Consider the following 116450-nt stretch of genomic DNA (forward strand, 5'->3'; position numbering starts at 1 on the left):
ATGGCAGCAGCAACAGCCGCTTCTCCGTGCAACTGTTCCAGCATCAGTCGGACCGGTCGGTAAATCTTTGCTAACGACCGCGCCTCCTTAGATCCCACTTGCACGCTCTCCCACAGTTCCTTTCCGACTCGTTCCCATACTTCCAGCTTGTATACTTGCGGAGCTTCTGCTATAAGCCCCTTTCTTCGGCACCACAGTAACAAATCAGTTAAGTCTGATTTCGTTATCTGGGTGTCCGTTTTCTGAGCCAATTTCAACAGGCTCTCTAGTGTTGCTTGTTCTATCGCTGATGCAGCGAATCCCATCCTGCTTCCCTGACTCACCGGTCAGTCGTGGCCACAATCCGCCTTTCTTCGGGCGCCCAGCTACTGTCGCTGGCTATGCAGGATCCTTGCCCGCTTACGGCTCCACTACTACCCCAGTTGGTCTCTGAGGATCACGTCGGGGTCACCAGATGCCGCAGCCCATCCTTGGCAAGCACGGGAAGGAACACACACACATCAATGTGATGCAAGTTCAATCCAACTTTATTCCTTCGCCTACCTAATTTATATATCTTTTCTAACAAGCTCATGTATCAACGCGTCTCGCAAAGCATTTCTATTGGTTGTCTAATATTGTCCAAGCGCATCTATTCAGTTTCTAATTGGCTGTTGTGTTGACTCCCCTTCTGGGTGCACATTCTGAGAGTGATTACAGGCATCTGCTTATCTGCTGCATATCCTGTCAGTGATTTACAGGCATCTGCTTATCGGCTGGGTTGACTCCTTTTCTGGATGCATATCCTGTCAGTGAATACAGGTGCCTGCTTATCTTTTCTTTAGCCTTTTGTCTTCAAAAGAATTCCTTCTTTGAGCAGTTTGTTGCTTACTTCAGCTCTTTATAATCCTGCAAGATAGCCAAGGCCCAGACACAGGGCCCCAACAGGGACCGAACCGGCGCCGGAGGGGGTAGAAGGACAGCGGCTCTGATGCCTTCGGTGACGCTCCCCCGGCACAGCTGCCACAGGCTGAGGTATCCTCTTGTCCTCCCAAAGCAAGTAGATGAGGGGAGCTAGAGGAGTACTTGACTGATGACTGTGGCATCTCTCTCGATTTTATGCGATAGACTGTTATTGCAGACTAGAGCCGCTCGAGGTTTGGCATTATTTCCTTCCTTGCAGCGGTGGGTTGGCTCCCATCTGAACTGGCCTGCGACAGTAATTCTCCTCGTGGACTTAACGTAGTCTTTGGCTCTCCTTGCTCCTCTAGTCACACGAAGCTTGAAGCGTAGTCAATCAAGTATTCAGGAGGATATTTTATAGCCATTATTTTAGCACTTCTAAAACACACTGAAAGCTTTTAAAACAGTCTTTTCCAATGTGTTTGTTTGCCCTTCTGCTCTGTAGAGGGATCTCATGTTTTTTTGCTTCTCTTTCTGCCACTGTTTACATTAGTGGTTCTGCTATTGCAGCTCAGGGGAAGAAGCCCCAACTCCTTCTTTAATGGTTTCTGTCAACTTGTATTTTCCTTCCTAGCAGAAACACTGAAAACTGTCTTGTTGAATTAATTAGTAGATGGTTTCCTAAAGTTTGGTTAACAGTCTTCTGGAGGAGGTTAGGTCATGAAAGATTGACCAAGAATGACTTGACAGACCTGGGTCATCACTGAAGATACATGTTACACTGTTCTTAGAGCATTTATGGTAGTGAAGACTTGTGATCATAGATATTTCATTTACAGAATCTTTCTGGTTGCTTGTTGCAGAAATTTTCAGTGTCTTTGACTTTTGCGTTTTATTTTTGTGAGGCACTCTTAAAGAAAACCAGAACATGGTTTTAAAGTTCATAACATCAAAACATATGGAATAGTACAAGGCAATGAGAGTTTTTGAAACATGAACTATTCTGCAGACCACGTGAAGCTCAAGGGAAGTTGGGTCAATGAAGTGGGCAAATACAGAGAAAAAACTTGCCTCAAAAACCTCTAATAAAATCTCTGGGCAAGCTGTTAGAAAGTAAAGTCATACGCTACAGTAAAACATGGCATGAACAGCCTGCATAGTGCTAGATGAAGTACAGCTTGAAATGGGAAAAGAACACTGTTATGTTCACAAAATGACACAAAACAAGTAATGATTTAGAATTTCTAATTTTAGAGAGAACACATAATTTTTTTTGTAGTTCCACTTCACTCCTGTCCAAGGGTTGGACTGTGTGCTTAGTTTAGCCATGGAAGAAGGCCATACATTCTTCTTCAGTTCTTGATTCTTCCTCAGATAAATACTCTGCTTTTATTTAGAATATATTACAGGTCCTCTTTTAGGAACAGAACTTTATTTTCAGATTCATTTGCGTTTCATTTTCACTCACTTGATAATTATATTTATAGACCATTGAGAGATGATTAAGTGCTCTATGCCATATTATCTAAACTGACTTTGGAATAAAAGACTATAGAAAAGCCATTTATTTCAGCTTCCTTTGTAAATACATCATTTGGAAGTATTTACATGAATCCATTATCTATGTGTGTGTTTACATTTCACTGTGTGTGTGTGTGTGTGTGTGTGTGTGTGTGTGTGTGTGTGTAAAATATACATATATACATATGTATTTAATTGCCTTCTAGGCCCTAAATTCATTGCCTTTTCTTTATGCTTGGCATTACTTTTAATAATTAAAGGGATGAAAACGTCAAGCTTGTACTTCTGTAGATAAGAAAGCTAAAAAATAAGGGAATGTGACTGGACCTCTTGGTGACTGGAGAGAAATTGAGGATGAAGTAAAACAGTTGTTTTTGGATGCAAAGGAACTATGATAAGTCATGAATCATTAGGAAACTTCTTTAGCTAGAATTCATTTTTAGAGAGCTGTCATATATTCTAAATATATTCTAAGTAAGTGCATGTACTACGAGTGTTAGGCCCTAAGCATCAGCTGTTCCACTCTACAGAATTGCTGTGATTGCATTATGCTACTTGCCAATGCAGACATTTCCAAGGTTTTTGCTCAACTACTTCAATTTATACCTGACAGAAGAATACTTAATTTTTTGATCCAATTAGTTTTTTGTTGGATTAATTAGCTAATTGAACAGTCCAAAGATGCCATAAGAACTGAAAATAATTTTGTCTTTTAGAGTGAATGATTAACAAATATTCATAGACTTGCTAAGAGGTTTCCCTTTGAAGGAGTAATTGCGGATTGAGACTATAAAACAGGAAGGTTTTGATCCAGGAAGCATACAGAACAGCATTGCTCTAAATACAGTGGGATCAAATACCTGGAGCTTGTTTAATTGCTTTCAGATCTAAGCCTCCTTTCCACTTTCACCTTACCCAGAAATGCTCCTGCTATGGTTTCTCCCATGGCCAAACATCCCTCATATATGGCTTACCTTTTCCTATAGTTCTGGACCAGTCTGTTTCTGGCACACAGACGCATGAAAATGCCGCCAAACCATGCTCTTCAGTAAGAGTGGTGGTAGCAGAGTTTTCATATAGAATAGCTGTAAAAAAACACAAGTAGAAAATTACATTTTTTAACTTAGGTCTCAACTTAAGTTTGGATTGCAAGGTGGCAAACCACTCAGTGGGCTATTTAGAAGGCTGCTCACACTTATATTGAGTCATTTGCTACATGAAATAGGAAGCATTTTATAGTTCTGCTGAGAATTAATGTGAAATGAAGAAGTACTTTAATGAGATAAAACATGAAAATTTTCTCTGGTCTTGAAGATTTTGTGTCCTACCTTTAATATGAATTACTTGCATTCTGACTCATAGGTTGCATGAATATCAGTAACTCAATGAAATTTCATCAAATATTACTTAAGAAAATCCAGTGACTTTTTCCCTGTACATTATCAAATAATGTATTGAAACATAAGCTTCCCTCACTTAATCAAGCTCACTCATGGGAGATCAAATAATAAGTTGTGCAATAGGAGTTACAGCTATCTTTTTTATTTTGAAGGCAAGAAGAAAGTGCTTTTCTAGATCACAATTGGTAATACCTTACTTTCCAGGTAATTTTTGCTACTCGTTTTCAACTTTGTCATTTTGTTTTCCAAGTGCAATTAGAAGAACATATTAGGCACAGACCAGTCTCTCTCTCTTCTCTCCATTACTTCAGTGCCAGAGTTAACTCTGGGGCAATTCATCTGTGGAAGAGGTATCAATCATGGGGTTTGTGCTTGTCTAGTTTTAGTTGGTGCATCGTCCGTGGGTAGTTTGCTCACAGATTAATTTATATTGGGATCAGTACAACTCAGCCACAGAGTCAGTCATCATCTATTATTTGATGTTCACTTCTCTCAAATCTAGCACAAGAATGAATCTCAACATAAATAAGCAATTTCAGCAAACCATGAAGGACAACTAGGAGAGCTGAAGGTAGGGAACTTAAAAATACAACGTGCTTCTTCGTGCAGAAAGAGGAAAGGAGTTTCCTAGAGTTATTCAACTAGAGCCTGCTTCAGAAAAATGACCTTTAGTTCATCCTTAATTTCCTTAACTATCAAAAGTACAGGAATTATTGTCTCTTTAATCAACTTTGTAGTGTTTTAATGAACCATATAGTGTTATACTGTAGTTATACTGTATAGCTGTATACTGTTGTTATACAGTATCTGAGGGCAGTCAGTAAAATCACTTCAAATAATAATGAATATATCCTTTATGCATTCAGTTGCATAATAAAAAATAGTAAAGAGAAACCATTTCATGATGCCCTGAAATTGCACCCTGAAGCCTAAATACTGAGTAATTTTTGAGTAAACTAATGAGTAAATTAATAGCTTATAAAATGTGTCTTCAGTATTCAGGACACATTTTATAAGCTATTAATGTGGCTGTATAAATAGTATTTTTCAGATTTCTGAAGTTAGTGACTAATTCACCATTTATTCTACTAGTTCCTAATAGTCGTCTACAAAATCCCCTGTAGTTATGATTTGTACACTTATTTTGAAATAACCCACATGGCTAAATCAGTGCAGTAACTTCCTAAGACGGGGATGTTTTTAAATTCAGAAGTGTATCTCCCTACACTAAGATTTTACACAAGAAAAATAAGATTTCATTTTCCTATTATGCCAACAGAGACATCACAGTTTAGGAGCCAAATTCAGCTCTTGACTTTAAACCTGGAGAACATGGAAACGAATAATGAGAGGAATCTTGACAGAGTACAAGCCACGTATTGGCCCCTGCCTAGTAATCCTATGAAAGAAGTAGGTTTAACTTTAGTGGTGCACAGAAATTGCTTGTATTCTTCAGAAGAGAGCAGCGTGCCTTCTGCATTGCCCTCCATTAGTGCTGATGGTTTCGCAGACTTGTGACAGTGCAAATTTGAAGGATGGTCGTGATGTTCACATGTCTTACAGAGTGTGTATCAGTCACTAACTCCATGGCAATAAAATAAACACACTGCTAGAAAAAGTTTGTGTCCAGGGTGTTTTTTTGTGTTGCTTCAGTTTTCTAAGAGCATCTTCCCCAGTTTTCATTTAAAAATGGAGTTTATGTGGAACAAAATCCTACGCACTGTTTTTATTGCCATGGTAGGGATTTAGGCAGGGGAAGAGGGACGTGAATGGAGACAGGATTTTCCTCGCATTGTCTCTGATGATTATTGTTGCGGAGAAGGGAAGAGCCAGAAGCTGTCCTAAATAGGACAGTTGTTCAAGTACAGTTGATCTGTGTGAAAAATTAACCTTGAAATGCTGTGGAGGTCAGCTATGGCTGATCTGCAGTAGAAAGGCTGATAACAAAATTAAGATGCTAAAGAGGTCATTCAAATGTTGCAGGATCCTGTCATTTTTAGAAAATACATGAAAGTATGCTTAAGGTATTTCCTTTTCTGTTGTCCTGTATGGATAGATAATGCTTTTACTATAAAAAATTGGCTATCCCATTAAAGGTAGCTCACTCAGTTTGTTCAAAGCTCTCAGCAGGACTAGACCATCTATTTCCTTTCCCTTCATAGGTAGGCTTTAAAATGTAAGTTGTGGTGTAACCCACATAATTACTCACACCTCTAGGGCATGATCCTTGGATTAGATGTCATGGTAACTAGGCTACTACTTCTGTGCTTAAGGGCATAATGTAATTAATTAAGTCCTGAAGAATCCTTTGTGGGATGTAATAGACTTTACCATTAGTACTTCATGCCAAATCCCTCATCCCTGAGCAAATTGCAATAGTAAAGAACCTTTTCCCACACCATCTGTCTCTAACCAATGTTTTAGATCTGTTCTAGATCCATCAAACTTACAAAACAGAAATGACAATATACTATCTGCTTTTTCCCCCTCATATTTGTACTTTTTTTTCCCTTTCTTGCTTTGTAATGGTCAGTCCAAGGCTGGTTAGCCTGCCCCCCCCCCCAAAAAAAAAGGGGGGGTAGGAGAAATGCCTTGCCTTTGACAACTTGGCTCCCCATCTTTCTCAAGAGTTAAGCCCTGCACTATCAAAAATTCCTTTTCCCTATTTTTTGACAGAGTTGCTCACACTGTGGAATTAAATCCCGCTGGATCTGACAGTTTTCAAAAGCTCAGCAGTTTCGAATTCAAAATCAGCTTTAACTTTCCACAGAGCATCTCAAAGTTTTTAGAAGTTTAGTTTTTAGAAGCAGGAAAGTAACACACCTTACTTACTGGTCCAGTGTATGTGCAAAGAAAACATTATTTATATTTCCAATGCTACTTCAATATGCATCCTGAGAGAATGGAAAACAAAGCAAAAAAATTCGAGGCATTTTCCATCTTTCATTAGAAAGTTTATTACATTAACCTACAAGTATGTGAAGTGAAATAAATGGTAGTGAAGGGCAAATGATGAACATCTGTCATCTTTGGAAAATAAAAATATTTTAACCAACAAAACACTTCTGTTACATCTAAGAAAAAAAAGCCAGACATACTTGGTAGGTTTTCTTTAAAAAATATATTACAATTCAATCATATCAAAGTGAAGTCTGGTGGGCTAAAAAACTGAAAATAGAAGAGTTAGGTCCAGTCCTCTAGCACTAGTATAAGGGTACCAAACATGGCAAGATTTTCTGTACAGTAATTAATAAACACGCACCCATTCATTTTCAGTCATTTAAACTACTATATATACAATCTTTAATATAAAGCATTTTTGTCAAAATTAGCTCTGTATTCAGTCTGAATTTTACAGCTGCAGTGTAGGGATTGTTATTTGGAAACATATCTAAGCAAAAATCCAATTCTAGTCACAGTACTTTGAAAATCCAATACATTTTAAATAACACATTAACCACTTGATTTTTTTATTCTAAATTCACTTCAATATTAACTTGACTTTGCAGATTGTCTCAGCAGAAAGTAAGAGTACAATGAAATCTGCTTTCCCCTGTAATCTGCATGCGCATCTACAATTAAGATTAATGAGAGTCCCTTCAAGATGAGGACAAAGTTTATGCGTTACAGTGTGTTGTAATTAAAAAAAAAATCTTTGATAAAGAGCCTTGAGGTTCATTATGCTTCTAAGTGACCAGAATTACTATGCCTATATTATCTGAAAGTTCAAAGTTTATTCTCTCTACATACTTTAAAATCAGCTATTGACTTCGTGCAGGATTTTGCACTTTACTAAACTGCTAAGCCGCTAGGGGATAGCTATCTCAGTTTTAAATGTTGTATTTCTCACTATTGTAAAGTGAACATATAGACACATAAGGAGTCTCTTTCCATCCATTGCTGTGGTGAAGCCAGTTCTCTATGTAGATGATGATTACTAAATTATTACATCAGCTGATTTATTAAGTTCGCACCAGAACATAGTATGCATGTTGAGAAGTGTTTAAGTTCTTCTAAGAGCATACCAGGATCTACTAAAAGGGCTATGTAGCAGTCACGAGGTTTGAGTTGTGAGTCTCTGCTGAGTTCAGAGCAAAGTTTACTCCAAAAGAAGCTTCCTTATCCGGATGACGGCTAACTTCAGTCCCATGTGTTTTTTTTCTCTCAAATGATACATAGGTATCATTTAACAAGGCTTTGTTACTCCTGCAGGCAATCTGTTTTCTGAGCATCTCTCAATGATCGTCAATGAAATAACTTCACAACTCTTTCACTTGCCCTAGATGCATCGCAAGTACAGCGCTGATATACGCGGACATTACTTACACTGACTACACACAGCAGGAGTTGTACCCACATACAGAAGGCTGACTTTGGTTATGTGTGGTTTAGAACATATGCAATAGGCAAAATTATCAGAAACTTAACTGTTTTCGTGAATATTTGGCTGAATATATCACTTGAGGATGTGACCTACTGGAAATTTTCAAACAAGTTAAAAATCATTTTTCAGCTCTTCAATGATGTATATCAAAAAGAACTGCTTATATTATAAAGAATACTCGACCTAGTGGTCTCCAAATTATACACAGAGCAAGAAAATAATTTTTTGTGAGCCCACAATTGCTAAGTACAGCATTTTCTATTCATGGCGTCAGAGAAGAAAGGTTTTATTTTAAAGTCCATCTCACACAGTACAAACACATGTATATATCAGTAACACTACATGTACCTATGTGCACACAAACCCCATCAATACTTTGTCTTAAGGAGGGATTAAATGCTGGTTGGCTTTTGAAAACTTGTTGGTAATTTCTATAATTGCAAAGTCCAAAGCTGATCAAACTTCTGTCCAAGAATGTGCAAGGATTGCCCAAGGAATTGCAAAGCTTATGTCCACTGGGAACAAAGAACATCAAGGGGCGCTTCATATAGGCACGTATGTTCTCAGCCTTGAGCAAACCACCAGCAATGTCTTCAGATGCAGCATTCTCAATTCTCACCACATTAATGATTACAAATAAATACAAAGTACATTGTATTTCCATTTCAGTCCTGTGATTCTTTTTCAAAATAAAGGATTTTTTTTTTTTAGTTTTTCTTACAATTGATTCTCTGTGATGCAATTAGTATTCCAAAGGCAACTGCTTCTGATTTTCCTAGGAATATATCAAAGTCATTACAAGAATAATAATTCTTTGTCTCAGACTGTACTGCAAACCAGACTTTCAGGTAAAAACTGTTGTGGTACTCCTTGTGCTGAACTGGAGAGCACATAAACCAAAATGTTGACATACCATCTGCCCTTTACACGTATAATATATCACAGTTCTGATGTGCCAAAACGCGACCCCAGTGCAGAAAGAAGGGAGGACTAATAGGACTTTATGCTTCTCATTATATGCCATTCAATGCAATTTCCCATATCCTTTCCCCATCAGTCAGGGAGGGATGCACCAAACCTCGAGAGAACCTGCCCATGACAAGCGGCAGAGTTACCACCTGGGCGAGGCGGAAAAGGCTGCTGCGATTGTGCCACAAGCGCACTAGCGGGCAGCATCACTGTCCTTATCAGCAGCTGGAACCAACACTGCTTAGACTATCATTTTAGATAGTTTAGACTATCACTTTTAGGTTTTAAAGGTAATTTCCCACTGAAAGAAAATGGCCAGTTTAAATAAACCATTATATTTTGGGGCTGCTATTTTTGGTGCACAATTTTGCATCAAGGGATGAATTCCTTGACAAATTTCATTTCCACTGAATTGCACAGGTCACAACTGACTATACAGAAGACAGAGAAAGGAGCCTCTTGGAAAGATGGGCTCCATCCACATAGTCAATGGAATGAGCTAAACTTTAAAGAGAAAGTCTGCTCTTTCCTTTTCTTTTGCTTTCTTGTTATTATCCTCAACAAAAACACCTTGCAGTTTTTTTGTTTTCTAATTAATTCATTAATTTAAGCCATTACGTATTTGCTAACCATCTCTGAGAGACATTAGTATTACATTAATCCTTACTTTAATCCTCTTGCTCCCCCCTCAAAGGGCTCCTTAGCCAGACAAAATAAAGGCCAGTTGGCAAAAATGCAAAAAAAAAAAAAAAAAAAAAAAAGAAAGAAAAAAAAGAAAAAAAAGAAAAAAGGACACATAGTAGAATATGCAATTATCAGCTAGATCACTAGAAACATAGATGCACAGTTTAAAAATGGAGATACAAGTTAATGAAGACTGGGGTACATGTGTCACGTTATTAGCAATGCAAAAGACCAGCTTAAGCATATTTTTCCCTATATCAACTATAAAAAAGAAAAGGTGCCTTTTTATCAAATATGCACAGAAATTGCTTAGTTGTTTCTAAGAAAAAAATCAAAACATTTCACTATTTTTATTCTATGTTACAATCCATATTACTACCTGTTTATAAAATTTAAACCTTTCCTTGTACTTCAGATTTACAGCATTCAACATCTTTGTCCTTTCACACTCAGTCCATGCTGACAAAAATAAACTAACTTATTTTACATATTTTATGAAGTAATTACTGATATGTTATGGATTATTAGTTGCGTATGGCAGAAGTAGTGGTCAGAACTGCAACATGTGGAGTTGAAATGTAGCAAATGATTTGCTGAGGACTGATGCTGGGCCTGGAGTACCCAGTGATCTTGAGGCATCATACAATATTGATGTATGTAATGTTTTTATCATCTTCAAAACTATTCAAGCAAGGTATTCCCTCAATCTGTAAGAGACAAATCTGATGATGCCTTTGCCAAACAACGGCAGTACTGGGCTTTGCTATACCCCATCAGATTTTGTTGCTTAATGTCTTGACTAAAGATCAAAATTGAAGGTAAAGTTTGGCAACACAGTTTTTCTTCTGCACAACTGTGGATCAGCTCACCTGTACGAAGTGGCGTTTGGTAAACTGCACTGTCCTGGGTGTTCTACTCTGAAAATGTGACAAAGTAAATTACAAACGTGAAGTCCATATTTAAGGTAGCTGAAATGGGAGCTGTTACCAGAATTGATCTGCAGACTAATTCTTTTAAGCTGACATATTACAATGTAAATGTATTGCATACCTGTCTCTAAAAAATTAACTGCCACAAAAAAAACACCTGATTGGGATCTCCCCAATGTGGCATCTGTCCATCTGTCGCTTGTATATACAATACAAACCTCATCTTGAGATTCCCAGCTAATGTACAGCAATTGTCTGCTGGACAGATTAGGAGCCAAATTTGATGGTAAGTTAGAGGAAAGGGCATAAACCTTGCCACTGTTCTCCTCGAGAGTCCCACTGGGCTACGTATTAGCTTGCGGGGTCATTCGCTGCCGACCTCCTTCGTAGAGGATGTGGGGCTATCTCGAACCGGTAGCAGGTCATAGTGGCAAGGAATGTGGCTGTTTTTTGGAAGATCATAAGGATCCTGGCTGAAGTGTCCACTGCTACTGAACGCTCCCTGGACAACACTCACCGTAGGTTCTGTGACAAAAGAGAAAGCAAACACTGAGCGCAAGAAAAGGCAAACAGAAGGCAAGCAGAGCATTTCAGGTCCGTTTGCCTTACAAAATATTCTCTCCCTGCTGCTTAAATATAAAGATTCTTTATCAGGCTGAGTCCTGAAATGAAACAAAAAGTTGATGTTCAAGTGTCTTGGCTTTATTCCAAATAACACCTGTGAGCTTGCATCAAGGCCCTGCCATGAGTGTATTTAATGACAGAACCAAGCAGAGTAGCATCTGTTCTTGGTGTGCAAACTAAAATACCCATAATTTTGGCTACACTGGCCCAGATTTGGAGCTTTTAATTAAGATCTTATGAAAAATCCTTAACAACACAATGGGGATCCTGATAGATTCCAAAGGAATCTCTAATTGGGAACAGAAATAGAAAATGATATCTTATAATACATGTGACATGCACTTTATTTCAGTCCAGAAATTATTAGGATAATTACCATTCCACAAGAACCCCAAAGGTCTCTCAATAATGCAGTTAACTACACAGGTCCCACATCAGTATGATATCACTCGTGTGGGTGAAGATGCTGCTTTTTTTCTGATCAAGAAGAGGAAACAGAGCTCTTCTATCCTTCACATACGCCTAGTATGGATTCAGCATTCAGCTGTACTCAGTATTTCAATCCTAATCCAGAGCTGAATATACTGCAGTTAAATGATGAGCATATCTTCTGCTGTTGTTTAAAGAAAGGCTTTCAAACTAGGGAAATTTAGAGGTGCCTTTGGTTATAGAACATAACTGAAAGTATTTCAAACTATCTTCTTGTGAATTATACCATTATCTCAACAGAATAAGTTTGTTACAGCTTTTGAGTAGCAGAATATGAAAGCATCAACATTTTTTTCAGTGATTTTCCATGTATTTTGACTAACCTGATTCAGAAGAAAAGTCTTGCACTCTTTGTCCTAAAACTTCACAATCTACAAGTGCAATTTGTACTTACCAACTTCATAAACATTCTTATTGGCTGAAGCAGAGTTGGCAATTTCAGCGTATGGGGAATCCCTGCGTGCTGGTGACTTCATTTCAACATATCCACATTCTGAATTTTTTGGTACAAGAGCTGGTGGGTCTTTTATAGTAGCGTATGGGTTTTCGGAACTACTTAATGAGCAATTACTTAAATTGTATTCTGAGTTCTTCACTAGATCTGAAAGAAGAAAAACACACTATTCTTTCAAATGTGCTATGTAAATATGGACATTGCTACTAAACAAAGCAAAATGCATTTTCATTTCTGAAAAGCTCTTGTTATGCAGACCTGTGATTCTGAGTTCTACAAAGTCACACATAAATGAATATTTAAATGGAAACTAGTCACAACACTCTAAAAATAGCCGTACACAACAAACAACAAAGCCATCTCTACCACTCTGTTCCTTTATAGGCCTGATCTTGCCACAGGCAAATTCTTGTCGCAAAGCTTGAGCACCTTCAACCAACTCCCATTAAATACAGGTAATCTGCAGAATCAGGTTTTAATAGGCACTTTTTCAGAATACTTTTTGCCTTTACAAATGCTGGACTCAGGACACTATTGAAATAGCTGATCTAACAGACTGCTTGCAGTAGTAACGGCGGGGCTGCTAAGGTGACTTCTAGGAACAGCCCCAAGTTTGAGTGTGCAGCCATGAAAACACATTAACCAGTAACCAGTTTCTCCTGAGTTTCCATAAGGTTATGCATAGGAGAGTTGAGAAGGAAATGTCAGACGACTTGTCATTTGGGGATTTGACTGAAAGGTAACTGTGGTTTGAGAAGTATTTTCTCATGCTGGAAAGAGATTTTACAGTATCCGTGTCACTGTCTGTGGTACTTCGTATTCTGTGTTATTTTGCAGTATTCTGTGTTATTTCAGTTTTAAAGCTGGGACTTTCTCAGCTGGTACCTGCTTTTGAATATCCAGCTTGAGACTGACTTCGAGGAACTGATCAGTAAACATTTGCTTATATCTTGGTGACACCTTTAAGGTATTTGAAATTAGGCTTCCCCTAATCCTCTCAAACCTGGGAATGTCAGGTAGCAGTTGCTACATATTTAACTTATTATTCTTTAGATTTAGCTACACTTTTTTTCTTTCACTGTTTGGATATCTAGATGTTCTAGTCACCTTGGCATACCTGAATCATGTAACAAAAATGGCAACACACACATGTACAGTCCAGTATAAAGTCTCATGAGAAAATCATATAAGTGGAAAGATCAAAATATCATCACTTCCCTGAATTTCCCAGGCTTTTTGCTTGTCTCTATGCATTCATACTTTGATACACTTTCCAAAAGCCTGCACTGATCTTCATGAAGCACTGCAGGCTTGTGGTGGCACAGCCCTACATGAACCATGCCAGTTGCAAGAGGAATTGGCTGTCCCTTAAAGCCTTTCATCGGAGGCAGCATGAATCCCTACCTGGCTGACTGGGCTGAAGTCAAGGGCTGTCCCCCTTCTGCTGGTCAGAATAAAGCTAATTTGTGAATCAGTAGCACATAGGTTCATATACGGAGAATGAAGGACTTAGGATTTTTTTTTTTTAAGGGAAGAAAAAAAACAACAAAATGACCCTCTCCTCTCAAAAACAAAACATCCCACAGTAACTCTTAATGCATTGATTCAGGTGACTAGGTACAATTTAGTCCCAAATTATTTTATATTCTCTTCACATGAAAATGAAAGATGATTGAGAAGATGAAATTAATTATCTATATCATTTCAGTCAAATGCATCAGAAAATATACTCACCTTTCAGGGATTTTCCCAAATATCCCCTATCAAGTCCAAAAGCACCTGAGAAAAATGATAATAAAACCAGCAGTTTTAAAATCAGAGTAAAATGAATAGGTAACAGCTCCAAACTCTTCAAAAATTTGCTTCGTGATCTATTTCTACCCTGACAGAGGAATGCTCTTGTAAGTGCTGTGCTACCCAGTATAGGGTTACAAAAGCATTGGTACTATGTGCTTGCACACTTTCAAATAGTAGCTCCCTGAGCAAGGAAAGTGTTTAAGGTCATGAGGGACTATTAAATTATCTAGTTTGACCTCACATATGTCACAGGCCATTACATTTCACCCAGTTACTCTTGGATGAGCCCAATAACTGCTTTTTGATTAAAGCATATTTTTTGTCTGAATAAACCATATCTACTAGAAAGGCTTCCATCTTGATCTGAAAATCTCAGGGTACGGCAAGGTCACTACAATTCTTGGTACTTTGCTCCCAAGGTTAATTACTCCTGCTGTACTTTCCAGGGTCACTCCTTTCCAGTCCTTTGGCCTAAAGAAATGGCCTAAAACTCTTTAAGCGTCAGCTTAAAGTCTTCAGCTTTGCAATTGTCTATATTTAACAAATTCATCTCAGTATAAACCCCAATATAAATATCAGCAATCAGCAGTGACTGACAACTGGCTTTGGAGATCTGGCACTTACCTGGTTGCTAATCCATTCAAATAGCTTTAATTGGTATTGCAAAGCCATAATTTTTTAATTTGAATATATTGTGGTACTATGTCAGAAGCCTTACAAAAGCCTAAAACTGTTATACCTAATACAATATCTTTATCAACAAAACTCACAATGTCCAAGAACAAAATTATGTTATTTGAGAATATCTATTTTCAATAAAACAATTGGCATAAATTGTATTCCTGTCCCATAAATCTTTATTAATTAGATGCCATGTCAACTATTCTCTTGTTTTTGCCTGGATTAATGCCAAGGTCACCAGCTCAGAGTTACCCAAGTCATTTGCTCTTTTGGAAAACTAGCATGTCATCATCTTTCATCTAGTCCTCTGGAATCGCCCTGTTACTCCATGATTTATTACAACAGGTTAACCACAGCCAGTATCTCTTGGGAGTTTTGAGTACTAGGACAAATACTCTACGGAAATGTAGAGTTGACTCTCATTATCACGACTTTGGGCAATTTCTCAATATAAGAACAGTGGTCTGTCTGTTGGCAAACAGGAGTCTTAACATGGAAGATGCTTTTAGAGCTTATACCTAAAGCAGCTCAGATGACTAGATGCTATTTTTTTAAACATCGGTTCTGTAAACATGTAAACATCAGAGACTAAAACAAGAAAAAAAGAAAAAAACCACAAAACTATGGAATCTCTCATTGATTTAATAAGAATCTGTGTAAGTTTGGAAGAGTAGATCCTTATTGCAGGACAACCATTGTCTTACAAAACTAATTAATAAGCAAATGTGTTTATCAAAATAACATGTTATTTTGCATATCACGTCTACACTGGACATAGGACTGGTTCACTGGTCCTCTCAGCAGTCATATTTTGTCTCTGAGGGTACTACCTTACAGGAAGGTCAAACCCCATAACCCTAATCCTCACAAACTGCCTGACAAATCTGGCATTGCAGGTTTTGCTATATTCTTTGACACAGTGTCACAGAAGAGCCACTTTGATACCACCTGTCTGGAGAACCTGACTGGAAAACAAATCTCTGCTTTCCAATCCATCAAAACCACAATAATAACATCCACTGTGTCCTCCTTGTCCTCCTCTTTCTTTTCTTCTCTTTTTTTTCTTTTTCTTTTTTTTTTTCCTTACCAAGCTCATTGAGGTAACCTCCGTGTTTCCAGTCTGCAGGCAGTGTTCCCGTGTAGTCCATCACTGTGCCTCGCTTTCCAGGTTCCACATTTTTAAGATTCACAAACAGCTGGTTGTTTTTTGACTATTTCAGAGAAAGATAGATAATAGAAACTGAAAATAATAAAGGGTTGCTGAATTTCTATTAATCAGTGAAAGTAAAAATAAATTCAATATGAGACATTAGAGAAGAAAGTAAAAGAAATCAGAGGCTCACTTATACAGAAGCATTTAGATTTTTATGTTTTACCTTTGCCAGGGTCAGTCTGTCCATGTTGTTGACATGAGGTGGGGTGGTGCACTGTGTTAGAGTATGGTAACTAGGGTTGGAGAAGTAGTGACTGTTAGCATTTCCACCATTACCATGAGGGATGGTTTCTGAAAGGAAAGAGAAAGAAAAATGAACAACTTAAAATAATGTGCCCTGTCTTTTTTAAGATATGTTCTTGATAGTGCTGCATTAATTTCAGCATTTGCTCCAGAGCTTCTTGAACAACAAAATACTAAAAATTTTGCCTACATTTAAGTAAATTAAACATCCAAAGCAATAACTGACTATCCATGACTTCACTTTCAGCAAAGAGCATTCTCAAGCATTACCGGGGAGTGTCCCTTTCTGCTGTGGTCCGTTGTTCTCTTTTGCCTCCAGTGTTGGTAGCTGTATCCTAATTATAGACACTTTTCTCACCAAGGCCACAATATTTTCTGGTGCTTCTACTGCACCACCACCTCTGCTGGTATTTTCAAGAGATACCTTTCAGCTGCTTCTGCTGGCTTCTTTACCTGCCCACTTCCTTGATGGCTGGGTGCAAAGGACAGCACTGTCTGAAGGTTCATTTAACCCTCTCATCCCAATTCACATGCACCTTCATAGGCTGACAGCTCCTGTCCTGTTTCGGGAATGTAGCTCCTTCCCTTCATTGGTTTCAAACTCTGTTGTCCACTCTCCTATAGAATTTTACCACAGCTAATGTGAAATTCTAATTTTCTATAGTTATAGCAGTCAGTCGTCTTGTATTCAAGCTACTGGCACAGAATTTAAAATATCAGGAGATGACATGTTTTGCAACACTTTCCAGTTCTGTTTAAAAACAAGCATGGAGAAATAGAAAAATCCATATTCCCACTGTTTGGTGGAGAGAAACATTTGAGGGTACAAAATGTTATACAGTAAAGCAAGGTGTACTTGTGGTCAGCTTATTCCTTTACTCAGCAGGGAACATATTTTATCAGTGTAAGCCAGCTTTATAGCATTAAATGCAGAGGTTAAAAGACTATGATACAGAACAAACTAAATGGTTATAGATGCTGGGCCAGCATCCTTTTGCACTCGGATGAGCCACCTCTGCCAGCTGAGAGGCGAGCACACGAGCCTGCCCCTGCACCCGACGGCCTGCTGCGCCGGTGGCACTGCCAGGAGGGTTCCGGTGGCTGCTCTCCCGGAAAGGGGCACGGATAGCCATGGGTCTCAGCCTTCCTCCTCTTCAAGAGGGAAAGCCTCCTCTGCCTCTCTTTCCAGTGATGCTTTCAGGGCAGAATTTCAGACGCTCTATCTGGAATCAAATGCGCTCCTGCTCACAGTAGTTCTTGCTAATGCAAGGAGGTTCAGCGTGCACACTTAAACACTGTTAGAGCCAGACATGAACCTCAGTTAAAAGCTCAAAGTCAAGAGGAGGAGAAAACAAAAACCCCTCTGTTCCAAAATCCCTGCACAGATTTGCACTTACCTGCAATGGTGTAATCTGCATTGATGACCCTCATAGCAGGGGTATAGGTCACTGCGGGCATATGTGTTTCTTTCCCTTTCTGCTTGTGTCTGTAAATGATGAACAGCACTAGCAGGAAAAGCACAACCAGGACAAGAACGATGATGCCTGCTATAGCCCCTATCTGGTAAGAATCAGTGGGGATGGCAGTGCTGGTACGGCTTAAACTGTTCAAGTTTCCCACTATAATTACACCAGCTGAAATACAAGAAGAAATGGAATACACAGAATAAATGCAGGCAAAGGCTCGTGTCAGGAGCACAGGACAGTATTTCACTTCTAAATCTTTCTGCTAATTCTAATTGTATTTAATAATGCAAAAATAATGCAAAAATATGTCAGAAACCATTGTAAAGATTACCCTAGCCTTAAGGAAAAGCATTCGTCTTCTTTATAGAAAGAGGTATTTTATGGATTTGAAAAAGTAAGACCATTCTCTATGCAAAAAATACAGAGCAAATAAAACACATGCTTTATCAGCAGCTTTGGACAGCACTGCACTCTGAAAGATTTCATGCAAACTGCACTTCAGTGTGTTGCTCCAATAAACTATCATAGAGGCATCTAATATTTAAAAATCTACAGAGTACATCTAACTTAATAAAACAGACTATTTAAAAACACATAACTTATCAGGTTAAATTAATAGTCATTAATACTGATACAGACATGATGTCTAATAGACTGATCCTGTTTTTAGAGAACCCAATCACAATAATTTTAATGCATCTAGGCTTTTACCTTGATCACACCTGGCCCCCTTCCAGCCTGGGCTGCAGTAACATGTTCCTGTGATGTGGTCACACGTTGAGTTGTTCAGACAGTCACACAACTGCCGGCATCCATACCCATAGGTACCTTGAGGGCATTCTGCACAAAATAAGATGCACGTGTAAGACAGTGCTTCTGAAACGTTTTGGCGTTACAGACCTACAGCATCTTATATGCCAACACTTGACCTTGTCAAACCACATGTGTTTTTGTAAGTGACCACCAGATGGCAATATGTTATTACTGGTACATCCCTACTGAAAATATTTTTGTAAGATAAGGGTGTGTGTATGTGTGCACACGTGCAAAGGGAGAGGAGCAATTATATTCAGAAGTGATTTTCCATTATCCATAATCTTGGTGCCTCTAAGGAAGTGAATATGAAATAAAAAAAGCACAGATTAACAGGGTAGCAGACAGTGAAAAAATGGACGAAACATAAATAAAGTGCCATTTTTACAGCAGAATGTCAGGTTTCCCATGTAACTCAAATCCTAGCACTTGAAACATCATGCAGTCATGTAAATGGTGTCAGATATATAGTTGTTGTCATGTCATATGACAGATGTGCTAATGTGGTAACAAAGCGGAAGATAACCATAAGAATTAGTCTAATATGCACCATATACTTGTAAAAAATGAAACTAGTCGTGCACTGCTTATAGCATATTTTGATATCATAATGAGAAACTATCAGTGAGAAAAATGTGGAAAACTTATGCCAAGTAAGCTAACTGGGAGAGTTTTACAGAAATTTCTCTCTCCCACCATGATTTGCGTTACAATAATTAATTACTGATCAAAGTGTCTGCTTCCTCATGTAATTAATATGATGAAGAATTATGCTACACTGATAACAATGATTCTTTTGTATTGCCACCTCTGTTAACATGTGGCTTGTTACGTTATTGTACTAACAACGATTTGAAGAAGTGTGGTGTTTCTTCTCCTGAGACGCAGTATTCTAAATCTCTCAGGGGTTTTGTAACTGGATCGATTTACTTTCCTTTCTTTTTCTTTTTTTTTAATCAAACTCATCTTTTATTTATTCCTACATTAGAATAATTTACAAGATAATGCAACACAATAGATGCCAGAGAAACTTTTTTGCAGTCTTGATAAAAGCAGATACAAGTGCAATTTCATGCTTACCCTTCTCTTGGTTTCATTCAGGAAAACAAGATTAGCACTACTGAAGACTAAGGCTAGCCAAAAAACATTGTTCCACGGCATAGTTTGGCATTCTGAAATCTGAGTTGGAACGAAAAGTCTATTTTTTGAATGAAAATTCCAATTCAGAGATATCAGAACATTTTAACATTGTTGAATCACTATCAAATCATAGGATAAAATACCAAATCTGTGATATATATTAAAAAATGTATAATTGCCAAAATAGTCAGGTAACTGTTTTGATTTGACAACATCAAAAGAGGATCTTGCAAAAAAAGTTTATCTAAACATTATTGCTCTTTTGAATGGAAACATTTTGAAAACAGAGTGGAATAAGAAAATTTAAATAACTAACTAGAACATGTTGCCCAGCTATTATTACATTGAAATGGGCAAATTCCTCTAAAACATTCCACGTTTGTTGTAATTGTATTTTTCTAGGGGAAAAAAAACACTTTGATATTTTTACTGGTTCTAACATAAATGCTTATTTATCTTAGAAATCCAACATGTGCTGCCGCTGGGGCTAGGCTCAGTGCTGGGGGAATACAGTGTGCCTACCGGAGAAGTTTAGTATATGGTAATGTCCCCCAGCACCTTCTATTCCAGGGGTGACGCCTGCAGTCCCGGCCTCTGCGCAGCCCTTTAGATCAGATGCAGCTAAATCAGCCCTGGTTGTAGGTAACAGGGACTGTGCTCCGCTCTGCCCCATGCAGACTGCTGATACCAAAGACCCACTTAAGCCTTCAAAATAGTAATTTAAAGTAAAACATCAGAGGCATGTAGGCCTTGTGTTGAACGGATTGCTCTGCAGTGCAGTATAATGCATGAAGTATGGGAGCACCATCTTGTAATCTTAACAAAAGCTAGACTACCCAGATTCTTTGCCTAGGACCCTTATTAATCTTTTAGTGTTTTGCAACATCACATCATCATTGATTTCAGTGGCATTACTCTTGATTTACTGTTATACAATTGGTAAAAGAATCACCCATGTACAAAAACAAAACACCATTCGCTGCCCTGTTATAATCCAATTGTATTGTAAAGCCACATTGCAAAGAATTTTATCCACTAGGATTGATGTGGTACATCTAATCTTTAGTTTTCTAACTATTAATTTTCATTGTGGCTTATGCTAATGATAATTACTTGGATTCATCTGTTACATTTACATGTCAGGGTTGCTGGAGGTTTTTTTAGCATTATGCCCGAAGAAACTAGAATGTATTGCAAATGTCTTTCAATTTATAGCTACATTTAAAAAGAACAGCCATCACAATCATAATCAATCTCAATAATTAATTCTGTGGGTTTTTATGTTTGGAAAAAGCCTTGGACTAATTCCTGAAGCTCTTGCTCAGCCAAAATTCCCACTGAAGCCAAGAGGCTGTATGAGAACAGAGGCCAAAACAACAGAAGCTCGGCTCAAGTTCTTAGTTCCTGTTGTTATCAAGCGTGAAGAATTCCAGTTCCTACTTACTCTGCTCACAGTGTTTCCCCATGAATCCCGTGCGGCAGGTACACTGCCCCGTTATGTGGTCGCAGTCTGCTCCATTCTGACATTGGCAAATCAAGGCACAGTCCTTCCCATAAAACCCTAGGGGACATCCTGCAACACAAGGAGGGGGAGGGAAAAAAAAAAGCTGTAGAAATAACACTCGAATACTATTACTATGTATGTTATTGAAAAGTCATTTCTGTAGCCCTGCTACACAACGTGGCATTCTATAAGCAAAACAGACTAAGATCTACCCTATTCTAAGGGGTTTAAAATATACGTTAGACAAACTACAAAAATGAGAATAGGAACTTGTGGGGACAGCAGATGAAGGTAGCAAAAAGGACTGCTTGAAGAAATGGGTTTTATGGAGATATCTGAAGGAGAGAAAGAGAGGACTTTGTGAATCAGTATAGGGAATCTGTTTCATGATGAATGGGTCTTTGGACATATTTTCAGCACAGTCGATGTTGAAGCATAAAGAGTAGAAATAATAACATTGTGCCTCCATTCCTCACAAAGATGCCATTTCAGTATGAAGAAGACGTATCACTGCAAAGAGATCATTATTCACCAGCAGGAAGCAAAATAACCACGATAGCTGACAGCTAACCAGTATATGAATGTCTTCCACAGCTACATCCATATGGCCCTATAATATATGTGTTATTTCCTGCCACTATGACAATGTTCAGTTGAAAAAGGAGAGTTGTGACTTTATGAAAACTATTTTTAAATACTGAATGCAAAACAGCGATTTTTCTTGAGTTCAAAGATAATGCTTGTGCCTGGACTGCAAACAGTGGTGATGCCTGGACTGAAGATAAGCCATACAGGAGCAAAAAATACAATGATTTTTGATAAAGAAGAAATCAATTTTTTCTCTATCCATCTCTATCTCTAAAATTTTTCTCTCTCAAACTTCATAAGAACTGTTACCCAGCATGTAATGAGTGCCATATACCTATTCCCAGTCACTGCACTGCTGATACTTTTATTCATATTAATGAAAAAGTCTTAAAAAACATCAGTAATTTAATGCATTAATTACGCAAAGAAAATGCCAAAATAAACGATGAAATAACAACCTCACGAAGTTCAGCTTCTACGTTTCAGATAAGATCGCTTCTATATTGGTATTTGAGTTATATGTGCCGAGTAAGAGCTGTCATTGCAGTACCACTGGGATGTAATAATTACAGAGAAGGGACAGGCAATACGAGCACTTTGCAAGGCTGACAGGGACCGTGCCTCAGTAGTTCACACCCACGGCTAAGGCAGAAATTGTTCTTGCGGCTTCAGTCAGCTCTGTATCATGACGTTATAGTCTTGGTGTCTGCATCCCCAATGCTGGAATATTTCCTGGGGAGGTTTCGGAGAGGGAAGGGATTGCACAGTGCCAGCACACTGCCTGCCCAGCTCAGGGGGTCCACAACCGTGCACACGCACTGCTGACACCTGGGAACGCCTGCTCGTGGCCCAAGGTTGCCCTGCTCTGCTGGAAGGCCGGAGAGGAGCTGAATGCAAACGCTCAGCCAAAGCTCTGCCGGGGCTTACGGGGGCACATCCCCACCGACCCCAGAGGCAGCGCAGTACACCTCCGGGGTGTGAAAGGGTCAGCAGTGCGGGGAGAAATCAGTGAATAACGGTGTCAGAATACCAAAGGAAAATTCTGTCACTGACCTGCAGGCCTGTGGGAGCACGAACAGAGTAAAGCTCACTTACTTTGGGTACAGTAAAGGCCAGTCCATCCCGGCGTACATTTGCACTCCCCGTCGTAGGCACTGCAGAAAGCTCCGTTGTGGCAGTTGCACGTGTGGATGCAGTTGGGACCCCAGTGAGAAGGTGGGCAAGCTAAAACAACAAATCAATCACTTAAATCTCAAATGACAAGGATCCTCACTGCTCATTAACACAGAGCACTCATTCAAATAGGAGTACAGCTTGTGTGTGTGTTTTTTTTTTTTCTTTTTTTTTTTAATATCTGTTAGACTGTTCCATTCTGAGCAGACAGACAAGCACAGATTTGGGGTTCTTTTTAAAACACCAAGTCATTTTACTGTATATATAAAGTGCTGAAAAAGATTAAATGTGAAAGAAACCAGCGGTACGTATTTGATACTAGGTAAACTAGGACACTGTTATTTTACAGCAGCTTTCTCGTAGATCCAATGACAGAGCAACATTAAGTTTCTTCTCTTGATTGAGTTTTTCATTTGAAGACAGTTCAACTGCACTCTGTCGGGGGGATAAGCATTTTAAGCCTTAAACGTGAAAGAGAGCAGACAGAGCAGGTTGAAGCATCTCTTGCAGCCTGACACAATAGTAGGGTTTACTCCCTGCGTTCCTGCTCTTAGATTCTGTATTATTGCCTAAGTGTGGCACATATAACTTGATTAAGGTAGTTCTTTGACCTAATAAGGCTTCTGATTTACTCATTTGTTTCCATAGGTCCACCAATCTATTTCCAATAGACAAGCAATTATAAATAAAGTAGGAGATTTTTTTCTTCCACTCATAATCATGCCTAAAAATGTTATGAGGTGCAATTTTAGTGATTACTTTGAAAATGTCATGGTGAACAAATCTGATACTGAATGCTAACATTAGACTAGCGAAGTAATCCCAAAATGCTAATTATTCAGAGACAGCAACAGAATTTTTTCTCTATGTCAGAATATCGCTAAGTGCAGGTGCTCTAAGAATACGTCCTTTCTGTGAAAACTTGGAATTTACATCTTAAGGTTTTTTTGTTGTTGTTAGTACAGAGTTGTGTCATTCAAAAACAGTTTTTTGGAATGACGATTTTATAGGAGAGAAGAAACAGGCTAAAGGCTAAAGTCTGATTCTTACTTTTGTATTAGTTTAAAAAGACTGATATCTCCTCATGATTGTAGATTGGATTTGTTCATCCAGAAATGTGTCTTGGGAGCAAGAGAAACTTTTTGATCCTTTAAATGTTTGCATAAGCAAAATGATTCATACATGTGTGTGGTTTGTATTTTTGCAAAGTGTTGCCCAAAATTTACTCCATTAAGAAACGTATTGCATTTTATTGAAAAAACTCACATTTTGTAATAAGTTTTTTGTTGTTGTTTCAATTTGTGATTTACAGTGATTTTTATTACTGCTGTTTGTTGTATGATATTAGTGGTCAACGAAGAAAGAATGTAAATCACGCACAGAAAAAAGGTTACATGTTTCAAGAATGTCAGTAGTTCCAAAAGAAATTAATGGAATCATTATTTTCCATGGGAACGAAAGACTGTGATATGAAGCAAATAAAATTCCTCTCCTGTGGTCCATGAACACAGCCTCAGTAGAAGCCTCCATTCATACTGCTAGCACCATTTTCTTATATTGATTCATTGATTAAGTCTCCCCTCTTCCCAAATACTGCTACTCTTCCAACAACCTACTTATTTTACCATAAAAATGTGGACCCAGCACCTACGTTGCTACAGGCTTCCACAGGATAAGACACACAATTTATTTTGATCTCATACAGAGTGATGCTAATCACTTCTCAGAACATCAGCCAAAAAAGAAGCTTTTTTTCCAAACTGACCAGATGTCAGATTGCAATGGTACAGAACCAGTTAACCTGGACCAATCAAACCGTGAATGATAGAAAGCAATGAGGCATGTTATTAGGAAATGCACCTCCTTGGAAACCCTAATGCCATGTCTTTTGAATTTTGATGTATCAGGGTCTGATATAACTACATTTATTCAAAAAAATGAGTTAACTGAAGTTTTTGCGTGCATTACAGGACTATGTGCATTTTAATGCATTATGGAATTGGTTATGCTTCCTTTGAGAATTTTATTTCAGGTATTTGTTTCTTGTTATTATTAATTCAGGTTGACACAACAATGTATCAGGAGAACATCTAATTATTTAATAAAATAACTCTGTGAAGCAGAAGAAAATTAGGGCCAAGTTCTTCTTTTCAAGTCAGGAACAGTCTTCACTTATTTTAGCACAGCAAGACCATATGTAAATCAAGTGGAGTATAATCACACTAAAAACGTGCATCTCTGAAAATTATTTTTGAAAGGAGGAAGGAGAAAACTCTGCTAAAAAGTGATAATTAATAATAAAAAGTCATAATGCAAGAAACTCTTGACAAGAATGCTCAAGTGTTTGACAAGAAAAAGCATGGTCTTGAGCCTGAGCTCTAGCTTGGCTCTTCAAAAATCCTGGCTTTTTTGTGAACTTTGCCGATAACTCTCTATATGACTGCAATCAAAACAACCCAATATTTCAGTGTCTCGGTTTAAAAAGAAATCAATGGTAAAACAATATCACTGTCATTCATAAGAATATCCTACCGATACCAGCTGTGCCATGTTTGTAACACTGTTGCAATGAGGCTACAAAATTACCCAGACAAGTAAACAACTAGCCATGAAGTCACTATGCAAAAAAGATTGACAGCATCACAGAATACTGTAGGTTGGAAGAGATCTCTGGTGTCCAGCATCCAGTCCAATGTCCTGCTCAAAGGATCTTCACAGATGGAGATTCCCCAATCTCTTCAAGGACAGAGGTTTCAACCTCTCTGCGCAGCCTGTCCCAGTGCTTGACCACTCTCAGAATAAAGAATTTTTTCCTTATATCTGATTACAGTTGCCTTGTTGCAATCTCCGAGCATTATCTCTTGGTTTCACTCTGCTTCTCACTGTGCACTTCCGAGAAATGGCTGGATCCATCTTCTCTGTAATTCTTCTTTGAATAGTGGAAGACCTCAGCTAGATCCCCTCCTTAGCCTCTTCTTGCATGCCCTATGCTCCAGCCCCCTAACCTTCTTAGAAAATTCATAGGCAAATGAATGTGCAATAATGCAAATGAAATACAAAAAAAAGTAAATCTCTCTTCATTATAGGCAACGAAGTCCTCATTTCTCACTTAGAAAATATTTTTTCACCAACAAGTAGAGAATTTAAAACAATTAGTCAGGCTGTAGCTATTGAAAAATAATGGAAAAAAAGAAGTTGACTCTTACGCTGTGAGCAGTCACTACCAATCCAGCCAGGGTAGCACTGACAAGACCGGTCGATAGGATTACACGTGCCGTTATTGGTGCATGTGCAAATTCCGATGCAGTTCTTGCCAAATCTACCACTGGGACACACTGAGAACAAGATATCAGTATTAGAATTCTTTAGGAATTAGCACATAGATTATATCTTCTTTATTTTAAGACAAAAACAACAGATGTTTTTGTATCAAGAAAAGTATATTATTTAGTATAATACTGAAGCAAGGCATTATAGATTCTGGTAAGCTCATTTCATTCCGTCATTTTACAAGTGATACATAGAAGAACAAAGTGTTGGTTTAAAGACAGGCATTTTTCACACTTTCCATAAATTTTCAAACAGCTTAAATCTGCTTAAGAGTCTACATTTATAAGCTTCACATCCTACAACAGAAACCATTTTTGGTCTTATAGGTATCCAACAGATATGAAAATTATTAGAATTCTTGGCGTCTACCAACCATTGTAGTAATTAGAGGAGTATTAATTAGAGCTTGTACCTTCATTACAAAGGGCTCCTGTAAATCCAGGTAAGCAGTCACATAATCCAGTAATGTGGTGGCAGGGACCACTGCTATGTACACACTGGGGGCATGTCTGGCTGCAACGGTGCCCATAAAACCCAGGGGAACAAACTAGAATCAGAAAGAACAAACAGTCATTGTCTCCTGCACTATCTATACAGTCATAAACCGCTCTTCAGTGGGTTCATTGCTAACTTCGATTAGCTCTACTTCCTAAATATGTATGGATTTCAATGGTGGTTGTTTTATTCATACAGTTCCAATAAACAGACTGCTTTACATTGCGTATAACATACGTATACAATGTGTATAAAGGAGATTTGTTTCTCTTCCTTGAGGGCTTACCATAGTCCAGTTAGTAACTAGTTAGTTTACATTCTATTACTTATCCAGTCAAATACACTGTTACTTAAAATAAGGAAGAGAAACATTGTACTTTATATATATATACATATATATATATATATATATATATACACACACATATATACATATGCATGTATATTTCAAAAATAAAATGTATTTTACATATTATACATATTTACCTATATATTACACGTCTTTTATGGCATGAACATCTTTTAAAAATGTATTTGAAGAAAAATACTTTAGAAACAGGGATCACTTAATCTGTACATGAGTAGGGACACCTTAGACTTCAACTTCTTATGTGTCTTCTAACTCAGTATACAAATCTAGACCACTTTAGCCATTACTTCACTGAAAAAAATGTATTAATGTTTTCAAGCCATCCTTTCAGTTAAGCATTCACGATACTCATTACATGAGCCAGTCAGCTACACATCACCTCCCTAGCTTTTACAGAACTTCAGATCAGAAAAAATACAGTCCTCCACTTAATTCCTGTGTCAAAGGCACTAGTCCCTTCTTATGCAGAACTCCACCATCAGCCAAACAAACAGAGGAAGGGGGAAGGGGTGAAAAAGAAAAAGGTTGTTGTATAAAATCATGAAATCTCTCTGTTTCTCTAATCCCTTTCAGCATTCTTTTTTTTCCTGATTAGAGTATTGTAATGCTTCAAGGGAAGTACCTGTTGCACAGCAGCAATTAGCACTTACAAAAACTAACTTGGTATCTCTTCAATATTTTAATTTCATTCAAGATTCACTCTTTCAATTATATGCTTGATATAAGTTATGTTGTCAGATCTCCCTTGAGATCTTAACTTTTCCAAGTGGATCAGTGCCTTTAGATCTTCCTGTTTACTAAAAAGGCACTTTCTGATTGGGATCCAAATTATTCATATGACCTCCTGGCCTTGGGACTGCACATGAGAGACTAGATTTGAGAGCCATCGGAGGGGAAGCCGCTTCTCTTTGTTACATATATTAATTCCAAGGCACAATAAAGTTTTACATTTAGTCTACCTTTGGATTAACTGTAAAGCCTGCAGAGATTAGCTAGTGAGAATAATTACTGCACTTATTTAGAAATGCCTAAGGGAAACTAATGCTACAGTAATGCATTTAGTAGTACCAGAGGCAACCACACTCTCATCCTGAAATGCCGCCCTGCCTGGATCCTCTGGTTCTCTCCTTCCACCTTTTGGCAATCATTTGCTCGCTCCTTCTTCCTTTCCGCCTCTTTTGGAGGACCCAGGAGCCTCTCCGCTTGGCCTTACTCCACCTGCTTCTTGACTCTGCTCCTGGGAGACCTCCTCTGGAAAGAGGGCTAGATCCCAGCTTTGCTCTGCTCTGGCCACGTTTCCTTCTTTTCTGCCGCAGTGCAAACTGAGGCCAACAGGGCAACTGGCAGGCTGCGACAAATCCTCTTGGATGAGTGGATACTTTGCATATCATCTTATTTTTGCCTTCCTGTTTCTGGTATGATTTGCCTCAGTTCACCTCTCTTCTCCTGCTAACGTATAACTTTTACAGAGACGAATTTTTAAAAACCAAGTGTGTGTACCTTTTACTTGCAGTGAGGCCTGACCCTATTAGCCATTCTTTGCTGCTTCAGAACAAGTGTTACATAAAAACAAAAATTAAGCTAACAATGCCTACCAAACTCAATGGAAAGCTAAGGTTTGTAACTTTTGAAACTCAGGCACACTTTAATTAGCTACCAAAATATGTATTTAAAAATGCTGGTCAACCACATTTGGAAACGTTAGCCTTTGAATGGACTCTCCTACCATATTCGTTTCTTATACAGTCATATGCACAGCAATGGCAGTGCACAAATAGTAAATGAAGTAAAATTATACAATGGCTATAAGAGGACTGTTAGTTGAAAATATTGTTAACTTCAGGTAACACCTATTTCTGCATGCTCATACATTCCAATGATTAAAATGTCCAATTGGAGACTGTTTCACAGTACAGCTAACAAAGTACTACAGTGTTATAACATACGCATTCCAAACGCAGGAGAAATAAACTGAGATTTTAAGACATTTATTTTGCACGTACTTCTCTGACAGGTGGTGCCTCTGTATCCCGGCGCGCACTCGCAGATGCCGTCGTCGGGAGAGCACGAGGCTCCGTTTTTGCAGTAACAGGACAAGGAGCAGTTTGGGCCCCACTGTCCCTCCGCGCACACGCTGTCACAGTGTATGCCTGCAACCGCAAACAAGGAGGACGGTCAACGCTTGCACATCAAGAGCTCTTACTAAGTCATGGCATGCACAGTTAATTGAAACCTTTGGTTCTCTGCAGGACTGATACTTAAAACACTGCTAACAAAAACTGTTTATTAATACATCACTAGCATCAGGAGAATAAAATAAAAACAAGGTAAACTTGCATCTCTGCTCTGGCCTTCCCTGGATCCCAAAAGAGTGAACTTTTTATATGCCAGTTTTGAGGAGAGGTACATAAGGACTGATCCTAAGCTCTGTAACAGGAAAGCATTTCTGTTGGCAATTCACGTGGAAAATAAGAGCTCCATGGGATTCTACTGCCAGGCTTATTGCCTGCTGATATTTTAAGATCAACAAAGATGAATGCAAACCTCTCAATATTATAGACACCGCAATCATTTCCCAAGAATTATATATATAACTTTATATAGGATAAAGGATATATATATATATACACATATATATTTGTATCATTTTATTCATCTCACTTTCACCATTGGTACATGCTATTTAACAGCTAAAAACAGAAATGAGAAGCAGAAAATAATTCAAACACAGCAAAAGAGCGGCTGTAGCAGCTGTTTCAAAACAGCAAAAGCCTATTCTCAACTTGGTCATGCGGGAAATACATGACAAAAGGTCCTGCAGAAACTTTTCCTTCTGAATGTAAAAATTCTTAAGGTCTGAGACAATTTAACGAAATAATAGGGAGGCAGGATGCAGAATGACTTCTAATTAGGAGTGAGCTGATTACTGCTAAGCCTCATACCAAATGGAAAAATGTAGAGGGCACAAAAGGCTGCCAGAGCCCCACGTGAGCATTCCAAAACGCTGAGCCGCCGCAGCGTTAAGGATGCTGGTCAGTCGCTGTTTTGTCTGACCGCTTTTGGCACCAAATTGATTATCAGATCACCATGACCTCAACCCCTATACATCAATCATAATGCAAACTGCGGATTGGAATCGTCCAGTTGTGGGGGGTTGCTTTTTGCTTGTTTGTTTTTTGCTTTTTTCTTTCCTCTTTGCAAGGCAGCAGCATTAAATATAACTTTCTTGTTTGTTTTTTTTTTTCCATTAGCTACTTTTTTAAAAGTACGCTGCCTGTTAAATGCCAGCAGGCACCACTGAGGCACTCAGACCGTATTGTGTCTACAGTACTTTGCATTAACAATTAAGTGTTACTGTAGTGCCTCTACTGAATGAAGCACTTCGCTAAGGGAAAAGTGGACTGAATCCAACCCCAAGTATGACTTGCTTTGTAGGTATTTCCAGCAAAATATGCCACAGGCTCACTGGCTGCCAAAGCCTTAAAAAAGCAAAACAGTTTCACATGTGACAAGCCTCAGCTTTGAAGAGCAAAACCCAGTGTTCATAACAACACTGAAAAATAAATTACTCTGTTTATTCACAGACCTGACTCAGAGGTAATTCCCCTACCCTCACTGCCTATAGCTGAGGACCAAGTCTTTAGTTAGAGAAAAGGTGAGACTCCAGCCTCTTAAACTGTGTTTCTTCATAAGAAAATCAACAGCTTGAATCATTGAACCAAACAGACTGCACCAAATAATGCCAGCGATGGAGGAAACATTTGGTTTTTAGAATCCACACACGGAGCGGTAGCCAACAGCACCTAGGTCACCTAACAGCCCTGCGGGGACACTCATCGTTTGATTAATACTGGCCTGAAACGAATGCATTGCCAAAAAACGAGTCTCCTTACGGCATTACTAACCTTTTTCATTTTTGCCTATAGAGGGAACGTCATTCTCTCTTCATCCACATTTAAGGGACAACATAAACCTGCTTCTCAATAGCTTATCTTGACTTTTCAATTACTTAACTAAGTCCCTATTTGTGCACAAATTGAAAAAAAAAAAAGAGTGGTCTGAGAGTTGCTGATGTCCCCCTGGTGAAGCACATGAGCAGGATGAGATCACTGCATTTTTTAAAACTTACTTCAGATGCTTAAAATTGCTCTGCCTAAGATTCCCAAATTCAAAAAAAAATGCATTTTTAAAAGTCTGTGAAAACACAAGCTCACACACATTCCAGGGGTTTCAGAGCTGAGCCTGACACTCTCTGTTCCTGCGAGCATTATTTGTCATATCATACGGAGCTTCGCTCAGCGAACCCTGCCAGAGAAAAGGCATTTTTCACCGAGTTTTAATGGGTTTCTGTGGTGTTCGACATACAATGGTCACTGTTAACAAAGTCAGCAGTTGCCAGGAGTTACCGTAGTGCATTATCAGAGATTATGTAGAGCAGCGACGTACAATAACACCAGGCTCAATTATATCGCCCTGATCTGTGCACAGAGGACGCTTTATGACAGTGCGGTGTCAAAGGGTGACACTGGGCGCGCTGGCGGAGAAAAGACAACGAGCCCCACGCTACCCAGGACCGCGACGCTTGAAAGAGCCAACCACACCATTAAAAATGAAAAGGCAGCAAAGCTCCTGTGGTACCCATCAGGGAAAATCCTCCGTACAGGAAACTGAGAGGAAAAGATCATCTTTCCTTCGTTTCCACGCCTCACGAGGAGGTAGTCAGGTGAAGAACGCTACTCCCCTGCTTAGAAAAAGCAAAGCGCATCCTAAATACCGCTGCATAACTATTACGACAATCTAATATTGCTGAATATTACATCCTATTCACTGTAAAAAGGATTTTTCTTTTTATGGCTGTTGTTGATCACACGCACTTTCACCCTGTGTGCAAGAGTATGCCAGGAACAACTGCAGCAAAGCAGGAATACAGATTGATTCAGTGACATGGGGTATCTCTACGTAAATGGTTTTAAATCTCGTTCACTCGCTATTATTTAGATAAGCCCGAAAGGCACTTAGAAATGGAAAACCATTCCACATTTTACAGCTGAAAAAAATCAAATATATATGCTTTTTTTGAGAAAGAATAGGTCAGAAATATTAAAAGGATTGGAAAAAAAAACAGAAAAAGAATTTTCTAGAGCCAGATGCTCTCTATTAAATTTCAGCAGGGAAAGCTATGCTTTTCCAGAAAAGCTAGAAATTAGCAAGGGGGGAGTGGGAAGATTTTTACCAAAACTTGGAAAGGAAGATTCAACTCGGCCTTTCCAACAACGTCACCAAGAGCGCACTAGCGCATCATCACCGCTATTTTAAGTAGTAATTTCTTAGGCGGTAAAACTTATTTTCGAAAACGTTTGCGGGTTGCTTTTGATGCCGATAAGGAGACGGGTGAGGAAGTGTTTTTGCCAGGGCCGGGGACAAAGAGCTCTTTGACGGCCTCGCCGAGTTGCTAGGCGATGGCTGAGCGGGCACGATGAACTTCGGCTAAGCCGCTCCGGAGAAACGCTCGCGCATTTAATGCCCGGTGCTTTATGCCAGGGGCCTCGCGTCTAAATCAGCATTCCCCCGGCATCCGTAATTGCGTGAATGAAGCAAAATAATTCTTGAGGGATACCAGTGTTTCTGCCCGCTAGCTAGGAGAGTGTTTACGTACTTCCTATGCCGTATGTTTAATATGCTGAGATTCAAAGATCCATCCAAGTCAGTTCAGCAGAGCACTAATTTGTTTTAGCACTTAAAAGGCTAAAAAAATCTACAAATTATTTCTTATGATCTCGCAAGGCAAATTTATTATTGGACTAAGCACTATTTTCCAGCTTATTATGTTTCCATTAGTCTGATAGGAAGTTATCTAAACTTTAAAATGTCACAAATAAATTTATCTCATAAAGAACGCGTATTTGCTATAGAATTTGTCTTCATGGCACATGGAGCTTTCCAGTATCATCTCAGAATTGCAGTCTGTTTTTGTATTGCTGTACTTCCCATATAACAGCATAAACAAGAGGCGGCTCAGGCCCTCAAAACTTGGGGTCTCGTTAAAGTCAAGGATAAAATTTCATTATGGTGTCAGAGCTCTCCCTTTATATTTAATTATTGGAGACAAGCTCTGTTAAACACTAGATTGTTTCTGTTCAAGGAAGCTGAGGCTCCTGACGGGGGAAAGCTAGGTGAGAATTGCTTCCCTGCTTCTCTGGCAGCCCGAAGAAAGGGGAGCAGCAGTGCAGGAAAGCGGGGCAAAACTTCAGAGGTGCTATTTAGAAACACCCTTCGGTGTCTTAAGGCAAGAAGAGGCCTCGCTCTCAAGTTGGAGAGAGCCAGAAGAACAGTCTCAATTTAAGGAGCTAATGAAAGCATCCAAGACTTCTCCAGAAGTTCAGACTGCTGCTTCTTCACTGCAGCAGAGGAAGAGCACGTACCTGGGAGTTTTGGTAGGAAGCCACCTCTGAAAAACCTCTATACCAGAATTGTTTTGCGTCAGAGCTTGAAGGCAAACAGCAGTATCTATAATTTTTAGCAGAAGAATCACTTGTGAGATATCCCTGGTTTCTTCTCAAAGACTGTATTGTCGCTGCCCGCTGTCATCCAGCCCAGCAATGCAGCCACCAGGATGACACAGTGGCCACACGTGAGCTCGTTTTGTGGCACACTGAACATTCATGCGCCACACGCGCAGGCAGAAATCAGCGGCAGTGAAGGGAAATCTCTGTTCCCAGCGGCGAATCTAGGACAGCAAGGGTGTGCCGGGGCATTAGCACCATATGCGCTGCTCCAACAGCAGCTCCTTTTTCAGCGTTGAGTTTAGGAAGACCTATGACAGGAGTCTTTTATGTCTTTTTCTTGTACATAGTAGGAGAAAATCCCCCAGGTCCACATTAAAAGCTAGACTTCTGGTCCGTGCTCCCTAAGGGGGCTGAGTTGGTTACACAGGCGAGGCGAGGGCAAGTCTCTCGGGGGCAATCCAGCAACAAATACGCCTCTTGGAAATCACGTCGGGAGCACGTGGGAAGATGCAGCATTTCCTTGCAGAAACAACTCGTCCGGGGCTGGACAGTCTGACTAGCATCAGCAGGTGGCCAGCACAGCAAAAGCCACCAACACCCAATCTGCTGTGGCACACGGATGAACCCTGTGCGGGCTGGTATGATGTAGGCTGATACTGATGCATCTGTCTTTCCCTTAAAACAAAGCTGTTGTTTTGGTACAGACAGCAGACTAGTGGTATTTCGTAATCCCCGGCATCACATAACTTTTCAATCGATTTTTAAAATTAGAAATGTGGTATGAGTGTGACATGACACTTTCTTCAGGATCTGAAAGGTCCAACAAAACTGTGTCCAAAACACCAGAGTAATGTTTTATTACTAACAAGCACAGTGTCTGGAGGAAAACCTTGGCCTTTCTTACAACGGCTTAATGGGAAATGTTGGTTTGCAAGAATATGAATTCTCTAATCTTTTAGACATCTTTTACTTACAGTATGAACTACTAGTGGACTTAACCATAATTATCTGTTGGGAGAACAAGTTTACTGTGTCTTTCTTCTGCTTTATAGCTCTCTCTTTTAAGGCTTCTTACTCTTTTCCACTGTCTGCTATTGCGATCCCACCAAATGAAGAGAAGTTATTTATAAGTTACAGTTAAAATGTCAAGGGACGAAGAGTGTTTTGGGGCAGACATCATCTTCAGTGTGGGCGGATTTTTCACATTTGTACCATCATGTCATGTGGCTCCTGGAACATGTTGGAATAGTGAGATTGCCAGGAAAAACTGCCACTATTAACTCTTGCTTTTTTATGGAAAAATTAAAAGCTGCTCTACAGTGAGCACTATTGGTTTAAATCACAGAGAGATCTTTAATGACAGTCTTACAAAGTAACTTTTTTTTTTTTTTTTTTTTTTTTTTTTTTTTTTTTAAGGATGAAAAAAAAATCTAAGTATCCCCTTAGGCAACAGTAGAAGACAGAAGAACAATGTATTTTTCTTTTTTTAAGAAACAGTTCTAACTATTTTTTTTTTTTTGAGTTTTAAGATCAATCGTGACAGAGTCAATAATTGAATTTACGGTGTCATTCATAAACTAAGAGGATTTCCAGAAGCAAAAAATAACCTGCTTATTCAAAAATAAGGAAAAAATTATTTAAAAAACTAAACCATACAGCATCTTATTCGTGACCTAATGCTCAAATGCAGCTCTATCTTGACACTAAAATAAAAGGCAGCACATTAGCTAGGCTGCCTTAAAGTACCCAACTATAACCCTTGTACCTTTTTCAGAAGCACGGAGCTCCCTCACTACCAGGGCGAGCATGCACTGTACCAGGTCAGGATCCCATGCAGTGTGTTCCAAGTTCCCCCAAATTACACTGCAGCTATCCAGCACAAGAAAAATCTCCACCCTCCATTCATTTCTGCAAAGTTACACAAATCATTGCCTCTCACAAAATTCCCTGGGGAAAGTGCAGACAACTAGGTCTGAGCAAAGTATTGCATTCAAAATATCGTTTCGGAAAAAATATATAATTTTACTGGCATCAAAACATTTGAGGAAATCCATAATGGATTCATCTACTTAATTCTTGTCAAAAAAGAGCAGACTCACATTTCACATTCTTAAGCTTCCTCAAATGTATTTTTTTAAAATCTCTCCGAATATTCATTAGATAGCCTTCATTTGGGTTAGATTAGCAATGGACTAACAAAAAGTCAGATTTTTTTTCTTACTTTTATTTTGGTAAGTACTCTTCACCACCAAAAATGAGCAAGTCAGATAGTTACTTTAGCAAATCTAATAAAAGAAATGTAAGCTAAGTTAACATCATTTATTGCACTGTAGTACCTTAATTTTCACAAGTTCTCCAGCTGCTTCTCCTATTGTGCGTACAAATATGTATACATTCAGCCTTCTTAATCCCACAGTCTAATGCTATCTCTGCAATGTAACATTACAGTACGGCTACTTGAGAACTTGTTTCTAAAGTGTTTTTTCCCATTTTAATCCTTCTAAATATAAATAGCTACATAAATAAGGGCAGATTCCTTGTGGGTATTGCTCTGACATGTGAAGTGTGGGAGGAGGATTTTTCCAGACATTGAGTATAAAGTTAACTATCCTGTTTATGTCATATTGTGTGTCTAGACATCACCAACGTGTTGAAACTAGTCTCTGATACACATGCTGTTGCAATGATGCTGACCAGGGATGAACACTCAATTTTATCTATAATGATGCATGAAGTCTCTTTCTACTCAAATCTTTTCCCTTTTTAAATATGAAGAAAAAACAAGTTTTCATTAAAGGCAAAAGTATTTCTTCCTTTTCATTACCTGAATCGAAGTATAGTCAAAACTAACACTATTTTTAAAGTCCTTAGGTTAGATATACTACACCAGCTAGGTCATGGTTTTTATTCCGTCATTCTGTTATAAAAAGTTGTCAGATTTTTACTGTTGTCTTTTAAAAACTTCCCATTTTAATTTGACTTTATTTACTTACACACTTTGGGTCTTTATGATGATTTGTCTTAGTATTAGAAGACTAAGAAGACATACTTTGAATAGTACTTGTAGAACTTGTGAACATCTCTGACTCTATGCATCAAAGGTGCTCAAGATCAGCAACTCCTCACATATTTTTATGTGGGTCTTTTTGTTCAATAGGTTTACTAGCTTAGGAAACCCTATTTTGAGCAGATTCAAACAGAAATTGGAGAAAGTATGTTCATACGCAAACCCATACACAGAATCACAGAATGGTTGAGATTGGAAGGGACCTCTGGAGATCATCTATAGTCTAACCTCCCTGCTCAGGCAGGGTCACCTACAGCACATTGCCCAGAATTGTCTTCAGATGGCTTTTGAATATCCAAGGAAGGAGACTCCACAACCTCTCTGGGTAATCTGTTCCACTGCTCACTCTCACAGTGAAGAAGTTTTTTCTCGTGTTCAGACAGAACTTCCTAAATTTCAGTTTGTGCCTGCTGCTACCAGTCCTACTGCTGGGCACCACTGAAAAGAGCCTGGCCCCATTGTCTCTACACCCCACCTTCAGATACTTATGCACATTGATAAGACACCCCCCCACACACTAAATCTTCTCTTCTCCAGGCTGAAGAGTCCCAGCTCTCAGCTTTTTCTCACATGAGAAATGTTCCAGTCCCTTAGTCATCTTGGTAGCTCTTCTGAGACTACTTGAAAAAAGTTAAAAGGTAGTAAACTTTATAACAAGATAATCCAAAAAGAAAAAGTAGTATCTCTGAAACAATACTAGATTTGGTAATACAAATAATATTTTTTTCAGAATTCAATCAAATTGTTTTTATTCATATTTGCACTCTTGTGGTAGTCATTTCCCAGGGACATTTGAATTCCTGAGTTTCAGTCACACTGCACCTTGTGGGAAGAAAATAAAACCAACAGATTCCTAGCTCAGTTAGGTAACTGCTTTCACGAGAGGCCCCTCTTTCACACTGAATAGGATCACAACAGGGAGAGAGGCTGCTTCAAAAAACCTAACAAAAGCCTAATATACAACAAATTACACAGGCAAGAAATGGTTGTTGTCTTCCAAGGCAAAGCAGGAAGCCTTCCTGCCTATGTTCATACCCTCCTCAGATTCTTCCCACACTCATAATCATAAAAGTCACGTTCATGCAAATAAAGAGTAGAAATTACATCATGTGAGCTGTGACCAACTACAATCAATCAGCCTGAAATTCAGACATTTGGAGCAAAATGCCTCTAATCTAGCTACAAAACTTTAAAATATATATTAAAAAAACCCACAAGGCTTGGAAAAAAGAATAGAAATTATATCTGCGGACATCATAATCTCTTGGCAAACTTTCTGTGAACACAATAGTTTGCTAAACTCGTCAAATAACTTGCTGCACATTATGCTCATCTCCATCTAATATGCCTGAAAACAGTAGAGAAAAAAAGAAAATGCTTATTTCATGGACGGTAAGTCAATGAAAATGGTAGCTTATAAATGAATGAGATGATAAAATACTGCTGGCTTATAACTGAAATCACAAAACAAACTCCTTTTCTGTCACAGCAGACACATATTTGAATCAATCTAAAGTGCGTTTCTTCAAGTTGACTTCTCATTATCAAACAGAATCATTCCATAAATGTAGGGAATATGAAACCATAACCTAGACATAGTATGGTAGTGAGATATAAAGTCCAGAACACAACAAAAGACAAAATTAGAGTAGTTAGAGATCCACATGGAAAGAAAAACTACCTTCTAAAGATAAAGGGAGTATTTTCCTAATAGCCTGCTGCCCTTTTGCATAGCTTAATAATTTTTTTTTAATTTTGCTTTCCACAAACAAGACCATATAAAACCAGCATCAAACACAATTTTGATGAATAATTTCACATATATTTCTTAAACCCACAGTGAAAATGTCGGAGAAGCTTTGTGAAAAAAGCACAACATTTTTCATACCAAACAAAATATGTGCAGAGAAAATTTTTTGCAAAAGTTTGAGAAACTAAAATAGCAACTCAGCTTCTACAGGAGTTACCGTCTTTTTGACTGCCTGACCAAAGCTTCTCAAGTTCCTGGATATGATGCTTTCTCTACGAAGACTGCCAGCACAGTCTTGAATATCTGCAGTTATTCACCGCTTTCAAAAGAACCATCTTGTGGAGAGGCCTGAGTTTTAAGGCTTCCCCTACCACTCTCAGTTTCTGTGGCTCCTACTCCATCAAGAGTTGTAGTGCCCATGATTAGCAGGAAGGGACGCAAGGACCACAGAACCGCTGCTTTTCTGCTTCTAATCCCACATACTCCTCTTAGACCCCAACAAATGAAGGTTAAGAGCATTTCCATCATACTGGAAAACTCTCATCATCCTTCACAACTGTCTCTCTTGTACCTGACCATCCTGGTAGGCAGCGGCAGTAACCTGTGGTAGGATGACATCCATCTGCGTGGCTGCAGTCACAGCGCTCAGCACAATCCATGCCGTATGTGCCATCCTGTGGGAATAAAAAAACTCAAATGAGAAATTGAGAGTTAAAGGAGAACAAGTTCTGGTTAATCTTGCCTCACAAATCACCTGCAGATCTCTCCTGAAACCATAACCAGTTTGCTAACAATAAAATACTTCTGGCTTCTGGTAAATTACAACATTCTACATTTTTTTTCATTCATTCAAATACATCTAAATATTTGAATTTGCCTTTTGTGCTTCTTGGTAGAAGTTGACACATACATTTCAGGGATAACTCCATATGAAATGAATCTGAAAACTGTATACCGCAAAACTGTTAAAATTGTTTTCTCAAAAGAAGACAAAGTACAATAATAAAGTGAAATTATAGAACACAGATCAGAACCAAAAGAAAATCCAGGGAAAACCAGGCAATACAATACATCATAACATTTCAGGAGCTACCTACACAAAGAAAACAAAGAAAAAAGCACATAAAGTTTAAAACCCAACATAGCACAGTCATTTAAATTTAAGGCTACAAATGGCCACAGTCACATTAGAAACTGGAACAAAACCTGTATCAAAATTCATTTGCTGTTCTTCGAGGTTCATGTCTACATTCCTACAGAGTTCCACAGGATTTAGTCATTCAAAACCTACTTTTTCAAGTCTAAAGTGGAACAAAAATCATACATTGCTCAAGAACAAGGAGTGTTTTGCTTATCTCAATGCAAAGAAAAAGAAGAGCAAGTAAAGCAGTTCCTTTCATTTCATCAGATTTGGAAAGAAAGGAAATCCTCAAATATATTTTTAAAAGAGGGAACTTTAGTCTGCTATATATTTTGTCTAGACTTTGCTCGACTCTTGAGCAGCAATTGTACACTAATATTAATTTTCTAAATGTACTGAAACAAATTGAAATACATTGATTTAAATAAACTGCCTGCAAGTGTGGCTCAAAGAAGAAAAAAATGCAGATGGCATAGAACACATTTCAATTAATTTTTTATTTGCTGTTCTGAAATTTTTGAGAAAATACGTAAATGCTTATGGTTATTGTTTGACAGAGAGATAAAGAGAGAGCAAGTGAGAGAATGCATACACACACGTGCAAGAAAGAGCACAAGCACACTGAAGCATTTGATGTTGAAATGTTTTATAAGCATTGTTTTTCTGGAACTGAAAAAGTGAAGCAAATGCCATGAAATCCTACTCCTTTAATATGCCAGTTTTGGAAGAGCTAATGGATCTGAAAATCTCATCATCCTTCAGAATCAGACACTAAGCGATAAACAAAGCTGCCTAAAAAACACAATTTCTTTTGGAGGTGCATTCATGCTTTTGTTGGAAACACCGTGGAAGTGTGCATTGCCAGTATTCTTACCAGCTTTCCAAAATGTTTGAGAAATTCACTAAATCAGTGTATGCTACACCACATCTAAAAGCTGAAAGCAGAAAACCCAGAGGAGCCTGCTTCCGAACTTTCTGAGAGCAGTGCAGTAGATCAGGTTTCCATCCAAAACAAAGGTGTGGCCTTCAGTCATATGCTGTAATTCGGCTGCTCCTACCATGTCACTGCTCACCAGTGTTCATCCAAGAGCTTGGATATGACATGGGTGGGGAACCTACAAATTTCATGTTCAGTTCACGTGATCCCTTTGCAATTAATTATATTAACTCAGCAAGCTGCTATATGGACAGCTTTGCAAATGAGAAAGGAAGAGAATAGAGAGGAAAAGGAACAGGGAGAAGGGAGAAGTTTTTGAAAAGGTGAAGTTTGTTAAAATATTTCCAGAAAATTCAAGTTTGCTATGGAAAAAGATGGACTCTGGAAGGCCACAGTTCTACATAGAACATTTCATGTTTTGTTTATAAAATATATTCAAAACAATTGTGTAATGATGCAAATTATTTTTGAATCATCAAATTTTTCATTTTGAAATTACACGTTTTTAATGGCTTCCCCAAGCTACAGACTACAATATGGAGCTGAACTGATTAAAGCATGCTTTTGTCTGCACAGTGATTTTTAATTTTTGTGTTTCCAATAGTCTGGGAAATAATAGAAATCAAAACCATGATACAAAGGCAAAGATCTGCCACAGAATCAGGTAATGAGGAGGCCTTGCTCTGATTGACAAGGAAAGTTCTTCACTATTGCTTTGTCACAGATATAAGCTCATTTCATTAGAATCATGTTGCTAGATATGGAGTATTTTTTGTTACATTTTTTTCACGTTTTCCACTTAAAGCAGTTTCATGGAAGCAGTTTGGATAGCATTTCATTTTTGATTAACAGCTGAAAGAGAGGAATAATTTCAACTAATTCTAAAGCAGTTGGTGAAATGTCCAAGGTCAACCTTTCGAGGGTGAAAGCATAAAAATACTGAACTGTGCAACTTCATTTTGTGTAGCATTTCTTGGACGGTCATCTTCTCCATGTCCTTCAGTGTATTGCACAGTAGAGTTCTTCCAGAAGATTTCTTGGGGCATGTCCCTGATCTTGAACCCCACCCAACAGGTACTGCAAATCAAGTGAAGAGCTCCTTAGGGGACCTATCCCCAAGAACTCAGAAGAATCGAAGGAGTGTTCTCTTGTCACATATCCTATAGCATGATGCTCAGCAAAATGCATGAAATTACCTGGCAAGGGAGTTCACATTTTTCTCCTCTCCAGCCGGGGGCACAGGTACAGGTTCCATCCAGAGCATTACAAGCCCCTCCATTGAGGCACTGGCAAGTCAAGTTACAGCCAAGTCCCCAGGTACCACTAGGGCAATTTATTGAACAATCTACACCATGCCAACCTGCCAAAAACAAGAATTAAAGTGACAAATTAATCAACATCTCCTTATTCTTCACTATGGACATGTTTTCCTCCACCTCCCATTTAAAATCTCTTAGAGATTCACAATAATACCAGGCTAGTATTAACTATAGGACAGTATTATCCTTTGCAGCTGAAGACTTGTCTGAATTCATACAAAGGTGCCCTTGAGCATCTTGTAACAGCTGTGCACAGCGCACACATTGCAAATGGCTGCCAACATTTGAAAGCAATTGATGGGAAACCTGAAATGAAATACAGACACCCTGAAACTTCACTGAGAAGCACTGAACTACATTGAAAGTTTTGAGGGATAGCTGGAAAAATTAGGGGTATTTTCCCTAGACTTATGCTGCTGCTTTCACAATTCTTCCACCAGCATTCAATGCAGACAATTCTGCAGTATAGTCATAACTGAAATCTTAGCCAAAAACAAAACAAAACACTACAGAGAAAGCAAAACAGTGAAGTAGCACATGAGCTGGATTTCTCTGAGGATCAGAGATCTTTTAGATGATTTCAGTATTCCTTTGCAAATGCAAAAAAAGAATGTAATGCAAAATGTTTCCAAGATGCTGCATTCACTGCTATGATTGATAGAAATGATTCACAGCCTGAGCACTGGACAGACAAAAATGTAGATAGGTTTTCAAACATTTAATCATCTATTGGGCATGAGAGAAACCGAGTGAATGAGTCATATGTTATCAGCAACAATGATAAAAGCCAAGTTTCTAATTTTGTACTTCGCTTACAGTAAGTGAAGGGAAAAATAAATTCTGCACTGAGCCTAATCAATAGGCTATCCAAAACATCTGTATTGAAATAAATCTGCCTCGTGCCCTGGACTGATAACTTCAGAATTTAGGGGTCATTTCAGGAAAAAAAATAATAATTAAATTAAAAAAAAATATGCTGTTGTAGATAGAAAACCAAGACACCTTCCAGGATTTATGTTTCCTTTTACGTCTCCTTAAATAGTTTCCCATAATATAAGCATCATTGAAATAGGCAATTACACAAAAGATAATTGAATTTGGAACATGTCTATGACAGACAGCTTATATTCTCCAATCATGCACCGACCCACCCACACAAACCTGTTTCGTTCAGAGCTACAGAGCTGCCTTGTTCCTAAACTATCAAGAAGACTGAACAGCAATATGACTTAATTCAAAATGCAGAAAGCAGGGCTTTCTGAAGGATGGGATGATGCAGAGAAGACTTGTAGTTATATGCAACAGATGAAAAACAGAAGGTATCCTCATTTAATTTAAATTAATGAGATTTTTATCACTGGCTCAGTAGTGTCAACTCAGTCGTCAAAATGCTAGACACCTGAGATATTTTCTATGTGTGGGTAATATCTCTAGCTATTAAAAGAAACACCTTATGTCGTTGCTTTCGATTTAGTGGCTAGAGCCAACAGCATTTTATATGACAAGTGTTTGATTTTAGCTTAATAAATCCATTTTGCTATTTGCTGTACTTTTTCATCTTAGTATGATTAAAATCTGCATGATGCACAAGCAGATAGGATTATGCATGTCTCAGGAAATACAGTTTTTCTCCTCACAGTCTAGCTACAGAGCAAAGACACTCAACAGAGTTGCATCTGCTCCACTGCAGCTGATGAGAGAAGCTGGAAACGCTACACATTTGCTACCCGACGGATTTAACAGTGTCAATCCCTGGCTTATTCAGTGGCCATTTGTCTAGGTAACTTGACCACTTCTCTCCCAACTCAACCTTCCCGTATTTTCAAAAAATATATTTGGGGATGGGGGGGAGGAGAGGGTGATAACATAGGGTGCAGGATTTGCCTAGGAGTGTTCAACCTGCCAGCTCTCTTCTTGGCAATCCAGCATCACAGCTGAGAGATGCTTTTGACATCAACAGAAACGAACAAGAGAACAACAGGCCCTCAGTATATATTTCAAGAGCGTATCTTTCCGTGGAGCTTAGTGTTATAGTACAGGTTCAACAGGACTACACATGGACCCATAGGCCTTTCCATGGGACAGCATCTCTGCAAAATCTATGCTGGAGGATGGCTAAACTGGCCTGGTTCCTGCCAAAGGCACATTAACTGGCATGTGCTACCAGAAGGAGAAGAGGTGAGCAGGGACATACAGGTTCAGATGGAGGATACACTGACCATTAAAGTTACTGCTGGGGTGGGGGGGGGGGGGAGCGTGGCAAGCAGAGGAGTTCATGAGGATGAGTTAATTCGCGCTAAGACCAGGAGATACAGAAAGTTTCTTGAGGAAACATCGGACAGCACTGTGGATGGTGATGGCACAGAGAGCCTCAAGGTTGGGTAGGAGGTCACTCAAGTTTGTCAGGATTGTTGAGGACAGGTGTATTCAAATCGAAACCATGGGGGGAGGTATCAACGCAAGTGTTAAACTGGCAGGGAGAAGACTGTGCCCCTGCAATGCCGAGGAGGGTGAGGGTGGCAGAGGGAGCAGGTGCTCCACAGACTGAGGGGCAATGAGATAAAGTATTTTCACTAGGAAGGCTGCCATCAAATCAATTGCATAGCAGTAGTCATCTTAGCAGCTCCTGGCACTTCCACGAGAGCCAAGTGGCATCCCGTCTGAAGGCAAATACTAGTAATTCACTCAGCCACAGCATCCATCTCTCTGAGAACTGCACAGAGCAAACACAAGGTGCGTGTGCTCTCCTCTAGGCAGATATTTTCCCATTTGTCACCTCCCAGAAGAGCATTAGTATAAAGTAGCTAATGGTATGGCCTTCAAGGTTGTCTGGGTTTTTATTATTTCCTTTTCTCTACTTCAAAAACTCTCTTTGATTTTATGTTATAAAAATGTGGAATTAGTCTGAAGATATTCTTACCTGCTTTGCAGGTACAAGAACCATCCACTGGTGAACAGATGGCTTCATTTTTGCAGTTGCACACAGAAGAACAGTTTACTCCATATGTTCCCGGAAGACAAGGAGTACCACAATCAGCACCCTGAATTACACAAAAATAACAGTCTAAAAGCTATTTGAGGAGGGTTAGACAATACAAAAATAACTAACAAGTGACCTACACCTATGATTGACTGACTGTGAAGATTGACTCAGGTGCTACAAATACTAGAAAACCTACAGCCCATGACTGTCCTAAGATGCCGTCTAATTATCCTGAATTTAAGGGAAAGCTTTTTGCAGAGCTCTTCATGCTTTTTAAGACTACTGTAAGCATTAGTTTTAGATTGGTTGCTAGGAAAGCGCACATCGCCTATCTAACAGCACTTGGTTAGCCTAATGGTATTTAAACCATCAACAAAGCAATTAAAGAAACCAAAATCTAATAACAAAATAGCAATTTAATGGAAAATAACAATCCCATAAAATACTTTTTAAAATATAACATACTTGAAGTTTGTACAACACTATTGCTTAAAGAATAGTAGTACTATAAAATGGTTTCTGTGTTATGTTATTAGCATCCAATGCATAGGTAACAGCAAAGGTTTGTAAAAGCTAATGAACAGCATGAACTAAATTGTAAAAAACAATTTTCTTTGTCTAGGGCATCTCTGGATAGAGCATGAGGAAGTGCTGCAATAAGATAATAACTGAAACCCATAGACAAGTATCCTAGTCCCTTACCTTATTTACATCTTTATAGAACATCCTAGGTCTTATTAAAAAAAAAAAAAAAAACAAAAAAAAAAACAAAAAAAAAAACAGTTTCATTCCAGTACTGAAAACTAACCACAGATTTTGCCTTTTCTGGGCCTTACGCTACAGTACACCAAATGGAACTTGCACATCTTTAGCTGTCACTTGAGTAGAGAAAGGACACACAGCATCTTCAGGAACTTTGAACTTGCAGTGGAATCAAAAAAAAAAAAAAAAAAAAAAAAAAAAAAAAAAAAAAAGAGAGAGAGTGTGAAAGTGAGACTCATTTACCTTAAATCCAGGGGCACAGATGCATTTTCCAGTCACACTGTCGCAGTCGGCACCATTTTGGCAGCTGCAAATCTGCTGACAAGACTCGCCATAAAATCCTGGCGAACATGTCTCGTTGCAGTAGAGCCCAGACCAGCCTGGCTTGCAGGAGCATTCCCCAGACATAGGGTGACAGCTGCCAGGAGGGGATGAAAGGATAAATAATTCAGGACTAAATATGACACTGATATATTTTTTTTTCCAGAGAACAAAATGCTTTCATAGACAGGTTACATAAAGAAACCTGCATACTATGTACATAAATGTTTTTCTTCCCCAAACCACAAAACGTAAGGCTATAAATATATATATATAGTGTATATATAAACTCATACAAATTAATATAAGAAAGAGTAGCATCATATAAAATAAAGACTTTTTGGGTGGGCAGGCAAAGAAAAAAAGATGAAGATATAATACTTTTCTACGGCTATATTAAAAAAAAAATCAAAACCCTATCTGCAACATAGTTCTAATGACTGTAAAATACATAACTATAATTATGAATTTCAAGTTTTCATCACTGTAGTATTTCCAAAGCATCTCTCTTTTTGTACGCTGGCAAAGTTCAGCAGCGTATTGTCTGAGAAACACACTTTGCTAAAATGACAGCACAACATTCAGTAAGCAAAACGCGTGCTCTTTCCGTGAAACCTTTGGCTGAAAAAGAGCACAACTGGCATCTCTCCAGGACCGCCACAAAATCATTTGCGTGGGGAGGAAGTCAGATACACCGTGAGGCCCGGCGACCTTTTGGAGCGCATCTCCCCCGCGTTGGCCGTACCTGGTGGCAGCCCAGCTGTCTCTACCTGGAACAGCAGCTGCATTGAGTGGCCGGGCAGCCAGCTGTTGCCTCCTAACAAATGGACATCATCAGCTGCGCAAAGATATACGCGCTGGAAAAGTGGACACAATGGGGTACTCTGTAGCCCTCTGGCAGACAAAGCATTTGCTTAATTCTCAGTAAAGGAAAGCTTTAATATCCAAATGCAATATATCTACAATGGGAAGACTGTTTAAAGATTGTCTTCTGCCATTGACTGAAGTGAAGGTCCTTTAAGCATGCTGGAAAAAACATGCCTTCATCCAGACGCATTAAATGACCCGTGACAACGGGTCTAGTTTTGCAAGATTTGCTGGCTCTATCTGTGCGGGTGTGTATGAAATCGAGCACTTTTCTAACTGTTTCAAGGTTTGAAAAAACTCCTACTGCACTTTTAGGTCGGTAAGCAGTAACAGTATTCTTGGAAACAGTTCCAGCACAACAAGGGAATGCAACATTAATCACGACTGCTGCTGGACTCCAGGACTGCTCTGGTCAAATTAAGAGTTTCTTATCGCTAAATACAACCAACTGTAAATGTACTACTGATCGGGGAAAACATGATTTATAAAAGTACAGGACGTTGTTCAATTTGTATTTTGCGCTCTCTATATATCATTCCATACACTGTAATATGACAAAGATTTGAGTTTTTTTAATGTATTAAAAACTTTTTAATGGGACTATGCTGGTTTATATAAAAGTGATAGGAAATGTCTTAATCTTTATAGCTAAATGGAAACAATGGAACCAATCTGGAATGACATACGTAGAAATTACTCAAAATTCATAGTGTTCATAACTACATTGTTTATTCAGATATTAGTACACCTGCAGTGAAAGGTGTTGAAATAGAACTATTCTCACATAAACTAACATGCTAAATTAGGAAAGCATGTTTATGAGAATCAGATTTGTCCCCTGCTCCTAATTTCTTCCTGTATACATCCAGTGGCATTTCACATTCAGTTCCCACGTTTACTACCAACGGAGCAATGCCGAGCAGGGAATGTGAAAAGCTTTTTCAATCCACAACTGAGTAGTCATTAAATATGAATGGGAAGATATTTAAAACACAAAATTAGTAATATTGTCATTTTAAGAAATAAATCCAAGGGGAAGGTGTTTTTTTTTGTTTTGTTTTGTTTTTGTTTTAGGAGAAGGGAACCCACATGCGTGAGCAAGCCCTGGTTATGAGGCAGACAGAGGCATTGACATTCTGTGCCCCCCAGTGAGCGTTACTAAGGCATATTCGCACACATATTGATTGACACCAAAATTAGCAGTCAGTAATTTGTAATTAGAGGTAGGAAGCTGGAGCACTTTTGAAGCTTTTTGATGGGTTCTCATGCAGTTAGCTTAATTGCCAATAAGATTTATATATTAAGATAGGGAAATAAAGAGCAGTTGAGAGACGCTGCTGGTACATCCGCTAATAATCCTGGCCTTTTGTTCACATTTTCTTGTAATATAGACTTACTTTGTACAGAGACAAAAAAAAAAAAAAAAAAAGCATTTGTGAGAGGCTGACAATATATATTAGTAAGATTTAGATGGACTTTATGATTTCAGAAGATTTATCCAGGTATTACAGTATCCACATAAATTCTATAGCACTTCATGCAATATAAAGTTCCCATGAAAAACGGGAAATTTTGGAAAAATCCAAAACTACATGGTGCCCTAATTTTAACTTTAAAACACAGTCAAACTATATGAATCATACACATCATATCATAATTCCCCTCAATCCTATATATCTATCTCAGAAAAAGCATGAGATAAGAGAAACCCCATTAGAGTTAATGTCATGAAAAAAAAAGTTAATTCCCACCTGAACTACTGGAAATTAGTTAGAAGTACAGAATGACCCCAGCTGATCTTACCTACCAGCATGAACCAGTGAAAAAAGATCATAAGAAGCAGCTTAGGAGAATGAAGAGAGTGATATCCATAATTCAGCTCAAAAATCAACTTGAAATTACTGCACTTGCAGGATCACAGGTGTAATGTACATCCTTTTAAAAGATTCTAGCTAAATATGCAGCTACAGCCTGCTGTTTTTATATTTTTCAAGTGATCATTAGGTGTCGCTTGACTAAAGGAATGACAAAACCCAGCCCAGGAATCGCCGAGGCTGAAGCAGATTCTTGTACAAAACGAAGAGAACGACACTGACACAAGCAGATGGAGAAGTCTTTTTGGCTCGCTTCTGCGAACTGGATCTTTAAAATGCCCAGTGACTACAAGCCCCCCAAACCACAGATCTGAGTGACAGAGGTACACGGACCTGCTCAGTAAACAGTCCTTGAATCAGCTCACTGCACCGCTCCCTGTACCTCATCAAGGAAAACACTGCTTTTATTTTATGGGCTCTAAGTTTCAGCCAGCAAACTTCCATTCCAGTTTTATTCTTGGCTAGCAAGTGAAAAAGGGAAATACCGAGAGTGTCACCTAGTCACAGAGAACAGAGATCTGTGCTTGATTTGCACTCTAACTCAAATCCTTTTACGTATGTTAGAAGATGCAGTACAGAAGAAATGTTTGTGAAAAAAATATTTGGCACTAGAGGGTTGTTACGTGCTACTGCCCACTGGGCCCCTCAACAGAACAAAACCTCTCAAGCAGATCTGGATCTAACCCTCGACAGAGTTTTTACTAAAGGCTGCTGATATAACTTGAAGAACCACGATGAGCATGCCATTCCCAGTAGCTGCCACCGACCAACAGCAGCAGTGAAATATCTGTATTTTTTAGTGGCAAATGTTTAACCTTTAATTTTATATCTACAAATGTCAAGAATATATGTTAAAGCCTAGGTCTCTGGTCTTCCCAACAGTTCCTCTCTGAGGAGTATCTAAACCAGTGGACAAACTCCGATGATACAAGCCTTTACAATACCGATTTGCTAGAAGTCACAGAATCATAGAACCAGTAAGGTTGGAAGGGACCTCTGGAGATCATCTAGTCCAACCTCCCTGCTCAGCAGGGTCACCTAGAGCACGTCAGACAGGGTTGCATCCAGGCAGGTCTTGAAGATCTCCAGAGAAGGAGACTCCACAACCTCTCTGGGCAACCTGTGCCAGTCCCTACAGAATCCTAGACCTGTGGGCACCAACAACTGATCCCGAGGAGCAAATGCATCCTCTTTTTAGAGTCTTGAGATTACTGGTTATGCTGCTGCTAAAGGGGTTAATGTCATGATGAAGATCCTTTGGCCCAATTATTACTTATGGCAAACGAGTAAGGGACGAGGATATTTCCTGATATGTTTAAGCTGTCTCCTGGCTGACTGATATTTAGTCACAGGTGAAGATACCCAGACACAAGTGGCTTCTCAAAAGCACAGAGGGAAGTGTCCACAGGGGAGCTCTCTCTTCTACACTATTATTCTGATAACGTTTGATTTCTATCATTCTATGGTCTTATACATTTTCTGACACAATATATGAAAAATATACTTGTAAAGTCCTGAAAAATTCTGTTTTCCTCTCAGATTATCAGGTTTTTACAGAAAAACATGCTCCCATAGCACCTACAATGTTGTTAAGTCCCTTGTGATTTGACATGAAGAGGAAAAAACGTTCAAAAAAAAAGGACAACCATATGCTGCCGTTTACACGTGAACATTTGTGATCCAATTTGACCACAAGCTGTCCTCCAGCAGTATAAATGAAGGAGCAACTGTGTTGAATATGAATCAGAAGTAATCCCTGAAATATCAGAAATACTATACAACGTAATACATTCCTGTCAAACAAAGCTTTGACAACAGTCTGCAGATAAATTTGCAGGAAAGCAGCTAACGTATAATTCATAATACAACAGTATTTGGTCTACAGGAATAATTTGAGAGTTAGGTTTGGATTATGGTTCCACTTGTTCTTGAAAGCTCTGCCCAAAGAATAAATTGCTTGATTTTATGTAAAAAACTCAGTATTTTTTCAGAATACATTTCAATTAAATGGAATAAACAGAAGTGCAAGCACATGACTGCAAAAGCATATGAATGGAAAGTGAAAAGAATCCAGTTCACCGCCACATGGTTTGTCAATGAAAGATCTGTTGAGCAATCCCGACAATCCACAAAGTAATTTTTCACAGCGGCCTAAAATATGAGATATTTCCATACACGTGCCTGAGCACTTTAACATCACTTTTAAATTCCGACTCAAGGCTTCTGTTTCATCTGCGAGGAAAAGTTCACCTTAAATACAAAGTACAGCAATATTCTGTGTAACAGTATACAGTTTCTGCAAATTTCTTTCAGGACAATTTGTGACAGCAAAACATTTGGACTATGCTCACAAAACTTATCTAAGGTACTGATTAATGAAATCATGTGTAAGCAAATGCACAATGACTGAAATACTTCATAAAAAGGAAGCATGCTCTGTAGTAAGAAAAAGCTGGCAATGAGAACTGTTTTATAAATACATGTTGGCTTGTCTTAACTGACATTCTTGCTCCGCAGCCAAAAGATCATCTCAGAATAGCTAGTTTATAGATTTTTATCACAATAGGTTAAAATGCTATGGAATCTCTAAAGACACAGAAAACTCAAAAATTATGTCTTGTGATTGCCTGAACAAAGAGAGACAGTAAAAGGCATGCCAGTTAGAAAACTGCTTTTATTCTATTTCCAGCCATCAGATTCTACCTGCTTTTTGGAAAATTAGTTTAAATGACCATGAAATCTAGAGTTATAATTTGTAAGGCTTCAGAAATTTTGTATTAAAACAATCACCTACTCCAGTTCTTATAGACATACGAAGAGAGAGAGAGAGCGCGAGAGCGAGCGCGCGCGAGAGAAAGAGAAATTAATTCTCCTCTGCTGCCAGGCTCATAAGAGTGATTTCAAATTCAGTTACTTCTCATTTACAGTACCCCAGAATACATGAGGAAGGTATAAGGTCTACTAACTTAATATGGTGAATAATATAGAGATTTATTCATGTGGTAAACAAAGGTCAAATTTTGTCTTAACCTTTATTTCATGGGTCAGTAAACAAATACAGAAGCTAATATTAAGATCGCATACAGTTTCAAGCACCAATAATTGCAAGCTCGTTTGGGTTGCTATTTTCTTTTTTGCTGTGGTCATAAAATACTAAATACTCTTTGTAAATCTTTAGCTGCTTTAGTTGGCATAAAAGTACTTGGCAGCATCAGGAATTATTTCTTTTCAAGATTATATTCTGGCTTCAATTTCCCACGTAGGAAGATTGTGCTGAACAGTGTAAAACTTACCTCCAGGTATTTGGCAAGTGACAGGGACACTTTTTGTCACACTTGAGACCATAAACTCCTTCAGGGCAAAGCCTCGTTTCACAGTGCTCTCCTGTATACCCCGGTTCACAGAGACACGCGCCACTAATATGGTAGCACTTCCCACCGTTCATACACTGGCAGGTCTCGGCACACTGTGCTCCGAATGTCCCCACTGGACACTCGTCTTGGCATCTATGAGAAAAGAAAAAAAAAATAAGTAAACAAATCACTGTCTGATACAGTTCTAAAACTCCTCATAAGTAGAGCAGAAATTTGCATTTATGTAACTGTATATTTAAAAGTGGCCGTTTCTTTTGTGGCTTATCACAGCAAAACAAGCTAAAAATGCTGACTCTGCAAGTTCCTTTTGAAAAGGGTCTCCCTTCTCTCCTATAGGGAAACAACAACCACACAGACCCCTGCATTTCTTACCCAAGAACAAAATCAAACCCTCCTAAAACAGATCTTACATATGATAAGAAATGAAGTTTCAAAAGCCTGTACCCTTTTTGTTGTTGCTAAAGTGGTCTACATTCTCCATTTGGCCATACTGAAAAAAGCCACCAGGTACTTGCACTCCTGCAGACACCCAGGCCTGGCGATTCCCTGGCAATGATTCTCAGCAGAATCTATACACCATATTTTCTAAGTGTGTTTCCAAACACATGATGTTCCCAAAACACCTTTTCTTCCAAAATTTCATTTTAAGCTTCTTTTATATTGCTTTTGTCCTCTTTCTTAGAATGAAATAGAAAATATTTAAGAATCCATAACTTTACTAATTTTCACTTTCATACGTTAGAAAAGAGAATATGGAGAATATGGGAGAATAACAATGATTTTTTTTCTGCTCCTTAGGCAAAGTATTTCCTAATAAAAAGACTTATTCTCCAAACTTTTCCTCTTTCTTTCATGCAGCTTTTATAAGATAATTTCTTTAGCTAACAATCATATTTCCTAAGTGTTACATACGAAAGACATTATTTATCTTGAAGATCAGACTGCATGTTTAGTTGGCAGCCTAAACACTAAAAACCAGCATCCAGTGAACACTTCTAAAACTTGCAACTCATTTCCTAATGACTTTCTTCATAGCAATTTGATTTGGTGGTTTTAGGAGAGAAATCCATACTATCAGTTTGAGATTTTCCACCTTAACTTCTCTGTGTTTTATGATTCAACCATTAAAATTTGGAATGCCAGTAGTACTATAGCATTACTGAAGGCTATAGCTTTAAGTACATCCTAAAAGATTTGATTATATGTTTTGGAGAAGACCTCTCAGGTGAACAGGTTCATCTAGCAGAGCCCAGAGACGAAAATATTTCATAGCTTATGAGTCAGGGAAAACTCCCATATTTATTAATATAAGCATTCTGTAAACTCTGAAATATGTTGACCAGTTCACATAGACAGCAAGACAAAACAGCTAAATCCCAAACCCTCTACCCAGGACACACTGAAATTGAAGTCCTGAGGTGTGCTGTGAACCCCTTCAGAAATACTATGCATGTAACATCTTCTGTAACTCGGGTACCTCACAGTTTTATCAGATTAGAGACTGCACAGAAATAGTACTTGACAATACGGCACAGAGTTTTTAGTTTTCTTATACACTTTGTATTTTTTGTAATTTCTTGTATGATTAATGGTTTATTGCAGGAGAATTTCAAAGACCGGTATGGCTCAAGGCACGACCAAATGTAACAGAATTTAGCAGAAAATGTGGAAAACATATTTATTTTATGCTTCTGTAGCATCTACTTCAGCCTGACACTGTTATCCAGAAGTTTCAAGGTATCTTTAATTCTGTTCTCGCTGATGCCATCAGTGAAATCTCTTTTTAGTTCAGAGGGGCAGCATTATAATGCAGTCGATAGAGCTAAATATTTCCTAATGAGGTTATACAAAGAAGGCTGAGAATTAAATTTCTCCAAATGACAATCAGGAGTACCAGCCAAATTAGGCAAAATTTAACCTTGCAGAATTGTGTCCTCATCATCTTGTGAAAGAATCTCTTCTGTTTTGCAGTGCGGATGAGTATCAATCAAAAAGTATTTGGTAGAACAATCAGCAGAGTAATTTAAACTGGATTACCTTGCATTAACTTAAATCACCTAGAAAATCAGTTACATGCCTTAGGAGTGCTTTTTTCTTGCTGTTATACTGACTACCAGAAGTCACTACCACACTGATATCCCAGATATCAGCTGTTGAAGTTATGAATGCAAGTGGAGAGTAGTTTAATGTCTTCATATACTGTCTTTTTTGCTGCTGACATATACATACTAGCTCACCAAATGCCCATGCTTTTATTGTAACATTTCCCTTTCTTATCAGTCAGCTGATATTAAATAAGAAATGGGCATCTCTAACCTTGCTTATGACCCATTCCTGCCCTTAGTAATATCTTGGAAAACACGAGAGTTGCAAATATGGCCTGTTTTTCAGCAAAGGAAAAGCTCAGAATTGCAAAAGGGATCAAAACACTGCAGCCAGCAAGGCATTTCAGATTATAGTAAGATTTAAATTCCAAGACAAAAATTTTAACAGCTTTTACAAAAACCAGAGTGTAGTGTGCAGATTTGCATATGGATATTCCTTTGATTTTCCTGCTGATTTATCTGTGACTTTTTAAATGCCTCTACCATCTCCTGCAGTATTTCTTCACAAGAGGCATATATTTGACTTTTGCAATCAAGTGCCTCTGAACTGATTGTTTTTCTTCTTCTTCATGATTTTTTTCCCCTTATGTCTGGCATAGCTCTCCCCAAGTCCTGTGAACACTCGCGTGGGAAGTGCATATGGTTATAATACCTACTACTGTTGGCAGAGATCCCCTGGACTGACCCCAGTGATTAAGCTACTGCTGACTTCAGCAAACGAGTTGCTGTGCTGCTTAAAATATATGCAGCAAAGCACTTCTATCATCACTTTCCACTACCTTCAAAAGGTAAATCTTGCTGTTCCCTTTTCCTTCTGAAATCTACCAAAGATTTTTAATGGTAAAGTCAGAAAATAAGAAAACTTAGTTTCTTCATTTGAATGAAATACTTCAGGAAAGAACTCACTTTGAAGAGGAACTGAATGAGCCTCCCTTGCTACTCCATCTGCCAAACATCTGTGCAAAACCAAGAGCTTCCTATCTTACTGCCTTGCCATACCTCAAACTGCGTCATTCTGCACACCACTAAGACGGAGACCCACAAGGCACTGGCAGCGCATGGGCCACAGCACCAAAATCCCGAAACTGAACAATTCTTCACAGAACATCTTCCATTTTTGCACTTTTAATTTATGATCTAGTGTTAGCTAAGCAACACAGCAAACATCTCACAAAGCTCCTTTAATCGTACCACTGACATCCCCATTTGGCTTTCTACCCCCTTCTTTTTTTTCTCTGTTGCAGTAGACCCTTTGCAGGTTCAACACTCTGGTGGAAACAAGTTTTCCTTACCGTTCGCCCGTGTAACCTGGGCTGCAATGGCATTGACCTGTTGCCGAGTCACAGGTCCCTCCATTGTGGCACTGACACTCCTGGGAACAATTTTTCCCATAACGACCCTCAGGACAAGGCTGACCACAGACTGTGCCCTGCGTGAGCAAAAAAAAAAAAAAAAAAATCTTTATAATGAAGGAAGATCAAGCAGATCTCAGGTCACGTGTCTAGTGCTCATCTTGGGAAACGCTAGACTCTTCTCCAGCTTTAAACTGGGGTATGTTTCCACGCTGGAGGGATAATCTTCTAGGATTTCCATCCTAGAAGCCAAAGCTAATGAAAAATATTATCTCTAAGCAACAGTAAACACTTAAGCATTTAAGATTAGTTGATGTGAAGTTCTTCCCAATTTCTTTATCAGGAGTAGAATGTATCAAGACATCCGGAAATGCCCTCTGGTGAATAGTGGTGTAGAAAGCAATAATTGCTGTAATGTGTCAATTATACTACTTCATGATCAGATGGGTTAAAAAAAAAAAAGGAAAAAAGCTATTTATAATTTCATTGAAAAGTAGCACATCTTAAAAGATTAGACATGATTTCTGCTTCCCTTAGACAGGTCTCAAAATTCCACAATGCTGTTTACCTCCTTGGAATTAATTACACCTGTGCAATAAGAGGAGAATAAGATCTTAAGATTTTCAAGAAGCCAATTCAAGAGGAATACACTTATAGACATTTCATCAGAATAATGGAAGATATTGCAGATTTTATGCCTGGCTACTTCACACCGGCCTTACATGTAAAGCAAAAAAGGTTACACTGACAAAGCAGCAGATTATGGAATAGAAAAATCTAAAACTATCTAAGAGTTATGCTTAAATAACCACTTGGAAAGGAAAATTAGTCAAAGAGCTAATTAGAAATATATTAGTTAACACACATTATTATAAAATTTTCATCACATGTTTACATGCGACATCATTTTTCATTAGCTGTATTTAGGCCAATAAAGAGAATCAAGAATTCATGCAAACACTTGTGTCTTATCATCGTTAATTTATGTTTTTCTACCATTAAGAAAGAACTGCCATAACCTGAGTTAGGTACCTAAGTGAGCGATGCTACGTAAACACAAAAGGAGATTTGATCTGTTTGTAACTATGCTTTCTGGTTGGTTTCTGATCTCTACTGCAGAAGTCCTCCTGTATCATGAGCTAATTAAAAATTAAAGCATACTTTCACCCAAAATGGACAATTTCATAGAAAATATTTTGCTATTAATGTATTTTTAAAATGTTACTTAGGTTCTGATCACCTTCCAACCCCATTATTTGCCAGTTTGGAACAGGCAGCTGGCAGTAGGGGACACTACAGGCAGGCGAGGAGTTTTCATTTGCAGCTCAGAGGTCAATTCTTTCCCTACGTACTGACAAAAGGATAAAAAGTCTGAAGAAAACGTCAAAGTTATGATGTCCTATTTCTGCCACCACCACAGTATCTAGAAGTTTGGTGTTTTTGCAATACATACTATCAACTTGGAAAGAGGCACAGAATATATACCCCCAAAATATAATGGTGCTACCTCCCTATAATATCATGTCTACTGGCAAACGACTTCTATACAAGTTTTAAAGGATGTGGTCTCCTCATAGCATGGATCATTTTCTTTGTCTCCCAGAATCTGACATGGTTAAAAGAAGGCAGTGCAGAACTGGGGGATATTCAACAACAGATGGTTTTGCAAGTGTTTTATTCCAGTCTGTTGTAGGAGCAGTGTATGCTAAAATAACATTTCCTATTATTCCTGGCTACATGCAGATTGTCTTTGCTATTCTAAGTCACTATCCATTTCTAACACTGCCCGAAGTCTACAAATGCGGATCCCTTCAGGGGCTGTGTTGATTTCGGAAAGTGCTTTTACCATCCATCCGGGTGGGCAGGCACACTCGCCGGTGACGTGGTGGCACACTCCTCCGTTCTGGCAGGGGCACCTCTCCTCGCACTGTCGCCCGTGCTTCCCTGGAGGACAGAGGTCCTCACAGCTAAAAGGTTGGGAAGATACAGTGGTTACTTCGGCATACCCTCTTGCCTCCAGCCATCTCTATTTTTAACACTCTAGTTAGTTTTCCAGACAAGAAATATGAAACAGAAGGCAATCCAAACTAAAAGGGAAGCAAACTGAACACTGTGTAGTATCTGTGCAACAAATCTAAGGGAACAGACCCAGAAGTCCAGGAGTTATAAAACAGATTTTTTTTTCTTTTTCCTTAAAATATATCTCTTCTTACACTAATTCGGTTTGGTACTGGTTCATTGTTACTGACAAATTTCAAAAATATATTCTAGAATAAGAAATCCAAAATAAGTGTACATTTCAATGCTATTTTCCAAACTTGCAGCCAAACAGTTGTCACGTTGGCCGTAAAGAAGTTCTCATTGCTACTTTTTGTAGTTTTTATTCAGCAATCCAGATGAAGGGGGCTTTCCCTCAACTACACTTCTGCAAATGCACAGAAGAAAGGTTTGCCCAGTTTCTTCTTAGCCAGTCCTGCTCCTCCACTGCATACAGTAACCAGACTGACAATACAGTGTTAATTTTTTTCTCAATTTAATTTCTTTTGACAGCACTAGCCAAATCTCATACCTCCCCCCAGTATATAATATACACTCTGCTTACAAGGCACCAGTGTATCCAGGAGGACATCTGCACTCTCCAGTCACGTGGTCACAGGTGGCTCCATTTTGACACTGACATTTTTGATGGCAATCGTTTCCATACGTCCCTTGGTCACAGCGTTCCTCGCAGCGCCAGCCTTTGAAACCCGATGCGCAGTGGCAGGCTCCAGTGATGGGGTTGCATAAGGCTCCATTTTTGCACTGGCAACGGCTGCTGCAGTGAGGTCCCCAGTGGTCACTGTCACATGCTGAAAGGGTAGAAGGAAAAGTTTACAGCAGTTTTATAATAGCTCATATTACAACACTGAAGATATTATGAGTCAGTTGTAAAGAAAAAAAAAAAAGGTTATAAAGGAGAAAAACTTATGCAGTGCACAGAAGAAGAGACAGCCTCATCTCTCCTGGGTCTTCAAGGATCCTGAAAGGCAGACAGAACTTAATTTATGCTTATAAATTATTTTTTTTAATGTATAAATGAAAAAAAACTTTGAAATGGGAAACTGAAGTAAATGTAAGTTCCAATCTCTTCACTGTAAAACTTCATTATGACTCTCCACTGTCAAGTAACAGTTGTGGTTGTGGTGAGCCTACATTTGCACAAACAAGTCTTGATGACTTAAGTAAAAAATATAGTCTAGATCCATAAACAATGACTTGAATCCCACAATGAAATTGCAAAGCTTACTTATCAAAACATTATCATACTGCATGATTTTTTTTTCTGAATCCAGAAGTTTGTACTAGTTTACATGACTGCAAATAGTTCCTTTTCAATCTTGCAAGCAATGATAGTGCAAAAGAATATGTAAAAAATAATGTTTCACCAAACAACAAAAACTAGCTATGATACAGTTAAACATCATCTGGATGTTACCATTTTTTCAATCCAGTGTGCTTCCTCTACGTTCATTCAAGCGCATCTTTTTTTGTCTGCCCCAACGTAGTCCATTAAAATCCTATAAGTAAACCACTCAAAGACCATTTCACTCCCAAAAGAAAAAACCTTACTGCTTAGGAAGAATTTTTCTTAAGTGAGAAACATGGGAGTTCTGTAAAGAGACAGAAGATTAAGGTCACCCAGAGCTCAACAGGAATGTGTTCATCATATGGTCAAATGATCTGCTTTATATTTTTATGTTCTGTTGATAACAACAGCACAACAGCAAAACCTCAGCTGCAATAGCTGGAAGCTCGGCTCTGCCCTTAGTGACTGACAAGCATTGTTTTCTCGGTCTTCTCCTGCGGCAAAAAAGCCAGGCAGAGAGCAGACATATTTTCGTAGAGCAAAACAAAATAATTCAAGATGCCTCCTCAGGGCAGGAATTATTCTAGTACAGGAAAGGATCACTCAGGCTACACAAAATAAATAAAAAATAAAAAAAAAAAAAAAAAAAAAAAAAGGATTAGGGCCTTTTAAGAACTTTTTCTTTAAGATTTTTTTTCCAGTAAAGGTCACTGGAACAGGCATCCATAATGTAGACACTGTGTCCATCTACACACAATACACAGTAACAGAAACACAGGTATTACAGATACCCACTACTGACAAACAAACTGACAGAACTGCCGTCCCTTTTATTATTGTCTTTTCTCCCCTCCATTTATGTATTTGGAAATTTGTATTTTCTATTCTGGGCTATAGGGGCAACTCACTACTGTCCTGCCACACCGTGTGTCTCATAAGATGCCTTTCCCCACGATAACTCACATTTCTTCGGAACTGCTATATGTTTCTTTCTAACATGTCTACGTGGAACAAAGTGCAATCCTCATGCTCATATCCTTAAGTTCTCCTTGGGAAACTAGCTATTTTGGGATTTATAAGAGTGGTGGGTTTCTGAGACAGTCATGTTTTCCGTCAAGACCCCTCCGCTCTTTTTTCTTTGCGGAGACTCCTACATTCTTTTTGCTTAATACCTCAGACTCGATTCAGAAAATAGTCCTTCTGCTCCCAGATTTAAAAATAAATAAATAAATAAATTGATTAAAACCAGCCATTCCTCACGGCACGGTTTAAAAAAGATGCCCTGGGATGTGCGATGAACTGAAGCATTCAAACTGAGCACCAGACCACAACTGTTCCCAGCGCGGAACTCGGTCAAGGATGAACCTGGCCTGAACCCGCCTTAGATACAACGCCACGCCACGCAAGAGAAGACTTATTCTTGGCTGGTAAATTCCAGCTCGTAGTCTTTCACCAACACCCGGAATATTTGCCACAGTCCAACAGCGTTCACGCAGCCGTTTGGAGAATCAGCGTAACGAGTCTCAGGGCCGTACAGATCAAACCCGCCTACGCACGGACCCGCCGTGCTGGCGAGCACCCAGGCTCCGGGACGGCCGCGCGAGAGGCTGGTTCACTAGCGAAGCAGTGGAGGCCTTGCGCTCCCCGCTCTGCTCTTCTCAAAAATCCTGCCTGCCCGGGATGCTCGCTGCTGTCTCTTGGAGATTTACTGATGTCAGAGGTGAACGCGCGCTGTCTCTGAACTTGAACCTTTCTAGACTGTTTTACTGCAACAGCATGTACCGCACAGTAGATAATAATTTATTAGTTTCCTGGCACGATCTTCTCATTACGTTTGCAGGAAATCATTAAAATAAAAAGCATCGTATGTCTGCTAACAGGATTTCCAGCCTTCTGATCAGCCTCTTGGCAAGGGCCAGGTGGGTAACAAATATTGACTACATAATTATTCCACTCGCGCACAACGCCAAAGCACTCTACCAGAACAAGCCTGGCTGCATGATAGTCAGCCTGTACGACAGTCCATTACGCAAGGTCTGTCACCGGCCTACGATCTAACTGTGAGTTATGGGCAGAGCTGTGGGGAAATCTGCAGGATTAATGGGAATAAATAGTATTTTTGAACACGACAGATAAATCACATATTTTGCCTCTCTGTCCTTTGACTGCTAATCAATAATGTCCCCCATAGGAAATTAAAGTGATTTGTCAGAAACTGATACTTAGATTATTGCTAAGAAAGGGAGCAAGGGGTAGCAATGTTTCCTGTGGCGAGTTCTGTTTATTTTTTAATTGGTTTTGGAGGCTAAATTTACCAACTATTACATCAGACTATTTCTGCTCCTTCCTAGTATTTAGAAGCCATGCTGGAAGCTGCACAGCTGCTAATCTGGTGGAATGGATAGTCTTGGAGTTAATGACTGTCGTCGGGTTACGGACTGTCAGCTGGAGTTTAATCAGGATAGCTGCTACGACTGTCCTGACTGCACCAAGGTCACGCACACGCACGCGTATGCAAACACACACGCACGTGTCAGCAACTGACTTCTGAACAGAACTGAAGTTGTAAATCATCTGTCTCAATGTAAAGCATACGTGAAAGGGAAGCAAAGTACGAAGACAAAAGTCCTATGTTCTGAACAGTTCCAGCAAGAGATAACGTAACCCAGCCCCACTAATCCCTGGAACCAGACTGAACGCTGCTAGAGAACCCATGAACCGGCACCTAATTCTTCTATATTTATCATATAGACTGGCCGATCCCGCTTTGTTTCATGCAGAGCGGCTCCTTTCCAAAAGTCACTCCTTCCCCTTTTCACATACAGTGCATTCACCCCCAGGTTCTTCTGTTTTAAATAGAAGAACGAGCTAGCTGCACTGCTCGTTACCAGCTTTCCTAGGAAGCTCAGCGGGTTCTTTCTGCCTTCATCTTAGGCTGTTGGGGGGGAAGGGTAAAAAAAAAAAATCAAAGGAAATGTTTAACAAATATCATGTGGTATTGATGCCATATCTCGTCATTTTTCTTTTTGTACATTCCGTTCATCTGGGAATATCCTTAGAGTCGCCACAGTACGTGCTGTGCACAGCACACAGCGTTACAGATACGGGACAGAAAACTTGTCTCTCAAAAGGCCGCTCAGCAGAAGTGAAGACTTGGGCTTTAGGAATAAGGGCATTACACTGCATGGACTCTCATGTAGAGTAAGTACGAAACTCTAAGACAGCAACAGTCTACCAACATAAAAACAAATTAGAAATGTTCTCTGAAGCTCAGTGCCAAATGACAATTCTAAGTACAGACCGACCCAAGGACTGAAGTGTAAAAGAATCGCCATCAAGAAAAAAAGAAGAAAAAGAAAAAATGAAAATCTGTGATGCAAATTGGTTATCATTCTTGGGCCTTCTGCGGAATCTTTGAAGATTTAAAGTTGTGTATTCTGTATTATCATAAGTTTAATGCACGTTGTTACTATGCTGGGCTGGTCTCGTTTTTATGCACGCGGCTTCTCAGAGCTGCTGGCGATTTGCAAATTGGGATGCAGGGAGCCCTGATATTTTACATTGTAAGATACAAATCTGTATAATAATTTAGAGACACACCTGAGGAGTTTTATAACTTCCTTCCTTATAAACAAAGGTGTTTTTAAACAAAATGTGGTCATGTATCAATTTTTTTCTGTTTTTTTAAGTTGATTTCATTGAAAAGCAACAAAAAGAGAAGTGCAAACGAGCAAATTTATTCCTGATGAATCCACCCTAATCACCTACAATTCTGTACTTCTCTAAAGAATAGCGTATAATGAGAACAAAATAAGGCTATCAAATCACGCCAAAGACCAGTTCAGAAGAAAATTCTCCTTAGAAACTCTGACTTACAACTACCTCTTAAGTATGCTACAGTTGCCTTTATAACATGATATTCAAGATAGAAAATGTTTATTGAAAGAGTTTTTTTTTTTTTTTATCTTTCTTCTCTTTTTATCTTTCTTGCTAATGGAGAGATAAAAGTGAAGAATCCCAGCAAAACTACAATGCACTTTTCTTACCATCGTTTTTTGTAGCTGTCCTACATGTAGCACCAGGACAATGGAATGAGACTTTATTTTGGCTTATGGATCTTTTGGCCTTTGTACACCAAGACACTTCCGTGTGTTTCTGAAAGTACATACCACTGTCGTCAAAACAGAGGAGACACTTATCAGTGTATTAGGCTAATGTAGTTTCATGGGCTTTTAAAACAACTAAAAACAAAACTGCTCCCTCACTTGGAATGCAATACTGTCAAATATAAATTTAACTTAAATAAACAGTGGTAAATATGCAGAATTCCTATCCCTCCGTCTCCTCAAAACTCCAGCATAACTTCTTCGGATAGGTTCAAGGGAGTAACAGCCTTTAACAAGTAAAAGTCGGTTTCCCTTGTTCCAATGTGTAAAACAAACTGAAGCTGCCCATAACTTCAACATCATCTTTGACTGACCTCTCTTCCTTTGTAGATTGTCACATCAAGGACAAGTCTAAATCTTCGTGCTGCCCTTTGCATCCCTCCTTTGACTCTCAGATCTCTATTGCCTTGTCCTTACTTTCATGGCCTTTGTGGTTTATCACTCATCTATCATTTCTCATTCAGTATCCAAGTATCAACCTCCACATTTACACTGCCCATGACATCAACCCCCTTGTTACATTTTTCATACCATCAGCTTTTTGCTTCTCCTCAAACTGCCTCTAACACTTGGCACAAGCTCTCCATAGCCCACTCATAAAGCTGCCGCATTGTTCTCCACATCCCTACCTTACAACTCTTCCTTGCCATAAAGTGCATAAAATGTTGATTCTGGATACACAGCAAGTATGCTGAAATCACTCACTACTTGCTATATTGATTATTATCGTTTCCTTCTTCATCTCCCATATGTTTCAAGCTTTGTGTCATCTATTTCCTTTCCTTCCACTGCAAGCTCCTTGGGGCAGAGCCAACTTTCTCTTCTGCATTTTTTTTTTTTTTTTTTTTTTTTTTTTTTTTTTTGTAGAAGGAGACCATGAATCCCCAGCAAGGACAGCGATGAGGTCCACCATTACTCCAGCCCTCATCACCTACAGCTAAAATAGTCTGACTGTAACGTGCTTAGTAAAACCTATTCCAGTCTTTTTAGAGCAGAGTATATAAATAAGAAAAAGGAATGTTTCTAGGGTCCACAAGTGTTTGCATTACTGGAGATATAAAAAAAAATACAAGAATACAAATTCTTATATTCTACACAAATTAAAATGTTTTCGCTCTTTTGCCCAAGTAGATTGCCATAGCTACAACATGAAGATTTGAAAAGATATGGTTTACACCATACTCTAGATTAAAATTTTGTCAGAAAATAGAATCAATGTCCTTCTGGCCAGGAAGGAAGGTTTTCACATACTGTAAGAATAGTCCCATAGGTCATATATGATGTTAAGGCATCATGTACCTTTCATCTACAAAAAACTAAACTAGGATAGTATTTTATTACTTACTATATTAACTACTGATGTGTACTCAATACACATCAGTATATTCAATTAGCTGATGTGCAATTCTCAAGCACAGAATGAAATATCAAAAAGGTCCTAGCCATACACACACTCTTTTAATGATCTTAACTTCTGTTTGTGTTCAGAACAACATTCATTGATTTGTAAAATGAAAATCATAACAAAAATATGAATGTTGACACTAACCTAAATCCATTTTTATTGCAAAGTTTACAGGATATTCTTGCAATTATTCTTTGATACTATGGTTTGATTAGTTGTAGATTTAAACTGATGGCATTCTTTTCCCGTAGGATACATCTGCAGGACAGAGTAATTATTCTGCCAACTTGAATTTAAACCAAATAAAAGTCAAGTCATGCTGATTTTGAAACCTACAGAACTCAACACACTGAGGTGTGTTCAAAATTTGACAAGATGCATTAAGCCACTAGTGACATCTGCCAGTATGTCAGTTGGGGATACAAGACAGTAAATATGGAACATGGAAAACAAATTTCAAAGCTGAGTCTAAAAGGCTGGGAAACAAAACTAGCTATACTGAATACTCCAATAAAAACATCCTTTGGAAAAATTTAAACATCTGATTTAATAACATGCAATTGTTCTCCATATATTTTTGCATATGCTCTGTTCTAGTCACCTCAGGACGTTATGATAAATACACACACATACGTATCAGAAAATAAATCTTTTCCTGCCAAGGATCACTTTTAATGATTACAAAATATCAATGCCTTTTACTAAAATACTTGTTTTACCTTCATCCCAGACATAGAAATGCATAGTGCTTTTTCACAGAACACACTTTCTATTAAATCTGGAGTCCCTTTGAATCTTTTGTTTCTATCCGATTTGTTACATTGTAGGTTTTTTTACCCTGTGGCATATTTTTCATTCTTTCTTATTGTTTTGGATAAAGAAAGGATTTTTATTCAAGATGCTAAGCTTTAATTTAATTTAGGTTTTTTTTTTTTTTTTTTTTTTTTTTTTTTTTTTTTGACCCGTGAAGTGGAAGAACAATGAAAATGTGTTTTTCAGATCCTATAAAAGACTGGAACTATATGCCTTTCACATGACATATATTTCAAAAGACTGTTTAAAGTCCTTTGGACATCAGAAGGCGATTTTCCAAGGTTGGAAGGTTGGATAATGGTTAAGAAACACACATAAATGGCTTTTGGTGTTAATTTTATCTTGCTACTGAGATGCAATTTGTTAAAAATAATCACTATTATAGGAAAGGTACAAAATGATAGGAATCTGATTGTACTGTATAAAATGGATTGCTGTCTATGATCCTCAATTTGCACAGATCTCCCTGCCAGACCATAAATTAACCTTCTTCCCCCTTTTTCAATGATTTGAAGATCATCTTCATTTTTAAATTAACAGCAAGTGTTATTCTTTGTATCCCTGAAAACCTACTAAAGAAGCTAATGACTAAATATATAAGGGAAAACGAAATAAGAGTTAAGCAAAAACTAAAAATACTTCTGCATTGCAATTAAAGAAAAAACAGAAATGTTATTCAATGGATTAACTTAGGTAAACACAAGTTTACTGATTTTTAAAAATGGTAAAAGTGGAAGTGAACACCCTTCTGATCCAGAAAATATTTACAAATGAACAAAACTACTGCCATTTACTGAATACTTTCCTTCAGTAACTTCTTTGGTTTGCCTGCTAGCACCTGATCTAGCTTGCTGGTGGGGTTAATCTTTAGCCTGAGGACACTCAGCCCTGTCCAAGAGACAATAAAGAGTTCAGCTGGCAAAACTAAGGAAAATTCAGTTAGGTGAATTACAGTAGTTTCAGCTAAGGCAACTGGAGTGTATGAGAACTCCAAGAGGCGTTTGAGATTCATCAGCTGTGCCAGCAGAATTTATAAGATGCTCCCAGGCACATTGCCCGTTACCTGGGCTTATAGGGCTGAGTTCTGAGTGCAAAAATACGCGAGGTGGTGGTAGAAACCACTCACAGCTCCACGCCATCAGGGTTAACGGGCACTAGCTGCTCCACTGAGGAACTGGCAGGATTTGCAACTCACGTGAGCGTCTCACAGGAAGTATGCCAAGGGCTCCGGTTTCTGCCAAGTCCCATGAAGAAAACGGTGAGATTTTCATGGAACTTACAAACTTTACAAACACCCGTGACAGTAAAGGAAATTGGACAGTAGCAGAGCAACCAGATCCTAACAGTTTCCTTACCGAGTGCATTTAAATGTAAAAAAAAAAAAAAAAAAAAAAAGGTATATTAGGTATATACCTGAAATATTAGAGAAAGGCTGTTTTCTGCTAATGGTTTATAAAATTCTGGAGCCAAATTATGCCTTAGTGGCACCTGTTCTAGCTCTGTGTGTCAGACTACAGCCCCAATGAAACTTCTGTAATCACCATCAGAACGAAATTATAGGTGAAAATGCAGTAAAAATGCACTAATTCAAACAAGTTTGAGATTACTTAAATGCAATAAAACAGAAGATGCTTATTCACATTTCTGCCAACAGTCCTAAGATACCTGTCATGGCCCAAGAAGGAATACAGGTCATTCCCTGTTTGCCTTATTGCTCTGCTCTGTGATCCCCAGCTGGGGATCACAAAGGCTGTAACCTTTTCAGAGGAACCAGTGTAAAATTGATTTTGGCATTTTGCCTCTGCTCCAGCTTATACAGAAGCTGTCCTATCGATTTTGAAGGAATTATTTGTGGACTACTAGGCATGAGAAGCAAAACAAAGTGAATGTCCTGATTTCTTATCAAGAGTCCACAGCAGGCTGCATGTGTATCTAACTTTCACGCACACTCAAAACCAAGCATCAGGTTTATATATTAGGTATTACTGCAAATGCTGTTCCAACAACGAGGACAGTAAACAAGCAGAAAATGGAATCTACAAATGAGAAACATAGTTTGATCAACTCCACACATCTACAGAGCCAACTATCATTATAGGCACCAACTTTTACAAAAGACTGCTTATACGCAACCTGTAGTCAAATATGCTCTTACAATATATAAGAATCCAATCTGACATAATCAATTTAAAAATCTGGTTTAAATAATAATCCTATTAGGAGGCACAGGCTGAGGGTTTCAGCGTTTTCTTCCTTCAATCAAATCTATTTGGATGTGTTTGTGTTTAATCTACAAACTTACCTATCTTTACCACTGTGTCCTTTTCTAAATTTTGTCCTTGTCCCTAGCCCAGAACTGATGAACTTATATTCCTGAAGCTCACAAAACACTTTTTCAAAGCCATCCTAACGATGTGGTGGCCGATACACTCACTCCAAAGGATAGGTTCAGCGTGTCTTCTGTCCTCTCATTTGTCATTAATCTGTATACTGTGTTCAGCCAATAAATCTGTATTAGAATAACTTATTTCATCTGAATGTCATCTCTTCCACTAGAATGAAAGTGTTTTGTAAAAGAGAGATATCTCACTCTATGTAGTATTTTTTGCAGATACATATATTATCATCATCTCCTTCATCACTTCCCACTGAATTTCACTGCAGGCGAACACCATATAATACAGTATAATTCCTGTCCTCAAGAAGAAAAGGCCTAGTGAAAAAATACATTTCCTACAGAAAATGTTTCCCAAAGAGATGTTATATAATTAGCCAAGCTCTGAGGACACCATTCAGGTTTTACTCACAGAAAAACACCATCCGTTCATATTTTGACCTCGGATAGGTTGTAAGGTTTTCAGAAAGGCAGAGCACATCAGAGGGAGAAGAGTTACGAGTTACTGAATGAGGACAGCCTCAGAGGCATTGATACAGTACTTGAATTTTTATCCCTCCATCCCTAAATTGAAAGCACTGATCCAGGCTATTAGAAATTGGATAAAACTCATCACATAAAGGAGGTAATGGTTGCCACAAAAGGAAATAAATGAGAGTTTCCCAAAACGTTTAGTCCCCAGGAAGGTTATTAGACCATATCACACTTAGTACATTGGCAAAAATAAGGAAGGAAGCTGCTTGTACAGCTTTCACTGTACAATACACTAATTTAGTCCATGCAATCACTCTGTTGTTTCCAGAGGGAACATCACAGTGCTTAGGAAGTGCTTGTCTGCACTTCCAGAAAACCACTGTCATATAGAAGTCATGGCATACAGTTAAATAAAAATCTGTTAAGCAAAGTTAGCAAACAGAATTGAGAAACCACAGTTAAAAATCAAGCTCAGGTTGTGGAATCTGGCAGATGGACTGATGCATATAATAAGTTTAACTCTGTTCACAGATACTTAGAGATGAAATTCCTTCATAAGGACAACAATCAATCCTGATTTAGAAAGGATAGTATTTTGGGGGAGAGTGTTCAATACTGCAGTTTTACAAAAAGTTTAGTGCTTACGTAGCACAGTTGCTTCCAACATATTTGAGGCCATGAAAATGAACTGAATATTAAATCAAGGGGCTTGCCTAACACCTCTCACATTTGGAAGACATCTCTTCCTTTCAGTCTCAGCATTGCGTTTGGTCATCAGTAACCACCAAACGCCAGAGCACCTGCTTTATGAAGACACTGGCTTGCCTTGTAAGCGTTGTTCCTTTTCCATTATTGAATTAGGCAATTAAGTATTTATATGATACATATTGTTACAGTATTATAATTTTCATGGTTTTCTTGAATAATTCACTAAGTCAACAAAACTGTACATAAAATAAAACTCTATTTTGTCTCTGTACATTTCTGTCTACTAAAGCCAATCAAGTGGGAGATGGAAAAAATATAGTTAAAGAAAAACAAGGAAAGAGTTTATCTCCTATATAGAACAAGCAGTGATAAGAGTCAGCTCTAAAGAGTCAGAAAGCTATCACTTGTCTTTTTAACACTATCCACTGCTCTTTGATTTCATTGCCACTGTAGTTCTCACACACACTGGAGGAAAAAAAAATCACACCTACATAGCAACAAACAGCATTGCCCAAATTCAGCAGGGCAATGCAGCAAAAGCAACATGTGAAATGTGACAAATTCCAAAATGAATCTTCCTGTAACATATCTTCCTCATCAGTCCATCCCCCTTCTCCTAGGACTGCACTAGAAATCTGTAACAATTTTCTGCAGTTCCAGTTAGCTCTAATGTCATGCAGAACCTTTCAGAGGACCACAAAACTCTCAAGAGATGATACTGTTCAAAGGCACATGAACAAAGGCTCTTTCAGTTCTGGCCTGTTGTGTATACACATCAGAAAGTATTTTTGCTATTGAGGCTGCTGGGACAAGCGGTCAAAGGCAGTGAACTGAGGAAGAAGCACAGGAAAAGACCTGCATGTGTATTCAAAATGAGTTATAACATGTAGGTGAGGGAAATGGACTCTAGGAAATCCTATGAGAGGAAGGATTATTTCCAAAGAAAGATTTAGAGGTTCCTGTCCTATATAAAATGCCCTTTCAGGGAGTTCAGAACTTGCAGATCTCGATAAATAACAGCATCTCCTCATTCTACACCTTGCTTCTATATATTTGGTTAGCTCCAGAGGAATTCAATTCATAAGGCTTCCAGAGAAAGGTAACATGCAATTTCCATTGACTGTATTCAGCACACTTGATTAAGATAAGTCTTACAGTAACATTGCATTACCAGCACTTCCTGTTCCTTGTTTTATACAATACTTCTGATTTATTTCCAGCTGTATATGAAAATAATCACATTTAAGTATACAAAGGCCAGAAACATAACACTTTTAAAGTGGTAAGTTCACTTTCATGTAGTTTATTAATACTTCCCCACTTACTCTTAGATTTCACAAAATAAGCTACCTAAATAAGAGATCAATTCCATAAAAAGAAAGTTACAACAGCATTTTGTTTTCAAAAAAGAACATTTCCCTATTTTGAATTAAGCAGAAAAACAACTAAAGCTGAAAATAGTGTACTATAAATCAAAATTGTTGTCTTGCTGATGATCTAGGTTTTCAGTAGTCATTTTTACAGAAATCCTATACTAAAGAAACTGATAGTAAACAATCTTTGCAAGACATTAGCTCTGTATTACGAACTTTCATGTGTTCTGTGAAATTTAAATTCTAAACATAGGTTTTTTTATTATTATTATTACCAGCTGAAATAAATCCCTTTCAAATAGATAGTCACTAGCACTGATCTACTTTGAGCTTGACTGTAATGATATATTTGGCTGCAATGTCAGCCTAAAGACGACATTTTCAAAGACCATATATACAGAAACAGAAAGATGGAATAACTAATGTATTGTAACAGGGAAAAAAAATTATTCCAAGAAATTCTGTATTTCAGGTAAAGGGAAGAAAAAGGCATAAGAGAAAAGCAATAGTTCATAGTCTCCACAAATTATTACCTCTGATGGAGGAAGGGATACTGTGCAAAGCAGCCACCATTGCCACTGAGCGATCTCTGCCTGCCCAGCAGATGAAGACCCTCCATCAGGCACCATGGCTGCACTGCAGCCTGCCACGGGGGCTGCAGCACCGGGCTGTTACTCTCCAAGAGTCTAGAAAACTGCAACGACTGAAAGGTCAGCTCTTATTTCAGGACTTCGCTTTGTGTTTTTGATATTCTGCATTGCTCCTGTATCCAATATGTAATGCCTAAGTCTTCACAGCTTTTTTTTAATTAAGCCTGATCATCGATTGACTTGTGTGCCAAGCAGGGAAGGGGCAACCCATCCCTGCCTACTGCTGCACATGGTGGTGAGGAAGACTTTGCTTGTAGCTTAAACGTGACTTTGCACCATCATCTTTTGTGTGCAGAAAAAAAAATAGAGATAATTTTACAGTTCAAATGTATTTTGTATTCTCCAGATACAAAGTTCTGGATTATCTAGCATGCTTCTGAACACAAAATAGTCACGATTTTTAGAGCTGGCACATGATGACTTTGTTTTAAAGTAAATGAAGAAAAATCAGATCATACAGAGTGATCTGATAACTCAGACCAAGTCCCTTGACTAGAAGCCCAAACAGAGGATTGAAGGTAATCTGCCCAAAAGGGAGAACAACGCCAGGAAAGGAGCACAAGATGGGCAGAAGCAGGTGAGAACTTACCACTGGAGCAGTTGGGTCCTCCCCAGCCAGGCTCACACTGACAGGTGTTTGGAGCGATACACCGACCATGGACACATTTATCAGCACAGTGAGCTGCCAAAGAAGAAAATAAAAATAAATAAAGAAAGAAAACTCCTTGTCCTAGGAAAAGCGTGCCCAATCCAATGGTTTCATACCGTTGGCTCAAATATCTCTTGAAAGCAAAATTAATGTTTGATGGCCTCTCTCTGAAATACATTCTCTGATTTCTATCTCTTCCCCTTTCCTAATTCTGAAGTCTCTAACTAAAACCACGTTAGGCAGCTCAAACACTTTTGCATTTAAACCAAGAGCAAACAGCACACATTTGAGGCAAATAGTAGAGTCACAGAATAATATAGATTGGAAGGGAACTCTTACACGAAAGAAAAAAGAGGGATTTCTGTATCCCCCAAAAAAGGAGGGGCCAGGTTCCCTCTCAGATTCACAGTACACCAGTATTTTGGTACTGATTTTTCTGAATGGTTGCACAGTTCAGATAAAGCACAACAAAACGATGATAATTAAGGCAAGGCATCGAATATAAACCTTACGAATCCCTGCAACCTTTATTCTAAGCGCTAAGTAAAGACGTTTGAAATTTTTCATGAGAATATTTGTTGTTATTATTTTCAAGCATATGCTTTTTCATAGTTAAGCTTATTTTGAAATAAGGCATATGTTAGAAACTTCAAGGAAAGCACAAAAGGGCTTCTATACCCAGCACACAGCTCTAAATCGGAACACAATACACTGAAGAGGAAGAATTCACAACTAGTAACACAGATCGTTGGCATCACACTCATCAGGAAATCTTCTGAACGTTGCAAAATACATAACAGTAATAATTTTCATCAAATTCAAACAAGAACAATACTTTAAAAATATACTCAGAATGGCAATTTTGTTTGTACCTATTTCTAGAAAAACTATGACAGGAATCTGATCAGTATACTTTTGAAAGGGAGGTGAATAATGGCAAAAAATAGAAGGCTGGTCTGCACAATAACTTTAATGTGGCTAAATACAAATTATTTCTGTTCTGTTCTCAAAAACGCTCTACAGTAATTAGGAAAAATACTTTCAAAGTTTCCTCTGATTTTGCCTAACAAAACATGATGAGGTAGGATGAGCATATTTGATGTAGCCAAGAAAAACGAAAGCTTCACAGAGATCATACATATTACTAAAATCTTCAGTTACTTAGGATCTAGGCTGTTAATCACATGTTATGTCCTTTAATTTTCCTTCTCAAATTTTACTTCTGTTAAGCTACTTTTCAGGCGTGCATTAAAGTTATCTTCATTTGAAATTAACAATGAGGATACACATTTTAAATAGCAGACAGTAGAAAATATTAATGCAAAATTGTTTCTTTGTTCTCTATTTATTCTGCAAAGAATTAATTTAAATAATGCAGCATAATTTTCTAGTAGTCTTACAACTAAACATGAATTATTTGCATCTTTGAAAATTCTTGCCCAGTAAGTGCTGCTTTGGGTACTAAAAAGTTCCCTAAACCAAATGTGTTGTAAGGTCTTCCCTGTAAACTGTAAGATAGCACAAGGTAGCAATGCACACACGTGTCTTTGCGCATGTCCACATGTGAACAACTTTCTGAACACCTGCAGACTGAATTCCAATTGCTGAGCACCGAGACCAAACACACTAAAGCTATATCCCACTGCACGTTTTGTGACACAGGTGGAAAAAGGAAATACAAAAGCCAAAACACGTAAAACAGAGCAAGCCTGTTTCCTAGATGGTTTTAGAGATGCATAGCACTTGTGAAAAGAAACAAACAAACAAACAAATAAATAAATAATAATAAAAAAAACCCACAGAGTTGGCTTTGCAGAAAAGTGTAACAAATGAAATTTGGGGGCAGTGTGTTTGCAACGTCTTAAATTATAGCTATGTTGTTATTCTAGTTCTAGTCAACAACAGTTTAAATCAACATGAGCTTCTCTCAAGCCAATGAAGTAGCGTTTCAGTTTTCACTGTAGTAGAACCTAGATCAAATATAACTCTTCAAAACATGACTCTCACTACTAGGTCCCTGCAGAAGTTTCTATGAGTAAAGATCCTAAGTTTTTGACAGCCAAAACTCTACTGACTAAAGAATGTAAGAAACACATGATCAGGTCCACATGTAAATACTACTACTTCCAAATAACTTCAATACAGATTTTTTAAAATGATAAAAAGGTATCATATACAAACACATATATTTCTCTCTCTCTCAAAGAAGTACATGTAATTCTTCAATTTTACCTCTTCAAAGCAAAGTATGTTTCAAAAAAAAAGGACAATGTACAAATAAGAATACTTAATGTTTCTTTTTTAAACTTTCTAAATACCCCAAAAATGTATCTGATCATAGAATGATTTCTTCCTGTACTCTGGATGTAAGTAAAAACCTATTTTGAATTAAAAAAAAAAAGGGGGGGGAGGAAATTATTCTCTAGACATCTTCCAGGGCTAACCACAAGATTTTTAGCAACTGAATCCAAGTGGACATTCATAACCCATAGTCTCCATCCCAAAATTATTTCACTGAGATAAGAGAATCAAAATTTACTACAGGACCTAGAGAAATGTGTAAGATGAGAGCAATGTGAAAAGGAGTAGTGAGCACACTGAAAAGGTATGAATGACATATGGGACAGAGAGCCTACTTGATCTGAGTTTCCTACAGAATTATTAGACATAAGAAAATATTTAGGTGCAAGAGCAGATGACAAACTTAATGTAAAGTTTCTTTGGTACTGAGTAGTGTAAAGAAGCACCAAAAATTCACTGACACCAGTAAATTGCATAAATCATATCTTCTTCCTCTGTCAGGAAAATCAATTACCATATGAAAAGAAATCTGAGCTGAACTCTGGAGTATTTGCTTTTATATCCTATTTTACATTTTCTTGCACATCTTATTTATCGTTCCCTTCAAAATCTTCTCATCTTGCCTCATCAGACTTGCAGGCTGGTATTTTAGGGGATCGCATCTTTTCCTTTTGTTAAAGGGCGAAAGGCAGCTTCGCTGCAAGCCACCCGTCTCGCAAGGCTCCCGCTTCTCAACCGCAGCGTTTATGAACGGTGAAACCTGATCAGACTTGAAATTTGTGAATGGCATTTCACGAATCTGCTCTCTGCGATTAAGAAAGTGACATGGAGTTACTTAATCATAAGCTGCTACAAACAACATTTAAGCAGCTGCTCATAGAGTTATCTGAGGTTAAAAGAAGATGCAGAAGAATTTGCAAGAGCAGATTCTGACAAGGAATGAGATTTTTTTTTTTAATCTTTAATGAAAGTTTATGCATGCCTTCTTACAACTCTTTTTTTCATTTCAAAAAGCCAGCTATAAAACCATTAACACAAATAAAAGCTTGAAATATTTTGCCTGTAATTATGCATGCAAGTAAATGACCAGGAAAATTAACTACATTTCCATAATTAGACTTTCAGCTTTTAAGCAAACAAATCACACCACTGAATGAGCTAAAATCTGAAATCTCCTATTAAATAAAGTTCTTAGCAACTTTACAGAGAATCATATTAGTAAGAACTGAATAATATCCAAACTGGGTCTGCCTTTGGATTCTAAGTGAATCTTCATTTTAGTTCCTTCAGTTAAATGACTTCCAACAAACAAAATCAGTCTGTGTGCATGACTGTGTTTTGTGCTTCATATTTCTGTTAATACTATACTACCCTAATTTGGATACCTAGAGTTTTCAAAAAGAGTAATTTGAAGAGGTTTATCACTTTTAGGAGAGGGTGAAAAAAAAATAAAGAAAAAAAAAAAAAAAAGAAAGCTTCTAGAGCTGTAGAGCTGTTGAAATCCTCAACATTTTGTGAAGGAATTTGAATGCATAAACCTTTTAAAACTGGGAACAGAAAAGAACTCACATAGTCTACAACATTTAATCTTAACTTCCTAAATAATTAAAATATGCACCATATATATACATATATAAATACTCAGCACTTTTCTTGCAAAATAAAATTCACATATCTTTAAAACTCCATTAAAAATGTGTATTTTCACATACAAGTTTTTCACATACATTTTGTATGCTAGACTATACTTTTTGTCAATCATTTTGTTCTATTCACTGATGATTTACTATTAAAGTGAGTGATATTCAGTCACTCATTGAAATAGATGATTTATTTTCCATTCTCTGTCTAGAAGAAATTCAACACACATATTCCTGTGCCTTAGAAAAGGCAGCAAACAAATAATAGGCATAACATGCATAAGAATTTAAGATATTTATACACATATTTAATTTAACTAAACAAAGACCTGAGTCAGAATCCTAAAATCTGCATAAATACCTCAACCTAAGTATAAGGTGTGATATGATCTCCCTGCTGGTGACCTTACTATTACCTGTTTCTGTTACTGCCTATGCCATTACTGTTACTTGCCTGTCCACATCTCAGCTAAAAGGTGTGAAGATTCATTTGAGGATATTAGTGATCATATTGGTGCTTCAAGGCTGATTGTTCATATTGTAGCATGACCCACAAGCTTATCAACAGCATTAGTTAAAAGACAAGCACGCTAAAATTCTGTATCAGCATCTGGACAGTTTACAGTGCAACCATTATCTTTTATTCAGGGTGCACAGACAAAATGCAAATGGAATTTTCACCAAAAAGTGAAAACTCAACACAAGCTTCAGTTGTCAAAAGTTTTCAGGAATGACTGTGAAGGCTGGAGTCACAACTCAGAAGAAACCTTGTGTCTTAATATGAATTCAAACTCAGCTTCTCAGAAGGGATTCAGAAAGATGCAAAAAAAATAAACCCTTTAAATTCCAGCTAGTGCTTTTCTTTGGCTGTTGGTCACTGATTATCCTTGTGAATACAGTATTTAGAGGCTTCAGCAACATGAGGCTGCCACATTCTTGCAAAGCCTTTAGGTAGCGATAAATAATTCTCTTCCCACCACAGTCAGTGAAGTGGCACTACCATTAGTCGGTGCTACTACCAGGTGATTAGTGACTAGTTAGTATTCATGCTGCAGAGTCCTAATTAATACTTTAACAAGGAAGTCGCATGATTTCATTCACCACCACATGCTCTGAAGTCTTACACCCCACCAAAATCATCTGCCAATAGAATTTTCTAATTGAACTTCCTAAATTTAGAAGCCAAATAAATGAACAGATCAACAGCAAAACATCAACAGCATCACAAATGTTTTACTCTTTCTCCATACAAAAGCATTTTCCGCTGTCTTTAAGAACTGAGGAATCCATGTGACAGGAAAAACAAAGCCATCTAACAGAAATCCTTTATGTGTTGAGAAGCAGCAATGACAAAAGGTATCAACAACACTTCTAATGGTTCTTAGTCTCTCTTGAGTATAAAAAGGGGGGTATGTACATGTGTACGTTTTTCAATAGGATTCCCATTTTTTTGCAGAGAACTCTTTTGTGTTAGCTTTTTGCCAGTGATAATTTCTGCTAAGATGATCCAGAAGAGTCCTTCTCATAATATTATGCCGTACGGGTTGACCTCAGTTGACAGCATCACACTTATTTTCCAATTGCATGAACTGCATGAACAGTATCGTCACAGTGCACGCACGTATCTACTCTAGAGTGCGTGAGTTCATTATGAAAGAAGTCAGCTGAAACACCAAAAAGCCTCAGGTATATATATGCCTTACTGTATTAACTACCAACTTCCTCCTGTGCTATGAATCCTCAGCTCCAACCGAAGATCATGAGGTCAGAGGGGGTCTCCGGGCCTTCTGGGATCAGTCATTACAGAATCCAATGAATGCAAAGTTAACTCTGCTGAAGGACCTGGTAATCTTTATTTTTATATAACTAGAAACACTCCAAGGTCTCACTTTAAAGGAAGCCATAATCATGGCATTCTAAATTACTTTGAAAGTCAGAACAGATATGTACTGAATATCTGTCATCTTTTTATGTAATATCAGTAAAAATTAGTAAATCCAATGTAATATGAATTTATTATATTCTGGTGATTATATGTATATAAAATGCAATATTCTATATAAATACTACACTATAATATAATTATTATAATATACCATGTATCATAAGAAAATTATAATATATTATTTCAATTATATATTATTATATAATATTAAGTGTTAATGTATGTTAAAAAGCTATAGTCACATTAGAAGTTGATCATAATTCTCACATGATTAGTCACTGTTCTATACTTCAATTAATAAAAATAATATAATCATTAATACATACTATATAATAACCCAATATAGTTAGAATTCAGTTCTTACGATTCTAATATATGTTAAAATAAAAAATGTAAATAACGCTGATCTTATTTTAGATTAATTCATTTTTAAATTTTTTTTAAGATTTTGATCTTGCTTTTTCATGTGCAGAAATACACTTTAAATCAAAGATCTTACTGCTGCACTTTGAAATTCCAGAAAGTGCTATATAACAGAAATGTAAATGAGGATCCTGCGATGTGTTATGACATTCACAAGGCATAATTTTCCAAGATACAAACAAATCTATTAGATCACTTCCAGCATGCACCTCCCAATATCAAGAAAGCTACCTCGTAACAAATTAATAAATTATTTTGCATTTGTACTGAATAAATAAATGTAATGTACATACTGATGCTAACTTTCAGGCTTCATTTCTTAGTAAAGATAGAAGACTTATCCACTGCACTGCTCTTGCCTAAAACGAAGTTGCAAACTTCAGTGACAATGATACATCTCTTGTGATCCATTATTTTGCAGGAGGTTTTCTTTCAAAAGCGTCCCCATACACTGAATATTACGCTCCACAGGTATCACTGTAGCAGCAGGGAACACAATAAAGCAATAAACGTGTCTCCGTTTTTTTCATCCTTAATTGAGAAAAAACAAGGAGTTTGCCTTACAGAAATAGACTGAAAACTTGCAGCAGCAGACATGACGTGAAACAAAGCTGCACACAAGAGGAGCCAGCACAACCCCAAAACCAGCACACGTGCTGCTGCCTTCCCCAAAAGCCTGGCTTTTCGCTTAGCTGGGCTTGTTCAGGAACACTGCAGCAAGCCTCGAGAGCAGCCTCCACAACCCAGAGGCCCCAGCCCTCACCAGAGTGCTCTGATAAGGGACCACATTTTCACCTACTCCCTCAGTCGCTGTTCATACAGGTTCTAATGTTATTTTTGGATCTCCGCATTAGAACAGTTGAAGCAAAAAACCTGAGAGGATACAGCTGTTTTTCACTGTAATGCATGCACATTCTGTCCCCGCAAATTAATAAAGCTATATGCACAGGTCAATACAGCAAATGACAGTTACAGACACAAGACTGTCTCTGATGAGCCTAGTTTTTCAAAGAAAAGATGGAGAGAGAGAGGTTTACTGCACTGACTTCTGGAAAACTGACAGCTGGAGTCCACGCTGCACCTATTTGCATTCACAGGGACGCAGACATGGTGAGGAATTTGAAATTCTATTGAATTGATTTCACTTTTAGCCCTGCACACTTGCATATCCCCAAGGATAACCTGCACTGTACCTGTCGCAAGCTCCCTGCTGTCACTCCTGCCCATAGGAGCAACCAACGACTCCACTCACCCTGCAACACCGAACAACCTTCCAGCGGGCCTACGCTAAACCACTAATGATACATTTTTAGGACTCTGGATTAACACATCCGGTATTTTTGTTCTGCCTTTCTTCTATATTCTTGGATAATTATCATTTTAAGAATCAGACCTTCCTAGCCTGTGCAAGGAACAAAACGGAGGCCAGGCCCCCACCTGCCCGTGAGCGTAGCTGTTCGATCTCCAGACTCGAGGAGGGCTGGACACGGATCACTCAAAACGGCCATGCTGCCTTCCAGCAACTGTTATAGTCACTGCATCCACAGGGCAGACTGAACAAGGGTGTCAACCTGGGCCCCTATTGAAGAGAAAACTCCCTTATTTCCCTTTTGGTCTTGCATTTAATATTTACTTACTGTGTTGGAATATACATTGATACTTGTGTTGTCTGAGGTGAAACATGCCATCTGATCATTAGTAAGAATCATGTCAAATTTAGTTACTTAGATATCTGAGGTCCAATTATCCTGTCATTTGCATGTACACAACACAAATTGACTTCAATAAGAGTTGCACGTGCACTGTCGATGGGATAATTGATCCCCCGGTAACTCAGCTTCCACAAATCTTCCTCCAAAGATGAGTCAAACCAGCATAGTGATAAATGTATGGAATTTCAAAGCAAAAAGAGCTAAACTTACGGACACACATTTCCCTGCTTTCATAAAATCCAGGACAGCACTGGGATTTACGTCTGTACATTGTTTTTTCGCCATGTCTGTAGGCAGTACGGTAACTGATTCTGAAGAAAAAAAAATTGAATGGTTGTTACATACATTTTACGGCTTGGAGAGTAAACAATTCACATTTTTACACACTTTAGAAAACCTTTAAGTATCAATAAAAGGACAAGAAAAAAAAAACTTCAAGAAAGCAAGAGACCTTGATTTATCTATTGCTGAGTTCAGTCTCTGTGGTTGCTTCTGGAAATTCTCCATCACAAGACTTATCTCCATGGGTGGTCACACAGCAGTAAAAAAAAGTCAAGAATTCTGGGTACTTAACCAGTACAGAAGCTACAGTGCTGCTGCCTTAGATGACTAAGGTGCTCTAGGTGACCCTGCTTGAGCAGGCAGGTTGGACTAGATGATCTCCAGAGGTCGCTTCCAACCTTACCTAATCTGTGAGGTAATACTATAGGTATCAATTTCTGAAGAAACAACTTCTGGGGATTATCTTCATGAAGACTGCAGGACAGTGGAGAACAGTGCGTAGTGGGGAGAGAAATCATCACATAAAAAAAGCAAAAGAGTGCAGCAAGTATTGCTTCTTTCTGCCATGAGCAAGCAATGTTAGCAGAAGCAGGCTCTCCTCCGCACTCTCTCTCTCTGCTCTTCACTGCAGCCTTAAATCCCATCCCCAGTCTCTCCTGGCTGCTGACTACATATTGCAAACAGCAGTAAACACATCCTCACAATACCTAAGCGAATTGGAACTCTCAGCAAAGAGCAGCATGCACCTAAATGGCACCACATGTAAATAAAAAAAAAAAAAAAAAAAAAAAAAAAAAAAAAAAAAAAAAAAGTATAATCTCTCTTTGAACTTAGTATCTGCTTTTCACATTCTAGCCACACTGAGCTGTTTCCTCTCAGCTGCTCTGCCCCAGGGAACCTTTCCCACTGCTGATCATTCATACTTATGGGCATATTCCCCCGAGGAAAATGGCTTTTACAGCTGTCTATGCCAGTTTTGTATCAGTCACTCCTTGCTTACTTTTTACAAGGCACAAGGAGGAGTTCCTTTAGCAAATCTTTTTATTCTTCTGTCAAGTAGCACACACTTTCTTCAGAATGTACAGTTACATGCAGTAAGGCAGAGAGATGTCTCATACAGAATTTCTGACCGCACACTCTTTGCAGGATCTGCAGCATTTAGTGTATTGCATGTTTTTTTCTCCCTAACTTGTTCTTTCTCTGTTAGCCTTCCATGGGATGATGCACCCTGACCTGCCAATAAAACATGTGTGACACTACTTGGTGGCCTAGACAAATGCATTTTCCAGTTGACACAGACCGTAACAGTTAGACAGATTAGTCATAATAATTGAAATATCCTCTACACTTTACTTGATTTTAACATACAAAACCTCTACAAATGCCTACAGTATCAGTAGTTTGGCAGTATTAATAATTATACATCACCTGTGTCGTGTGCACTTAAACCAGTTTAGGATGTCAGTACAACTGGTGTAGTAAATTTGATCAAAAGGATGTGGATATGACTCTTGCACTGTAACTGAATAACTGGGGAGAGAAAGAGAGTAGAAAGATTATTGAGCAAGTCTTCTGCAGTACAGTCTGATTACAGTAAGTCTTTTACGCAGTCCTGGAAAGTAGCTGTAGTTAGAACTGACAACAAGTCACATATTCGAGCACATCTTTCAAGCAAGTTCAATGACACCCAGAGGTGCCCACACTAACAGCATGCATAATACTCCTAAGACTCACTCCGACAGAGATTTTTGCTTTCTGTGGTGAGGGATCCATAAGCCCTCAGAAGCACAGCTCTACAGTCAATTTCAAACTATTATTACCTGTTACAAATATCTACTGGGGTTTGTTATCTAGCAGCTATACTATCTACTATCTAGATGTTTACTGTTTCTTAATTTCCACTTTAAAAACCTAGGCATAAGACATTTATCAAAATTAATCAGGGAATACTTCAACACAAAGGTACAATAACAAGAAATAACAAAACATTAATGTGCAACCAAAACTCACCAGAAAGTGCATGTTTAAGTAAAATATGAATGAGCTAACTTTATAAAATGCAAACAGAAGATACGGATTGAAAGTCTTGCTTTTTTTTCCCCCTCATTGAGAAAAATATATGTAGAAGGCAAGGAAGTCTCTGCCGTGTAATAAATTTAATTAAAAGACATTTAAAGAAAACAAATATTAATCTAAGTAGCGAAAAGCTTTGTCTCAAATGAGGGGCAAACTGAAGAAGTAAGGCAGTGGGATTTGTAGAACATTTTCTCCCGTGGCAATAAACTTCCAGTAACATCACTGGATGCTGAAGTACTAGTTAGGAGCCACAGGACTGGGTTTCTTCTACTACTACACAAGACCAAAAAAAATCTCACTGGATTTTCTGAGAAATTTCTTTTAAAACCTCTTTCTCTATCTGCAGCAAAACCTCTTCACTGGTTCTGGAAAGCTGTGTCAACGAACTGAAGCAAGCACTAAAACAGAAATTTATATAAGTAATAATTATTGAAAGTAAAGGAATTATGCCACATAATAGTCTATTCAGAATCAGAAATTATAAAATGTTGAGTCGGTACTTTTTGTTGGACTGGCTAATTTTTAAGAGAGAACATTTTTTTTCAGCAATACTATACTGAACGCCTATTATTATTTTCTGTTAAGTTACAAGTGTAGTGTTGTAGAAATACATGTGCGCTCTGGAACCTAAAGGCTGCAGAGAAGTTGGCGAAGCAAAAGGAATAGAGCTCCGTTACAAAAGAGAAAAATATTGAATCATCCTAAAAAAACCTCTTCAGCAGACTGTTTGTGCTGGCAATAACTGAGGCCTTGATTGCACAAGGGGGTTAGAAAATACGGGAATGCATGCTACATTTCTCCTCCAGCACTAATTCCCAGGACCAGTCAAAACACTTACTAATTATATAGCCCATCTGGTTTTCGCTTACAGTATCTTTGACCTCTTAGCACCTAATACAGGGTAAAAGCCACAATCTTGTCCTTCCTACTGTCATCACCTACACTGAGAGAAAACATGTCCAGATCAGCTTGTCCTAGCTGCCCAAAACTTACTCCCTGTTTTCCATGTGTCCATATAAAGGCAAGCAAGTCTAATCCACCCAGCTGTCAGCCCGAGTCCAAGGAAATGCTTGTGGGTTGCCGACGCTTGCCCGAGGCTCTGTGCTTTTCGTTTTACAGAGGGCCTGCTCTTTTCATTCTTGCTGCAATCGCAGCTCATTTGTAAGGACTGTTTTATTAGCGGGTGGGCTAGATTATTTAATGTGGATAGGACTGCCAATGTCGGAAGCAGTAATAAGCTTGTACCTCTTGGTTTTACTCTTTCATACTCCTGTACTTTTGTCACCTGCTCTGAGCAACAGTGCAAGTGTTTCAGTAAGTTTGTTTGAAGTTCCTCCTCATTTTTAAGCCTCAGACAGTGGCAGGAAAAAAAAAAAGTTCCTTCAACAAGCTGGCCGTGCTTGCTAAATACGTATTTTTTCTGCATACTTTGATTAGTTAGAATTAAAATACATTATGCACTGTAAACAGTTATATTTGTTTTTTTCCCCCCTTTTGCTTTCATTATGTTGTAGCTTCCCTAAAATCCACATTTATGGATAAATACAGTACATAGAAAGCATACAGATCTTGGAGTAGCATCCAGTAATATTCTAGACTTTTGCCTGAACATTGTAAACAGCATTAAGCAGGTAAAGAGCAACAGGTATTTAGTATGGTAACTACTTGACACACACGCTGTTGTATATGGCAAATGCTAAACAAAGGTATGGGCAGAGACTCCAAGTGCTTCATATGAAGCTTGGAAAAGTTGCCGGGGAAGATCTTTAAGGGCTCTTTAAAGTATACAGACTTCATGAAAAAAAATCAAACACAAGCTTCAGCTTTCTTTGTAAAGATCCAACGAAAACTGCACTTGCACAGTAGCTCAGGAGCACTCCCAGTGTTTAAACATAAAATACTATTTACCCCAAATTCAGGGAACACATGCAAGTCTTCAAATGAGCAGTTAGCCTGTCTCAAGGACCAGCTGATCAGTTATGGGCATAATTAAGTATTAATAACAAGAGCATGAAGCATGGTTTCGTTATTATAATCTTTACACAAGAAAAGAAATACAACAAATGCTTACGGTTTCATCTTCCACACCCATTCTGCTTGCAATTAACGTGAAACTGGGTAAAGGAACGGACTAACTAGGTTGATGAATTTATAGCAGTACATTATAAATTTCTGAACCTCATCAAAAAATTAAACTACAAATCTTAATTTAGATTCAGGGAACGTTGAAAAGGAAAGAATCAGCATAATCAAATTTGGCCAAACTCCAATATAGCTAATTATATTCTGCATATGTAAAAGGCTCCTTTTCATTTAAATCAAACCCAGCTATATTTATTCACTATTTGTCCCTGGACGGTTCTGTAATGTTGGTGGTGCCTCTGCAAAGTTTTTTCCATCATACCTCTACCACAAAGATGGTTGCATTTCAAAGCTGCGTGAAATGGTTTTTTACTTACCAGTGAGCTCATTTTGCCAACGTGGTAACGCAAAGTTTTATTCCTGGTTCACCATCTGACTACAAGCTTTAAATCTTTTGAAATGCACTAACTAAAACAGAACAAAATAAGCAGAATTTGTATCATCTGTTTTCTCAAAGAAAATATTACCTTTCCCAGTGGCTACACACATTTGGATCCTCAAGATTCAAGGGTAAAGCTGTCCCCATCCAGTGGTATAGAAGAACGACAGGGAAGCCAAAAAAGCAGTTCAAATGAGGAATCATCTTTTCAAAAGGGTGATCTAGGAGATAAACAATAATAAAACGTTACTGGCATCATACGAACGATAAAGGAGCCGAAACTCGGGGCGCGTTACACTAGGAGACGTGCAATCCCGGGGAGGGGGTGTGAAGCGGCAGGTAGTCGGGGCGCCGCGCCGCGGCAGGAGCGCCGTGCCCCCTTCGCACGAGGGGCAAGGGCGCGGGCAGGACGCCTCACGAGGGGCGGGCGGGCACCGGAGGGGCAAAACCCAACATACAGACACGTCGCAGGCAGCCTCTCCGTGCTTGCTTATTTATTTATTTATTTATTTATTTTGAGGAAATTTATAATTGAAATTAGACAGACACGTGGATACTCAACCCTCCGAGATGCTAAACGGCACCGTTAGGAGAAGCCAAGCGCGCCCGAGGTTTGCGGAAAGCGGCACGGCACCTTTTAATAACTAACTTACAGTTCTCGAGCAAGCCAATTAATCCGGGGAAGGATTTCAACGGCTTTGCTTTAAATCGTTAGCAGAGAGCGTTGCATTGCATGCTGCACTGTTCCTGCTCTTTCTAAGCTGAATTCCCAAGGCAGTTTGCATAAATACCCCTTCCTGTGCCGGCTGTACAATTACCAAATAGAATAATCATTCTGCTCAGCAAAAAAGTTATAATAACAACAGAAAACCCTAAAAGGCTAGCCTAATACTTTGATTAGGTCTCTCTTTTTTTTAAAAAAAGCAAATGATTTTAATTTGCATAGTGAATTGCTTTTAATCTAACCTGCCATTAATCCGCAAAATGCCAGAATGAACACTGGTAAAAGGTAAATTTTCTGTAACAACTTAAGCTTTATTACTTCCCTCTCAGTGAACATCTGACCCCATGTCTTCATTTTTACACAAATTTTAACAGTACGCAGCTTCTGAGATCAGGAAGAAAATCCAAGATTGATGAAACTAATTTGTAGTAAATAAGAAAATAAATTTCTAATCAATGTGTTTATTTTGAAATAAAACAATTATTTGAATACATTAAAAAGAATTAGAAATTTACTACTTCAAATATTATGAAACAGAATAAAGCAACACATACAAACAACTTACTTTAAGAGAAGAAAGTTAACTGGACCATGAAAAAAAGATGAAAGTCTTACTTCTCAGTACGTTCTTAAGAAGTCAGTATAAAAAAAAATCACAGAAAGAAAATATATTTTAAATAGCTGACTTCTTTCTTTTCTTTTTTTTTTTTTTTTTAAGAAATGGTTAAGAACACAGAGATGATCCCATTTTGCTAAATCCCTCTTGAAAAATCAGGGCTGCTGAAAAACATTTCGTGCTCTGTAACAGTCGTAACCGTCTCTCTGCATGTACGAGGCAGAGAACAGTAGTCAAAGTGCAGTTACTTAAAAAAGGAATCAAAGTAGCTGTATTTTCAGTTAATAATTTAAGCAAAGTGGTGATTCCCCCTCATTTAAAGCAGTCATTTCGATTATATGCAGTGAATTGTATTCCCTTATTTTGTTTTAACTTCAGTAACTTTCCTTTTGGATATATTTAACAAAACTTAAAATGTAAAAAAATAAAAAATAAAAAAAATCATTTGCATGAACCCCCTAGTGTAAAACTTGATTGCATTCCAGATCTTTTGCTTAATTATTAAGGAAAATCAAAACAGAAAATCAGTACAACTGATTAGCATTGCTAAAGTGTTTATATTAGCAATAAAAAAAAAATGGATGACTCATTTAACTCTTGCTATCTACAGTTTACACTGAAATTCCCTGTTCAAAGATTCACTTTTCTTATTATACGTTACTTCAACTCTTTCACACAATAACGTACCAGTATCTTCACTGTCTACATATATACAGTACGTGTGGTTTCAGTGCTGAAAATGCTCAAGTGCATGCCTCTGTATATTAACTGGTGATTAGGAGACATAAGAGGGAGTAAATAACACGAAGTTGGAACAGAAAGTTCATCTGACCTGCAAGATACTGTATAATTTCTGTCTCCAGTGTTGTAGGCACATAAAGCTTTCTCCTGCGAGTGGCACAAATGACCTCAATGAAAGAGAGCTTCAAAGAGGCAAATGGTTCCCCAAATGCTCTCCACTCTCCAGCAGTACGGCTACATACGCGGACAGAAACATGAATTTTTTTGCTCTTTACTATCCAGCAACACATCTACATACACAGACAGAAACACAAAATTTTTCATACTGCACTTAAAACAGCAAAAATGCAGAACTGCTAGCTGAGATAGCAGTGACAAGACCGCGTGCAAGTTAGCAAAACATATTTTCAAATCTTTTGGTTAGTAAGCAGTCTGTACAACTCTTTCAGTGCAAGTGAAGTCTCTGACCTCGCTATCCCATTGAGCCCCAAATTAATTTAACCCAGCCTAAGGCATTTTATTGCCAGGTCTTCTCCTCCCATCCTCCACTAAAGTAAACAGCAGAATCAATGTATCTTGGTAGAAAACAAAAACATTATTGCCCCTGAGCATTTCACATTACTCCTATTGGAGGTAAAGACTTCGGGTTACAAAGGTGTGTGGTTCCTCTTGCTGCAGCAGGATCTTTAAGGCAAGAAGTGCACAAAGTGAGATCAAGGTCTGCTTGACTCACCGAATTCTTCGTTTCCACAGATTTTGAGTCAGGCCCATGGTTTCAAAATGCAACAGGAAAGTTATGCAGCTGCATGAAGCAACAGTAGATTAACTCCCCTACATTTATGTAAACTCGTAATCTAATTAAAGAAATTTAGCTCATGATACTTTATTAAATCAAATGGAGGTGTTAATAGTCATCAACAACAGTCACATTAAAAGATTCAGCTGACAATCCCAAGGCAAGTTATAATTACTGACAAGGCAGATTAAGATGCGGGTATAACAGGTGCACAGGTATCCCAAAACCACACTCCCGTGAATTACTGGTACTGCCCTAAATAATGAGAACAAATGCACGAGCTGCATTTTTCTCTCTAGCAAGTAGAGGAAGAGCCTGTATGCGCACAGCATAAATACAGACATTATTAAATACTATCTGACATTTGTAGGTATTTTTCTCTGCGCCTAGCAACAGTGTTGATAGTTCTGCACACTTTTTTGTTCTGGTGTTTTTTCCTAGAGCCCAGGATCAAAGGAAGAAAAAACAGGGGGGAGGCAAAAAAAAAAAAAAAAAAAAAAATGCTTCTCTTCTACGTACTGAAAACCAAGACACGATTTCAAATGAATCTTCTCAGCACTTCCAGAGCAGAGCCAGGAACACCACTCAGTGCGCAGAGCTCCCCCCTAGCTTATACGCTCTCTTAACAAAACGTAAATATTGGTGGAATTGAGAGAGGGAAGTTAAAGGAATGAAAAACATAGAAGTAGTAAAGGTTGCTCAAGGCTGTGAAGAAATATTTTATGGTCAGCAGAACCAAGCGCTGTTTGTGAATTAAGCAGGATTAGACCTGCATGAGCAACAGAGAATACTATGATACAGTTGCTAACATGACATAAAGGATCCAAGACCAAGGGAAATGCTGATGCAGCTTTTCCATTACTGTTGCAAAAGCATTTTTATCACTGCAACATAAAACATGCAGCAGGAACATGCCATTTAATTAGAAGAGGAACTTCAGGACTGTAAGATCTTTTTGTAGTCTGCCATCATATCTCTAAGGTTTTACAGCACTCATTTCAGTCTTTCTGCACAGGTATTTCAATGTGTGGGCTGTAATACCATGGATTATTTTTAATTGCATTTTTAGTGCAACTATCCTGCATATATGGCAAATGATGTCTTTTTTTTAAAAAAAAAAAAATCTTCCTTATATTCACCATATGTAAACTTTCAGACTGAATTTGTGAAGTACATGGTCATGCCTGGAGTCTCCCTTGCAGCTCTCTTCTGCCCTCGCAACCTCCAAAGCAGGACAAAGCTGGTACAACAGACTCAGTGATGCCACCAGTCAAAGGACATGATGGCATCCAGATGAGATCCAGAGGTCTGGCACCACTTAAAGATTTTCTGATGAAGAATTCCTTGGTTCTTGCTCTTCACTTCCTACTTGGTGTTTTTCAAAACATTATACTGTTTTCACTCCTGAGGCTGAACTCCTTTAGCAGGGGCACAATTTGTTTATAAAATCATCTCTTAAACTCCTAGTGCCAAACAAAAGCAAAATTTGAACCTGACCTAATCCTGTCAATGACGATTAGTCTCATGTTAACTTCTGACTATGAAAAAAAGATTGCTTTTATTGATTACATTAGAGAATTAACGGGTGAAGAGCAGAAGGCTTTTTTCCTTTGGAAATTAGCAAGTCAGCTTGACACTGTGTCACATGAAACCTCACTCACAGAGCTTGGATGCATTAACCCTGAATAGGAGTGCTATCACACAGACCCTCGACTGGCTGAAGAACTCTAAGCAAGGCAAACAGTAGTGTGATTAAGTTAAAAAGTAGTCCTTCTGTGGGAGACCAAAATCAGTGTTAGAATGAGATTTACAGAACAACTTTACCAACAATCTGTAGAAAAGACATAAACGAAATACCACCATTAAATTCACAAATGATACTGAGCAGCACATCTGATAACATCAGGAGATAAAAAGATAGAAAAATAATAAAGTAAGATTCATAAAAAAACAATTAAAAAGTTAGAGGATAATCTAGAACAGAGACATTAAAAAGAAGAATTGCTACCTCTAAGGCAGCAATGTCTAGAGAAAACTGGAGCGATAATAGACTGGAAATTACATAGGCACCTGCAATACAGTACAGTAGCTAAAAAGTCTTTCTTTTTTGAGCAGCAGAGGCATCCCACCACAGGATAAAGAAGTAGCAGTCCCGGTGACTACAGTCCTTAAGATAAAAGATGTGCTATACGGTGCACAGTTTCAGAAAGATGAGAGCAACTTGGAGGGAATTCGAGACAGACCAACAGTATGGTTTTATTCGAGGAGGAGGTAACTTGTGGAATTCTGAGCTGAGAAAAGCAGGAGGAGGAACAGGATACGTGCTGACAAGAGGTGCTGCAAGGAGCCACCCCCTAGAAGTGACTGGTCTTGGATCCTCCAAGCATGTCACTCCAAAGGTGTTTTCCCAACTAGGGGCTCGGATAAGGGCTCAAGAGAGATGAGTACAACTCACTTGGCAAAACTGAGGCTTTGCTTGACAGAAAATGTCAAATCTAATGCTCTTAGCTTGTGCTTCTTTACCTACAAACCTCACTGCTCACCTGAACTTGCACTGACAGGTAGGCATGCCTTTGGCTTTGCACTTACTGACAACTTGACCTTGCTTACTGAATTTTGCTAAATATATAATGAGCAATAAAATGCAGCAACCCAGTCATAGAACCCTCTCTGCCAAAACAGAGTATTGGCTTCCTTATTTCATCTTCTAGCACACAAAAGTAACAGCTCTTCCAGTTTTCTACTTCACATAAGTTTAGTCTTCTGCTAAGCCTTCTCACTTCAGAACTCTACCTGCATATGGCAGGATTCTGTATGGCAGGATACAGATTACGCCAATTAAGAAAAGTTTAGGCCTACAAGACAAGGCAGGTATGTCCCTGGTATCCTCTCTCAAATGCCAGAAGGTTTTTAATGAAAAAGACTATCTCTTTCAGTTGTTCATAAATGGTTATATCGCAGAGCCAGTTTCAAACTTGAGGTCTTCATACAATGCTACTTTTTTTCTCCAAGCACTGTGTTTTAAGAAAAATAAGGTAGTAATGAACTGCAATTTTCCATTTCCAAACAGCCCAGATTATTTTTGTATTTTTATCTTTTTAATTAGCTTACACAATCATAGCATTTCTATATGTGTATGTACGTCCTCATGTCCAGTAACTTCCAAATCCATTGGCCATTTCAAATAAATATGACAGAGGAAGAAGTTTTAAAGTCATTAAGTTCCGGAGAATCCACTGATAACCCAAAAATCTTTAGGAGACCAGGCTGTATTGGTTCAAAGCTCATGAAAATACCTGTTCTAGAAGCTATGACATCAGGATTTTTTTAACTAACGATATCATTTCACAGGAGGCATGTTTACGCTGTTCCTCCTAAAAATAAAAATAATTATTGTTATTTTATCCTAAAGCACCCATCTATTGGGGGGGGTGGGGAGGAAGGCACTTACCTTCTACTTAAACATGAAAACTTTCTGGTAGAAGCCTGGAGATGTCGGCAGGTGTCAAACAGCACAGTGTTTCCCAAGAAGTGTCAAATAAGTTCTCTTACTGCAATTATAAGGACATTTCCATTTCCAGAATGAAATCAGGTAATTACACAGGCTGGAGTCAATATGGGAAGCAGAAAGCCTTAACTCTTAAAAGAGGCCAGCCTTGTACTAGCAGTGCCACTCCGGGCCACAGCACAGTTTTAGGTGGCTGGGTCTGGGCAGCTCTGCCCGCCCAAGCGTCACGGTGTGGTGGAGACCCAGAAACATAGCGCTAACCCATCACCAGCACAAACTAGGTCCACCAGGACCCAGCACTTCCCTACAAGTCACTCATCAGTATCCTCTACAGCATTTACTCTTACTGTAAACGATCAGGTGAGAGTTTCCCTAGAATCCTCTGGGCTGCTGAGAAGCGAGGCTCTCTTCAGTCCACCAAATTCACTTAGCGCCATGCAATGCACTCTCTGTACAGCAAGAGTTTCCATAGGCGGTAAGCCAGCAGGGATGATAAACTCGTTTATCAATCCCCTTCTCCTCCCTCAAATCAGTATTAAAAGGAGAGGGAGAGAAAGTTCAGTGGAAGTCAAGTTTGCATGGGGCAAGGAGGCATGGCAAAGACAAATGCCAGCATGCCAGATCCTTTGCAGATGGACTCATTATTATTCCTCTAGGGCAGGCTGCCAAGCATTGCAAGTATGGGGTCACTTCACTGTAGCTGTCACTGTCCACTAAATCAGAGCTCTGTTCAGATACAAAGAGAAATTTTTCAGGCAGACAGCAAGTACTGGTCTCGAGCATACCAGCTTTTGATAGCAGAAGTTACCTATAGCACGTGGAACTGTATGTGTAAGGACTATTCATGTGGGAAGTCTGCAAGATGAATGGCTAACAAATAAATCTTCTGGCCAACCTTGCTGTCCAGTGAGCTTCCACCCAGATGAAAAGTTACCAAATAAAGACACTTAAAGCTGTTTAGAATCCAAACTAAATTATCTGAAAAAAACACTTTCAGAAGATGAAATGCCAACTAGAATACAAAGGCTGATAAATCTTCTTTAGCATAAGGAAGATTAAGTGAACCATATAAAATTATGTCACGTAAATATATTTATTACCCATTTCTGATCTTGGTATCACAGGAGAATAATCTATTATTTGAACATTTAGCACTCTGACCAAAAGAAAAGAAGATGCTTGATGTTCCTTTACCCCAAGCTAAGCAATGAAAGAAGAGCATATGTGACTGGACAAAGGAGCTGTATGTGGCATGAGGAGGAACAAACAAAAGGAAATTGTTTCTGAAGCAAATTTATAATTAACCATTTTTGTAAACAGAGATCATGAAAACCTTCACAGGCTGTCTCAGGGTTAAATTTTCAGGTAATGAGAGTCTGCAGCTTATCACCGAGGGGAAAATTTGGGATCCAGAGTAGGTTCCTTCCTTCACGCCTTACTTTTTGTTAAGTTTGGGCAGATTTTCAGGGATCAGAGTTTCCCAGCAGAGTGCCTGTACGATGGCAGGCTATTTTTGCTTGCCTCGAGCAATGCCGAGTGCCTTTTTTCCCCCCTGCCTTCGCCTGCTTGATAACAGCACATTGACACATCACCTCCGCAGCCGCGAGTTGCCTTACCCACTAGGCAGACCTCCTCCTCCTCCCCACGCCAGCCCCTCTTTCCACCACTCCCTATGGCGCGATCCCCTTGGCACGCTCCCGGGGCCACACAGCTGCCACAAGGATGTCCCCAGCCACATTTTTGGAAGAAAGCAGAGGAGGGAAACAGGACGGGGTGCAGTCAGGGAAGACGGAGCTGGCTGGGACAAAGGCACCAACGCAACGAGGGCCGGAGGCAAGACAGCGGGCTCGAGCCTGCGGGGCTGCTGCGCGCACAGCTGTGCCGACGCACCCCGAGAGCTTTCAGCCTGTACCCACACGGCACCTCTCAACCCTGGGCATCTTTCCCAGGGCTGCTGTTGACACTTAATTGTAACGGAAGCAAGTAAAATACATTGTAAGGAAGGCTATAAGGTGCAGGGCTTGCTCTAGACCTATCCACACATATGCATTCCTCTCCTCTCGTTATTAAATAATGTATTTCGTACCAGTCCATCTGTACATTAAGCCTAATGTCATTTAATGGCACCTGCCATGGACAGGCTAGAACATGAGGGGTAAAAAATAGCCAGATGTACATGTTTAGGGAAAGTTACTTAAGTTATCTCTCATATTAGATGTTACTGGCATGTAGAAGAAGCTCTGTTTCTTACAGAATTTTACACGATTAAAAAAAAAAAAAGCCAAAAAGACCCCTGTATCCATTTTTCAGCACAGTCCCTTCATCAGATAAAAATCACCAGACATCTGAGGATACCATTTACAAAAGCGAATACGAGAAAGGGATATTGTATTTACGAATGCAACTGTGAAAACTTTGTGGTTGCTGACAAGTTGCCTGGGACAATCCTGTGGTTACCTAAACGCAGATTCCTTGCTTCCATTTCTGCAGAAATGCTCATTTATGGTTTCATACTCTCTTGACCATAGCTGGTGTGAATCTTATTTCTCTATCATCTCAGGTAACAGCTGAGATGTAACATACATATATACAATACATATACATATATATGTACATATATACGCCTACATATATATGTAACATACCACTTCCAATTTTCTACCATTGTACAAAGGAGTACAGTCACAGTCTTGGACAATTCCTTTAGCTTCCTCTTCATTTTTGTACCCCTTTCAAAGGTTTTCTCCCTCCTTTAAATGTTTTTTGCTTTCTTGTTTTTAACTCTTTTCAAAGACCTCTTCTATTTTTTTTTTCCTTCCTCCATTATACATGTTCCCTCTCTCCACATACATTTCCATCATATATTAATCTTCTCCTTATCAGCCACAGGCTCTGTTATCACTGACAAAATCTGCAGTTCCCCACACGTATGACAGCCTTTCCCTGGACTCTTTCATTTAGACACACACAAACACCATCATCTGTTCATACCTTCTAATTGCTAATAAATTGTTATAATTCACGAACAAATTTGATGCTAACAGTGTTTCAGAATGCTTAACTTTGTAAATCATCCAAGGAAAATCCATTGGCATAGAACTCACTAAACAAAAAGTTGTTATTCCAGTTTGCTCCTATCTTCATGATTTAGGCTGAGCATTTCACTCCTGTAAATTCTAATCACTGTGCTTTATTACAGACTTCAATTTCAGGGGGAAAAAAAGTTAATTAACTCTGATGTCATCTTATTCTAACAATCTATGCAGCCTCTGAGCATTTCAATGTTTTGCTTATCAGCTTTTCTTTCCACCTCCAGCAATCTAGTTCAAAGCATCTATGATTCATTGCACAAGGTTCTCCCATGTCAAAGTAAATCCAAAGCATACTGATAGAGGAATGGGGAACCCAGAAATGTTTTCATCCACGTAATACCTATTAATTTCCTCCATCTTCTATTTTGGCATTTGCAAAGGTTAGAATGGATAGCATTCCTTCATTTTTCTTCAAAGAGGAAAACGAAAGACTAGAATGCAAGACCAAAGAGCATGTTAATTCTAATTTTTTAAAAACAAACCCAGTTAAAGGGACAAACTGTATTCCCGTTAAAGGGAATTCTGCCCTGAACAGCTTGCAGTAAGAGTACACAATGTGATCCAAGGAGGCCATCCTAGAGTGAGCAACATACAGGACAGTGACATTTCATAGCAAACTGCCTTAGCTGCACTGGGAGCTCCCTTCAGTGGATCTTTTCAGGCTTGCTCCTAGCTAGAATAAATGAAAAGAGCTCTCTAGCTTCAGCCCCACATACTAGATCAAACCCATTTTCCCTACTATCCATTTTATTTCTCACCCATTTTCCCTTATCTCCTCACCACACTTAATATACTACTGCTAAAGGCCCTGGTAAGACGCCATCAGGTGATCCCATTGTGCATGTTTATACTGATGGTTGCTTTCACTCGTTGCTTTTGCCCCTGGGGAACTGGGGCAAGACTTAGCTTTATTCTGATTGTATGCCATTAGTAATGCTTACGATCATCTGCAGTTCTGAAAACAACGCTCATATCCGTGAGCCTCTCTTTCTCTCTCGATATAAGCCCTGACCTTTGCTTGTTTGCTTGCTTGATTTGCACTGCTCCTTGATATTACAGAGTGATGACTTGAATTGGTCTCATTTTATTATCTGTGGCCTTTCATACCTGCAGACAAATAATAGTGTCAACAACTTGTTAGGGAGTAGCTGAACATTTAAGACATCTAAATTCAACACTTTCCTCTTTTAAAAATCATTCAAAACATACAAGCTTTGCTTGCAGGTGTTTAATTTTAGTCTCCTTATTTAGTCAGCAGAGACAGAAACTCAACTTGCCAGGAATCTGGGACAATTTCTTGCACATGTACATATGCATGCACATCTACACAGACCCATAGACACAGGCTCACTATACTCTTAGCTAAAAGTAGTTAAGGCCAAAGGAAAGACATTGTGCTTTAGTGAATACATACAAAAACTCTACAAAGTAAAACTCTTGCCAATACTAGCGACTGATAATAATAAAGTATGTTCTTTTCAGCAATGACAAAGTAAACAATTTTGCATTTTATGCATAGTAACAGTCATTTCATATCAAAGTTTCCAGTTGTGATTTATATCAGTTTCAGTTTTTTCTTACCACAATTCCTTAAGACATCCCATATCATTAAACGCTTAAACTAATTTCTTTTAATGATGAACCCAACTCTCCTTTAAAAAGAGTGCCTGGTTCATCATTAAAAGAAACTAATGAAGGCAATTGCCTTAGAAACTGTAGCAATCAAAAGACGACCTTTTTGGTTGTAATTAATATTTTTTTCAAGATATCTTCTCCTATTAAAATATGTTAATTTACTTTGGTTCCAGGTTATCTGAAACCTTCCTAAAAGTGCTATCTGGTGCTAACACTCTCTATCAGAAGTATAATTTGAAACTAGAAGAATTGAGTCTGCATTTTCATTAACTTGAGCACAGGGCCCTAAATCCCCCAAATTATGATCCTTTAGGACACATGTTGCATTCTTTAAATCTGTATCTCTTTGCAGTAAGGGGTGTAAAAGGACAGCAGCAGCATGAGCGCATATTTGTCATTACAAAAATGGTCTATTCATAGCATTGTCTGATAAAGCACCTTTAGCAACAAGGCACCCTATTCAGAGACCTAATCTTTACAGACATTTGTATGCCAAATTCAAAAAATCTCTATGATGGTGGGTTTAATGAGGTACTTTGTTATTCCCTGTAATAAAAATTAAAAGAGAGAGACAGAGTTCTTCAGCTTAATTGCCACATCTGTTATTAGGCACTTTACTGTGATTGACTGGAGAGTGTGCATCAGCGACTGTGCCAAAAAAACAGGCAAACTTTGTAAGTAGACTTATAACTTACAGCCCAACTGGTATTAGCAGCATCTTTGTTACAAGTTCTACTGCTGCTCAGTTAAAACTACAGAAACATTGGCCTTGGTTCAATCATTCATAAAAAAAAGCAGATATTGTGAGCAGCGTGTAATTTTTTAAAAATGGAAGTTAGAAGCATTGGCTACTTTCAGAAGGAAACAAAATGGTCATTTGAATGCACACGTAAACATTTCTTAATTAATGAGATGTAAGCAACCCACAGTGCCAGCCAGGACAAAAATTCTCATTCAAAAACAGTGTAATATTTGTAAATGGATTGGATAGCAATAAGGAAGCTGCTGGGGAGAACAAAAATGAAACAGATCTCTTCTAACCTGTGAAAATTTGGAATGAGAGCTGAATTCATTCACAAAACCACTTGCTCTTTCTGAAAGGCAGAGCAGCTCAAGAGCACTCAGGCTGTCCCGGTGGAGAAGGTGGCTGTCTGGCCACCGTGGCAGGCAGCAGGCATGGACGTCCTCGCAAGGAATATGCAGACTGCAGCAGAGGGCAATGTAAATGGATACAGGAATGCAAAGTCTGAGCAAAAGGGAGTGATTAGAAAAGCCACCTTGACGCATTGCCTCATTGTCTGATGCCAGGATGAAGTGAAGTCCTCCTCTGGTCTACCGTGGAGGGCTGTCAGTTGACTTTTCAGATTCATGGTTGTGACACCTGGTGAAAACTCCATGCCCAGGCTAGCCTGTAATCACTACTATATTCTTTTCACTGCCAGCTGATCTTCTTTTGGCTCTATTAACATCTACCCGTCCTGACATAGCAAAATGATTCTGAGCTTATTCAGGCATTCTCTCTTCACTAACATCTTCTTTCCAATTTCACGCAGCCTTTTACTAAACGCATGGAAATGTATGTTGCTGTTGTTAGCAAGGAAGATGGACAGGCCAGCTGCTATATTGCTTAAAACTACTTCTTTTCATCCAGTAAAGAACAAGGGATTATTTCACCTTCCTTCCCAATTTTCTGCATTGCTCTAGAGAGCGAGAAGAAAGGTAGGAATGCGTAGAAGAGTGTATCTATATTCATTGCATCCGCTCTTGAAAGGCGGAAGGAAGTCCTCCCATCGAAAGCCAAAGGCACGCTGTCTACTGCAGGCTCAGGCAAAAGACGGACGCTTCGTCCAACTCAACCTGTCAACTGCCTGGTGAGCCAGTTCATGAATAAATCTTCCTGCTTTCTAGAGGTTAGACTGAGACACTGATTCCCTTTCTCCAGGAAGGCAAATAACCATTTTCTGGGAAGAGTCTCCCCCAGAGATAAGCCAGGGCAGATGCTTCTCTGCCACTCTCTGAAGGTGTTTGTTGTGCACTCAGGAAATCCAAGGCTGGTCCAAATTCCAAAGAATTCTAGTAAGTTTACATGTGGCTCCCTGTCTCAGGGGTCTCTTCCCTCTCGTGCTTTTTACAAGTATCTGATCTCCCCAAATCTCTTTACTTTAGTAAGAGATAGGTTTCACTTACTTAAACACACTTCCTTTTAGGTACACTTAGGTAACAATCTCACATACTATATTTTTATCAACATAAAGCCAGAATATCTACAACACTTTTTTCAATATCATAAGGCTATTTGCTCTGATGGCCACTACTAGTGACTACTCTGCCTAGAATACAAGGAATCTAAATACTTTATCTAATGTCATAAAACAAATCAGCTTCAGAGTTGGAAATAGAATTTAATTCTTTTGTGTGCTGCCCTTAGTTCCCCACTGTGGCCCCAGTTTTGCCACAGCGGCAATAATCATGTGTGTAGCGGGTGTAACGTCATTATTAGAATCATATTTGGGGGTTTTAGACATTTACAAAGAATCACCACACAACATCACTACTGAGAATTTTTTTTAACTATTTGGGACCATCTCTGGAGAGGCCAGTAATGTCCTCTTATCTGTCTGCTTTTTCATTTCTTTACGTTTCCCGTTGGTATCCTTGCTGCAAACAGTATGGAAGAAAAACACACATAAGACAAAACCTGAATGTAACTAAACTTTGGTATTTCCCTGGAGATATGCAATACAACAGAAAGCAGGTTAATTTTCGGAAGCATACTGAGAGACTCCCACAGGAGGGGATAAAGAAGCTTCAAGTACATTCTAGGACGCTGTCTCCAGAGATGTTTCTGAATGCCACTAGACATTTTCAGAGCAACTGCAGTGCATTTTCACTTCACTCCAGAAAATTCCTACGAAGAATGAGAGGAGAACAGAAGACTGCTTTACATCTTCTCTCATTGCCAGAGTAGAAAGAGCATTTCCTCTCTGCATCTCAGCACTACTTTGCAAAAGCGTAAAACCACCCCCACAAAAACGACACTAATTTCTGAAGTTGATCCACTGCCAAAATAGAAGTGGAGTTGTAAAAGGGTGGGGTATGCATAGAAAGGCTGACAGTCTGCAAAGTCACAAAGTGTTCTTAAAATATTCTTAGATATTTGAGTGGTACAGACCAGAACCTCAAATTTGGATGTTTATCCAAATTACCACATCCTTTGAGGTTCACTCATCATAAGCATGTATCTTGGCTGGTGTTATTCAGATGTAATGCAAATTGACAAGAACTGCTGCTGAGCAGGGAAGAATGGAACATATCTTAAAGTGCATTAAAGTTGCAGAGGAGTAATACTGTTTCAGGGCAGAGATGAAGTCTCCTGACTCCCTGAAATGGGTTCTGAGGATGGAAAAATCCACTGACAGCAGCAGGGTTGCTTAAAGCAAGGAAGCATCTCTTTTGATGTGATTTTATTTTGTTCTTCAGTAACTACTGAGTTTTCTTATACAATAATCAAAAAATGCACTCTTTGTGGGTGCTTTTAATCCAAAAACATAATAAAGCATTAAGTGAACTAATGCTGCTATGTATTTTCAGCAGAATTTATTACATAGAGTTGGAAATTCAGCCTTTTTCTTTTGTAATCTATTAAAAGAGACCAGTTGTTTTGGCTTTGCAAGTGGATTTGGGATATCTGGATGACACAGTCACATAGTGCTCACACAGTCCATACAGTGCATTACCTAGGCACCAGAGGATCTGTGTTTGTGTGCCTTAGCCTGCTTACTCCACAAATCTGCTGATTTCACTTGAGTTTTTCCCTCAATGCAAAAAAACAGGCCCACAGCCACTGCTCTTATTTCTTTAATCTAAAAGAAATGAAAATAGCCAAGAATAAAAACATCCCACTCCTTGCACACAGCATAAATCATCGTGAAATCTAGCTCTCAATTCAAAACACACATTTCAATCTCACTAGCAGGTATCCTTCAGAAACAGTTGTTATTTACAATATCTGTCTGGAGAGGGGGGAAAAAAAAGATTAAAAGATCAAGTTACTCTTTGCTTCCAAACAAGCCAGGCCACAGCTGTACGTCAGATTTGAAGCAACTGTTCCACATGCACACAACAAGGCTCTGTCTTCCCACAGGGTTTACTCAGGTCATCCGCATGTGGCGCGGATTAAAGAAGCACTAAAGCTCCATTATAAAGCAGGCTAAACAGCAAGTTAATGCACCAAACTTTGGTGCCACCGGTAAATTCCCTCCATCAGACACTGTCTTGCGAGAGGTCTCCTGGCTGCATGGGACAACAGTGCCCCATCGCTCCTCTCTGACGCCCCTGGGGGAAGAACGGCCCAGATTTTTTCAGCCTTTGCATCTGTACTCATCTAAATAGAAAGAATTAGGAGGGAAGTCTATTAAGAGGGGGGATTTTTTGGAGGGAGAGAGGAGGGAATACTTAAAGGCTACCTAAGACACAGTCTACAATCATTATACTAACAGAGTAACAGAAATAGAGAGCTTGTACAAGTTACACAATTTTCTTCAGAAATACCAAAATTCTCACAGCTGAAGAGACAGAGGAAGATGCAGTCTCCTCATGGAAAAACTGTGTAAGATGGCCCAGAGCTCCTTTGACAGAGACGTTTTCTAAATTTCCCAGGCAGGTAGCACTGGGCTCCTTCCACAGGAAGGAGCAGTGCCTAGCAGCCAGGGCCCCCGCGCAGCACTGGGCTCCCCTTCCTCTGGCACAGCCCTTGCACCCCGCCAAAGGTTGACATCCTCCCGGCTCAGCTCTCAGCACCTTGCTCCTGCTGCAGGGGACCACAGAGAGGTTCTATGGCTGAAGCCCAGGAAAAAAGAAAATGATGCCGACAGTGCTCCGAAGGGGATGGAGGAGAGACTCGCCAGCCCCGGTGCGTTCGGCAGACCGTTAGCCTTGCCGCATGCCAGTAGATGCAAAAGTTAGCTACAGGGAACATTCAATATGCTTTGGAAAGCCAGGGCTGGCGGGATCGGGGATTAAGCTTTGCTCCCGGACCTCGTGTTCATAAACACAACCTTGAGCAACTGCAAAGCATTAAATAGTTTTTCTTTCTAGATCATATGCAGAAGATTACCTCACACACAAAGCAGCGGCAGTAGCCCAGCCACAGGTGCTTAATGCTGGCAGATAAGTCAGTATTTAAACAAAATTCAATTTTCCAAAATTCTTAGGCGTAAGAAGCAGTTTTTTAGTTAAACAAAACCTACTAGAGTAAAAATTGTGCTCTGCAGCCTCTGAACCACTCTTCAACCATAGTATCACCAAAACTCGCCCCAAAGGGTAAAGGAATACTGCTCCCCAGCAATGACGGAATCATTTATTCTACCTCTCCTCCATAGTCCCCAACCAACGTGCAGTCAAACCTGGATAGGTATTAATTACTTCTTAACTATTTCTCTTGTCCCATCTGTAGGTACATAACCTCTGTCAAGGACAGGGGACCGGGAAGAAGCAGTAGGTGATAAGCAGTCTCTGATGGAAAAGTCTTCCAGGACTTGCAGAAATTCACTTAAAAATGCAGAACTCAAGAGAGGACTCCAAAATTAGCATGGCAAGATTTGGGGCAAATAGGAAGATGGCATCTTATCAGAAATGAGTAAATGAGACTCCCATTTTAAAGTCTACCAAAACTCTGTTCAGGCTTAAGGGTGTGTTTATTCCTACTGCAGTTAGCCAGATTTTCCATGAAGAGGATACAAACTGAGAATACTGGTGCACCCTAACAGGAGAATTGCTGAACACAATTGATTCAATGCTTCAAAAAGATTTCACGGGAAGATGGGAAGGAGTCCAGTTTCTCCAGAGTCTCCTAGCTGCAATATAAAGATGAAGATTTCAGGAGTTTCAAAGTTCCCTTTATTTTTGATGTCACACAACGAGTAATTTAGATAGTTTCAGTATATCAGAGAATACCAAGTGACTGGACTGGAGGACCTGACCACAAACAGGAGGTGGGAGCTCATGTCAAGAGAGCTAGTGATGCCCATAGCAAATTGCAAGCAACAAGCAAGAATCACACAGTACATCTCAACATTATGCCCTGCCCATAATTTTTTAAAATACATAGGCAAGCATCCTAGTCTTTTGTGGTCCCAGTCACAAACATGATATAAGCAGTTGTGTTCTGAACAGTAAAACACACTTTGGACACGAGTTCATTTGTCCAAATCTAAACACCACTATTTGGAAATAACTTCCTTTAGTTGAATAAAAAGGTCACATAAGTAACTGTGGATTTCAGAATCCAGAGGCTGTTTGCATTGCTGTCTTTAGGGGAAGGACAATTTCCTGTTTCATATGACATGGATTTTTTTAAGATATTAGTAGTAACATTATAATTGAAGGAGTTCTTACGCACAAAAAAGTAATTACATGAATAATTAAAATCCATTGCTGTAATAAGGCTGTGCTGTGGCCTACAAACATTCTGCAACTACAGCCCAGACAGATCACAAGCATCATTTCCTCGGCACTTGCAAGGGGAGAGAAAAGCCTCACTTCTATGCAGCCTGGCAGCATTTTAACATTTTTTTTTTTTTTTTAATGATTACCAATCTTTTTCCTACTGTTTGAAAAAACAGTCCTTCCAACCCAGCTCTACCCCTGGGGAGCATTTATTCACCTAACTTACTTGGCTGCGCTCTGCCAGTGTGATCACTCTTCCCAGAAGGTTTCTCTAATGAATGAGGCAAATTTCTTTTATCAACAGCTTGGTCTCTCCCTGACATCAGCTGGGCAGTCCCCTCACTATTTTCTCTCCATTAAGAAGATTTACCAAAACATACAGTTTGAACCTTGGAGGAAGGAGCTGGTCAGGAGTCAAATTATGCTAGTCTCAGTTCCCAAGGCCAAACACTTCCTAGCATTTTCCCAGGAGTGGTGAGGCTCTGCAGGGTCCCTCAGACACACCAAAATCAAACAAGCAATTCCACCATCCCAAGCATCAGGCCAAAATTGGTTCAGATTTTTATCGGCATGTAAACTTCAGACAAAATCATTACGCTAATCAATTTTGATCCTCGATCACAGCTTGGCATAAAGAGCAGTTTGTGAGTGTAACGCTGAGCCCATACAGCCCCTGCAAGCACTCCTGAGGGTTGCGTCGCCAGAGCCTGCGAAGGGCTCGCTGCTGGGGGCGGCAAGCATACGGCTGGATGGAGCGTGAGCACAGCCCGGCCCTTTACTCGTGCAGACGGAAGTGACAAAATCATCAGTGCTTATTCCACTTATTCCACGTAAATTCAGATAGAACTATCTGCATACAGTGCTTTTTGATGCATCATTTGTACAACAAATGCAAAACGCAGCCTAATGTTCTTCAGTTTAGTTTTTGCTAACATGAAACTCTTAGTATAGACCTAAGTAATTTTGGTGACTGCCTCTCCCAGAAGTATAGACAAAAGTCCTCCACAAGCAAGTCTAATGACAGAGGACTGAATAAATAACAAGATGAATTATTTAATACAATTCTGTTACCAGTTGCAAAAAATGCTTTCTGATTCCTCTTACCACTTCAAAAGCTTCTCCAAAGTAAAATATTCACTAGGAAAGTGTAAACAAAGTGGGGAAAAATGTGTCACTGTAAACAAAACAACTGCAGAATATGAAATAACTTTGTATTTTGAATTTCTGTATTCAAAAAGTATAGCATTAGTCACAGTAAAATGAAAAAACATATCTGGATCTTTAGTGAAATTAAAGAAATTCAACTCATTGTGCCTTGACTTTATACCGGTACAACATATCAACAAACAGGCAAAGACCTCTCTGTAAATCACATTTCCCTCCAGTGTTTAGGAGCAAGTGCCATTCAAAAGCAAAGACTAGATAGAGTCCTCAGTCAGAATTAAAATAATAATAATAAGGAAACAAACATAGGGAACCTAAGGCAGTAGTTACAAAATGAGGTGAAAAGCTCTCTGCCCAGTGTCATCCCAAATAGCTCTGGTAGGCACCAAGTACCATCCCCATGCACCAGAGACCAGAATCCAGCCTTTAGGGCAGCAAAAGGGAAACAGTTGTTTTTAAAACAGATACATTTCTAATTGAAGAGCTTTCCACTCCAGCTGCTTTATCCTATTTTTTAAATAGATTTACAACGGGTGATGCAAGTACACTGCCTTTGGGGCCAAGACAATCACAGCTTACAAGCTGTGAGGGACTTTTCCTCATGTATCAAATGCTCTGATTCTTACCTTGTGGTCTTGAGCCCTTTGAAGAAGATTTAAGTCACCAAAGAATGCTCCCCACTAATACACATGAGGATAATTTGTGCTTAAGTTCTGGTCATAACAAGTACATATTGACAAGCACATGTGGTCCAAAATTTTGTAAACACTTTAGTGGAAACTATAACTCGATTACATAGGCCTACAGCACACCATAGGAAACAATCTTGCAGTTGGAAGCAAAAGAACTGAAAGACCTTCTTGGTCTCTTGACACATGCTATCTTATTTTCACCATATTTGTTTCCAATTCTACATTATCTATTACCTCCTGATCCCTGAGAACAGCTTATTAAAAAAAAAAAAAAAAAAAAGAAAAAAAAAACCCACACATGCACAAACCTATTATATCATTTTGAAGCTACACTGTAACTAGACTCTGGCACACATGCACGCATATATACACACATACGTGTCTTTTCTTTTTCAACAGGGAGCTGCTTCCAGTGTACTCCCTTTCTCGGGGCTACCAAGTTCAGTTTGACTATGGCTTTAGGAGGATCTGAGGCCGGCCAGCCATGCATAATGGCCTCTTTGTCTAGCTGTCACATGAACAGTGTTGTGTTACAATTATTGTCACTTCAGGCTTAAACTGCAAGGCATGCTTTCACACAAAACGTTCACTCTCCGGGCTCTTTTTGGCAGAACCCTGCGATCAAAACTGTTTTGCTCCTTTTTAGTTAGTTTGGTCACTCTGAAACTTTAAAAATAAGTTTTCAAAATGTCGCATCCAAATCAACTGATTCTAAAACTTCTCTGTAGGTCACACCAAGAAAGGGGCAAGTAACATAAAACAGCCACCATTTAAATCATTTTGCATGAATCAAAAGCAAATGCAAATGTTGAGCCACATGGTTAATAAAAATAGACTGCTACAGCACAAAAGGCATGAATGAAGCCAGCAAGAGCAAAAACATGAAGATAAGTTAGATAGCCGTGCTTAGTTCATCTTTTGCTGTACGTGTGGTCATAAGCATACCACCATGGTAGCAGGATCTCCCTAAAAAGAGTTTAAGAGAATACATGTACAGCATCGCAGCTGCAAATTCCTCCTCCTTTGTTCTCTGAGCAAACCTTACTGTTCCGCCTGTATCTATAATGCAAGGCAGATGCACCCTGCAGTCCCGATGGTTAGATATGAATTATGACCACGTCCCCATTGCATGTCAGAATGGGATCGCATTGTGCCGCTTCCCTCGGCGCCCACGGGCTCCCTGCGGAAGAAAACGCCAACGCGCAGGCAGAGCAGGAGCTGGGGAGCTTTCAAGCAGGTCCCGCACCAGGGACGGGCACAGTAGCAGAACTGCAGAGTACACCTGCCATGCAGTGTTGCCATATCCCCTGCATGCTATGGCTGATAATCTCATTATTACTTTCCATTTTGATAGAGAAGGATTTCATTCCAAACAGCAGTGGGGAACAGGAGAAAAGCTAAGTCAAAGCTACCTCCACCTTGAATATATGGCTAAGAAAATTGTCTGCAAGACAAAATTTGTACCAAAACATTTCTGCAAAGTATGAGTAACTTAAAAGATGACAACAGTATTTCTTTCTATTTAAATTCCTTAAACTCACTAAGCTGCACTGCTACGGACTGCTGATGAGACTCTCTCATAAGAAAGTCCCAAAATTAGATAAACAAGATTTCTGTAAAGGAGGAATTTCAAAGCATGCTGTGAATATGCTGAACTCACTGAGACTCTCCACAGATGTGTTTGTTTTCATTAATGTAAAATCTTCTCATGGGGCTAAGACCTAGATATGTGAAGAACTACAGCCTATTGCCCTGTCTCTCTCAAGCATTTTGTGCTGCACATATCTCGCCTGTACAACTACTTATGGAATGAAGCGCTACTCCCTTTGGAGAGGACTAACAGAATCTGCCCTAAAGGAGGTGTCACTCAGAAAGAACTCATAGCATAATGTTTGCAACGTATGCAGAACTTCAGAGGGCAATGCCTTCTTTAAGAAAAAAAAATGGCAATATGCATCAAAATATAAACCACAATTTTTTATTGTTTTATTGTCCAGTTCAGTTTTCTTTCCTTTGCAGTCCCCCATTAAAGCAACATATAAGTTCTTCTGCTGAACTCAGATTCAATAGCCATCCTGCTATCACTCACTGACTCAGTTGCCTTAAACACAATCCATCACCCTCTTCGTTTTGATCATGTTTTCTTTCATTAGCTGCCACGACCTATCTATTCTTTACCTCTTCTGTTGCCAAGGGGCAAGCACATCCTCCCAAAGGTCTTCCTGATGCACACCACAACCCTCAGGCTGGTGATGCTCACAAGCGGAACCACCAGGCTGGGGAATTGGCCCCTTGCCTCTCACCTGGGCAATGCCACCCGCAGATACAAACCCCAACTTCTGTATCCCTCTAAGGTCATTACTCCTCTTCAGTCCCATATTATTTTATTTACCTCTCCTTGGAGCATGAGTTTCAGTTCGCTGCAGTCCTCCTCCCTTCTGTGTGCCTTCCCTTTCAGTATGGACTACCATCTCTTACTCCTTCAGGCTAGTAACAGGTGAGTTATCTCTGGCTTAACTCCCTCTCTGAGTTCTCACCTGTTCAGACTTCAAATCTCAGTATTTCCTGCAAATATCCAAATTACAGCTTTATACCCACACACATAGAAGTTTTATCTATTTTATTACCCATTTGGCTACTGCAGCTTCTTTTTCACTGATCAGTAACTTCATTGATATCTTTTCATGTACCTTCAGAACTCTCCTATAAAGATTATCTTCTTATTTCCATGTGACAATATGTCAGTTATTTCAAGGGCTACACTATCTCAATTGCTTCCTTTTTTCAAACCCCATGTCTTTCATGGCACCTTCCCATTTCCCTCTCATTTCTCATACTTATCAAGATGACGACTCTGGCAGAACCATGACACCAGCCCTCACTGGTAACATACTAATGTTTCAAACAAATATGTTGATGCTGACTCCTATTTGAAGTCTCCTGCTTGGCAGAAACAACCTGTTAACACCTGAAAAGCCCTGGCATTAACATATTCATTTCTTTTAACATTTTAATTTCTATGATTTTTATGAACAGTAATACAACAGTAGCTTGACAGCTGGTTTCATGATTTCATTGTCCTTCCCTCTTTCTACTGTATTTTGTCTTAAATTTTAGAGTATAAAGCCCTTAAGGCAGGATCGTTGTCAAGCTTGTTCTTGCTATTGTTTTTAGCTGTTCGTACAACTCTGTAACTGGAGTGGTGGGACACTACAGCAGCACCACAGCTGCTAGCAGTCCTAGTGTTTCTACTGTAAACAGAACATACACTAATACAAAGTCTTCACATTCAAGCTACTCTGCAAGAGTTAACTTGCATCTGTGTGTTCTGTAAGAAGAATCCAGTAGCATTAGAAGAACTCTTTTACAGCAATCGAAAAAAGTTTAATCATCTTTCCTGAGGTCACATAGTGAGTTAGGGTCAAAGTTAAAACTATACTTTCTGATTGCCAGGTCCATACTCTCTCGCTGTCTTACACATCAAAAGGGCTCAGAATTAGTTTCTCATTGCTGCCCACGGACTAATTTCTTGGATAATCAGATACAAAGCACAGATAAAACACGAAGAGTTGCCTGCCTATCTTTTAATATAAACCTAATGTCTACATCCAAAGGAAAATGAACCTTAAACTCTTACACAGGCAAAACATCAATTAGAGACCAGAGAGTGTGAACAAGTTAATTAACAGAAATGCTGACACAATCAATAAAGCCGTTCTAGTAAAGCCAATTCCACCACCCAGAATACTCTTCCTATTTTTCTGAAAGGTGGTACATGCTCTTTTCATCAGAACACTTAAAGAATCTGTCTTGATGCTCTCATAGACAAAAAAAATAATGTAATTTTATTTCAGCTTATGACATACTGATTCTAATACATACTGCAAATGTCAAAGGCAAACATACGAACCAACTACTGAGAAACTAATCTTTTAAAAATATTAAAAATTAGGGTCAAATTCTATTAGGCTTGCTGACAATGAGTCAGGATCAGCTACTAAACAGGGCAATACGGTGCCACTAGGATCATTCATTGAGTGAGGTTCTGCTTAACAGGAATAAGGATGCAAGAACCTTGTTCATAATTCAATTACTTCATTTCATTCCAAACCTAAAAAAAAAAAAAAAAAAAAAAAAAAAAAAAAAAAAAAAGTTTATAAAGGATTTTTATCACTAAGGAGAGTATCTCTTTACAAAAAAAAGAATGAACATACTGAATCACATCGATGTTATGGTGTTTTCTACAGAAAAAAAGAATCAACCTATCTCAGTTTTTGACGAAAATTGCAGCACATATGCACAGAACCTGTTTTCCCAAAGCTACTTACTTTCCCTAATGAAAAGAAGTGCAAATGCCTAGACAACAAAAAGGTATGTAGAGGCATGGTACAAAACTCCTGCCAAGTAATCTGAATATAAATTCAAGAAACCCTTACCAGCTGCAGTCAAAAGCCCACTCCAAACTCCGCTAGATGTTAATCAAACTTAAATATGTTAATGCATGGTTCCTGTGTTCTTTGCATAACTGAGTTAACAACTGCTTTTGTTAAACTGCATTTGCTTCCCTAGACATATGCCCTCATTTATTAGAATAGGTCCTTTTGCAAAAAAATGTGATTAAGAAAGTTCCTGACAGATTGCTCATTAGGCCAAACTTTTCTGTTTACCTGCAAGTCAGGAACAGCTCGTTCATTCCTATCAGCCCTGCGCGCCCTCCTCCCGGCGTTCGCGCTCTGAGGAAATGATCCCACGCTCCTAATTACATTTTAAGTGCAGGCATTAGCTGTGCATATTTTAGCTAGAGCAGCTCCACTAGGGAAGCAACAGCACAGGCAGGGCTAGGATGTCTTTGCTGTCCCTGTCTTGGAGGCAAAGGCAGCTCAGTTTCTGCCACTGGTGTTGCCTATGGCGAGTCAAAGCTAGCATGGTCATCGCGTAGCCCCTGGAGAATAGGGCAGACTCTGGACCATTTCACCACCTGATACTCAACACATATCAACTCTGATACGTGATTTCAAGGGAAATTACACAGATGCAACCAGCTTGCTTCACACAGGTCACTGAGCAGCCAGCAGGTGAGAACTTTTTGCAAGATACAGATTCGAATCAGTGAGCTAGAGCTAGAAAATTCAATCCTGCCAATCCTGTGAACTACTCAGTTTCTACCTGAGACTTTTCTTCCAACCTGTAAGACTGCACACTTACAACTGCACCTTTAAAAGAAGAGGAATTCAATATCATGCCCTCTCCAGAGCATTATTATCAACCGGCACTACCACGACAGAACTAATCCACCTCTTGTGGGAGCAACCTGCATTGAAATTTGCTTGTATAACAGGGACACGTGGTGATACAGTTGTCTTTGTAAGAAAAATGAAATAAATTTTACTAGACAAGGAAGCTGTGCACGAGCAGGACTTCTATGAGCAAACACATGGAAATGCGGGTGTAAATTACATTGTTTGACCAGCTTATTTCGAAATTCTGGAGCACATCTGCCCAGCTGGCATTTCTGACCTGAGACAGAAAACAAAAACAGGCTTCCTAACTCCATTACATTTGCAGGGCCACTGAATAGCAACCGATACTGATAATTTACCCACCCAGGCTGCTACTTTCCTAAATTCTGTTTCCAGGTCTGGCCGTTGCAGCCCCCCCCCCCCCACACACACACACACTGCTAAAAGAAACTACATCACTAATTATGTACGCTTTCCCCCCGTTATTGTGCTATAGGGCGCAAATGCCGTTTAGGGGTGCCGACTGATGCCAGCCTGCAGTTTCAGTCTCGCATCAGACACACTGCTCAATCAAAGCATCTAAGACTTTTCAGCACAGGTCAGTAGCTGGGAAACAAATTTTGCTCTCCAGACTTCTTGCTGTTTTCCCAGACTGCTGGACACTAACATTTTTCCTAAACAAAGTCATCGCGTTAGTCTGCTTTCCAAATTGCTGCTGCCAAAGCTGAGTTAAAAACCTAAGAAACTATGCTAGGAAATGTCTTCACTACTGACGGCATGTTCCAAACCGAGGTTTTAAACCTCCCCTATAATCCAAAGTGCGTATCTGACCAAAAAAAAAGCTGTAAACGATATGTGAATTACACATCCGCTTTGACTACATAGACGCACTCAGTGATTGGCAAGCAACGTTTAAGAAAGCTGTAAGCTTATAAACAAATTTCTATTCGCAGCTCACTCAAGGAAAGGCAGTTGTAGTTTCTTTTCCCCTAACTTTTCCTAAGTTTGAGCCTATTTCTTGGCCGAAACAAAAACAGGAAATATTTACACCGCAACGATCTCAGCCAAAAAGAAAATCCGTACAGGATACTGCCCCGCAGCTCGTGCTGAAAGACGTACGCTGGACCGAAGTCAAGTTACTAAACAGATGGGCATTTTCATGGCAGCCCGTGCCTCTTTACGCGCAGGCACAGGCATCGCACGTACCTGCATGCGTTTAGGACGACCCGAAAAGCCACAGCACCCTCACAGAGCGCATCTCCCGAGCGGGCCGGGCCGGGCCGGGCCGGGCCGGGCCGGGCCGGGCCGCCACCCCCGCTTGGCGGCGGGGAGCGCAGCGCCTTGCCCGCTCAGCCGCCCCGCGCCGGCGGCCCCAGCGCGACCGCCCCGCGGCGGCGGCGCCGCGCCCAGCCCTACCTGCGCCGCGGGCCCGCGCCGTCCTGCGGGGCGCCGGCAGCCGCCGCCGCCGCCCTCCCCGGCCCCGGCCCCGGCCCCGGCCCCGGCCCCGGCAGGCGCGGCAAGCGCCGCCGCCCGGCGCCCCCTCCCGCCCCTGCCACCCCCCGCGGCTCACAGCAAAACTTGAGCGGGGACCTGAGGCGAGAAGGTCCCGCGGATGCGGCCGGGCTGCGGGGCTCCGCCGGGGGCAGCTCCAGCGGCCGGGGCCGCCCGAGCGAGCCGAGCCGTCACTGCTCCTCCACCGCGATGTGTCCCTGCGTAACGAAGCGGAGATGCTCGTGTCCCCCCGCCCCGCCAGAAGCGCGGCTAGGAGCAGGCGGGCGAGCCTGCTTCACGGCTCAAGTTGCGGCACTGGAAGGAAAGCGTTTTGTGAAGCTAAGCCGCCACCACTGGTGCCTTTCCACAGAAAAGAACCCCAAAACAACTTAAACGCGGGTAAACGTAGTCCCACCCCTACCCCCACCTTAACACAGCTTCTACGTAACGAGTAGCAATAATAAATACCAAGGGGAGTAGCTAACTTACCACATTAAGCGCTGCGAAAGGGAATCTTCTGCCCCGCACGTTTGGTGAGGACCATTTCCACCTACGGGTAGCTGTCTCGGCTCTCCGCTTTTCGCGCACGGGCAAGCCGTGCCATCAAAGGCTCCCCGGCTCCACAGAAGAGCAGGCGGGTTTGATCCCGGGCGGTATCTGCTGGAAAGGCAGGATGCGCAAATAGTACTCCCTTTACGCAAGTTTGGGGCCGCGCAAGCGGGAGCGCGGCGCCGGGGCCCGGGCGCGGAGCGGGATTTCCCGGGCAGCAGCGACACCTGCCGCTGCCCGGCCCTGCCGAGTGGCCGCGGGCGGGCGGGCGGGCGGGCGGGCGGGCGGCTGCCTCCGGGCAACGCAGCCGCTCCGCGCCCGCCAGGAGCTCCGCGCCCGCCAGGAGCTCCGCGCCCGCCAGGAGCCCCGCGCGCCCCTCCAAGGCCTCTGAGCAATCTCCTCATTTCATAACGAAAAGGTCAGCCCAGATCTTCTGTCACCTACGCTCCTGTTCCCTGCATCGCATCCCGTTAGACCTCACGGCAGTTTTGCCCCCATCACAACTTTAATGCAGACTAGAAGCACTGAGAAATAAGGGTAAAACGGTAAATTTGTGAAAATAAATGCAAATTTTCATGGTGATTCAAATGCTATGGGGCAGATCTGTTAAGGCTATCCCGAACAAAATGGGGATTGTATGTCCAAAGAACTGATCTAACCAGCTGAAGAAGATCACTAGTGTCTGTTGCACACATACTGCTTAAATTTGGTTAACCTCATCATCCTTTAAGACAGAATTTATACGCACATTCCTTCCCAGTGTCTGAGCTTTAACACTCATCAGGATTTTAAATGCAATGGTTTATCCAAATAATGGTATGTTTGTGACTTAGGTGCATATCCTTGTTCCTCCAGTTTTGGCTGCAGAGAGATATTCTTAGATATTCATTCTCAGATCTTCAGTTAATATAACAAATGAAATTATGTGAATTCTATGTTATTCCTTTTTGACATCTCATACAGCTTGAAGGGCTTACTCTGTGTTTCCTTTAATCATTCATCTGCAATGTATGCATAAAAGTGAAATAGTAAGACAAGCGATTATAGTCTTTCTGCTCTCTCTCAACGAGGACCACATTATTAGGAAGTGTCTTATTTTCTTTAAGAGAAGTTATGGAGGAATCAGGAACTGCTCTATAAGAATACAGCTCTGAAGTTCTCACTTGTAGGCAAGTTCCTCTTTAGTACCCTCATCATGGAAATGGACACACCAAGCAGAGAACGAACACCTTCAGCAACAAATGATCATGTGAGAAGATTTTCTGCCAATTAACTACATCTCCTTCTACATGCAGCTCCTTTTTTTCTTTCTTTTTTCCTTCTTTGGTATCTCTTCAAACTACAGTCTTCAAAGCAGGTAGTCTGAAATCAGTAACGATGTCTTAATATCAGGACATGAATTAATGTCCATTTTAGAGATAAAAGGAATAAACAAGTCAGGGTCGGAGACAGAATTATTCACTTCAAAAGCTAGTTCCCACTTGTCTTCTCAGTCTTACGGCTCACATTGTTTTCTGGTTATTTGGAACATCTTTCTCACTGATTGACGAATGAACAACATCAGGTGTTTTCATCTCCATCATCCTAACCTGATCTCCTTAGCAGACAAAGATTATAACATTGCTATCTATAACTTTGCTTAGGCAACATGGTCTAAATCAATTTGAAATACAATTCAGTTTTTGCTATATAAATTATAAACCTGTAGAGTATCAAAGGTAATACCAAAATATAGTCATCCCTAAAAGTTAAACCTCAGGTTAAGCAAGTCATCTTGCAAAGGGCAATTAAACTTACCTGCTTTAAGTCACCCATCTTGGGATGGGATGAACTGGCCTCTATGGTGCCTGCCCATCTCCCTTGAGTAGGGAGGGCCTGACTCAGATGATGAATTTTCAGGCTACGATTGCTGAGTGAGACTAAACCCACCCTATGCTGTGACCGAACTGACTTGGGGTGTTGGGGGCAATGCACCCAGATTGCTGCCAGAAGCACACACCAAGCTGCAAAATCTTTCTCTGAAGAAGCTGCTATCTAAAAGTTGTGAATCTCAACAATTGCAGCAGTCAAAAATACCTGTTCTGACTGTAGCAGAAGCTAATCTTGAATACCCTTAGAGGACAAAAATATCTGACTTGTTAATGAAACCTGAACACTGTTAATGATTCTGAGATGCTATAGGACAAAGTATGAGACTTGCTATGTCTGCACTCCGCTGGTATCACAAATGCTCTGCATTTACAGAACCTTTCAACTCAGCCACCAAGGTGTAATTTCAAGACACTCCAAATGTTTTAAAACATTGTGACATCCATATATGAGCCATATAACTTCTATACAAGCCTGAATATTTCTCCATTTAAGTAATGTTTTAAAATAACTAAAAGCAAGCCGTATTCTCTGACTCCTCAAGAAAAATGAATTGTATAATGATATCTTTAACCTAGTTTCTCTCTGAGCCTATGAAAAAGCTTTAAATTGCAATCTGGAATATCTGGATCCCAGATACTGACTTGAATTTACAGAGGGGATGGTCTTTGACCATGTCAGCATCTCAAGTTCTTTGAGTGCTCCCGTAACACAACACGGGAGGTTATGAACACACCTCAGTGATACTAAGTAGAAGCAAAGCTTCAGCAGGAAGAGCACAGGTCCAGAGAAGGAAGGGTATTGAACATGGCCTACTGAGAAAAAGAATTACATAGGGATAAAATATGCATGTATCTAAACAGCACAGAAAGTGTTGTCTCTAGAGACAACTACCCTACATTTTCCAGTCTGAGACCACTTTTATCGCTTTGCCAGCCTAATTATTTTATCTCGAAGTAATTATTTGATCTGAAAATATTTAGATGTGGAAATAACACAACTGATTTGGCTGATATACAGCAATTAGAACACAGAAACTGTGTTTATGGTCCAGGTCATGTACATAATTTCACACTGTCAGGATTTCAGGATGAGATATCCTTGCTAGGAAAATTAGGTCTGAAGGAGAGAAATCATTTGAAGGGCTTTTGTCATTAATTTTGATGGCACAAGAGCTCAGAGCAACACTGTTGTATTCCATAAGTAGTTCAAATATATGCCGTTTTCAGATGATAACGGAAGTGTTGTTTGCCTTCAACTCATAGGAACAGGGAAGGGAACAAGTGAAAAAAGGGGATCGCTGAAATCAGCCTGTCTTCTCCTGTTTGTGCTTTGGCCTTCAGAAGGAAAAGATGAAATGCGGGGATGATCACAGGCTCACTGTGGAGTTGAAAATAAAAGGTTCTGGGGAATGGAGATAGGACAATAGAAACTTTAAAAAAAAAGAGGAAGGCAGGGACTGAGTAAGAAAGCAAGTAGAAAAAAATAGAAACACAGTAATCCAAAAAGCCAGATCAGTAAACAGAACAAGGAAGGATAAACGAATATGAAAGATAAAACACAAGAGTGGTTTTTGAACTGTCTAATTCTTCCAAGACATCTGTGCTGCATTTCAAGACAGGCAGTATTTTTAATCATTCTTCAGCATTTTATAACGTAGGTATTTTGGACCTAGCTCTGCACATGACCAGCAGTGGTAATGCCGCTATGATATGTGATAATGGTGTGTTACCAAAGAGGTTGACAAAAAATCACTGACTTCTGTTTTTACTGTAATATTCTATCTTTTTTCTTAAGAAATCTCTCCCTTTCCTTTTGGTGTGGATCATGACTAGTTTTCAAATAAATCTGTAATTGATGCAGTTATCAAAAATATAAGTATGTACCGAGACAAAAAGCAAAGACAGTTAGTATTGGAATTCAGATGTTTTCTGCTGTGTTAAAATACATTGTACGTTTACCCTGAAAACAAGCTTTCTTCACTCCACAATACTGACCTTGAATAACATCCAGGGACATTATCAGGTGGAAAAAAACCCTGCTGTTGCCAGCAGACAACTATTCAATATTCCAAGCACTGCAATATACATACAGTAAATACAAGTGGTCTTTAAGATTGTCCTGTTAAAACAAATTAGCTAAAATAAGACATAACTTAAAGTATTGGCTTTTGAAGGTGTACTATATACAAAAAAATTCACCTTTGCATTGCAATGATCCTCTTTAGAAAAACAGTAACATTGCCACGCTTGCACTATTTACAGAAATGTAACAGAAAAACCCAGGATTGTTTATCTTACTGCCAATAAAAAGGACAAACAAAAACACCTTAAATACAGATGTCTAAAATTACTCTTTTATAACATCATTCATTTAAAAATTCTCGCTCCTTGCGAGCATTAATTCACTAAGTCTTGAGATACTTGTATTTCTCATATAGATGGGTAAACCAAGACTCAGACTGGCTATGTGACTGACAGAGGTTAAAACAGACCACAGAAGTCTTGAATCCTGGTCCTCTACTTACTAATACCAGATCACACTGTTACACCATCACAACGGCCTCTCTCCCCACAGCTCCCAATATTGCCTCATTTAGTCCTCTGCTCTGAAATCTCGACATGAAAAGTAAGATGTGCGTACTTCTGGGTAGACCTCAACCTTTTTACTAACTGATATAAAGAACAGCTGTCACAGTACCTTAAGGCTTACTGACAGAGATGCTTTCTATTTATAAAATACTCCAGCAGCCTAATGGGAATGCTTTTTCTTTTTAAAATAAGATTTGTGTCTGTAACTTTCCAGTACGCAGAAACAGTACTGCCCAGGAGAGGCGCTGTACATCATTCAGAAGCAGCATCACTCAGGGACACCGGCACCTTACAGCAGCCTCTCCCCATGCCATCTGCAGGGATGCTCCCCACAGGCACGGCCCCTTCCTCACCTTCTCGCCGCCTCTGCCTCGGACCTTCCGAACGACGGGCTCCGAGCGGTACAGATCACCCTTATAAATGATGCAGCCTTTCCACCTATTAACAGCAGCTCAGAGGAGGGCATCGAGGCTGGGGACAGAAGCCAGAAAATGGTTTCTTCATACTGCTCAAAAATACAGTCAAACATAGACGATAAGCAAAGGTATTTGAAATATATCAAAGTAATACTGCATTTATCACCAGTAAAAGCTGACAGAATAATCTGAACAGCTAATCTGAACCGTTCAGCATTGGTTGTGTTGCCAATTCTTTGCATCTTAGCAAAAATGTTTTGATATTTCTGTTTCTTTTCTTTGTCTCAAGCTAAAAAAGTTCAATTTTCACTGAAAAGGCTAGACAATGCATTTGAATATGTAGTATAATACAGTATAATGAAGTTTCTCTAAATGGCAATACAGTCCCAAAACATCCAGATCAGCAAGGTAACAGGTTCTGTTGCACTACAGCCACAAATCATTCAAGTGTGGGTCTTACAGCAAGGTTTATAGCTATACAAAAACTATTTAC

General features: G+C 39.2%; 1 protein-coding gene across 4 annotated transcripts; it reads right to left on the minus strand.

Moving 5' to 3' along the window:
• Nucleotides 1–8457: 8457 nt before the first annotated feature.
• On the minus strand, nucleotides 8458–111170 carry MEGF10 (multiple EGF like domains 10). Of its 4 annotated transcripts, none has more exons than XM_062599202.1 (25): nucleotides 111022–111170; nucleotides 84475–84607; nucleotides 81218–81319; nucleotides 79718–79818; nucleotides 71427–71519; nucleotides 58110–58356; nucleotides 57354–57474; nucleotides 55448–55584; nucleotides 51970–52182; nucleotides 45858–46032; nucleotides 44790–44910; nucleotides 41747–41910; nucleotides 39044–39146; nucleotides 29153–29299; nucleotides 26697–26831; nucleotides 26161–26289; nucleotides 22877–23005; nucleotides 21134–21262; nucleotides 18448–18576; nucleotides 17668–17904; nucleotides 16191–16318; nucleotides 15902–16025; nucleotides 14071–14115; nucleotides 12277–12483; nucleotides 8458–11294 (listed from the first exon to the last, which is right to left on the minus strand). In XM_062599202.1, the coding sequence occupies exons 2-25, from the start codon at nucleotides 84588–84590 to the stop codon at nucleotides 11134–11136; spliced, it is 3393 nt and encodes a 1130-aa protein (XP_062455186.1). In that variant the 5' UTR covers nucleotides 84591–84607; nucleotides 111022–111170; the 3' UTR covers nucleotides 8458–11133. The 4 variants fall into 4 exon arrangements, with proteins under 4 accessions (XP_062455186.1, XP_062455185.1, XP_062455187.1 ...); XM_062599201.1 differs by lacking the exon at nucleotides 111022–111170 and adding an exon at nucleotides 110632–110889; XM_062599203.1 differs by lacking the exon at nucleotides 111022–111170 and adding an exon at nucleotides 110612–110889.
• Between the last annotated feature and the right edge of the window lie 5280 nt (nucleotides 111171–116450).

This window comes from Rhea pennata, chromosome Z, assembly GCF_028389875.1.
Source record: "Rhea pennata isolate bPtePen1 chromosome Z, bPtePen1.pri, whole genome shotgun sequence".
Classification (NCBI taxonomy): Eukaryota; Metazoa; Chordata; class Aves; order Rheiformes; family Rheidae; genus Rhea; species Rhea pennata.

Bases quoted from the DNA above. Each gene is read 5' to 3' on its own strand.
- MEGF10 (XM_062599202.1), bottom strand. From the start codon at position 84,590: ATGATTCCTCATTTGAACTGCTTTTTTGGCTTCCCTGTCGTTCTTCTA. The intron at 79,819-81,217 runs GTGATGTATAAT...TTTTTTCTTCAG, and splicing joins TTTAAGTGCACACGACACAG to AATCAGTTACCGTACTGCCT. The intron at 11,295-12,276 runs GTAAGTACAAAT...CTTTTGTCACAG, and splicing joins TAAGAATGTTTATGAAGTTG to AACCTACGGTGAGTGTTGTC.